General features: G+C 42.5%; 2 protein-coding genes across 6 annotated transcripts; one reads left to right on the forward strand and one right to left on the reverse strand.

Moving 5' to 3' along the window:
* Nucleotides 1–7,036: 7,036 nt before the first annotated feature.
* LOC125466767 (prothymosin alpha) lies at nucleotides 7,037–11,384 on the forward strand. Its single transcript, XM_048561752.2, has 5 exons — nucleotides 7,037–7,229; nucleotides 9,433–9,507; nucleotides 10,230–10,305; nucleotides 10,593–10,693; nucleotides 11,054–11,384. The coding sequence occupies exons 1-5, from the start codon at nucleotides 7,185–7,187 to the stop codon at nucleotides 11,120–11,122; spliced, it is 366 nt and encodes a 121-aa protein (XP_048417709.1). The 5' UTR covers nucleotides 7,037–7,184; the 3' UTR covers nucleotides 11,123–11,384.
* An 8,651-nt stretch (nucleotides 11,385–20,035) lies between these two features.
* Nucleotides 20,036–90,304, reverse strand: slc45a1 (solute carrier family 45 member 1). 5 transcript variants are annotated; one of them, XM_048561838.1, is made up of 10 exons: nucleotides 90,145–90,304; nucleotides 80,475–80,668; nucleotides 44,609–45,040; nucleotides 41,140–41,232; nucleotides 39,933–40,157; nucleotides 37,764–38,467; nucleotides 30,903–31,056; nucleotides 26,705–26,881; nucleotides 23,488–23,693; nucleotides 20,036–22,388 (listed from the first exon to the last, which is right to left on the reverse strand). In XM_048561838.1, the coding sequence occupies exons 2-10, from the start codon at nucleotides 80,530–80,532 to the stop codon at nucleotides 22,125–22,127; spliced, it is 2,313 nt and encodes a 770-aa protein (XP_048417795.1). In that variant the 5' UTR covers nucleotides 80,533–80,668; nucleotides 90,145–90,304; the 3' UTR covers nucleotides 20,036–22,124. The 5 variants fall into 5 exon arrangements, with proteins under 5 accessions (XP_048417795.1, XP_048417796.1, XP_048417799.1 ...); XM_048561839.1 differs by having other exon boundaries at nucleotides 90,119–90,304; XM_048561842.1 differs by lacking the exon at nucleotides 90,145–90,304 and adding an exon at nucleotides 45,660–45,970 and having other exon boundaries at nucleotides 80,475–80,527.
* Nucleotides 90,305–144,179: the final 53,875 nt, after the last annotated feature.

Consider the following 144,179-nt stretch of genomic DNA (forward strand, 5'->3'; position numbering starts at 1 on the left):
ATAGTCGACACAAAGATATATCTCATGATGATAAGCACTTAGCTGCATCACACCCTGCAGACATGTGATGCTAAATAGCTATAAAGTTCCATAATCTGTTAGTCAATAGGATCCTATTCAACAACAATGTTCACCTGAGTTTCACAGGCACAATCATAATCTGTCAGAGACACACCTATGAACTCTCACTGTCTAAGATCATAGAAGTCCCAATGGCACAGCTGACCAGAGTTCCTTTCTGTTGACTGACCTCTGATACAAACTTTTTTTTTTCCACATGGTTAAGTTATTTTCACTGCTTTTTATGATTCAATCTAATTCAGCTTGCTGTTAGATTACTTCACAAGAGGTTCCAGATTTCTATTTTTCTTTATAGAAGACAGAAAAATCAATCAATTGTGAAACTTTGCTGATATGCCCCTCATAAATTCTGTGTTCTTCTTTATGAATCTGACTACATTTTCTTTGGTTACAGCTGTATTAATAATTTATCTTCCAATTCATCTGATTGCAGCACTCTTTTGTATCTGCCATCCTTATGCGCTCATTCTTAAATTCCTTCTTGATGGGACTTCTAACTCAAGGTTCACCAGGTCAAATGCGCCAGTCCTATTATCTAAGGATACTGATCTCTTTACAATTGATACAAATTCTATAAAGGTCCTTCTGAAACTTTTTAAAAACCAATTACAGACTGTAAAGAGCTTTCTTAGCATTTACAAACACCACCTACCATATTGCTTCCGGATCAAAGGTTATGCCTTAAGAAAGAAAACATTAGCAAGAGAAAATTACATAATTTTTATGTGTATTTAGAGGGTCTAAACACTTAATTACAGGGAATGATGATTAAGTCAGGATGCAAAATTAGGCAATAAAGAAGTTATTTTGCACCCTTTCTGGTGGGGAGAAAGGAAAATGGAGAACTGAAGTGTACGGCTTGAACTTGAACTGATTTTTAAGCAGTTTCTGGAGAAGCTTAGCTGGACAATATTTGTACAATCCTTTGGACCACAAATACTAAGCATGTAATACAAAGCAGGGAACTAGGTTCTATATCCACAATCATCTGTTTATCATCTAGTGAAGACAACTAGACTTAAAGATTTACAGATTTAAAGAAGCAATATAATAGTGGGCATGGTAAAGAGAGACAATGGACAGTCACCACAATATTAACTGAAACTACAATCAGTCAAAGTCCACATATCCTGAACATCATGCGGGTTTTAAAGTGTGTCGGAATAAACATTTTCTCCCGATCAGGTTCAGCTCAGTTTCCATATGGTACAATGACCTATTGAAATGCATAGGTATTCTCATTTAGCTATATTGACTTTTTGCACTTGACCTCTTTGTAATTTGGTTCAAGCTGAAAACTGATCACTTTACCACATGCTGCAAACAGCCCCTTACTAATTTGGGGTTTGACAGTAGCAGCATTCATATTTTCAATGACTTTACACACTTTCATTTCTTCAGACTACTAAAATACAATCCCAGTGTTGTCAAGTGCCTTTTTATTGACAGGCTGTTTAACTACAGAAGACATCACAGTTAAACCCAAATCTAAAATAATCTTTCCAAACCTATCCCAAATACAGATATGCATAGTGAAGTAACTCCAGAGTCCAGTGCCTCATAATGAAGTCACTTTTTATTTACACAAGGAGAGTCCGTGACACTGATCCAGCTCCCCAATAGCCACCCCTCAAAGTGAGCAGGATGTCTGACACTGCTGTTCTCTTCTGTCAGCTAGAGCTCTCTGATTGGACCAGTTTAACTCTCCCAAACAGGGAACTCATATTCTGAGGTTCACTTGGCTGACCTCCTTACAATCACTACACAAAGCACACAGAGCACTAGAAAGCATTCAAGACAGAGTAACTTTTCTGCTCCCTGACCAGAATGCTGAAGTTAACTGCAGAGCTCCAGTTGTTTACTAGCTGAGATCAGACATCAGATTAATGATCAAATATGTAACCTTCTGATGTGTGGGGTAAGCTCACATGCCAATACTCATAAAGGTGAGGGATATTGGTGTTGACTCAGTGGAGGGGTGAAATACTTCTGATTTCAAGTGCTTAATTTTGGAATTAAACCCTCCACATTACAGAAATTATCACACAGAAGAAGAGGTAGTACTGAGGAGGTGGGGAGGACGGAAACAACTTCCCAGTGTCCACCCTTTCTAAGCCATGCATTAACTTGTAAGTTTCTATTAGATCTCACCTCAACCTTCTAAACTCTAATGAGTACAATCCCAGGATCCTCAGCCGTTCATTGTACATTAAACATACCATTCCAGGGATCATCCGTGTGAATCTCCGCTGGACACGCTCCAGTGCTAGTATGTCCTTCCTGAAGTGTGGGACCCAAAATTAGACACAGTATTCTAAATGGGGCCTAACTAGACCTTTATAAAGTCTCAGAAGCACATCGCTGCCTTTATATTCCAACCCTGTTGAGATAAATGACAACATTACATTCGCTTTCTTAATCACAAACTCTACCTGCAAATTAACCTTTAGAGAATCCTGGACTAACACTCCCAGATCCCTTTGTACTTCAGCTTTATGAATTTTCTCACCGTTTAGAAAATAGTCCATGCCTGTATTCTTTTTTCCAAAGTGCAAGACCTCGCATTTGCTCATGTTGAATTTCATCAGCCATTTCCTGGACAACTCTCCTAAACTGTCTAAATCTTTCTGCAGCCTCCCACCTTGATGGGCCAAATGGCCTGACTTCCACTCCTATGTCTTACAGACTATTCAGGCCATGACACCTGTGTCTCGTCTTAGAAAGTGTTCTTTAATCCTAGATCCTATTCTTTTTCCCATCCCTTTTCAATTTTATCTTTTGGAAAAATATTTATCCACTTTTTCAAAGCGCATCCTACTTCCACTGCTGTTTCCAGTTAGGCTTCTTATTTCCTAACAATCACTGGCATAAAATAATCTCTCCAAACCGGTTCTTCTCTTCACTAAGATATTATAATAATCAGACACAATAAAAAAATTCTTGCCCCACCAATACGCCTTCATGCTAACAAGGAATGAGCATCTTTATGACCTGTAGTGACATTTTCCCATTTCCTACAACATTCATTCTATGGTCTCTCACATTAAGATTTCTAATTATATCAGAGGGCAGTTTGTGTACTGTTCTTGACTTATGAGGAACTGCACTGATACCACCCTGACTCTATTTCATAAGGGGTAGTTAACAGTATTGTACTTGTAATGCATAAGAATGAAATATGGAACTTGGTTTAGAACATAGAACAGTACAGCACAGAACAGGCCCTTCAGCCCACAATGTTGTGCCGACCATTGATCCTCATGTACGCACCCTCAAATTTCTATGACCATATGCATGTCCAGCAGTCTCTTAAATGACCCCAATGACCTTGCTTCCACAACTGCTGCTGGCAACGTATTCCATGTTCTCATAACTCTCTGTGTAAAGAACCCACCTCTGACATCCCCTCTATACTTTCCTCCAACTAGCTTAAAACTATGACCCCTCGTGTTAGCCATTTCCGCCCTGGGAAATAGTCTCTGGCTATCAACTCTATCTATGCCTCTCATTATCTGGTATACCTCAATTAGGTCCCCTCTCCTCCTCCTTTTCTCCAATGAAAAAAGTCCGAGCTCAGTCAACCGCTCTTCGTAAGATAAGCCCTCCAGTCCAGGCAGCATTCTGGTAAACCTCCTCTAAACCCTCTCCAAAGCATCCACATCTTTCCTATAATACGGCGACCAGAACTGGACGCAGTATTCCAAGTGCGGTCTAACCAAAGTTTTATAGAGCTGCAACAAGATCTCACGACTCTTAAACTCAATCCCCCTGTTAATGAAAGCCAAAACACCATATGCTTTCTTAACAACCCTGTCCACTTGGGTGGCCATTTCAAGGGATCTATGTATCTGCACACCAAGATCCCTCTGTTCCTCCACACTACCAAGAATCCTATCCTTAATCCTGTACTCAGCTTTCAAATTCGACCTTCCAAAATGCATCACCTCACGTTTATCCAGGTTAAACTCCATCTGCCACCTCTCAGCCCACCTCTGCATCCTGTCAATGTCCCGCTGCTTGAATGATGATTATCCATGATTTGGATTAGGGCAAGTGTTGATTCAAAAATGGGACAGATATAACACAGCGACATATAGAAAATGATAACTGAGGCTGTTCAAGTGAGACAAAGACATTTAAATGGGAATTTACCATATTTGGAATCATACACTATTCTTAATAGGAAAAGAACTCCTAATCATTACTGTTGACTGTTCACTGGAGAAGTGGCTCATCTTCTAAGATGGAACTTAAATAAGAGTACAGTATTATTTTTCCAGACAGGATTTATCAGAACAATAATTCCTCGCTGATTTTGTTTTATCTTCTCTCCAAAAGGAACTCATGATTACTCTTAACATGACAACACAAAAAGTGAAAGTAACGGGCTGATTTGGGGTAACTGGGAGATCAAAATCACAAGGAAAACTGACTGAAGTTACTATCCCTATTCTGTTTCCTCTTTAAATAATCTAAGTCTAATCTACATTTTTTCTGTTATTGCCTTAAATGAGATAAGTCAATGATGCACAGTCCAGGGACCGCAACTAGGATCTTCCCCATCTGTATGGTTTTATAACAGCTAGGCTTCGGTAGATTAATTATATCAAACGAAATTGGACAGAAAGGATTTTTTCATTTGTACTTTTAAAAAAATCACATTGCTTTTGGAAAAAAAGTTTTCTAATCAAAGGTCAAGCTTGGGTGCAGAGCATCATCAAGGCTAAACGAGAAGACCATGTTAATCGGAGACGGTGGTTGATGACGTTAGGTTTGTTTTGATTAAGCCGGTAAATTATAGAAAAGAAGAATTCAACACTTTTGAAATCTCAGATAATGATGAATTAGAGAAGATTGGGAGAGGAATGTGTGTGATTTCAATGAAAAGACTGGAATCAAATTCTGAGTGTTAAATGGTATCAAATTAAGCGGCGTGACCAAGTGAAAAATGTACGCATTCAGTTTCACGATCTCTGGTCAGTTGGCTTGTGAAGGTAAATAAATTAACATTCATATTGCTATAAATAGCTTTTTTATTGAACTACAAGTTGTGCGTTGTAGAGTTTAACAGATTCCTACTTAAACACTCCTAAAAGTAATATGAAACGAGTACTAATAATCTGTTTAGGGCAATGTTGCAACAGTTTTGATATGCGTGACTGTTAGAAACTATGTTCACAATCAGACAAAAGGAACTTCTTCACACGATTAAATAGGTGGCACGCTGCCAAAGGCGGGAAAAAAGGTATTCCAACTCGGCTGTACTCACACAGCCATCGCCAGGTAAAACATGTTGGTACAACAGGTAACAAGGATTTCCTGCCAATTAATCAGTTACCGAAAGAAACCCATAAACTTTAAAATGTATCCTGGATGTACCGGAAATATGAAACTAGAGAATAAACTTAATGTGAGTGCTTCCTTTGAAAACAATTCGAAGATGAAAAATGTGCAACAAATTGAGATTGACACTATTAGAATACTAAATTATCCAGTGCAGGGTATCATATAAAAAGTTAGCATACTCCCAGCATGGTCGTTTTGCCCAAAGGATCACTCGGTTGCCAAAAAATTACATCGCGTTGGATCCGTTAAAACTGCAACTCAAATTAAGCCTCGCTAAGGACAATTACGCTGCACTCTTACGATTTATTTCCATTGTGTTACAGCTTTGCATTCTTGCCTAGTGAGACGAATTAGCTTATACGATGAATTCGCTTGCTCGGAAGTGGAAACGGTCCGCCGTGGGGAAAGGTGAGAGAATTGCACCTGACCACATGTGGCAAAAAAACAACCATGTCTGTTGCGCTGAAACGTGTTCCAAGCCGGAAACGAGTAACCAGACCGCAACAATTTCTGACATTAAATTTCAGACTGATTGTAAAGTCCGGGAAGACAGTAACAGTAATAATCAGTGTAAATTTATTTCCAAAGCAACGCTTTTGGTAGGTTAAGAAGCCTGGTTTGGGTGGTTTTAAAATCCGGAACTAAATATATTATTAATGCACTTTGCGTCGCCATTTCGAATCAAAATACTTTGTGATGTTAATGATTTACTTAATCACGAACACGAGACCACTTTCAAAAACGGTAATTGTAACCGATTATTTTGAGATACAAATACATACTATTTGAGCTAATATACATACTATTTACATAGTTTTGGTTTTAAAGTCAGTATTTAGCTATTCATTTGCAAACATCCAAAAAGTATTGACTCGGTTTGCCATAACGGTATAAATACATAATGAAATGGATCGTTAGTGGAAAGAGAAAAAAATTCCAACGTCAATCCAAGTACAAAACACGAAGCTCCAACCCGAGTCTTCTGTACTGTGGCAAAAATGACCTTTTAGAAGGCACCAATCAGATTAATTAGCAAACTGGGACATTCTAACGAATAGGCAGTGCAAATGAAAGGTGAGACTTTACGTTAGAGCCAATTATAATGAAGGGCGTTAATAATTGACAGATGAAGCGCCAGTGAAAATCAGCTTCTTATCAAGATGGGCGACAGGTCGAAGCGTATTTAGAGCTATAGGCGGGGCTGCTACAAGGAACGCCAATCGATCGACAGGATGAGCGACATTTTCCAATTGCAAGTGCTCCTGATACTGAGCGACATCTTGGGGGTTGTCAGTGAGAAGGAGCCGGAGATGATTGAATTACAGTCCAATAGCAATTACCTGATCCAAGTGATTGACAGTCGTTAGAGGCGGGACCAGCTGGAATAGAACGCAGTGAAATATGAATTAGCATACAACCAATCGCTGCGCTCGGTGTAATCAGCAGAGTCACCAATCACCACAGGATGTATTAGCATAGTGCCAATCGGCTCGCGAGATGGGCTGTTCCCGGCAAATGATGGACGGTAGACCTGACAAATTGGAGGTGGGGCAGGTGGAGCCGTATGTCCGGGAGCAGAGGTATTAAGAGGGTGAGCGCGGTGAACGGCGTCTCATTTCTCCTCACAGCGTGTGAGATTTAAAGGGAGGTATTCAGAGGAAATTGTCTGTAGCCCTAAGTGATAAATCAGCCTTCACCTACTTTAAGTCTATTTTTTAAATATATAACTATTTGTATATACTCTAAACTTACTCAGAATGGCTGATACCGTTGTGGACGCCCCCAAAGAGGTAACTCCCAAGGTGAGAAATTTATTTTAACCAGAAAGTATAATTTAAAAATAATTTTTTTTTTAATGTTTTAACCTTCCTCGTGTTTCCTTTGTTATCTCTAATTTCGCTTTGTGTGAAGCGTGCGCACAACTCATGGTATCTAATTGCGAAATAATCTGGTACCCAGAGTTGAATGTAATTTTAACGATGGTTTTTGTTTTTTGGGGGGAGTGGGTTTACGGAATTTGTATCGCCCCCCCCCCCTTTCTGTTCAGGCTTAAGTTTTTTTTAAAATTTTTTGAAGTTGTAAACTTATTAATAGAGGAATGTGAACGTGAAGCGTGGCTCCGACATCGGAACTACTCAGGTTTGGATGTTGCCGGAGTCACTTTAATTAAATGTTCAATAGGATTCTGCTCGGTTATCACGGAGCGTTTACTCGGGGGTATTAGGTACCCGGCTCCGGGTTTTTTTTGGAGCCAGATTTCGATGTTTGGGTCGCTCATTGGGCGATGCGTGGTTGGAGAACCCGATGCGTGTGGCTTTTACGGCGATCAATGAGCTGCCAGCTTCATTATATTCCCGCGCCCGTTCGCAGCATCGGTTCCAGCGCCCGGGACTCGCTCCTTACGGGACCCTATTTTCCCCACCGCATTTCCTCGCCGATCTCCCCGGGACGAATGGCTTGGACCACACTGGGAGCCCATTTCACCCTTCTCGGGTGCCCGCGTGTTATTTTTGGTATCCTAAATCCCTCTTTGGTTTTCGGTAGGTTCGGGACCCTCATCCCCCTCCTCCGGTCCCGCAAGTGGTGGGGGCAGGCAACAGCTTGCTCCAGAAACGTATTCCCCTCCAGTTTTGTTCGTGGGGGCCGTCTCCGATCACTTCGGGACCACATTCATTTCTCCTCGACCCTGAGGGAGTTATTCGGGTCCGGCCGGGATTTCGGATCACTCTTGAATCGGTCTCCGATCGGTGTGAATATTCCGGGAGCCGACCTCCCTGCCTTCTCCGGAGCGTTCAGTCCCTTCAAGACTCACTTTGCCCTTCTCCTCCTTCCCTGACTACCAGGTTGTGCACCTGGGGCGACTACACCAAATCTCCTCCCCCCCCCCCCCCCGTGGGTAAACTGCTTTCCGGTGGTGGGGGGAAAGCGGAAGGACCCCGGCGCGATCTGATCCGTCTCCCTGAACCGCCCCCCCCGTGCTTGCCTCAGCCGCGGGACTAAGCGTTCGATGATCGGGCTGACCGTCGGTCGGTGTCGCGAGGAGACAGCGAGACACTCAATCGGGTGTTACTCCTTTCCTCTGCCTTGTTTTGTAGTGTGTGGGTTTTTTAAATGAAACCCAAACAACCGCCGCCTGCGGGGTCGCGCGCGCGCACCCGCTTCCCGCTCTTTGCATCTTTAGCGATGAAAACGGCGGGAGAGGTGCGCGTGCCTTGAGAGGGCTGGTGGTGGGGGGGGGGGGGTGGAAGATGAGGGCGCGCGGCATGCAGAGGGCGGGGCTTGGGCTGCTCGCTCTCTCTGTCTCCGGAGGCGGGGGTAGCGGTGGCGGTCGGCTCCCCGTGCGCACGCGCACGTCTCTCTGGGTCCCGAGAGGGAACGTTGAGAGCGTGCAGTTGGGGTGGGGAAGGTGGAGTGCAGCGAAGAAAGGCGGAGAGAGCGCCCCGCGCAGCAGCTAGTGCAGCTGCACCAGTGTAGCCACCGCCTGGTGCAGCAGCGGCAACTCTAATTGCAACGAGCTGGGTCTGAGGTCGGGGTGAGCCAACCTTCTCCTTCTCCTCCTCCTCTCCCCCCCCCCCCCCGCAACTGAGGCAGGAGATTCTAGTTTAAAATAAAAAAGGGGAAACGTCTAACTGTCGATTGCACTGTTTTTAACTGCTTCCAGCTACCAACGTCCAATTTCTTTGTTAAAAAAAATGTTGGCACAAAAAACAAAATCATTCCAATTTTTTTAATAAAAACATGTATTCTATGGGTTGTGTACTGCGGCGGCCGCTGCCCCTCTTCTCTTGTTCCCCTCCGGGTTTGGGGGCTTGGGTCCCGGCGTCAGACAAGTTCGGCCTCGCTGCGGAGCGCGGTTTCCTTGTGGCGGCTAATTTTCCACCACGAGCAAGGAAAGTACACTACTTCAGTTGGTAGATTTCATGTGGGCTGGTCATTTTAAGTCTTCGCAGTCGGGTGGTACCTGAGCAGCTTTCTGACCTTCTGGTTTTTATTGGGGTTTTGCAGGACCTGAAAGAAAAGGCTGTGGAGGAGGTTGAGAAGAAAGAAAACGGCAGCGGAGACGCGCCAGCAAATGGAACAGTAGGTATTATCGTCTATGGTGGTGGATAATTCCACTTTGCATGGCTGATAGTTTTGTCGAACGTCTAATCAAAACCTTTCAAACGCGCACTAGTTCATTTCAAACAACTTGCTACTCCGTGATCATTTAATCTTATTCAGTTTGATGAACACGATTTCGTGTACCTAAACCCCACAGCCCCATCGGGCACTTTGCCACATTTTGTCTTCAACAGCCCCGGTTGTCGAAAGATTCGACATCCAGCAATACACCTGGTTTTTTGTGACTTTTTGGAACTTTCTTCCAAATTTAGTTGCTAATTGCTCAATTAACAAGTCAACTGAGAAGGTTGTGTTAAGAATGTCCTGTTAATACTTATGCCCACATGTTGTAAACGGCCTTTGTCCTGATAAGTCAGCAAACATATATTTCATACGTTGTACAGTATCATCAACTTTTAAGCCCTGAAGTATGACTAAATGTGCATTCAGTTGTAAAAAGCCTGTAAACATGTTAACAAATTAGCAGTGGGGTGATGAGTTGGATTGGTGCAAGTAGGGGATTCAGTTACAATGGAAATCATTTCATGATACTGACAGTTCATGGTTGGTTTTCCTGAGAAGATAAAAATTAGTTGCTTGATATCAGTGAACTGGACTGGTTGACAACTGAGCATTCAGCTGAAAAAAAATCTAAGCTACATTTTTATTTTCTTCCCCTAATTATTTGCTTCCATTTTCAGGAGGAAGAGAATGGAAATGAGCACACAGATGAGAATGCAGAGGAAGTAGATGAGGAAGAGGAGGAAGAGGAAGATGGTAAGTAGGAGGAACACTTGGAAAACTTGTAATACTGGAGTGACATTTGTGTGTAAATACATTGCTATTACTGTTGCAAAGAGGTAAATTAGTGTTTAAATGGGACTTTGATCAAGTTTTTCTTGGCTCCCAAGTAAGGTGCATTTCCCTAATTGCAGTTAACATGGAAAATATTTTGGATAGTGATGAAATATTGCTTGTAATCCTAGCCTGATGCACTGGCAGGTCACATTGTGATTTGAGTTTTTGTATAGAAGATTTTGGTAAATAGCCAGTTTTATCTTCAGCTGAGGGTGAAGGTGAAGAAGAAGATGGTGAAGAGGAAGAGGGTGCAGAGGAGGAAGATGATGCAGATGGGCATGCAGTGAAGCGTCCAGCTGAGGAACAGGTACGTGTATCACTTGCCTTTAATAGTAAGGCAGGGTTGTTACTTGCATGCTTCAAATTTCACACTGAATTGTGGGAGGCTCAGTATGTCAGATTGAAAATATCTTCATCCTGCAGTAGACTTAATGCCTTGTCTAGTCATTTCAGATACTTCCTTAATTCTGCATTGTGATAACAGGTTTGAGGTCCAAGTTTTTGAATCTTAAAAAATCAGAGGGGGACGAAGTTGTGAATTTGCAGATTTGAGTCTTGGAAGTTGAGGCACATTCACTGGAGAAATACAGGCTGCAGTATCATTGTTCCAGAGGAAAGCCTTTGTCACTGCCCTCAATAGTTTTTCTGAACTTTTTTCTCTTTACAGGGTGAAGTTGAAAAGAAGAGGCAAAAGTCAGAAAATGGAGAGTCAACAGAACCCAAGGCAGAAGCTTAAACATTCCTTTGTTTGATTTTTTTTTTAATATCTTGATGGTGTGGTCTGCTTCACTTTGTAAAGATTGTGCTTTTTTAAAATGTACACTTGCAGTGTGGGTTTTATACTGTACTGTACAACTGGTTCCTGTAACACCTGTCCAAGGCATTGCTCTCGGGAATATTTGTTTTTTATGAAGTTATTTATTATATGGTCTTTGTACAACCACATTTTGTAATGGGTTTGAATGCTGTAATAAATGTTTTTCAGGTCTGTTTTGAAATGGGTTTACAACTTGGATTTGTACATTTTTAAAAGCACATACTTTACAGTTGAATGACCATGTTCTTATTTCAAGAAAATAAAAACTGCCCTTTTTTCTTTTTTGTAAATTGTGTTTAGGGTAGAGCTTCTTATGCAATGAAGGCCAAAGATATAGGTCTTGTTAACAGGGCGGGGGGGGGGGGGGGGGGGGGGGCTTGGGGTAAATAAACCTGGTCTTCTATTCTGTACAAAAATACAAAAATGTAACAAAAAAATTTAACATTCTTCAAGCTCCACAATTTGTCGCTGTTTGATATTGTTTGTGGTGCAAAAACAAAACTTACAGCAAAAAATTGACCGGTTCAATTTGTAAATTTCTTTTTGAACTCATTGTAACCTATGCTTAAAAACCCTGTATGTGGTTTAAAAAACTTAATTTGATTAAGTAGCATCATTCTTTCCATATTGAACAAGGTTAAATTTGTATACCTCATTAGTTCATGCTTGACCACTACTTTGTATATTCTGGTTAAGTACTATAAATAAATCTTTTTGGGTTTTGTAAAAAAATGTTTTGAATTTCCCTTTTTGTTTTATTCTTTTGCCACTGCATTGCTCTTGCTGACCGCTCCATAATCTCATTTTGCTAATGGTTACTTTGTTCAGTTTTGTCTCCCATCTGCTGACTTGAGCCTAAGCTTGTAAACTTAATCACTGCTTTTGTCTTGTGTGGTCTCCAATTTTGTTAAACTTATCTTGCACAACAGCCACTGCATTTGATAGCTGTTTGGCTAGGGGCCATGAGTACAAGTCAAAATGATACAATGGGGTTTGAGAAGTACAGTGTGAAAAATAAGTTAATGGTTTGGTTTTTTTTGGGTGGAACACAACATGAACAATGATCTGTTGGGCTGAATGGTCTGTGCTGTAAATGCAGGTTTTCTTAATTCTAAATGATGAATGTTGTTCTACTGAGTTTCTGGCATGCTTTAAACATGTTGACTAAAAACACCAATTGGGTGAAACTTGCTGGACCTAAGTCTGCCACTTTACATTTGAATCATCTATTTTATTCTCTGACTGATGGGCTATTGCTATTAGGCCAGTGCTTGCTGCTAAGGTAAATTATGCATGCTTTTGGGCAAAATTGAAAGCAACACAAGCTTAGTAACTTGAATTAAGTTGATCAGCTGCTACCAGAGCATTTGCAGCATTTTTGTAACTTCACAACTGCTTACTTAACCAGTAAAATCGAACTGTCTTGATTTGCAGTTTTTATCTATTTTGTGAACTCCCAATGTTATGCAATTTCATCAAATGAATGTAAGCTTTTGAACATAGCAAGCTTTATTCAGGTACAACCTTAGGCAGTGGAAGTGAAATCAGGTGGTCTTGAAGTGGAAGAGTTTAAGGAAATAAATTCTAAAGTGCCCAACTGTTGGTCTGACTTGATCTGAGATGTTGCGATGATGGATGTTTAGGGCATATTACTGGGAAATTGTGAAGGCTAGCATAACATCTCTGGGAATTTCAATAATAAAACAGCATACAACTGATAACTAATGATACTGCATCAGATTTGTCATTTGGCTGATTGAGTGCAATTTGATTTGCAAAATTTATGGAGAAAACTTGGAAATTAATCTAGAATTAAAATAGAAAGTAAAATGTCATGATACAATTCCATGACACTTGGCCATTGAGCAAATGTTCTAGTCAACCCTGTAAGAACATGTACCACACCCAAGAGGAAGCAGAATCCTTTCCTTTTTCAAAGGAAAGTGAATAAAAACTATTAATTTTGATGGTTGGCATATGCACAAGGGTCAAACAACTTTCTGCATTACAAAATTCCATGATTCCAATTAAACACAAATGGAACAATTTAATATTGCATCATATAGTGTGGATATTGCATGTGGAGGATTGGTAAACAGACTTTTAACATATGGCCAGAAATTAACTAACCCTTTCTTTAATTGTTGGAACAGACCTCGTGTTATTTTCCTAGACTGGCTGGCTGAATTTTCCTTTTTTTATTGTAATATTGTAGAAATTGTTTTTAGCTAAATTTGTGCCCTCAGACAGTACAATGCACATGTAAGGTTTCCACTGCTTGACCAGGTCTGATACACTACACTAACAGGTGTACAGAATACAGACATATGTTTGAAACACAAGCTGGAGCAATATGGGGTGAGTGATTGATATGTGGACCTGTCTGGAACGTGGGTGTATGAAACATGAATGTAATCAGTGTTATGGAGTTATTTTTTGTTTTCTGTTCTCATTTGGTCTGGGTCAATGAGTGACTCCAGTTGCACACCAAAGTGATTTTCCCTCAATAACAGTTTGAAATGGCCTAACAAGCCAATTATATTTGTATCAAACAATGGAGGGACAGTAAATGCCAGCTACGCCTACATCCTGTGAATTAATTTTAAAGTATCTGGAGAGGCTATAAATAGACCAATGCTTTGTTTTCTTTACTTGGACTTTATTTTCCTGGAAAAATATTTTAAGAGATCCATATTTGGTTGAAAGCTCTGTTCTCTTAAGTCTGTCCTTGAACTTATTGAACAGATCCAATTAATTCAACAGGTTTCCTTACATTAATGTTTATATTAAACAGCATTGAAAATCAGCAACAGATTGAATAGTTTTGTGCAAGTTCATGTTGGGAAAGGAGTAAGAACTCTTTATAGAGGATTAAAACACTCACTGCAACGAGGAGACTAGTGAGTCATCACCTTCAGGAGAAGACGGGAAAGCTGACCTCTTGTGAGCATCCGAGATAACAAAGTGGGGAGCTGGATGAACACAGCAGGCCAAGCAGCATCTTAGGACCACAAAAGCTGACATTTCGGGCCTTGATGTTTCATCAGAGAGGGGGATGGGGAGAGGGTTCTGAAATAAATAGGGAGAGATGGGGAGGTGGATTGAAGCAAGGGAGTTGCAGCGGATTCTCCAGCATCCGCAGTTCCCATTTCTGTTGTGAGCATCAACACCTTCAGAAAAGGAGGGGGTATTGAATCCCATGGAGAGAATTGCAGTGATTGTGGCTTCAGACTCTGCAATGAGAGGCAGCCTGAACATGGTTAACCTGTTCTCCAGGTGGCTGTCTTGCGTTAGGTAAAATTAGAATATGTTTTTCTATTATGTGGCTAAATTTGCAACTGTGTGAAATTATCTCAGACAGTTGTGAGCACACAAGAGATTGCCAATTAGCAACATGGATTCTTCATTAAGAAAGGTGCGCCCATCTTAACAATTTGTACTAGTAAATCAGCTTCAATATATTAAGCAAGGTGCTTCTAGAAGCTATATAAAACAAAGGATATATTAGGTCGTATGACTAAAAGTTTCGTCAACAAGGTAGATTTTGTGATGGAGTAGGCCCATCCACTCTGTCTGCTCTTCCTCTTTTTTCTTTTCTCATCTTTGAGCTTTAGATTTTTTTGGCCATTTTTCTACTGACTTCCTTCTGGAGAGAGGCAGTGGTGGCAGCAATATTGGGCAAATTGAATTTGGCGGTCTGCTAGATACCCAGTGTGAGGCAGTGGCTGGCGGCCTGACCCAGGACTTTTGGTGAGTTCCTGCTGCCCAGTACGCAGACTAAAGGCGAGGCCAGGTCTCGACATGGACGACACCTGGACCAAGGCTTTGGGCCTGCTCCTGGATTTTCAGGGTGCCAATGTAGCAATGGAGGTTACCCTGACGTTTGCAGGGACAATGAGAGCAGGTGGGGTAAACATGCCAAAGCAGAGGACATTGAGTCCTTGTAGAAAGTGTGGTCCCAGAATAGCTAAGTACTTAAGAAAGGCTGCAATATTTGAAGTTTTAGCTTTATTTATCTTTGGACTTAACACAAAGAAGGACTAACTTTTAACTTCTTTTAACGCTACACGAAGTGACAGTAATGTTTAGCTTTTAACTTTGTTCCTTATTTCTTTCTACCTTGTTCTTAAGTTTTTGTACGTAGGTACTTTGTACCAAAGATGGTGCCTTGTGTGGTGACATTGAAAATTTTTCACTGTGCTCCTGAACTTTTGTGCTTGAGGACATGTGACAATAAAGTCCAAATCTAAATCTAAAGAAGGAAAATATGATAGAGGCAGAAGACTGCAACAAGACATTTACAGAGCTTAGGGCCTAGATAACTGAAGATGTGGCCACCAGTTGTGGGCTGATTAAAATCAGGGTGGCACAGTGAGGAGTGCCAATATTGTTAAGATTTGTTAGACTGGAGGAGATTACAGGGAAGGTTATGGAGAGATTTGAAAACATCTATGAGGATGCCCAAATTAAGATATTGCTAAATTGGGAGCCACTGCAAGTCAGCAAGTACATGAACGATAGGTGAATAGATCTTTGTGTGAGTTAAAACACAGGTAGCAGTGATTTGGATGACCTCAGGTTTATGGAGTATAAAATGCTAAAGACCAGCCAGAGTACATGGAAATAGCTGAGTTGAGAGGTTAACAAGTGCATGGATGAGGGTTTCAACAATAGGTAGACTGAGTCAGAGGTGAAGTTTGATCATGTTATGAATGTAAAATAGGCTATCATAGCGAAGGTGCAAGTCAGACAATAGATATCATCAACCCGAACTTGACATTTAACAGAGCAAGAACTGTGAGTTGAATTAAGCGCAAAAGACTTTCATAGATTTACAAGTAAATCTATATTTTAGCACAAACACAAGTTTCTACCATTCCGTCTGGACTCTATTTCTGTCCAGAAGCCAAAACCTCACAGAGTAAGACCTCAGTTCTAATTTGTGTAAAGAGTCCCACCATCAAATTAACCCAGTGGACTAAACAAAATTCATAAAGGGGGGGAAACAAAGCGTGGGAGGATCAAATCAAATCAAAATGGTGTTAATGAGAGATAATGCACCCCAGCTGTTGTGTTGCCCACCTATCCTTAATTGCTACAAGGCTGTTGGTGGACACTGCATGTTCCCTCTGCAAGGACATTCACACAAAGGTGTAACTGCAGAGTACAAGCAGGCAGATGGGAACTATAGCGCTGCTCCTCATGCCATTGCATGAATCTACTGTTGGCTGTAGGTACCTAACTTTTTTGTTTGAAATAAACTCACCACCAAATTAACAAATGACCCATTAAATAGCACAAAGGTACTGCTGAGATATAAATTTAGGATCTCCTGTTCAGTTGGCAGATGCTTTAACCCAATGCACAGCCTGGGACCCCAGTTCTTTTAAAAATTCATGACCAAATTAACTGGTCAATAATTAGAAGTCCACTGAGCATCAACTGCTGTTAATAAACACTGGAACTCTGGCTGCTCCATCAGGGCTCTTACGTCACAGTGGTACTATCCCTGCCTCTGACCCATGAAGCCTGGTTTCAACTTCTGTTGTCACCTCTGCTTGAGGTGTTTAGACATTATTTTTGGTTGATCCTTATAGGTCATTTATAACACTGATACTTGATTCTTAGCCATTAAACTCTTTATAAAGCTTTATAAAGAGACTTTATACAGCTCTAGTTAGGCCCCATTTAGAATACTGTGTCAAATTTTGGGCCCCACACCTCAGGAAGGACATATTGGCACTGGAGTGTGTCCTGCGGAGATTCACATGGATGATCCCTGGAATGGTAGGTTTAACATAAGATGAACAGCTGAGGATCCTGGGATTGTATTCATTATAGTTTAGAAGGTTGAGGGGAGATCTAATAGAAACTTACAAGATAATGTATGGCTTAGAAAGGGTGGACGCTGGGAGGTTGTTTCCGTTAGGCGGGGAGACTAGGACCTGTGGGCACAGCCTTAAAATTAGAGGGGGTAAATTTAAATCAGAAATGAGGAGACACTTCAGCCACAGAGTGGTGGGCTTGTGGAATTCATTGCCATGGAGCGCGGTGGAGGCTGGGACGTTAAATGTTTTCAAGGCAGAGATTGATAATTTCTTGATCTCGCAAGGGAATTAAGGGCTATGGGGAGAGTGCGGGTAAGTGGAGTTGAAATGCCCATCAGCCTTGATTAAATGGCAGAGTGGATTCGATGAGCCGAATGGCCTTACTTCCACTCCTATGTCTTATGGTCTTAAACTCTGATTGGCTGGAACATTTTATAAAATATAAATGATGGCAAACCTATGATGACCAGAAGCCAACCAAGGAAACTTTAAATCAATGCTGTCATGTTTTATTCTCTTTTACCCCTCCTCTCTTGAAGGTGCTGATTCTCACTGGGATTTAGCTCCCCCTCCTCTCCTGAAGGTGTTGACTGTCACTGGGTTCAAGACCCCATCCAATCCTGAATCTCTTATAATTTTGAATATTTCCATTAAGTCTTTTTCTCTGAGAAGAACACCATATTTCCACAAAACAGATATCTCTCATTTCTGGTATAATTCTGATACTTAGTTCTGTAGATTTTGGTTTTTGTCTACCAGTCTCTGTGACCAAGTGAGGAAGAGTATTTAAATCCCCTGTTTCTAAAATCTTTTGGGTTTGTTTTCTGGCATGCAGCTATCACACTTCAGTTAGAACATAGATAACAAGGTGTAGAGCTGGATGAACACAGCAGGCCAAGCAGCATCAGAGCGAGCAGGAAAGCTGACATTTCGGGCCGAGACCCTTCTACTATCTCTCAGTTAGAACATAGTTGGATTTCGATTTAGGTTTTATTGTCATGTGTACTGTACGGGGTACAGGAATACAGTGAAAAGCAAACAAGTCAATTCCAAGGTTTTCTCGAGTGAAAGAAAGAGGAATTTTGTTACCTAATAATAAAATCACAACATCAAATGCACACACAAACATAGGTAATGACTTGTTAAAATGAGAGGCGGAGATGATATCTAAAATAAATAGGAAGATGAAAGCAGATGCAGTTTTAAAGTTCTCAAGAGTCCTGGAATTGTAAGAGTGAAATCTGAGTCTATAACAGTTTAGCTGTTGCCTTGATTCATCAGCAGTAGTGACATTTATAGAATTCTAGAGATTTCAGTTGTTTTCCCAAGTTACTTTTTCAATGGGCACTGACTTTGGAGGTTTGAGAGAAGCAGGGAGGGAAAGAGCAAAACCAAGCCTTCCAAATTATGTTGTTATGAACCCATATTCTCTCTGCTCTGCCAAGCTACTGAAATATGAATTATTTGCATAAACTCTGGTCTAGTTCAGTTGTCTTTCCAAATCTTTCATTCTCCAATATAGATGTGAAATTCTTTATGCTGAATTATTTGTTTGTCTTTAGATGAACTGGTAATTTCAGTGGAAAGGTTTCATATATTCCATATGAGTCATCAGGTCATGTCTCAATCTATGGTCAGGTAATCACAGCAGCCTCTTTATCAGCGTTTATCCTCTTTAAAAATCAATTCAGGATGAAAGTCTCAGACATTAAAATCAGATGATGGAAGCTGACTATTAATTAGCAATATTTTGCCATAATTGTAACATAGTCTGGATTTATCAGTGAGCAAAGTAAAGAAGTTGGTCAAAAGCTGTGCCCTGCCCCTGTTCCCATGGGTAGGCAGAAAACTAAGGCCAAGGACGTCCCCACGAGAGGGATCATAACCATGTTTCCCAAGCATTGCATGGCCTGTAGCAATACAGTTCTTGTATCACCTTTACACTAGCAATCAAAAAAGAAAAGTGATGGCTGTGTATCATCCTTTGGAAGTAAGAATATTATTGGAATTGGAGAAATATGTAATTGAAATTAAGTAATGTTGTTGTAAGAACCAATAAAATTGACAGAGTCAGCTTCACAAATTTGTTATTTTCATAGTCTTTCGGAAGTTGTCTGACTATTCCCAGTTTATTCTTTTCAGATACAATTTATAAATATAAACAAGACTCAAGTTGCTACCTGGGATTGACGTCGAACCAAGAGAGTTACAGATTGAGGTGAACTCAATGTGAAGTTGTCTGAACAAAAACAAAAACAAAAACGAAAGATCAGCATTTGCTAGAAATCAGAAACACAAACAAAAATTACTCGCAAAATTCAGCAAGTCTGAGAGCATTTGTGTAGAGAAACAGAGTTAATCTTTAGCGTTCAATGTTTTGAAGAAGGATCACTGGAATCAAGGGTTATGGGAATAAGGCAGGAACAGGATACTGATCATAATGAATGGTGGTGTTGGCTTGAAGGGCCAAATGGCCTACTCCTGCACCTATTGTCTATTATCTATTGTCTAAAACATTAAAATGCTTTCTGTCCACAGATACTGTCAGACCTGCTGAGTTTCTTGAGCAACTTCTGTCAAAGTGAGGTTGATGGTCAGGGAAGTGTCTCTAGCGCCCTCCGCTGTACAACAAATTAAGATGTTTAAAAGTGTATAATCACTTCAATAATCTGTAAACATAAATCTCAATATAAAGAGAGCAAAGCTCCTTAGTCTGATCCCAGGATGAAGTGAAAATGATTCAGACTGTGGTTTGAAGCAGAAGGTTTCCATTGGGTCAGTGTAAGAGATCAGTGAAAATCGGCTTAGTGGGCTAGTCAACCTAAAATGTTGGCTAATTATGACTTTAACTCAAAAGCACTGAGAAAAATTATAGTAATACAGTCAAGTTGAAATCAGCCTATTCAACACAAACCAGGAGTTGAACCTGGGGAGTGGCTGGTTCATGATGTTCAACAAAAATAGACAAGAGAACAGCAGCTTGCATAAGGCATTTTTAATTTCATATTTTTTAAACCAAGGTACTTACTGTGTCATTCATATTCAAGTCAAATACATTTTACAAGTGCATTTGGTTCCTTTCTAACTGGTGAGCAGTGTTCATACATTTGATGACAGACCTTTCTCTCTCATTCAAAATGTGAAGGTTGATTTGGTAAACAGAAGTATTTTTGCTCTGCACAGGACAGTGGTTATTCCTGAAGTCCGGTGATTTTGATGCAAACACAGAGCTCAAGTGAAATAATTCAATGAGTTTTCCCCATCATGATTTCATACGGGCATGTTTACCCATCAAGCTTTAGAGAACGTGTATTTCATGTTCTTCAGTTGCCTTGTTACCCAAAGCAAGTTCTATAGGGGGGAGGCAATAAATGTTGTTATGTTTTCAAAACTGTGCTGCTTAGATTCTACTCACTGCACCAGAAAAGGGGAAGTACTGAGAGGGATTGAGTATAGTAATGCTCAATGAAAATAATTACTATAGCCTCAGCAGGAAGCTATCTGTACTTAACCTGTGAGTATCTGATGGGGCGGTGGATTGGAAGCTTTACTCTTTATCTAACCATGTTACAATTCCCTGGTACATACACACAAAATCTTTGCCTGTATGCACATACAGTAATATATATAATGTGCTGTCAATGTACTTGAAGTAATGCTTCTTCTGAAAATTCAGGCAACTTGTTTAACCATCAAAACTTTAATAATGCCAGTAAGTGTGGAGATAAGTTATGATGAACATGTCGTACCCTCCTAAATTTATACTATAGGTTCTCTCCCATGCATCACTCAAATAATTACTGCATATGGTAGTAAATGTTTTTGGAGCAACTTGTGAGACATCTGCGATGTTAAAGACTCCTTGGTCGCAAAGGACAGCACTTCCTCTGTCTTCAGCCACTGCCATATATGTCTGCTGACCCGTCCTCTGACGGCAGCTTCCAACTTGCAACGTTTACCAATCAGAAGGACAAAGGCAGTGAACACAAGAAAACACAACCAGTTGTAATCTACCCCCCTGAACAACATACCAATCTGACTTGGAGCTATATGGCTGTTCCTTCACTATTGTTGGATCAAAATCCTGGAACTCCCTCCCAACAGCTCTGGGTGTTCCTACACCCCAATGACTGCAGCAGTTCAAGAAAACAGCTCACCACTACCTTCTCAAGGTAATTTGGAATGAGAAATAAATGCCGGCCTAGCCAGCAAAGTCCACACCCCATGAATGAATAAAACAGAAAGTTGCTGGATAACTTATAAAGTGGTAGGCAAGGCTGATTTCCCTGACCCATATCACTGAAGCCATTTACAAATGTTGTTGCCACCCAGCTGGAAGGAAGACTATAGATGCAACGTGGAACTCTCCTATTCCATGTGCTTGTGGTGAGTTACTGGATAGATTTTGAGTTTTCCATGAATGTTGTTATGAAATTAGAGCACAGTTTCACTGGGTGGTTTCATGATTGAGTTGACACTGTAGGGGAGGTACACTGAGTCCTTGAACAAACCATGGCCAAACATTGGAGAAAACTGCCGGCTGGAATTTTCTGAGGGTCGTTTATGATATTTGTAGTACCTTGCCGCGCCAGTGAACCACTGTATTCTTCCTGTTGGGAACATTTCACTTTTGAACTTGAACAAAGCCTTAGCATCTTCCATAGTGATCACCTGGAGAAATGGAGAGATGTCTTTAAGGCTGGAATTGAAACGGACACATACTGCCATTTCAATTCTTGGTTGGCTGCATGTTGCAAGCAAGGCTTCTCCTAGATGACCAACATGTGGTTGAGGCTTCCCGTTGTGCATCAGTCACTTGTCTGAATGGAGTAGAACCGGATCACTTGCAAACCATGCACTTTACTCGCACTATTGAACTAGTCAACATCTTTGTTATTTATATATTTTATATATATTTATATCTGAGGTACCAGCACCAATTAGAAAAAAAAGAGGAATTAGTCTTCGTTGTTTCTGTTCCTGTTTGAATAATGATGACTCAATGTTGTGGGATCTTGGGAAAAGTGCAAATGTCCAGTGGCTTATTCTCGGGAGTCAGTTCCTTGAACAGATTGAAAGTGGAATTTGCTATGTCAGACATTCATGAGGAGGGGAGTCTGCTCCTCACCATTATCATCAGGAGGGATGTCATAAATCACAAACAGAGAAGAGTACAAGCACCCGATGAAGGAGGTCAGGCTGGCAAAGTACATCACGCCATTGGCACTGCCCACAACTGATGTGAGTGGTCCCATCACTATGGAAACGATGATCTGTGCAAGGAAGTACTGGCAGCTCAGCAGTGAAATGTCCACACCCATCCCCCGCTTGGTCCCATTCGCATTTGGTCCTACAAACTAGACAACAATAACATCAGCTGTGTTAGAGAAAGAAATGTATTCGCATTAGTGTCATTACAGTGATAGATGGCACAACTCATCAAACAAAAGCCTTTGATAACTTTTAAACATTCCAGTTCTGTACACCATCCTGAAGGTAAATTGATGCTGGGAAGGTTTCTCTTGAGCTGATGTATAGTGAGCAAATCTGTAATTTCCTGCTATAGGCAGGCATGTCAGTCACACCATACCTCTCCTGGGCCATTTGAGGATTCTCCGGTCCAGGCTGATGCTATCCACAGCCAAAGAAAAGTTAACACCAATTATAGACCAAGTAAAGCAATGGGAGACAGGCTAATTTAAATTTTGCAGTCAGCCTGTGAGTTCCTGTTGTGTTGGCAGCATAGCAGCTGCCTGGAGGAGGCCTCCTGATAGCTGACTGGTGATGGGGAGCTATACTTCAGAGAGACTAAGAGGTCCTCCTCAGGCTTACCTGGCCACAGCTGCAGCTACCGAGAGTCCTGTGGAGATTTGGTGCGAGGGGCTGGGGGGTGGCCTCCACAAAGGTGGCCAAACAGATGATGAAGGAGATTAGAATAAGGCACTCAGTCTTCCTTAATTCCAGGCAGGCTGCAGCTATTTCCTTGTTGAGATGCTCCCTTTTGGCGCATGCATTCTGTTCATTTAGTGGCAAGTCAAGGCAAAATCAAGGTAAACTGTTCCCAACTAGCATTTGACACCAATGCCAAAGTCCTAACCCAATTGTAACATCTTCCTCCAGAGTTACTGGACACCTCCAGGACAGGCCCAGCATGACTTGGTTACCAAAGAAATTCTTCTACAATCTCCCATCAAACCTATCCAAGACAGATATGGAGTAAAGCTATTTACACTGTTCCATCAAATATTCACAGGGCAAGGAAGGAGAGAGGAATCCCCTTCTTCATTATCTTATAACTCTCAAATTCTGGTATGAAACTATTTAAAGAAGTACACCCTGAATTGACTCCCAGTTTCCCTTTTCTCCAGAATGTACCCCAACCTCAAAATACTCAAGGTACCAGTTGAATGATTAGTTTATAATTTTGTAACCTTTATAACCTTTATGTGATTATACCTTTTTGCTCTGGTAGTATTCACAGAGCAGCGAGTAGGGTAGAGTGCAGAGTGAAGAAAACAGCAGTCCATATGTGACACAGAGCGATAAAAGCACATAGCTGTTCCTGGACAGAGTAGCTATGCCAGTGCCAATCCCAAACGATAGATAGCCGAAGAAGTAGAGTGTTCGGACACTGAAGTATTCCTCCAGTTTCTCCAGGAGTGCTGTAGAAAATAAGAAACAGGTGATAGAACAACAGCTATTTGGCTGCTGGTGGCCATGGTTTGATGCCCAGAAGTGTCACACTTGAATGGTGGTTTATTGGTTGTCAGATTGTGGGTGCACTGTGCCAGATGGTCATGCATTAGCAAAATACTGCAAGAATTGGAAATCTGAAACAAAAACAGAAAATGCTGAATATATTCAGCAGGTCAGTAAGTATTTCAGCGGAGAGAAACGGAGTTAATTTTTATGTAAATATAACTTAGAAGATAGCGCCTTAGATTGTGGGGTTTGGGTCAAGGCATATTGGGTAATGTCGTATGCCAGTGTATTGGGTGATGGGTGGTGAGTGTTGAGCGATGGGTGGCAGGTGTTAGGTGCTGGATTTTGAATGTCAAGCGATGGGTGTTAGGGGTAGGTGCTGGGTGGCAGGTGTTGGGTGCCGGGTAGCATGTGCTGGTTGGTGGGTGTTGGGTAGCTGGTATTGGGTGTGGAGTGGTGGGTTTTTGGCATTGAGTGTGAGCGTTGGGCACTGGGTGGTGGGTATGGGGTTTTGTGTGGTGGGTATTGGGTATTGAGTGGCAGGTGTTGGGTGGTTGGTGTTGAGTGGTGGGTGTTGGGTGGCAGTTGGTAGGTGGTGTGTTGTGGAGGGGTGTTGTGTGGTGGGTGGTGGGTATTGGGGTGCAGGTGTTGGGTATTGAGTGGTGGGTGTTGGTGGTGGCTGTTAGGGTGCGGGTGTTGGTGATGGATGTTGCATATTGGGTGGTGGGTGTTGGATGGTGGGTGTTGTGTGGTGGCTAATAGGTGGTGGATGTTGGAGTCTTGGTGTTGGGTGGTGATTATTGGGTGGCGAATGTTGGGATGCAAGTTTGGGTGGCAGTGTTGGGGGTTGGGTGTTGGTTGGCTGTGTAGGGGAAGGGTCATTGAGAGGGGTGGCGATGGTTTAGGCTGTGGCTGTTGGATGGTGATGTATTAGAGTGGTCAGCTGCCTGGTGGTTGTAAACGTTTTTCACACTGCGTTCCACTTTCACTAACTTTAGTAACTCAGTAACTAACTTTGATCTTAAATTTTTAGTGTTGGCAGTTATTCTTTGAGTTCATGGGAATATATGTAGAGGATACCGTGTGGTAAATGGGGCTATTAATGATTTTCATTTGGTAATGAGGGTAGATGAAGTGGATGCTTAGTGGCTAACAGGGGTATGAAGGTAGTTTCCTAATGAGTGACTGAAATTAAGAAACAAGTACACAATATGTTATTCAAAAAGTCAGTTTTTTGAAGAATGGTTTTCAGATTTTATTCCACATTCCAAAAAAAATTATGAAAAGGTTGTCGCTAGATTTTCCAGATATTCAGATCCAGTTTTTTGTTGTAATGAGTTCTGAAGTTAAGTGTGTTTCACATTTCTGTAAAAGGCAGCGATCTGGGGTGTGTCTATTCAATTAAGAATTCCCCTAGCCTCGGAGGTGCCCCTGCAGCTTGTGTACATCAACAGGAACAAAACTAAATTAAAAATCTGTTAAAAATCTAAAATACAATCAGAAAAACTGGGCAATTCACAGCAGTTCCACATGCAGCTGAAAGAGGAAGGACAAGATAATACATGTTATGTAGAAACCTTTATCTTAGAAAATATCTAGCTTTCCAGATTTTGGCTGCCACCTTCCAAGCCCAGATTTTCTATTTCACTTTTTTTTCATGCAGAAATCTCAGAGAAGAAACAAAGCTACATTTACACTAAAGATAACGTCTCACTGAGTCAAACTGGTCACTCTGCCCACAATCATCATGGCCACCCTGTCTGCAGTCAACATGGACACATAGCCCAGTGAATATAGCACCTTGCGCATAGTGAATATAGCCAGCCTGCCCTCAATGAACATGACCACATTGTGCGCAGTCAACTAGCCACCCTGGCCGGTGAATGTGCCCACAGTCAACACGGCTACCTTACCTTGTGAACATGGCCACTATACCCACAGTCAACATTGCCATCCTACCCAATGAACATGGTGTCCCAGTCCACAGCATAAGTGTTCATAGATTTTGGTGTTTTACTACAAAAAAGTGCAAAATGAGTACAGATGCACATTTTTGCAAATTCCTTATATGATTATTACATAGAATTCACAGCTCCAAAACTGACCATTTGACCTGGTTTATGGTTTATGCATTTATACATTTAAGTCGTCATTGGACATGCATATGGACGTACATGGAATAGTGTAGGTTAGATGGGCTTAAGATCGGTATGACAGGTCGGCACAACATCGAGGGCCGAAGGGCCTGTACTGTGCTGTAATGTTCTATGTTTACATCAACTAATACTGTCAGCATACTATCTTTCTGCAATGTAAGCTTGTTGCATAATTTTGCATTCAAATATGTTTTCCAAACTATGGATCTCAGATCTTCTTTCCTGATTCTTTTCCTGAGCCAAATCACATTACTCAATTTGATTACTAAATTCAATTCCCCAGATTTGACACTGTAAGTTTCCCATTTGTGATAGGTGGATGGATCCGTGACAATTGTTCTCACTCACTGAATCATAATCTTGACCCTGACTTCCTGGTAAGATCCACATGCATACCATTTAGTGACTGGTATCACTGCCCTTTCACTGTGTGCTGTCCTTATTCAAAATTCACATATGTTCCTTTCCAGTGGAAATTTGGAAATGGCAGTCAGGAGCATGAACACAGTCTGTAATTAAATATTTTAAAAGGACCCTCTGGTCATGGCGTAACATGTGTAGTCATTGCACCTTGCTACAGAAGATCTATCATTGAATTGTGGTCAGCAACTTAATTTGTCTTATGACATGCAATAGAGATTCTGTGCATGAACATTTCACCTGTGCTCAATTATTGCATACTCTGGAAAAATATTTAGCACACTTAGGGTTCATCGTATCAATACCAAAACAGCAGGAAATTTAAAAATGTGGCAAGAAGAATCTCATGCATTTGAACCTGTAGGTAACACACAGCAGGAGATCAAATTCCCTACCTGAGTAAAAAGCAGCACTGAATGCGTAGACGCACATACCCCAGCAGCCCACGCTCACTCCCGCATTATATTTCTGAAATGCTTCTGAGTCATGAGGGGCCTTTGGGTCACCACCATACACTACCTCCCCCATGAAGTCAGTGTAAAACAGCAGCATGCCTTCAAAGGAGAGCCAGCCTGCAGAGACAGAGTACATGGCAGTAACAGACACAAGCATGAGTAGGACAGGAAAGCAGACGGTATTATAGAAGATAATAAAATGTGAGGCTGGATGAACACAGCAGGCACAGCAGCATCTCAGGAGCACAAAAGCTGACGTTTCGGGCCTAGACCCTTCATCAGAGAGGGGGATGGGGAGAGGATTCTGGAATAAATAGGGAGAGAGGGGGAGGCGGACCGAAGATGGAGAGAAAAGAAGATAGGTGGAGAGGAGCGTATAGGTGGGGAGGTAGGGAGGGATAGGTCAGTCCAGGGAAGACGGACAGGTCAAGGAGATGGGATGAGGTTAGTAGGTAGGAGATGGAGGTGCGGCTTGGGGTGGGAGGAAGGGATGGGTGAGAGGAAGAACAGGTTAGGGAGGCAGAGACAGGTTGGACTGGTTTTGGGATGCAGTGGGTGGAGGGAAAGAGCTGGTCTGGTTGTGTGGTGCAGTGGGGGGAGGGGACGAACTGGGCTGGTTTAGGGATGCGGTTGGAGAAGGGGAGATTTTGAAGCTGGTGAAGTCCACATTGATGCCATTGGGCTGCAGGGTTCCCAAGCGGAATATGAGTTGCTGTTCCTGCAACCTTCGGGTGGCATCATTGTGGCACTGCAGGAGGCCCAAGATGGACATGTCATCTAAAGAATGGGAGGGGGAGTGGAAATGGTTTGCGACTGGGAGGTGCAGTTGCTTATTGCGAACCGAGCGGAGGTGTTCTGCAAAGCGGTCCCCAAGCCTCCGCTTGGTTTCCCCAATGTAGAGGAAGCCACACCGGGTACACTGGATGCAGTATACCACATTGGCAGATGTGCAGGTGAACCTCTGCTTAATATGGGAAGTCATCTTGGGGCCTGGGATAGGGGTGAGGGAGGAGGTGTGGGGGCAAGTGTAGCATTTCCTGTGGTTGCAGGGGAAGGTGCCGGGTGTGGTGGGGTTGGAGGGCAGTGTGGAGCCAACAAGGGAGCCACGGAGAGAGTGGTCTCTCCGGAAAGCAGACAAGGTTGGGGATGGAAAAATATCTTGGGTGGTGGGGTCGGATTGTAGATGGCGGAAGTGTCGGAGGATGATGCGTTGTATCCGGAGGTTGGTGGGGTGGTGTGTGAGAACGAGGGGGATCCTCTTTGGGCGGTTGTGGCGGGTGCGGGGTGTGAGGGATGTGTAGGGGGAAATGCGGGAGACGCGGTCAAGGGCGTTCTCGACCACTGTTGGGGGAAAGTTGCGGTCCTTGAAGAACTTGGACATCTGGGATGTGCGGGAGTGGAATGCCTCATCGTGGGAGCAAATGCGGCGGAGGCGGAGGAATTGGGAATAGGGGATGGAATTTTTGCAGGAGGGTGGGTGGGAGGAGGTGTATTCTAGGTAGCTGTGGGAGTAGGTGGGCTTGAAATGGACATTAGTTACAAGCTGGTTGCCTGAGATGGAGAATGAGAGGTCCAGGAAGGTGAGGGATGTGCTGGAGATGGCCCAGGTGAACTGAAGGTTGGGGTGGAAGGTGTGGGTGAAGTGGATGAACTGTTCGAGCTTCTTGCATTTCCTGCAACACATCCCTCACACCCCGCCCAAAGAGGAACCCCTCGTTCTCACACACCACCCCACCAACCTCCGGATACAACGCATCATCCTCCGACACTTCCGCCATCTACAATCCGACCCCACCACCTAAGACAGTTTTCCATCCCCACCCTTGTCTGCTTTCCGGAGAGACCACTCTCTCCGTGACTCCCTTGTTCGCTCCACACTGGCCTCCAACCCCACAACACCCAGCACCTTCCCCTGCAACCGCAGGAAATGCTACACTTGCACCCACACCTCCTCCCTCACCCCTATCCCAGGCCCCAAGATGACTTCCCATATTAAGCAGAGGTTCACCTGCACATCTGCCAATGTGGTATACTGCATCCAGTGTACCCGCTGTAGCTCCCTCTACATTGGGGAAACCAAGCGGAGGCTTGGGGACCGCTTTGCAGAACACCTCCGCTCGGTTCGCAATAAGCAACTGCACCTCCCAGTCGCAAACCATTTCCACTCCCCCTCCCATTCTTTAGATGACATGTCCATCTTGGGCCTCCTGCAGTGCCACAATGATGCCACCCGAAGGTTGCAGGAACAGCAACTCATATTCCGCTTGGGAACCCTGCAGCCCAATGGCATCAATGTGGACTTCACCAGCTTCAAAATCTCCCCTTCTCCCACCGCATCCCTAAACCAGCCCAGTTCGTCCCCTCCCCCCACTGCACCACACAACCAGTCCAGCTCTTACCCTCCACCCACTGCATCCCAAAACCAGTCCAACCTGTCTCTGCCTCCCTAACCTGTTCTTCTTCTCACCCATCCCTTCCTCCCACCCCAAGCCGCACCTCCATCTCCTACCTACTAACCTCATCCCACCTCCTTGACCTGTCCGTCTTCCCTGGACTGACCTATCCCCTCCCTACCTCCCCACCTATACTCTCCTCTCCACCTATCTTCTTTTCTCTCCATCTTCGGTCCGCCTCCCCCTCTCTCCTTATTTATTCCAGAATCCTCACCCCATCCCCCTCTCTGAAGAAGGGTCTAGGCCCGAAACGTCAGCTTTTGTGCTCCTGAGATGCTGCTGGGCCTGCTGTTCATCCAGCCTCACATTTTATTATCTTGGATTCTCCAGCATCTGAAATTCCTATTATCACTGATATTATAGAAGGCTGTTCATTACTTTGGACTGACTTGAAAGCTATCTAATTAGTTTTAGTCAACTACTCCTACTCTACATTCTTCTTTGGAAGTTGAATATGATTCCACCTCAAAAACCTGCAGGACTAAAATTTAATTTGTTTGCTAATCAAATATGTGGAAGCAACTAATTCTGTAAATTCAGAGTTTTCTTGTAGTATTTTTATGTTTACAATCAGTGGTCAATGGTAATGAATGTGGAACTACCATCTCAAACAACAGTGTCCCTGAAATAGCTGTACGAAGGCCAATACCCCATCATCAAGTCACCCTTTATTTATATGCGCACTGTACATGCACTCTGAGCAGTCAGCTTAGAGCCAAACCCTAGAATTAGGAGACTCTCTGAAACTCCTGTTTATATATGTCAGCCAAGGTACCCCGATTAACAACCCCAATCAGGGATCTCATAGTCAGTGGGATCCACTTGGCCCTCATTCCAATCACCATAATCCCCTTCATAGAAAAGAGATCCACATCCCAATGTTATGGTCCTGTTGCGTAATCACACAGCACAGAACATTCACAGACAAGGACACGGGAATATAGGCAGCAGTGCTATCGGTGCTGGTGATTTGGGATTTAGAGCAGTGTTGCAGGAAGGTTGCCTAGGGCTAGGTGACACCTGGTGGTGATACTGTAGAACTACAGCTAATCTCAGACACAATGAAAGAAAGATACATAGTAGAAATTGCAGGCTTCTGAGGAAGGGTCACTGGATCTGAAATGTTAATTCTGATTTCTCTTAACGGATACTGCTAGACCTGCTGAGTTTTTCCAGTAAATTCTGGTTTTGTTTCTGATTTCTGGTGTCTATATTTCTTTCAGTTTTTATTTCGAAAGAAAGATACATTTTTATTCTGTGCACTGACCTTTACAGAGACTGGGCCTTCACGTTAACAGTGCGGGGGAAGGAAGGGAACCATTGCTGGAGATGCTCTGCATGATCAGAAAGATGAATTTGAAATAAAATGAATGCTATTTCAATGAACAGAACAATGGAGGTGAGGCATTTTAAGAGGATGATGTGATCACCCATGTCCAAGATTACAAACAGGTTGAGAATGGTAGGAAGGGACAATGCACCGTGGTCACAGTCACAGAGAATATTACTTGTGATTTTGGGCAGGGTTAACTCAGTGCTATTGGAGAAGCCACATCATTGCTGTCTAGGTGGGATGCACCTAATCCCTGTCCTATGTCCCATTTCATTCCCATATCCATCTTCATAGTTCAGTATTTACCAGATATTCATTCAGTAACTACTGAATAGAAAATGAAAGGCTGTACCTAAGAAGTGATTGACACACAGATTCCGCAATGGTTTTGGCATGTGACAGATCGATGAGAACAAGAAAGATATGGAGAGAGGTCTTTCCGATAATTCCCCTGATCCATTCAAGTCAGTTTCATATTTCACTCCATTCAGCAATATATTGGCAACCTGCAACAATATTAAGTTACAATCTGAACAAGATCAATATCACTTCACAGCCTGTCAGTTCATTCCGCATTTCTGTGTCTTTTTCATTTTCTCCCTTTCTCCCCTGAATGTGCTGACTCTCGCTGAGGTTCAAGAGCTACCACTGACTCAGCTTTTAGAAGTCTTACCTGAGATAGATAGTTGTGGCATCAAGTTCTATTCCAGAACTGGAGCACAACAATCTAGGCTGATGTTCCAGTGCAGCACTGGGAGAGCCCAGCACAGTCAGAGATACTGTATTTCAGACAAGGCATTTAACCAAAGCCCAGACTGCCTTTTCAGGTGCATGTAAAAGATTCCTTGACATTATTAGAAGAAGAGTAGTGTCCTGATCAATATTTATCCCTCATTCAATATCATTAAAAAAAGGTTTCCTGCTTAATACTACATTACTGTTTGTAGGAGCTTGTTGTGTGCTGTTTCCTGCAGTGAAATAGAGTGTGAGAAAAATATACATTGTGGAGGAATTAAACCAAATTCTGCAGCTTTAATACAAGTCGATACAGTCTTAATTACTATAGATCAGACTCTAAGCGATCATCTGTAACCATTTTTTTTTAAGACTCAGCCTGTTCTGGCATGTATGGTATAGCCCCAGGGAAGGTGGATTTGAATTCCAGTGAAGGGAGACTACCACTGCACCATGTGACCCTAACTGTTACAATCTTAGTTTGCATATTTGTAGCTGTATGCAAATATATTGAACAGGTAAACATCAGTACATAAGAAATATTGTGTGAGAGTTCTGCATGTTAGACTAATTAGTAAAATTAGATAATGTGGGATTCAGGGTGAGGTTGCCAATTGGACACAACAGTGGCTTTATGGCAGGAGACAGAGGGTGGTGGTGGAAGGTTGTTTTCGGACTGTAGATCTGTGACCAGCCATGTTCCACAGGGTTTGGTGCTGGGTCCCCTTTTGTTTGTCATGTATATAAATGATTTGGATGAGAACGTTGGAGGGATGATTAGTAAGTTTGCAAACAATGCCAAAATTGGTGGTATAGTGGATAGTGAAAAAAGGTTATCTAAAATTATTAGAAATCTTGATCAATTGGGTCAATGGGCTGAGGAGTGGCAGATGAAGTTTCTTTTGCGTTAATGCAAGGTATTGCATTTTGGTAAAAGAAACAAGGGCTGGTCTTACACAATTAATGGTGGGGCCTTGGGTATTGTTGTAGAACAGAGAGACCGAGGGGTTCAGGTACATAATTCTTTGAAATTTACATAACACATGCTTGCCTCTGTGGCTTAGACATTTGCGTATAAGAATTGGGATATCATATTGATGTTGTATAGGACATTGGTGAGGCTTCTTTTGGAATACTGTGTGCCGTTCTGGTCACCCTGTTGGAGGAAGGATATTATTAAACTGGAGAGGGTTCATAAAAGATTTACCAGGATATTGCTGGGAATGGTGGGCTTGAGATATAAAAATAGACTGGAAAGACTGTGAGTTCTCTCACTGCAGCATAGGAGGTTGAAGGGTGACCTTATTGAGGTTTATAAAATCATGAGGGGCATAAATAAGTGAATGGCAAAGGTCTTTTCCATAGCATGTGGGAGTTCAAAATTAGGGGGCATATTTTTACCATGAGAGGAGAAAGATTTAAAAAGGACATGAGGGGCAACTTTTTTACACAGATGGTGGTTTGTGTGTGGAATGGATTGCCAGAGAAAGTGGAGGATCCAGGTACAGCTGCAATGTTTAGAAGACATTTGGATAAGTACATGAATAAGGAAAGGTTTGGAGGGACATGGGTCAGTCACAGGCAAGTGGGACTAGTTTAATTTGGGAACATGGTTGGCATGGACTGGTTGGACTGAAGGGCCTTTTTCCATGCTAAATGACACAGCGACTCTATGATTCTGAATGTTATTGATTAGTAACTAATACCAGATGGTAGGACAAATTAAAAATTGATTATGTTCCCTGGTAACTGGTTAACTGGTTCAAATGATTTATAATAGATGGGACTAATTAACTCTTTAGGGTATGAAATACGATGAATAAGGCTGTTATGGCACAGTGGGTAGTGGCCTTAACTATGGATCAGGCTAAGTCCCACCTATCCAGAGATGTGTCATATCGTATATAGACATGTTTCTATAAAGAGTTCCTCAGAACTCAGAACGGTTCTGAGGAAGGGTCACCGGACCCAAAACGTTAACTCTGTTTTCTCCTCCACAGATGCTGCCAGACCTGCTGAGCTTTTCCAGCAACTTTGTTTTTGTTCCTGATTTACAGCATCCACAGTTCTTTTGGTTTTTATAGAACATGTGTAAGTGCTTTTAGCCCAGGTGACTGCTTTCCATCTTCCCGTGAGACATTTACACAAGCCAACTCCTGGGTGGTGCGCTCTGCTGATGAATTTCTTCTGCCATTTGCTCAGCCTTAATTGAAACATGCAGCTTCTGTTGGTGGACCTGAGTGGTCACTGTAATGCTTTGTGAAGCTGTCTATCTTTTATCAGGACCAGAGTAAGAGAGGGTCGGGACTGCTGGTGTGACCAGAGTGGGTATTGGAGAAGCAACATGTATGATGCTACAAGAACTTAAGTGTTGTGCGTTTGTGGATGTCCAATTCATGGCCAAGCCATCTAGATTGTTAAAAACATGGTATATGGTCCCAGCTGCACCTGTAATCTTGAGGCAGCTCAAAATGTTGGTGAACTCTCATTTGAACAGAATAAAAACTGACAGACTTGCAGATGTTGTAAGATAACAAGGTTGAGAGCTGGATGACCAGGCCAAGCAGCATTGGAGGAGCAGAAAAGCTGACGTTTTGGGCCTAAACCCTTCTTCAGACCCATTTCTGACCAGGTGAAAGCGAAGGCAATTGGAAGCGAAATCGATGAACTTCTCCAATTCTGGATGAGAGAGGGAAGCAGCACTGATGATATCATCGAAATATCAGAGAAAGAGTTGTGGATGGGGGCTAGAATAGGACTGGAACAAGGAATGTTCCACATACCTCATGAAGAGACAGGCATAACTGGGGCCCATGTGGGTACCCTGGGCCACCCCTCTGACCTGAAGAGGAATGAAAAGAGAAGTTGTTAAGGGCAAGGATGAGCTTGGCCAAGTGGAGGAGGGTGGTGGGAGGGTTGTGGGAGGGTGGAAACAGTTCAGGCCTTTGCGCCAGGAAGAAGTGGAGAGCACTACGACCATCCTGGTGGGGGATGAACATGTAAAGGGATTGCACATCCATGGTAAAGAGGAGGCGGCTGAAACCGGCAAACTGGAAATTTTGAAACAGTGTAAAGCATCAGAGGAATCACAGATGTACATGGGCAGGGACTGGACCAAGAGGATAGAAAACTGCGACAAGGTAGGAAGAAATGAGTTCTGTGCGACAGGAGCTGGCTGAAACGATGCGTCTGCCAAACAGTCCTGTTTGTGGATTTTTGGTAGGAGGTAGGAACGAGCTGTGTGGGGCTGGAGTAACTATCAGCTTAGAGGCAGAGGTGGGGGAAGAAGATCACCAGATGAAATGAGCTCAGTTACTGTAGTTGATACAATGGCCTGATGTGTCATGGTCCAGGGGAAGATAGAAGGAGGTATCTGAGAACTGGCACTGAGCCTCTGCAATGTAGAGGTCAGTCCGCCAGACCACAACAGCACCACCCTTATCAGCACTCTTAATAACAAAGTCAGGGTTAGATCTGATTGCACAGAGTGCAGAGAGTTTGGAGGGAGATAGGTTGGATTTGGTGAGGGGACAGGGAAATTGAGGCAACCAATATCACATTGACAGTTCTCAATGAACATATCAAGTGCAGGTAAAAGACCAGAAGGAGGGGTCCACACAGAGGGAGAGCGTTGGAACTGGGTGAAGGGGTCTGTGGGACAGAGAGAGGACATTTTCCTAGCTGCCATCAGTTCTGAGGAAGGGGCATTGAACCCAAAACGCTAACTTAGACTTTTTCTTTATGGATGCTACCAAACATTTGCTTTTCCAGCAACTTCTGTTTTTGCTCTCATCTGAACTGACCTGGTTCAGACAGAAATTCACATTGGTCCTGAGTTCTGAAATCTTTCTTGGGAACTCCAGCACGGTAATTTGAGGTGTGTAGCAAAAAAAATCCTCTGTGTAATTCAGTTCCTTATGGAGATGGTTCCTATATGCACTGTTACACAGTTTCCACTACATTATAGAGCCATACAGTAAGGAAACAGACCATTTGGTCCAATAGTCCATGCCAACCATGTTCCCAAACTAAACTACTCCCATTTGCCTTTGTTTGACCCATATTTTTCCAAACCATTCTTATTCATGTACTTATACAAGTGTCTTTTAAATGCTTTAACTGTATCTGCATCCACCATTTCCACTGGTAGTTCATTCCAAACACAAGCTACTCTCTATGTAAAAACATTGCACCTCCTATCCTTTTTAAAACTTTCACCTCTCACCTTAAAAGTATGCCCCCTAAATTTGAACTTCCCCACCCTATGGAAAAGACCTTTGCTGTTCACTTTATCAATGACCCTCATAATTTTATAAAGGTCTAAAAGGTCACTCTTCAACCTCCTATGCTCCAGCAGAAAAATGTCCCAGCCTATCCAGCCTGTTTTTATAATTCAAACCCACTGTTCCCAGCGAGATCCTGGTAAAACTTTTCTGAACCCTTTTCAATTTAACAATATCCTTCCCTGTGTCAATCTACCAGACATTTGTGACATTCCAGTATGGCACCCAGAGATGTCAGGGACCCTCACTCTGAGGCTGTCTGTGTGGGAATCCCCCTCTTTGCCACAGGTGATATAGCATAGCAGTCCTGCACAATAGGAGATGAAGATAGTAGATGGACTCTCAGGTCACCTGTACTTTTACAGCCTTGAGGAGTTCTGTGTTCCATGTATAAATGGGTTGTGCAAATTTACAATCTCTATTTTGTTATTTGAAGGGGTGCTTCTCATTTTTGGCTGTGCTTCAACTGCCCATTTCTGATCTTTGGCCATCTGATTCAGATGTGGTTGGCATATCAGAAGATCTCCTCATGGGAATGGTCCTAGGTCTGGCCTCAATGCAGGAGGTCATTAGATCTGACTGCTTGCCTGTTTCCGTGGTTACTCCCTAATCTTCGGGTCAGCAGAGAGTGAGTATGGTGTCCACAGACAAGCTTAAGGCCTTTGTGTCTGATGGGTATTGCAAGTGATGGAGTGTACTGTAAATTTAAGTTACAACTTCCCAGAGTGTATCAGCTCTGGGAACTTGTAACTTAAATTTATAATCTTCCTTTTGAAGATTTGCTTGTTGTTAGAATGCACCTTTAAGGGGGCTGTCACATTTTAATTTGTTTTGATTATTTTAAATGAGCCAATTAAAACAAAAGTTCTTTCGCAACCACAGGAAGTTCCAAAGCACATCAAAGTGTTTTAGAAGTGTAGTCACTGTTGTAATGTAGCAAGTTTTCATAAACAGTAGTGTGATGATGACCAGATCGTCTATCATCTGTTTAAAAGAATGCAGAACCTATGACAAGGAGGGAGTGCAACAAGCTGCCGGAAGGAGCTATCTTCATTTTTGTTGTTGAAACTGTTCTCAGCATTTTACTGGCACTCATTAAGTAATACTCAATGGACTGATCATGAACATTTGAACACTCCTATTCATAGTTGCTTTAATATTTTGTTGAAAAGTTGTGCAGTGGATTTGTAAGATCTAATTATATGGAATGTGTACATGGCCAGGAGGAAATCAGACTCTGGTTACAAGTCAGGAGGGTGATAAACTGAAGGCAAGGCTGGGCGAGATGACTAAAAACTTGAAGGAGTCTGTGCTCAGTGTTTAAAACAGCAAAAGAGCACAGTCAAGGAAATTGGGTAACTGCTGCCACTCAGAACCAACAATAGTCATGGCCCCCAGTCCAAGGGCAGATGTTTCTGTCATGTGACATTGCCAGAAACTGGCCCACAGGGACTGACAAATTCTGGAGAGGATTCCAAATGACACAGAACTTTCCTGAACTGTTGAATGCTAAATTTTTCTGGGTGGACCAGTTGTGCTTTCTAAAATATGATTATATACTGCTTGGGCCTGGCAAGTTTTCCAGTGGGAGCCAGCATCCTAGCTGTCCCCCATTGTGAGTGAAGATCCGATACCTTTCCTCAGAATTCTCAACAAAATTATCTGGCTGGAACTGGCTCCAGCTCAGATGCCCCACCACATTCAGATTGTTTTATTTCTGCACCAAAAATGGCCTGAAATCTCTTGACTAGAGCAGTTCAAATGGAATTCTGTGGCTGAAGACCAAGAAAATATTTGAGCTAAGCTAACACATTCAATGTTTGTTATGACTCAGTAACCACTTCAGGCTTGGACCAGGCAAGGACAGCAGCTTTCCTTCCCAAAGGGGATTGGTGATTCACTTGGAATCTAATGACAATATGACAGCTGAGACCAGTTTCTTTCCTCCCTGATTTTTCAACCCAAAGCAAAATTTCAAGCTCCTCTGATGAGATTTGAACTAATGTTTTCTGGATTATTTAGTCCGATAACATAGTTTCCAAATAACTGTGGCCGTTCACAGAGCAGCTTGCCACCTTCAATTTGCCCTCACTGGGCTGTTTCTCACCCCACCACCCTCCACAATGTAGTTTTCCCCCTTCACTGAAGAGTTTCTTCCCCTCACTGTGTTGTTTGCCCTTCTGAAGTATCTGTACCTGTTGACTGAAGGTCACTGTCCTCCTTCGACTGTTGTCACCACTGTTTCCAAGGTAGCTGTTTGGAATACTCAAAGTTTCGGGTCTTTTGAGAATTCCTGATGCTGGGTTTCTCGTGGCATCAAGTGAGGCATCCTGCAGACTCCCTGGATTCTCAGTGATCACTGAGGGTTCCATTTCCTCATTTTCCACCTCATCAGGTATCCGGGGAAGACTCGCACTCAGTGTGTGTCTGGGGAAGCTGATATATTGATCATTGGCCCCTATGTAGCAGTCAATGAGGACAGTGTCAATGTAGGAGGTCCCATAGGATGAGGCAAACTCATTAATCCCAGTCAGAGAGCTGTCACGGCTCAGGAAGCTCCCATATTTGGGGGTCAGGGGGCTCAGTGGGGAAATGGGACTGGTCATGCTGGTGTACATCCGAGTGGCATTCTGACTGGCAGTCTGGCCTCCACCTTCTTCCAACACCATCGGTGGAGAGGGAGGTAGAGCAAGACTGGGACTCTTCATCACTTTCTTCCTTCTTCCCTGTGGGTTCAGCCGCTTTTCTGGGATACTGGTTAGTGTCAGGATGGTAGTTATGGTCAATATTACTGCAGTGAAAATGTATATAACCCGAAGCTGACCTCCTAACACTTTTCCAAAATTTGTCTGGTCCCACTTGATCCCACCAATGATGTAACCGAATCCTCCTCCCAGACCTAGAGCAATTTAAAAGAAAAACATAGTACAGCAAAATATTGATACAAATATCATTGCAGGTCTCACGGACTATGTGACACAACATCAAACTGAGTGCAACAAAGATAAAGTGGAAGGCAGGGCAAGTGTTGGCACTGGGGTAAATAAAGGATAAAGGATTTTAGAAAAATTATTCTGAGAATATAGGCATCATTCACCAGGCCAGCAATTATTTTCCATTCCTAATAGCCCTTGAGAAGGCAGTGGTGAATATCTGCACTCCCTCTAGTATAGGAATGCCTACAGTGCTGTTAGACGGGAGATTGTAAAGTTTTGACCCAGTTACAGTGACGGAACAGTGTAAAGTTCCAATTCAGGATGATGTGTGTCTTGGAGGGGAACTTGCAGTTGATGCTCACATGCACCTTCTGGTCATGTCCTTCTAGGTGGTAGAGGTTTGTGGTTTGGAAGATTCTATTCAAGGAAACGTGGCAAGTTTCTAAAGGGCATCTCATAAACTGTATGCATTGTTGACAGTCTGTGCCACTGGTGGTGGGAGTTAACACTTAAGGTAGTTGAAGGGTTGTTGACCAAGTGGGCTATTTTGTCTTGGATTTTACTGAGCTTCTTGAATTTTTTTGGAGCTGCACTCAGCTAGGCAAGTGAAGAATATTCCATCACACTCCTAACTTGTGTCTTGTAGAAGGTGGACAGGCTTTGGAGAGTAAGGAGTGAATTACTTGCTGCAGAGTTCCCAGGCTATGACCTGCTCTTGTAGTCACAGTATTTATATGGCTGGTCTAGTTAGTTTCTAGTTGAAGGTAACCCCCAGCATGATGATGGGGTACTTAGCAAAGATGTTGCCATTGCAAGTCACAGGGAGTTGGCTAGCTTCTCTCATAATGGAGATGGTCCTTCTCTGGCACATATGGTACAAATGGTACTTGCCACTTATCAGCCCATTCCCGAATGTTGTTCAGGTTAGGGCAAATGCAGACATACTGCATTAATAACTAAAGAGTCACAATTGGTAATGTACATTGTGAAATCACCAGCAAAGTCCCCAGTTCTGATCTTATGTTGGAGGGAGGTCATTGATGAAACAGCTGAAGATGACTTTGACCAAGTTGTTACCCTGAAGTATTCTGCAGAGATATCCTGAAAGTGAGACATTTGGTCTCCAGCAATCACAATCTTCATCCTTTGAATATGACTCCAACTGGGCAAGTGTTTTCTCCCTGATTCCCACTGACTTAATTTCTGTTGGGGCCCCCTGATATAACACTGTGCATTTGGAGGCTGAGAAGCTGGAGAGAATCATGAGGCTAAAGGAGGGCAAATTCAGTGCCAGTTGAAGAGCTGGTGCAGAAGATGGAAATGTCATATTGGGAGAGTTGCTGATGGATCCTAGGTTCAGACTAGACCTCAGAGTCTAAGAAAAGGTTTATGAAGCAATGGAAGAGGTGATGGTGAATTAAGACTGACCTGCCAGGAGTGCATGGATATTCAGGCCTCGGTCCTGATCCTCTGGGCAGCAGACGTCCATCATGTAGGCATGGCTTGGGTTGTCTGCTGAGTCAGCACTAAAATCCATTAATACCACACCACAGATAGTCAGAATGATGCCCCACTTGTGATTAGTAACTGTGTCAGCAACAGCAAGACCAATGTCTTGACCATTGAGTAGTAGTGAGAGGCCAATCAGTGCACCTGGAACAGAACAACATAGGATCAGAATCAAATCGAGACCAGGAATAAATCCAGAATGGGACTAAATCTAAACAGGATCAAATGTGTAAAGGATCAACACGGTAACAGGATCAAACCAGGACCAGGATCAAACTCAGATAATCCCTGGAACCGAATCTGAACTAACAACAGGTTCAAATTCAGAACAGAATCTAATGTGGATTAAACCTGGAAACAGGGTCAAATTCAGATTAAACATGGAACAAAATAAAACCAAATACAGAATCAAACCAGCATTAAATTGGGGTATGGCAAAGCATGTTCAGAATAAAATTAAAATGGAAACAACAGAAACAGACCTTTTCGTTTAAAACAAAGGAGCATGACCAACTCTCTGTCCTTCAATACTGCAACCCTCCTTCTCCCCATTTCCTTCAATACTTTTTCAATTTAGAAACACAAATTATCTCTAAGCCATTTATTATCTGTTCCAGTATCTTCCCTAGTAATTTAATCTTTACCCAATTATACTTTGAATAAGAGTTCTCAGCAACCACGCCATACCTTGTTTCAGAGATAGTAGGAACGGCAGATGCTGGAGGATCTGAGATAACAAGGTGTAGAGCTGGATGAACACAGCAGGCCAAGAGACTTCGCAGTGGGGTTAAAATTATTTCAGAGATAGTAGGAACTGCAGATACTGGAGAATCTGAGATAACAAGGTCTAGAGCTGGAGAAGGGTCCAGGGCCGAAACGTCAGCCCTTGTGCTCCTCTGATGCTGCTTGGCCTGCTCTGTTCATCCAGCTCTACATCTTGTTATCTCATACCTTATGTTCATTTGTTTAGCTAACATTTCCAGATCTAGAACTCTTCATTGCAAGGAACCTAAATCTCTTTACTTCTGCAAAATTTCCATTTGGTTGCTTCAGAAACCCTGCCAAAAGCCAAGGAGCTTTCCTTGGAAATGAACCATACCTGAGGCTCTAAATCGCTGTAACTCACCGATTGCCAGAACCAGGATGAAGGGTCTGCGTCGGCCAAAAGGAGAACAGCAGCTGTCACTCCAGGCACCCAATACAGGCTGAACCAGGAACCCTGCAACCACAAACAATGCGGAATGAGACTGGGGCCCTCCCACAAATACTCGCACATTACATAACACCATCCTTTCCTGACAGATATCCCCACAGTATGCAACACCACACCTGCTCAACAAATACCCCCACAGTATGCAACACCATTTCCTTCCCAATAAATTCTGCTACGTGATGTAACATCATCTCCTCCCAAAAAATACCCTCAGTGTGTAACACCACCCTCTCCTAACAAATACACCCACAATGTGTAACTCTGTCTCTCCCCTCAAATAGTCTCAACACATGTAATAACTCCTCTGCTCAAACACTCCAGCAGTATACATCTATACAACCCCTTGCAACTACCACCCAGTGTATGTAACAGTGAATTGTCTCACACAAACACTTCCCACTGAAACGCTTGCACCCCTTCGTGACGCTGTACCTGAACTTACATTTCTTTCCACTTCTTCTGCCTTTCACTCCTGTTTCCCTTCATTTTTCTATTTCTGGTTCTCATGTCCCTCCATTTTGCCACCATATAAATGCTTTTACCATTACTGAGGATACTGGAATATCTGTATCTCCACAACCATTGTGAATGTCATCAAGTAGATGGAGGTTAGTTAAGTACATGGAGAAGAAAGGAATGGAAAGTTATGCTGATCATGTGATAGGAAGAGGAATGGGATAAGTTCATCACTGAACTGTAGCCTAACTCCGTAAACCTTGCCTTTTTCCTTATTCCTTAATACCTTTAGTTCATAAAAATCTATCAATATTAATATTAAAGTTCTTAGAGTCATAGAGATCCTTTAGAAGGCCAACATACCATTTGCCTTTTTTACTGTCTGATGCACCAATATGCTCACTTTCAGTGTCTGGGGTACAAGAAAACCCAGGTCTTGTTGCACATTCCCTCTCTCTCAATTTATAGCCATTCACACAATAACCTGCCTTCCTGTTTTTGCTAGTAAAGTGAATAACTTCGTATTTATTGACATAATACTGCATCTGCATGCCTTTGGCTGACTCACTTAGCCTGTCCAAATCTCAATGAAACATCTCTGCATCCTCCTCGCAGTTCGCCTTTCACCCAGCTTTGTATCATTTGAAAATTTTGGAGATGTTACATTTAGTTCCCACATTTAAATCACTGAGGTATAATGTGAATAGCCGGGGTCTTAGCACTGACCCCTGCAGTCCTCCACTAGTCATTGCCTACAATTCAAAAAGACCCATTTATTCCTACTCTTTGGTTCTTGTTTGCCAACCCATTTTCTATCCCCGTCAGACTAGAGGTTGGCTAACATGGTGCGACTATTTAAGAAAGGTGGTAAGGAAAAGGCAGGGAACTACAGACTGGTGAGCCTGACATCAGTGATGAGCAAGTTTTTGGAGGGAATCCTGAGGAACAGGATTTATATATATTTGGAAAGGCAAGGACTGATTGGGGATAGTCAGCATGGCTTTATGCATGGGAAACCATGTCTCACTAACTTGAGTTTTTTTGAAGAAGTAACGAATAGGATTAATGAGGGCAGAGTGGTGGGCATGATCTATATAGATTTCAAGAAGCCATTTGACAAGGTTCCTCATGATAGAGTACAGGGAGAACTAGCCCTCTGGGTACATATATGGCTCAAAGGTAGAAGACAGACGATGTTGGTTGAGGGTTGCTTTTCAGATTGGAGGCCTGTGACCAGCGGTGTGACACAAGGATCGGTGCTGGGTCACTGCTTTTCATCATTTATATAAATGATCTGGGTGTGAACATAGGTATAGAACATAGAACAATACAGCGCAGAACAGGCCCTTTGGCCCTCGATGTTGTGCCGACCTGTGAACTAATCTAAGCCCATCCCCCTACACTAGGCAGATAACACCAAAATTGGAGATGTAGCAGACAGTGAAGAAGGTTACCTCAGGGTGCAACAGGATCTTGATTAGATGGGCCAATGGGCCAAGGAGTAGGAGATGGAGTTTAATTCCTTTTGGAAAAGCAAATCGAGGCAGGACTTATACACTTAATGTTATGTCCTGGACAGTGTTACTGAACAAAGAAACCTTGAGATTCATAATTCTTTGAAAGTGGAGTCACAGTTAGATAGGCTAGTGAAGAAGGTGTTTGGTATGCTTGCTTTTATTGGTCAGTGCATTGAACATAGGAGTTGGGAGGTCAGGTTGCAGCTCTACAGGACAATGTTTAGGCCACTTTGGAATACTGCATTCAATTCTGGTCTCCCTGCTATAGGAAGGATATTGTGAAACATGAAAGAGGTTAGAAAAGATTTTCAAAGATGTTGTCAGGTTGGAGGGTTTGAGCTATAGATACAGGCTGAATAGGCTGAGGCTATTTTTCCTGAAGTGTCGGAGGCTGAGGTGTGACTTTATAGAGGTTTATAAAATCATGAGGGGCATGGATAGGGTAAATAGATAAGGTCTTTTCCCCCAGTGTGGGGGAGTCCAAAACTAGAAGGCATAGGATTAAGCTGAGAGGGGAATGATTTAAAAGGGACCTAAGGGGCAACTTTTTCACGCAGAGGGTGGTGCATGCGTGGAATGAGCTGCCAAAGAAAGTCGTGGGGGCTGGTACAATTACAACATTTAAAAGTCATCTGGATAGATATACGAATAGGAAGGCTTTAGAGGGATATGGATTACATGCTAGCACAAATGGGATTGGATTCATTTAGGATATCTGGTTGGCATGGACGAGTTGGACTAAAGGGTCTGTTTCCATGCTGTACATGAATATGACTCTATGACATCCACAGCAGCCTCGTCATCAACTCTACTAGTGCATCTTCAAAGAATTGCAGTGAATTTGTCAAGCATGATTTCCCTCTTGTAAATCCATGCTGACTCGGTCCTATTTCTGGTGTGTTGTTTACATCTTTTTTTGTAAGCAAAGAATCAAAGTGTGCAATTAGTTTGGTCAGACAATTCTTTGTTCCCCATTATAATTGCCTCTGTTTCTGACTGTAAGGGACCTACATTTGACTGACCAATCTTTCCTTAATTATAGACTATTAACAATTTGTTGACTGGTCTTCATTTTACAGGGTGCCCTTTTTCATTTCTTAACAGTAGAGTTACATATGCATTCTTACAATCTAAAGGATCAATCAAAGCTTGGATGATTTGGTCTTGTGAAATTCTCAGAACATCCTTTAAGACCCTCAGATGTAAAAAAATTGTTCTTGGGGATTTGTCAGTCCTTGGTGCCATAAGTCCTTTTCAAAGGACATGTTGGCTCCTCAGCACATGTTCAACTATTTGCCCAGTCAGAGTCATGTGTCCTTTATTCCATGGCAGACGCAAAAGCAAGGCTAGGTCTCAGCATCTAACTACACATAGCACCAATGAATATACACTGACGAAAAGTGCCATACCTAATATGGGACTGATGAACCAAACCATGCTGTACAATTCATCTGGTAAACCCATCTGTAGGAGGACAGGGGTGACATAAGCTGTCTCCATTGCATAGCTGAACTCAATTCCAAACAGAATGCATCCGTTGAAAAGCAGTTCCCAGAAGGAGTGTCGTGGCGGGATGTCACTGAAGTCAATAAGCTCAATGGGAATGGGGGTATTGGGAGGAGGAGGGGGGGAAGGCCGGATGAACTTCCTTCTCTTTGGATGCCGCTTGTAATTGTTAGCACGGTGACTTATGTGTTGGGCAGTGGAATGAGGGAAGGCGCAGGCAGGAGGGCACCAGTTTGCCTGAGAAGCTGGGTTTGGAAAAAGGGCATCGCTGGGGGTGGTTGTGTTTGGGGAGGTCATCGTATCGTCCTGGTACCTTCCCTCTGATTCACGTCTTTCTGCAGAGGAAAGAAAGAAAACTGCTGGGTTATGTACATGGTAATCCATTCACGAGCAACTGCTCAACAATCACCTGGCAGCTCCATAATTCCTGCACCAGCCCTGCTGATCTTGAGCATGAGAGAGGAACAACACCCACCCAACCCCACACATACATGCATCATGTTAGTGGCCCAAAAATGCCTTTAAAATGGCAAATGGTTTCTCTGTGTTTGGACTCCCCCAAAGACAAAACTAGGAGTGATTAATGTAAGACAGTCACTAATAAATTCAGTGGGAAATTCCAGAGAAACTTCTTAAACCAGAGAATTATTAGAATGTGGAATTCATCATTGTGTGGTTGAGATGAATAGCATGGATTAATTGAAGTTAAAACTAGATAAGCACGCAAAGGAGAGGGTAATAGAAGGAAATGCTAAATGGTTGAAATGAAGTAGGTGGGAAGGAAGTTAATATGGAGCATGCAAACTGACATAGATCAGTTAGACTAAGGGGCAGGTTCCTGAGCTGTCAATTCTATTTAATTCTAGAATATTTAATACAGATTAGGAACAGGAATCCTGACAGACATTTCTATTTCCCTACCTGTTGAGATGTAAATATTAAAGTCATACCCACCCTATGTTGGCCAAGCAGAGATTTTGGATAAAGGCTTTTGGTGTGAGTGACTCAATTGTTGGCAGAAGTTAGCTCCTGTGGCACTCAGGCAAGGGGCTCTGCTTCCAATAATCCTCTTCAATTTTGTTCAGATTAAACAAAGATTGTCAGTGACATCATTTGTTGCTCTCGGAGGTGTTATTGAGTCTGATGTCATGAGAGAGATCCCATGCTCTCCTGGCTGCAGGCAAGATTCCTCCATTCTGAAACCAGCTTCAAGTTGCTTAATAGGTTCAGTAACAGCAGCAAGGTGCCCCCAGAGGAGAGGAAACCTTCAGATATGGATGTAGAATAAGGACAGATTTACTCAATTGTTGGGCGAATAGGAACAGATATACTGAGTAGAGAGATTTGTCTCACTATCTCCAAAATAAAATGAAGGGTGATCTCGTCCATTAACAAATGGAATTACTATTGCTTCAGGAAACACTCAGCAAGTGAAGCAAGACATCTGCAATTCTCTACCTAAACTGTCAGACTTTATAAAGGATTCAACTGAGACCAGTCCATAGTGAGTATGGGACAGAGGGTGAGACAACACTGTCCCATACACTCAAATGATAATTCCAGTTGAAATGAAGTCAGCTTGCTCAGCACCCAACTCCAGAGTGATATCTCAACATGTAAACATTGCGGAGGCCAGAACACCCAATCTGGGAACCCTACTGTGAATGCAGGTGGATCTGCCAATAAAAGCTGGGAGACTGCTACACAAGGAGTTTGTTTAGATGCAAAAATATATCTAAACTCAATCTCCAGGAGACCAGGAAACCAAAAATAGCGAGAAGAGAAAATAACCACAAACTACAAAAGTGACTGTGTGGGGGAAGGAGTGTGTGAGGGAAGGGATGTTTAGGGGAGAGGAGTGCATACCCAAGGACAGTACAAGAGAGCTGGTAGGGGTGGATAAATAAGGAAAGAAAGCTATCTACTGATTTTCTTCCAGGTCAGAGATATAGAGAATGGATTGCAGGCACTTGCACTCTCTCCAAGCTCTCACCATTATACATACATTCTCTGGCAGCATATATGGAGAGAATAACAGAATTAATAGTTTGAGCTTCTGACGAAGGGTCACTGGAATTGAAATGTTAACTTGATCTTTCAACAGATACTGCCAGACCTGCTGAGTTTCTCCAGCAATTTATGTTTTTGTTTCAGATTTCCAGCGTCCATAGTTTTTTTGTTTATTTTAACCTACATGCTCTTGCTTACATTCATATTTGAATTCCCTGTTTTATATATACTTGTACTCACTCCCACATGTGCACAATTGTTCATGCACTTAAGTTCACAAACATGTTCATATTCACAAATTCACTTAGTCTCAACATTTACCCTGTACTCACGCACGAATATACAAGAGATTTTTATAACATAGATGTGCTAACTATGATCCATTTGCCACATAATAGCCTCATAGCTTTAAACCCATGTAACTAACTTGTATATTCAGATTGCTTTAAGTCCAGATGCTGACATGTCACCAAAAAGAAACAGGATTTCTGTAGAATGATGTTTTAGGCAAGGCTACAATTCTAATAGTTTCCACAGCTGACTGCCTAGGAGAGCTGACATATTGCTGTTTAGATCCCTGTGTGGGGGATGTAGGAGACAGAGGAGAAGTGATAGCAGGCCTGTGGTGGAGCAGCTCTGTAGCGCCTTTCTCATCGCCACACCACTGCATTAGAACAACCCATAAGCAATCTGCAAAACTCTGTCAATTTAAACTTTGTTTTAAAAAATGCTGCTGTGAATTAACAATTAATAGAATCAGTAATGCTTCTTGATATGTAAAACAATCTCCCTGTAATAATTCATATAATTTATTATCATACGTCCTTAAATAGCAGCATTTCACGCCCTAATTGAAACACTTCGCCTTTACTGCAGTCACCCACAAATTGCTCTTAGTGTCTCTGATCATTCCATTTACCCTCTTATTGTTTCAATATTCTCACTTGTTTGCTTGAATAAGAGGTGACTGTAAACTGCCCAGAGTTAACAATAGCCCTCCGTCAGTCAGTCTCCCTCATCCTACAGCAGTATAAGCATGTGACAGGGAGAGACAAGCTGCATAGTAACCGGAACTTCATCACCCATCCTCCTCACCAGATTAGGCTGCTCATGTTTCTCAGCAGCCTGCACACAAAAGCTAAATCTGAGATTGTGTAATTACCTCTGGCTAGGCTGCTTCTTACATCCTGTTCCTGGGGTGGAGAGTTCTGGCCTGCTCCTCCTCCTCCTGCATGTTTCCTTTTTTCAGTCAGTCATTGTTTTTCAATTTCTCTCTCTCCACCCGCATTATGCCATCACATTGCAGCGAGCAGTCCTGAAGGCAGCCTAGACCCTGACACTGGACTAGTACCAGCACAAGAGGCAGGTGCAATCTTATCAGCCAATGGGAAAGCTAGGCTCAGACACAAACCTTCCTTCTTACAAAGCCTGTGCCTGGAAGATAATTCCCAAATTCACCAATCGCAAGGCGCAGAGCAAACCTCAACATACAGGGCCTGCAGAATTAAAACAGGGAAATTCTGTGCAGCGAAGAGAGGAACAACCCTTTCCTTTACATCACCCTCCATGTTCTTTGGATTTTAATGCATGTATGTCATGTGTATTGTAGGTATGCTATTTACATAATTCTGTGTAAATAGATGTTGTGTTTCTGTATTTATCAAAAGTGTCTTTTATTATTGTTAAGATATGTAAACATCACTAGCATGGCTAGCATTTGTTGCCCATCTCTCGAACCGATTGGTTCTCTGTGTGATTTCAGAGGACAGTTAAGAGTGACCACATTGCTGTGGGCCTGGAGTCAAATGTGGGCCAGCCAAGTAAAGATGGCAGATTTACCATTCAGGAACTAAAGGCAGTACTGAACCAGATAGGTTTTTAAGAACAATGCTTACGTGTTTGCCATTAGGTGAATTTCACCATCTGCTGTGGTAACATTCAAATCCATGTCACGTTAGCCTGGGGTTCTAGTTTATTAGTCTACTAATATTCCCACCATGTCACCATCTCCTGTTCCTGACCACATTTCTCCCTCCTTGTAAACTCCCCAATCTCTATTCTTAGCCACCCCCTTGATGTTGCCATCTGGTGTGGTCTTGCTAGTCCCACCATATTAATTACAGATGAGACCATCTCTGATTACCTCTGTGTATCGCTCACCACCTATATCCTTCTTCCACAACCTGAGCCTACTCTCTTCTGTGTCTGTGCCTAGAAAACATTAATCTCCATTTCACCCAAAACTACAATTTCAAAATCCCAATCATCAACCATTTGTTCCTGTACCATTTGCCTCTAACTTCTGCAGGTATAAATTTGCCTCAAGCACAAGCTTATTTCCACTTTTGATGAATGCCCTACCCCTAATAAAACCATTACTCGCTCTCGTCTAGCTTTTCAGCTGGTATAGTTCTCATCTCTGTTTCATAATGTCAAGGGACACAGAGATGAAAGAATTTGGCAGACAATTGATTTCCACATCCATTCAGATGTTGCTGGACAATGTCAAACACAATTAGATCTTTCTCACTTCTGTTAAAACTCCTCATTTCAGGATTGTAGTGGAAAGGAAGGATAACCACTTGTTTCTTTTTTCTACAGCTATCTTCTTAACCCCTTCTCTTCTGTTCCTTTCATCTTCACTTTCAGCAATAAATTCAAGGAGATTATACTTCTTTGTCAATAAAATCAAGATATTTCAATCTGTCAAACTTCCTTTAATGAATTCTCTACACCCACTTTCCTTTAGCTCTAAATCTTTCTCAAGTTTTCCTCCTAACTCCTCCTGCTTCTGTCCTCTGAGTTTATCTGTTGTCCATGAGAAACCCTTCCTGTTCCCATGAAGTTATTCCCATTGAACTATTGATCAAACAACATCTCCTCCTGATGCCAATGTTAGCTGATATTTTTAATAGTCCCTGTCTTTAAATCTGTAATCATCACCTCTCTTTGAAAGAAAACTCTTGATTCCACCTTCCTTCTAAACTAATATCCCATCTCCAACTAGTGTTTTGTCTCAAAAGTCATAGAATGTGTTGGCACTTGCCAAATTCATTCCTATCTTTCTAGGAACTCTGTGTTTGAAACTTTCCAACTAGATTTCTGTCCATTTACCATGGCTAATCCACCTAACTTGCGTATCCCTAGACACCAGGGGGCAATTAGCATGGCCAATTAACCCTAACTAGCACATCTGTGGACAATGGGAAGAAACAGGACTACTTAGCAGAAATCCATGCTGATGCAGGGAGAATTTGCAAAATCCACACAGATGGCCATCCAAGGCTGGAATCAAACCCAGGTCCCTGGTGCAGTACTAACCACTATGCCACTGTGTCTCCCTTAATCTGCTTCTCAGCTCTGTTTCTCTCAATTCTTGCACTTTTGCTAAGTTATCAGTCTGCTTATCTGAAATCTGGTACTGGATGAACAGAAATTTTCAAAAATTAAATATTTTGAAGACTGAAAACATTACTGAAAAGTTAACTCCCTAATGTTAAGACCATCACTGTTTTGTTTTTGTGTGCCTTTTTTTTGGTTTGGGACTGTCAGTTGAGGCTAAGAAGTAAACTTGGAACTTTTACTTACTTATTTAAGAGAGAAGAGAATCAGAGCAGATGTTACCTGTTGGGAGCTGACCTGGAAAGTAATGCAACTTAATTACTGTTCTAGGAATACTGTAGACAAATTGGCACTGAGAGTATGCTACATTCAAGGCTGGCAGCTGATTGGATTTTAAATTGGTCAATCAAGGGCCAACCATTGATCATGTGATTAAAACAGATTGAAAAAGAAACTAGTAATGACTAGGTTTTTACAGGAGACAGGGTGGTTTTAGGAAGCTTCTGTACTGGCCACACTGTTTTGCTTTTGCATTTACTTTCCAGTCATTGAATTGTTGAATGTTCTTGGAAAAAAACATCAGTGTGTAAGCAATGGGTAAATGTTATTAGAATTCTGCTGAAATTAATTGTACTAGCTGGTGACATTGGCATTCAAGCAAGATATCCAGTTCTATGTGCCTATGGAAAAATTCATTGTCCAAGGATTTCATGAAGGCCTGATATGCATTGTTTGAAGCTACTTAATTGAAGTGGCAAAACAAAATTCTTTTAATCTCTTTTAAGTTCATCCCTTAACTGTGTCTGTCCGTCCATCTGTCTATGTGTGAATATGGGATCTGATTGAAGAAGATTGGGTTTAGATTTTAGGTCTTAACTGGATTGTTGTTTATCTTTGTTCTGCTAAATTTACATTATTAATAATACATTATTAATTTTTAAGTTCTTAACTTTGTGTTCAAGATCTGTTGCCTGTACAGTCTGGTTCAGAGCATTGGACAATTTTAATGGTCGTTGAATGTTTTAATTTTTCTGTGTTGTTAATCCAGTAATCCTGAGGCTGATTTGGTTTGGCTTGTTATCCTATGTTATTTCACAAACTACTGAATCTTGGCAACATGTGATATTAAGTCAGTCAGCCAGACATAAGCTTTTTATGATGTTTATCTTCAAGATGAGCTTTGGACCAAATATTCAGGCGATCTCTAAGACTATTTTCATCTCCATAGCATCATCCATTTCCAACCTGTCTTCATTTCATCTGCTCTTGTACCCCTCATTTATCCATTTTTACCTCTAGATTTGACTGTTTCAACATAGTACTACCGACATCATCCAAAATTCAAGCTCTTCTCCACAACTCTCCCTACTAAGTATACACCACTGTTGTATGGCACCCTACTCACACTGTCATGCAGTCATCATTGTTAGAAGCACTGTCAGTACCTCCAGGAGCAGGCACCATATTTAAGGCCCAGCCATGAGCCAGGTGAAGTGGTGCCAGTAGGAGCTGTGCTATCCTTCATTGTGCACATATTGAGAGGGAAAAGCTCATATTGTTAGATGAGAAAAAAAAAATCTTACTCTACCCACTCTAACTGTGATCACAACAATTTCACATTTCTAATGCACACTTATTTTTTGATTGAGGATGGAAGGCAACACGTACCACACTTCGAAGAATGTGTTGCAGGCTCAGGTTTGTAACTAAGGGACTTCTAAGAACTTTCATGTTCCTTTCTTCCTTGCACTCCCTGTTGGCCCCATCAGTACTAAGCTTCTACACATTCTCACCAAACTTTTTCCTTTAAGCCTTCATCTCCCAACGTTACCCTTGAGCCCCAGCCATAGAGTCATATTCATATACAGCATGGAAACTGACCCTTTGGTCCAACTCATCCATGCTGACCAGATACTCCAAATTAATCTAGTCCCATTTGCCAGCATTTGGCCTATATCCCTCTAAACCGTTCCTGCTGATTTACCCATCCAGATGCCTTTTAAATGTTGTAATTGTATCAGCCTTCACAATTCCTCTGGCAGTTCATTCCATACATGCACCACTGTCAGTGTGAAGAAGTTGCCCTTCACGTCCCTTTTATGTCTTTCCCCTCTCACCTTAAGCTTCTGCCCTCTAGTTTTGGACTCCTCTACCCTGGGGAAGATACCTTGCCTATTTACCCTATCCATGCCCCTCATGATTTTATAAACCTCTGTAAGGTTACTCCTCAGCCTCCAATGCTCCAGGGAAAATAGCCCCAGTCTATTTAGCTCCTCCTATAGTTCAACCACTCCAATCTTGGCAACATCCTCGTAATTCTTTTCTGAGCCCTTTCTAGTTTCACAACGTCTTCCTATAGGAGGAAGACCAGAACTGCATGTAATACCCCAAAGTGGCTAATCCAATGCCCTGTAGAGCTGCAACATGACCTCCCAACTCCTGTATTCAATGCAGTGACTAATAAAGGCAAACATACCAAACGTCTTCTTCACTATACTACCTAACTGTGACTCCACTTTCAAGGAACTATGAACCTGCACTCCAAGGTCTCTTTGTTCAGCAACACTCCCCAGGACCTTACCATTAAATGTGTATGTCCTGCCCTGATTTGCCTTTCCAAAATGCAACACTTCACATTTATCTGGATTAAATTGCTTCTGCCACCCCTCGGTCCATTGGCCCATCTGATCAAGATCCTCTTGTACTCTGAGGTAACTTTCTTCACTGTCCACTATACCTCCAATTTTGTTGTCATCTGCGAACTTAATAATCATCCCTCCTATGTTAACATCCACATCATTTACATAAATCCCTACGCTTTAATTATGTCAATCACTGTCCACCGATCGAAGCCAGAATGGTTGAGAGTGTAGTAGTCAATGACCCACCCTCCTGCAGTAAACCTTGTCCACCTTCATATGTTGAGTTGTCCCCTTCACACTGCCAACTTCTTTGGATAGTTGGAGGGGTGCAGGCAATCACTGTCCATTAACATGCGCTGAGATTTTGGAGACCCAGAGGAATAAGTAGCAAGCTAGAGCCACCAGATACTCACTTTGACTTTCATGTTGGGAATTGTTGTTACCTAGTTTTTCTGCAGCATATAAAATTGAGGTAAGTGTGGGTGCTAATGGCATAAACATGCACGCATATAGGCTTCTTGCTGCTCACTAGTGAGAACCTTCAAAACTTGGACATATTTCAGATTTCTTTTCTCAATGTCAAGAATCGCAGTTTCCAAACTTGCCATATTTTCCAACTCACTTGCCATTGCCAAGTCATTCAGGAGCTGGAAAGATTCAGTCCCCACATGGCTCCCTAAACTAAAATGATCCTTTTCTATTCTGCTAATACATTATTTACTATTAGAGCTACACTCTAACTTTTCTTAGTTTTAACTTTTTAACTTTTCTCATTCCTACAATTAATGTACCACTCAAGATTCAGGTCCCAATCCATGGCATCTGATAGCCATGTCTCTGTAATGGCTACTCAAACTGCACTTATTCATTTCCATTTACACTCTCAACTTATTCATTTTGTTTTGAACACCACCTGCGTTCAGATGCAGAGCTTTTACTTCTATCCCTTTATTCTTACAGTAAATTATAGCCCTAACTGTTGGTTGGTACTTTGACTTGTACTCTCTATCCCTTCTTGTCACAGTCTGTGTGTCATTTCCTGTCTTAAAATCTTTTTATTTCGCCTTCACCGTACTCTTTGATTTTCCACATCATTTCATAATCAATCCCTTGCCTCCACTATTTGGTTTAAAATCCTGTCTATTTCCATGTTAAGTATTTGGCAAGAACACTGGCCTTAGCACAGTTCAGGTGGAACCCATTCCAGTAGTACAGATCCCACTTGCCTCAGTACCAGTGCCAGTGCCCTAGGAGCTGGAACCTGCTTCTCCCACAGCAGTCTTTGAGCCACACATTCGTCTATCTCTCTATTATGATTTGCCCTATGCCAATTTCATGTGACTTAGGTAGCAATGTGGAGGCTACAACTTTTGAGGTTCTGCTTAATTTAGCACCTACTTCTTCTATGCAGAACATTTTCCTTGAGCTGCCCATGTCATTGCTACCTTGATAGACCACAACAACTGGATCCTCACCTCCCTCATTGCAAATTGGTCCTGAGCTCTAAGGAGATGTCCCGAATGCTGACACCATACAGGCAGCACAGCCCCTGGATTTGTGCTATTTGCCGTAGAAACCGGTCCCAAACTGCTACTACATTTCTTACTGTCCCGTCATGAGTAGCTTCCTGTACTGTGGTGTCCTGGTCAGTTAGCTCATCCATCCTAATACCTCTGTGCCCAAAAACCTATATTAATTCCCAATCAAGTACCGTTTTAATTTTAAAATTCTTCTCCATCCTTTAACTTACCATTCTTTATCACTATAATCTTTAATGTCTGGAATCATGGTAGTAGGAGTTGTTCAGAAGTTAACTGTGATGGTATTGACTTACTCTACATTAATGATTTGGCCAGAGTGAAAGTTATTGTATTGTCTATAATCACAGAAACTCTGAGTGAGGTGAGCTTAAAGAGATGGAGCACCGCCACAAGAACTAGTTGCAGATATTTTTCACTCATATGGTGACCAGAGCCAGTGGCCAAACAAAGTCCACCCCCGAGGTCAAAGTAATACCACAAAAGATGTTACAGTAGCCATAACTTAATTGAAGAATTGTGATAATTCAAAAGAAGTGTTTAGTGAGTCTTCTTTAATTGAAGCTGAAAAAATCAGAGTTAAGCAAATTAGCACAAACTGCAGCTGGAGAAGTTTTGGAGTGTTATATTAAACACAGAGTTCTGATATTCCACAAACCTATAGATGAGGAATGGGTGGTTATTCATCAAATAGTACTGCTGTTCAGATATCACAAGGAGATATTGTGAGCATATGAAACTCCTATGGAAGGATATGTAGGAATATGGAAAATTCAAGCATTGATAAACAGGCATTTTACATGAACAAGACTTAAAAAGGATGTAGTGCACTTCTGTAAAACATGCCATAAATGTAAGGTGATGGGAAAATCTCACTGCCTTAATATCTCACCTCAGAAGCTGTGCAGCATGATAGTATGTATCACCAAGATGTAGTGACAAGGCTTAGGGGTAAGGAGGACAGCTGAAGTGTAAGCTTGATGTGATAGGTGAACACATGTGGGTGTAGTGGAATTGAGCTTTTGAGGGAACATTAGGCTGACAGGGACATGGACATTTAGCGTAAGGTGGGACCTGATGATCAGACGAAGTCTAATAGACACAATGATTTCACGTTTCTGTGAAGAAGTAATCACAGGCGACCTTAAAGGAGGCATCTGTTGCCCACATCACGCACTGCTGAACAAGGTGAAGGAGCATGGAACTGTAAGCATAATGCAATACTTTCTTATATGCAACGATACCTTTTGTGTCTGATGTGGAGCTGGCAGGAAGGGTGTAAGTGCTCATGGTGCACTTGCACTCTGCTGCTACTCTTTTGAAGCCTGACCAGTGGAGTACTTGTTGAAATAAAGTCTAATGTCAAAATGGTGAAATGAATCATTCCATGATCCTCCTTGTTGGAATGCAACATTTCTGACTCTATGGAGAAGAATGTCAAGTTGTCATTTGTGAGGGATGTAGCTGTTCACTGTTCCCATTGGTAAGAACCTCGTCTGTTCCTTATGTTCCCAACAGGTTAAATGACAACATGAGTGATGAGCTCAGTCACAGCTGGTGACATTGTTCAGTTGCCCCAATGCAACATGGCACAGGAAGATGGAGGAGGAATGCCAACGCAAGCAAAACCTGCAGCAGCAACAAACTGAAGTGGAAGCTAAGCAGGCTCCCCAGATAAAGAGGTTGCAGCTGAAGGGTCCCTCAAGATGTGTTGGAGACTGAAGAGGATCGGAGTCATTCATCCATGAAACCACTTCCATCACATGAGTAAAACGCAGTGTTTGGTAAAGGCTGCATATGTCCGACAACACTGTTACTGAACAATGCCATCTACTGAAACAGGATCTATGACCTGAAGGGGTGGGAGGCCATCCTAATGTAGTGGCTTAAGGTGACTGGTGCAGTAATTGTTTATGCAACTGGCTCCTTCCTTTGGGTCTACTGGGGTCCGGTGTAGGATTTCTCAACTGTCCAGCCACAAATGCATCAAAGCTGTGTTTGATGCCATCTGTGCCAATTTTACCACCTCACCTCACATCTTCAAGGCAAGGTCAGCCTGGGCAGTATGAGTGGTAACATAGCTGGGTTTCCCCAGGGTCAGGACATGATCGACTGCATACACACTTGCTGAGGGGGCCATATCACAACACCACAAAATTCATCAATAGAAAGGGACTCTATTCCATCAATGTTCAAGTGATCTGTGATCACCAACGACATTTGTTGGAAGATTTTGTCCAGTACCTTGGAAGCTGCCTTGACTCTTACATCCTTGAGAACTCTCATGTTCCTGTTGTATTTGAAGGCCCAGATTCAATGCAAGATTGGTTACTGCAGGACAAGGGCTACCTTCTATCAGACCTCAACTCAGCTTCCCTACACTGAAACCTGGTGTCAGTTAAGTCCAGCCACAAATGTGCTCTGTCATGCACAAGGGCGTGTCCCTCCTGCTCAAGATTCTCATCATTCTCCTTGAAACACCGCTCTCACTTTCCCATTTCCTCAGCATTCATCACATTCTCTTATGGCCTGCTGCAAATCTGCAGAGCAAAGCTTGCTAGGGTTATGTGGCAGACTCTGTCCAGAGTATACCGAAAGGCTCCACTAGCACCATTCAAACAACAGAATGTTTCCGCTAAAAAGTCTGTCCACCATTACCCAGGTTGAAGAATGGGCTGTGTTGTATCTTCACTGCACCTCAGTGAGGAAGTATGGAAACAGACCCTCCAGTCTAACTCTTCCGTGCCAACCAGATATTCCAAATTAATCCAGTCCCATTTGCCAGCATTTAGCCCGTATCCCTCTAAACCCTTCCTATTCATATACACATCCGAATGCCTTTTAAATGTAATTGACCAGCCTTCACTACCTCCTCTGGCAGCTCATTCTAAACATGCACCACCCTCTGTGTGAAAAAGCTACCCCTTAGGTTCCTTTTAAATCTTTCCCCTCTCACCCTAAACCTATGTGCTCTAGGTTTGGACTCTACTACCCTGGGGAAAAGAGCTTGACTATCACCCGATTCATGCCCCTTATTATTTGATAAACTTCTGTAAGGTCACCCCTCAGATTCCAATGCTTCAGGGAAAAAAACCACAGCCTATTCAGCCTCTCACAATAGCTCAAACCCTCCAATCCTGGTAATGTCCTTGTAAATATTTTCCAAATTCTTTCAAGTTTCACAACATCTTTCCGATAAGCAGGGAGACCAGAATTGAATGCAGTATTATAAAAGTAGCCGAACCAATGTCCTGTATAGTCTCCCACATTCTGTACTCGATGCACTGACCAATAAAGGCAAGCGTACCAAACACCACCTTCACTACCCTATCTACCTGCAATTTCACCTTAAAAGGAACTATGAACATGCACCCCAAGGTCTTTTTGTACGGCAACATTCCCCAGGACCTTACCATTAAGTGCATAAGTCCTGCCCTGATTTACCTTTCCAAAATACAGCACCTCACATTTATGTAAAGCAAACCGCATCTGTTATGCCTCAGCCCATTTGCCCATCTGAGCAAGGTCCTGTTGTGCTGTGAGGTTACATTCTTTGCTGTTCTACTACCCATCCATTTTGGTGTCACCTACAAATGTATTAACCATACCCCCTATATTCACACCCAAATCATTTATATAAATGACAAAAAGAAGTGGACCTTGCTGAAAGTGCAAACAATTCAATTGTATATGGGTGAGTGTGAGAAAGTAGTGTATGTTGGATTGATTTCTGAATGCTTTTGGTTCCTGTAAATTTAATTACAATTATACATCATTTGAAGGCTGCTCTGTCTTTGATGGCCCCATAGTGAATAATGATGAGATGTTAGGCTCCAGTGGCCATTGGGGACAGGAGTCACTAGGAGCATCCGATAACTGAACAGGCCCCTATTTAACTTCGGTAGAAAGACCTTAGACAGTGGTCTTTCCCCACTGTGCCTTGGCGGCAGCTGCCCCAAGTTTTAGTGCATCCCTCAGCACATAGTCCCGGACCTTGGAGTGAGCCAGTCTCCAACACTCGATCAGGGTCAACTCCTTGCTCTGGAAGAACAACAAGTTTCAGGCAGACCAAAGAGCGTCTTTTACTGAGTTGATAGTCCTCCAGGTGCAGTTGATTTTTGTCTTAGTGTATGTCTGGGGAACAGACCATAGAGCACAACGTATTGCATCATGGAGCTGCTTGAGACGAACCTCGACAAAATCATCTCCAGATGTCATTTGCAAAGGTGCATTCTAGAAGGAGATGCATTACAGTCTTACCTCCATTGCAGCCGTTTCAGGGGCAATGTGTGGAGGTATAGAGACTCCAGGCATACCTGAAAGATCTCACGGGTAGTGCCCTTCTCACCACCACCCAAGCGACATTTTGTACTTGATGGAAAGTTCTGGTGATGAGCTATTTTGACAAATGACTTTGACAGTCTGCTCAGGAAACCATGTGACAAGATCCACCCTCTCCTTTCCCCACAGGGTCTCAAGGATACTACGTGCTGCCACTTCCTGATGGACTTGTGGTCAAAGGTGATTTTCTTTGCAAATTTCTCCATAAAGGACAGATGATATGGAATGATCCAACTTCTTGAAGCATTTGGCGGCAACAAGCCAGTTTCATCCTTTGCAACACTGGGACAGGTAGAACCTCAGTATGTAGTGACACTTGGTGTTTGCGTACCAAGAGTCAATGCGCAGCTTGATGCACCCACACACAAAGGTTGCCATTAGTATGAAGGAGGCATTGGGTACGTTCTTGCCCCACTTATCCAGCGTTTCATAAATGGTTTCCCTGTAGACATGGTCCATCTCGTCCTCCAGATGAAGTGGAAGATGGCTCAGGTGACACAATGGAGCAGGTTCAGGGAATGGGCCAGACATGCACTACATACAGCAACAAAGAGTGCCTCACACCTGATGACCAGGTTTTTACCTACAATGGAGAGGATGCAGTGCTCCCAAAAGACCAGTTCCTGCCTGACCCTGGCAGTACACACTTCCCAAGATTTTGTGTATGCCCTGGCCCCTCCAAACTGTATTCCCAGCACCTTCAGACAACCTGCCCTGGCAGTGAAGGGGGTAAAGGATCGGATGTCTCAGTTCCCAACGAACATGTCCTCACACATTCCTCAATTTACCTTGGCGCCTGCGGCCAATTTGAACTGGTCACAGATGCTCACGAGTCCGCTCACTGACAGCAGATCTGAGTTGAAAACACGAAACCATCCATGTACAGGCCTTGACCAACAGGCCTCCGCTGCCTGGAGTAGCCAGCTCTTTCAGGCCTGCATCCTTCCTCTTGGACTTGGCAAAAGGCTCCATATAACAAACAAACAAGCCAGGAGAGTTGGGCAGCCCTTCCTGGCTCCAGATCTGATCAGGAAACTTTCTGAATCCATTGCTTCAGACTGCATTAATGATGTTGGGATACAGCAATTGAATCAACTTGTGTATTGCCTCCCCAAAGCCCATTTTGGAGAGCATATGTCTCATGTAGGTATGCGATATCCTGTCAAAGGCCTTCTCCTGGTCCAAGCTGATGAGGCAGGTGTCCACCCCCCGCCAAATCCTGCACATAGGTGCTCGTATCCCTGAGGAGCATGGGGCTGTCTGAGATTGTCCTGCCCTGTACAGTGCAGGTTTGATCCGGGTAAATCACCCATCCCACGGCAGACTGGATCTGATTGCCAATGATCTTAGAAAAGATTTTGTAGTCTGCATTCAGCAGTGAAATTGGTCACCAATTTTAAATTTTCTTCTTCTTCCTCTTCTGCTTGTAAATGACGGTGATGATACCTTTCCTCATGGTTTTGCACATACTGCCTGGCAGAAGCATGGTGTCATACACCTCCAGCAGATCTTGGCCGATCAGGTACCACAGAGCCTAATACAAGTTTACCAGTAAGCCATAGCTTCTGGGAGTTTTATTCTTTTCAAAAAACTCGAGGGCTTGGTCAGCTCAATCAGAAATAATGGCTGGTTCAACCCGTCCCCCATGCTGTTATCTAAAACCCCTGTGATAGAGGGCAGGAACAGCTGGGAGGCTGTGCTGTGTGTGGGCTTCATGTCATACAGTTTGGCATAAAAGGATTTGCTGATCCTCAGGTTGTCAGACTGAGATGACAGTACTGAGCCATCTTCTTCCTTCAGTCTGCTGAGCACAGAGCTCCCCCTGTGCACCTTCCAGAAGAAGAAACATGAGTTCGTCTCATCTTCCTCCACAATGCAGTCCCTGGACTTGAAGATTATCTTGGAGGCCTGCAAGGCTTGCTGGCTCTTCATCTCCTGGAGATCTTCCATGACATTGACATCCATCATCCACAGCAGGGCTAGGTTCTGCATGCTTTTCTGGAGTTTGGACAGTTTACCCCGTCTCTTTCTCTCTTGCTTTCTGAACACCTTTGAGGATAAAGAACCTCTTAATGTTCCCTTTGACTGTTTCCTACCAGTCCTAAGAGGAGATTCACAGTTCTCCAACCTGTGAAATTCCTTTGCAGCTCCTCAATGTTTTTTTAGGGTCAACAATTTCATATTTGACTTTCACATTCCCTTACCAGCCTGCTAGTCATCCTGATAGTCGGCCAGCAGGAAGCCTTGGTCAGGAAAGAACAACAGTTTGACGTCAGTGATCTAACCAAGAGCATATGGGATGCAAACAGGAAACTTATCCTTGAGTAGATAGACCCGTCTAGCTGCAACCAGGTGTATCCACATTGTGTTCTGTCTGCAGGGATCGTGAAGACATCGTGCAGCTTGGCAATTTTAACCGTTTCCATCCGGAATCTGGATGTGGTGTTCAGTTTGCTGTCGTCCTGTCTGGATTGTCCATCTGCATTGATGATGCAGTTGAAGTCTCTGGCCAGAATGACTGGCCTGGGTACTGCTACGAGACAACCATCCACTCACTCTTTACCACTGGGGCGTACACATTAATTGGTCTCACAGCAGTGATTCTGTACATAATGCCTGCTACAAAGAAGCGCCCACCCACCATCTCCTTAACTTTGGAGATGGTGAAGTTGCCTCCTTGCAGCAAAATATCCATGCCTGAGGAACAGCAGTCACTTACCGCCAACCAAATCAAAGGCCCATAAGTTCAACCATTTCCTGTAGCTGCTTAGGTGGGGTATCCTGCCTTTTTGCAGAAACAGAAGGTACACTGTGATGCTGGCCAGGTATGCCAACATGGAGACACATCGCGTTTAATAGCCTGCTGCTCCATTCCCATACTTTCTATTGTTCAATCTTCCGCAACCAGTTCCAGTGAGACTTCATCTAACGTTTGCATTTAGCCTGGCCATAACTGGTGCAAACCTTGCATGATTTTGGCCTCTCTGGTGATTCATTCACCAGTGGTCATTTAAATTATAAGGTAACATCAAGTTTGAGTTATGCTTACTTTGCTAAGAACAAGTGAGAGTTATGTGCATGTTGTGGTCCTGCCCCTTCCGTTTGACAACATATTCAAATATCCCCTATTATGAGCTGAATGAAAAAAGTCTGTAATACATGAATTTAAGCACAAGGTGGAGCATTGTGGCTATATCTCCTCCTCATTGACAAAGTGAGTCAATCCAGCTGCAGTAAACATTAAGTCAGCCCTGGGTAAATCTATAATAGAAATTGGATTTTAGCTCAGTTCGAAAAGTGCCACAGGAATTATGTTATTTATGTCCAATGCAGTGATTTTCTGTCAGTTAGCATCAGTAGCAGTCATTCATTCTGAGGCACTTCCAGTTTATATTTCACAAATTTTGGGTAATTCTGTGATTTTGTATGGAAGTCAGTGAGGCCTAAAGTATGGGAATACGGAATCTGCAGAATCAGTTGTATAATAATTAAGGGTTTTATGTAAAGTATATGATCACCCAGTAAAATAAAATTAATTCATAATATTGCATGTCAAACTTGAGTATTGCTGAAAAAGTCAACATTTTGTCGAAACTCTGATCAGAGATAATGAGAACTGCAGATGCTGGAGAATCCAAGATAACAAAGTTTGGGGCTGGATGAACACAGCAGGCCAAGCAGCATCTTATGAGAATAAAAGCTGACGTTTCGGGCCTCGATCCTTCATCGTCTTTTCTGATGAAGGGTCTAGGCCCAATACGTCAGCTTTTCTGCTCCTAAGATGCTGCTTGGCCTGCTGTGTTCATCCAGCCTCAAACTTTGTTATTTTGTTGAAACTTTTCATGTTACATTCATCAGGCAATATGCAAGAAATACTAAAGGATAAGGAAAACAACATTTACACTGTGTGAAAGGAGAGTGTTGATTGGTTGGTAAGTGGTCTGTGATTAGTAGAGGCATTGCCATCAAGATTGCTGACATTAACTATGACTGAAAGTTCACTGCCAAAACTTGTTAAATTTTAAGGAAGGTTGAAATTGATTGGTCAAGGTATTGCCCTTAGAAATCAATCAAAGAATGACTGTCACCTGTTTTGTTGTCCTGAAACAAGCAGTGTATGCACATGTTCTTTCTGCTTACAAAAAAATAGGGCCTTCTGTATTAATATATGCAGCTTCAAGTACATGCAAGTGTGCCATACTATGAGCCTGAAAGCCAAACCTAAATTGATCATCAGAATAATTCTTTACACACATCTTCTATAAAATGGCACATAGCCCCCTAACTCTTCTGATACATTGTTACATTTGAAACCACATTTGCAGGTAAAAAATTCCTAACGTGTCTTAATGAGCTTTATATGCACTCAAATGCAAGTTTAACATGGAGCAGTCAAATGAGGTCCCTACAGTGTGGAAACAGGCCCTTCAGCCCAACAAGTCCACACTGCCCTTTGGAGCATCCCACCCAGACCAATCCCCCGATAACCCACAAACCCTGAACACTACAGGCAATTTAGCATGGCCAATCCACCTACTCTGCACATCTTTGGACTGTGGGAGGAAACCGGAGCACCCGAAGGAAACCCACACAGACACGGGGAGAACATGCAAACTACGCACAGAGGCTGGAATCGAACCCGGGTCCCTGGCACTGTGAGGCTGCAGTGCTAACCACTGAGCCACCGTGCCACCCAAAACACAGGGTAAAATCCGACTGAGAAATTGGCCATGCGGTTCTCTGGTACAGTCGATTGCAAAGCAATGTTCATTTGTCAATATACAGATCAAGATTCCTACAGTATCATGCACTATAAAGTTGGTAACAAAAACAAAGTTGCTGGAAAAGCTCAGCAGATCTGACAGGATCTGTGAAGGAAAAAACAGAGTTAACATTTCAGGTCCAGTGACCCTTCATCTGAGGAAGGGTCACCAGACCTGAAACGTTACCTCTGTTTTTGTCCTTCACAGATGCTGCCAGACCTGCTGAGTTTTTCCAGCAACTTTGTTTTAGTTTCTGATTTACAGCATCTGCAGTTCTTCCGGTTTTTATTTACCATAAAGTTGGTCTTTTAAGAAACTTGTAAATAGGCCAGAATCACTTATTCCCTCAGTAAAAGTGGAGAGAAGTTATGAAAAAACACAGCAAATGTGCTGCCAAACAGAACTGAATTGAAAAAAATGCAACATACACATACACAATAAATCATTTCACAGATAGTGAAGCACTGCCAAGTACAGACTACGTGAGAAGACAAGCGGAGGCATAACTATCAGTGTTTGTAAAGCCCAATTATGGGTTGATAGTCTTGGAACAAACGCAAACTTCTATCACCTATTCAGTTTTAGAAAGAGACAGCTTTGGAACAGTATATTGCCATATCACCTACACTCTGTTACTATGTGCAGAGATAGGACCGTGTCATTATCTACAGGGATCCTTGAGAAATGTCCCATTTGCTACGGTACTCAAGAATTTTTAAAAAATTATTCTTTCATGGAATGTGAACATTGCTGGGAAACATTTATTGCTCATCTCTAATTGCTCTTGAGAAGGTGATGGCTACCACCTTTTTGGACTGCAGTCATTTTGATGTGGCCATCACTACATTGCAAAGTAGGAAGGGAATTCCAGGATTTTGCCCCAACGACAATGAAGAAATTACTAAATAGTTCTGAGTGAGGTTGGTGTCTGTGGAGAGGAGTGTGCACATTGGGGTGTTCTCATGCATCTGCTGTGCTTGTCCTTCTCGGTGATAGAGGTCAAAGGTTTTGAAGATGTTGTAAGAGGAACCTTGATGAGTTGCTACAGTGTAATTTGCACATGTTACACACTGCTGCCATTATACAGCAGTGGAGGAATTCAAAGTTTAAGGTAGTGAATGGAGTACCAATCATGTGTGCTGCCATGTCCTACATGGCATTGAGCTCCTTGAGTGTTATTAGGAACTCCCCATCAAGGCAAATTGGAAGTATTCTATCAGACTCCTGACTTGTGCCTTGTATTTGGCAGACTGGCACTGGGGAGACAGGCAGTGAATATTCCGCTACAGAATTCCCAGCTCTGACCTGTCTTGTAGCTACAGTATCTTTACAGCTAGCCTGGATCAGTTTCTGGATCAATGTTAAGATGTTGGTGATGGAGATTCAGTGTGATAAAGTCATTATATTTAAATGGGAGATGGTAAGGTTGTCCAGTGTGCTGATGGCACTTGTGCATAATATCACTTATCGGTTGAAGCCTGAACATTGTCCTGAGTTGCTGGCATAAAACTGCTTCACTACCTATGGAGTAGCAAGTGGTTTTGAAGGTTATGCAACTATCAGTGAATATCCTTACTTTCAACCTTATGATGGGAATAGTTCATTGATGAAGCAGCTGAAGCTGCTCATGGTTTGGGACATCCTGAGGGGTATTTGTGATGGTGTCCTGGTACTGAGATGATTGACCACAAGCACCACAATCACCTTCCTTTATGTTGTGTATGACTCCCAATCAGTGAATTGCTAAATCCCATTTAATTTTGTCTGGTGTGCTTTTATTTGCAGTATCCTTGTGAAATGTCTTATTATTATTTCTAGGGGGTCCTCTGGAAGTGTATCATCAGGGCCTAATGTCAAAGTGTATTCTGTTCTGTCATCCTCATCTATTGTGAAAGTCATTGTTTTGACATGGTTCACTAACCAGTGTTTGCAACAGTTGCTTGTTCGGGAATCTGTTGACATTGGATAGACAATGAAATCTCACTGGATTGGTAGTTCAGAGGTCCAGGCTAATGCTGTGGCAATATGGCAGCTGTTGGAATTTAAGTTCAGTTTGTAATTCTGGAATTAATTCGGAATTGAAAGCTAGTCTCGGTTGTTGACCGTGAAAGTCTCATTGATCGTTGTAAAAATTCACCTGGTTCACTGATGCCCTTCTGAAAATGAAATCTTCCATTCTCCCCAGGTGTGGTCTGGACGTGACTAAAGATACATAGTAATGTGATTGTCTTAACTGCTCTCTGAAGTGGTCTTGCAAGTCTTGGAAATATATTGCCATTCCTTCAGTGTCACTGGGTCAAAATTCTGCACCTGTCTGTCTTGATGGTATTATGGTTCTGCCTACATAAAATATATTGCAGTATTTCAAGAAGGCATCTCACCAGCACTGTCTCCTGAGGGCAACTAGGGATTGGCAATCAATGCTGATCCAGCCAATAGAACATAGAACATAGAAAAGTACAGCACAGTACAGGTCCTTTGGCCCACGATATTGTGCCGTGGAATAATCCTAATCCAAAAATAAAATGACCGAACCTACATTCCCCTCAATTCACTGCTGCCCATGTGCATGTCCAGTAGTCGCTTAAATGTCACTAATGACTCCGCTTCCACGACTTCCACTGGCAAAGTATTCCATGTGCTCACAACTCTCTGGGTGAAGAACCTCCCTCTGACATCTCCTCTATAACTTCCTCCTAACACCTTAAAACTATGACCCCTCATGGCAGTCAATCCTGCCCTGGGGAAAAGTCTCTGGCTATCGACTCTATCCATGCCCCTCATTACCTTGTACATCTCGATCAGGTCACCTCTCTTCCTCCTTCTCTCCAGAGAGAAAAGTCCGAGCTCAGTCAACCTCTCCTCATAAGACAAGCCCTCCAGTCCAGGTAACATCCTGGTAAACCTTCTTTGCACCCTCTCCAAAGCCTCCACATCTTTCCGATAATACAGCGACCAGAACTGGGCACAATATTCCAAGTGTGGTCTCACCAGGGTTTTGTAGAGCTGCAGCATAACCTCGCGGCTCTTAAACTCGATCCCCCTGTTACTGAAAGCCAAAACACCATGTGCTTTCTTAACAACCTTATCCACTTGGGTGGCAACTTTGAGGGAGCTATGCACTTGATCACCAAGATCCCGCTGTTCCTCCACACTGCCGAGAATCCTGCCTTTAATCCTATATTCAGCATTTAAGTTCAACCTTCCAAAATGCATCATTTCGCATTTATCCAGGTTGAACTCCATCTGCCATTTCTCAGTCCAGCTCTGCATACTGTCAATGTCTCGCTGAAGCCTGCAATAGCCCTCGATACTATCAATGGCATCTCCAACCTTTGTGTCATCAGCAAACATACTAACACACCCCTCAATCTCCACATCCAAGTTATTTATAAAAACTACAAAGAGCAGAGGCCCAAGAACGGAGCCCTGCGGGACACCACTTAGCACTGACCTCCAGGCAGAATAGTTACCATCTACAACCACTCTCTGCCTCCTGTCAGCCAACCAATTCTGAATCCAGACAGCCAAATCACCCTGTATCCCATACCTCCTGACTTTATGAATGAGCCTGCCGTGGGGAACCTTATCAGATGCCTTGCTGAAGTCCATGTACAGCAAATCCACTGCTCGACCCTCGTCAACCTGTCTCGTGACTTCCTCAAAGAACTCAATAAGATTTGTAAGGCATGACCTGCCCCTCACAAAGCCATGCTGACTCCCTTTAACACAATGGTGCCCTCATCCTATGACTAGGTAAAAAAAGTCACTCAGTTCAAAGGCAGTTTAGGATGGACAACAAATTCTGACCCTTACATCACATTATAGAATCATTTTTAAAAAATGAAGTAGGTTCTGTATCAGAAATCCAGGAGGCTTTTGTGTTGCACAGTGTGAGCTCATGATTGACATGGCTCTAGTCTCAAATTCCTCACAACTTTGCTCAGCAGTGAGTAGACAAAACTACAAAGTTTTACACCTAGACTCTCAGTTATCACTTAGGCCCTGAATGAACTCCTGGTCTGTGGAACAAAAACAAAGTTGCTGGAGAAGCTCAACAGGTCTGGCAGTATCTGTGAAGGAAAAAACAGAGTTAACATTTTGGGCCTGGTGACCCTTCCTCTGAGATAATGGGAACTGCAGATGCTGGAGAATCCAAGATTGTGCTCCTGAGATGCTGCTTGGCCTGCTGTGTTCATCCAGCTCCACACTTTGTTATCTTGGACCCTTCCTCAGAACTGGGTTTGTGGACCTTTTTTGATTCATATGTTAAAAGCCAAAGCTATTTTAAATATGAGCAATTTCTCTCCACAAGAATCATTATTCTTGCTGAAGTTGACAAGCTTGTTCAATAATTCCGGTACACTATGACTTTTTGTTTTTAGCTGTCATGTTTCCTGATTTGATGCCGCGCCCCTGAAATACACAGAATCCATTTCTCTGCCATGGAACATAAAGTTCTCTACTTTACAGGCTGAACGAAGGCAATGGAATGTAACCCTGGCACGTGTCAGCACCAGATCCTCCCAGCTGTCATCAAGATATTGTGCAGTTCTTTAACTGTGCTCGTCAGTCATAAGTTTCAAAGTCCGCCCTGAAGGAGAGCAATTATTGCTCCATTCTGAGATAAGGTTTATGCTTTTGCTGGCACCTCTCCTGCTTCCTAACAACATCAGCAAGGTCTTGAAAGTATGTAGACATTGACCTGAGTTAACTCTTCCCAACCTTAGGGAAAATAAGACCACTTCTTTGACAGGGTGCTGTTTCTTGGAGGTGCCAAATGATCTGACTTACCTTGCATAGCAAATAGAGTTCGTGGAATATCAATCTGATGAGTGTGTGGGGAGATGAGAGGAAAAGGTTAGGAGAAGGGTTGGGGTAGCAGGGAAAAGCATAGAAAGGCAAGGGGAGAGGAGACAACTGGAGGGATGAACTGAGGGGAGGAGAAGGAGTGGAAGGGAGAAGAGCGTGAGGAAGTAAGGGTGGACTTTGGAAAGTAGCAACACAAGTACATTCAAGATAGCAAATACCTATTCAGTTGATTTCATCAAGGATATGAAGGCAGCTGTTTTATGCCCAGTTCTAATTAGATTAGTGCCTTTAATTAACCTACAATTATAGGCACTCAAATCAGAGTTCCTAAGATAAATGTGAATATACAATAATTTGTAATGCTGTTCACCAATGTCTGGCCCTTAATCAAAATAATTAACGTAGATTTTCTGACTATTATCCCATCTGTTTATGGGACCGTAATATTCAAATCCATGTCCTCAAGATTTGAGCTCATAATCTAGATTGGTACAGAAGTGTAGAACTAAGGAAGCGCATCCTTTCAGATGAGATGTTCAGCTGAAGCTTCACCTGCTGCCTTGGCAGAGATCCCACGACACAAGTCAATGAAATTACATAATTTCACTTGCAGAAACCCGAATTTTAGTGCTCTTTGTGGAATCTTGCTGTGCAAAAATACTACTTTTTTTGCACTACAGCAGAGACTACCCTTCGAAACTACTTAATTGACTATAAAGGATTCCAGGATATTGTGAAAAATGCTTTATAAATACAAATTTTTTTATAGGGTACAAATGATGCAGACATTCAAGTGCAGAACTTATCACATTTGGGAGTGATCCTGTTCTCCTGACGCAACACTTGCATGTATAAGCATACCCCCTTTCCACCACATACTGACCAGGAGTAGAAACCTGCTGTCAGTTTTCTACCTGCAATAAAGAGGCACAGAAACTGCTTGCAGTTACCGTTATGCTATCTTGCTGCGACTCCATTGCTCAGCGTCATCCACAGTTGAAACTTGCCTAGGTACCAACTGGGTGACCCATTTACCCAATAAAGTATTCAGATTTGTTGTAAAGTGTAAACTTCAGGCAAGTATAAACTGCACTAAGACAGTGATAAAGTAAAGAACCAACGTTTAGATACAGCACCTTACCACACCCTGAGGACATTTGAAGTATTTTGTATCAAAGAAGTGTAGTCACTGGTATTGCGCAGGAAAGTTCAGCAGACATTTTGTACACAGAAATTAGACATATGACTAGTTCAGTTACATTCAGGGTGCTTCCTTTAATTGTGCAAGCATGGTTGCATTCACCTCAGAGGGCAAATGGGGCCACCAAAGGTTTCACTTCTACCAGTATGGTACCTACTCAGTACTGCATAGGACGTTAGATTTTTTAGTCAAGTCTCTGGACTGGAACTTAAAACAACATTGTGCTGACTTAAATCGATCAAGGCAAGCAAAGAACCCACTGAGCCACAGCTGACTCAACATAAGTGATTCAACTCAAACTCACTGCACTTTATACTACTGGACACAGTTTGCATTTATGAAGTTTTAGTCACTAGTGTTTTAGATCAACAATTCCACGGGGGAATTCTTACACTAATGTTGCTACTTCTGAATAAAGATAAAGAGTCCTGAACTTGATTTCAGTGCAAAGGGTTTCCCTGCAAATCCAAATGCTGCAGTTCTCAAGTGGTTAATGAGAATCAGTTGTTTATTCAAGATGAAACTGCACCATGAATACTTCTGAACAGTTTCTCAAATTGACTCCTGTTCTTAAAACTATAAATTTGGCTCTGTTGAACATTGTTTCCTGCATGACTTGTCCTCCCACATAGGGAATGAGTCAGATATCCAGTGACAGAACCTAATATCCAGCTCACGTCATAAATACTGGAGCATGTCTGTAAAACACTTGATTGAGAGAGAACTGACCTAAAGGGAGTAGAGGGAGGGGGCAGTTAGTTTTGGATGGAGAATAGTGCTGAGGGAGGGAATCAGTCAGTCTGGGTGAGTCAGTACTGCTGAGGGAAGGTGTAATGAATCTGAGCCAGGAAAAAAGTGCAGTGAGGAAGGGCAGTTAATCTGAGATGGTTCGTGCTGCAGGAGATGAGTGGTCACTGTGCCAAGAAATGGGTGACTGGGGAGCTGATATGTCAGTCAGTCAGAAATGGAAGATGAAGAATAGTGCTGAGGGGAGGCGCAAACAGTAAGGGCTGGGGGAACTGATATGCCAAACTAACAGTTGGTAGGTAAGAGTGCAACTTGTTCTAGCTGTTCATAGTACACACAATTTCTTTGTGTGTACTATGAACAACTGACAAGATGTGCAAATTCTTTGTAAGCAAGCCTAGTCTTGTTAAACTTGTAAGACTTTGTTGATGGATCTCATAGATTTCGATGTTCAACTGCTTCTAATTGCAGGTTTGTGCCCCCCCAAAAACCTTGCTATTTGCTACTGAACATTTTTGTAAGTGCTGAGTGTCCTCAATTATCTCACCCATGACATTATTTTGTGTGATCAACCAGTGAGCATTGACTGTTTTTGGTCTGGTCGCAAATGAGCCTGAAGCTGTTTGTACTTCATGCCCCATTTCAGAGGCACAATTTTAACAATGCCTGAAAAGCAGAAAGTTGGTGGATGATAAATGAAAATCATCTGCCACATGAGTCATAAGTTGTGGTGAACAATTCTCAGGTCTCCAACTCCAGGGAGTTAGTTTTCAGCCAAATCAATTAGTCAAGAAATGAGCAAGTGCATTGGATACAGCAGCAACATTTCAGCAGTAACTCTGAAGAGTTGTTGTCCAGAATTAGCTACACTTCAGTCACCCAGCTCCTTATTAGTAGCTTTCTGGAAATATAGAAGAAAGTATCATCAATAGAGTTATCAAGCAGCACCTACTTACTACTGACTGATGCTCCGTTTGAGTTCTGTCAAGTCCACCTAGATCCAAAACATTTTCCAGGCCTATTTCAAACATAATAAACAGATTTGAATTCCAGAGGTGAAATGAGATTGACTACCCTTGACACAGAGGTAGCATTTGACCAAGTTTGGCAATAGGATGGTGAATAAAATTTAAATCAATGGGAATTGGGGAGCAGGGGGATGAAAATTTCTCCATTGCTGGAATCATACGCAGCAAGAAGGAACATCGTTGTGCTTGGTGGAGACCAATTGTACCAACCTCCTCAACACCCCAGGATGTCTCTGCAGGAGTTTTTCAGAGTAGTGTACTGGGTCCAATCATCTTCAACTGCTTAAACAATGACTTCCTCCGCCAAAAAGTCAGACACCAGGATGCTTAATGATGGTTGAATAGTGTTGAACAGCTCTGAAGAAGGCTACTCAACCCGAAACATTAATTCTGATTTGTCTCCAGTCCATACCTGTTGAGCTTTTCCAGCAATTTCAATTTTTGTCAGTGTTCATTTCTATTTGTATTTCCTCAGAAAATGAAGTGTGGGCATGTAGTAAGATCTGAACAACACCCTGTCTTGGTTTAATAAATGGCAACATTTTTGTGTGACACAAATGCCCCAAGCTATAACCATCTCCACAAGGGAAGTTTTTTCTCTTTGCCGTGGGTGGCCTGGTATATTTGTTGCAACATGAAATTGTTTGATGCTTGTGCGACCGTGCAGCTTAGAGAGAACAATGCTTTTTCCTTGCCTTGGATTGGTACAGTTCCAGCAATGCTCAATCAGGCTGTCAACATCCAGGCCAAAGCTGCAGATTCATCACCTTGAACATTCATTTCCTTTGCTGCTGGGATAATGTGGCAGGAGTGCATATCATGCTCAATATGCACTGCTGCAACTTATGAAATCGTACAAAATTATCTTCAAATCCTGAAACTTCTACTGTCAGGAAAGACAAGGGCAGCATGTATATGGGAAAACCACCTCCTGTAGGTGCCCCTCAAGTCACAGCATCCTTATTTGGAAAGATACCACTGTTGCTGCTGCTTCTTCATCATTATTGATACCTAAAAGTATGATGGGAATATTTTCATCATACAAACTGTTTTGGTTCAAGAAGGTGGTTTATCTTCAGCTTCCCAGTGGCATTTAGAGATGTGCCATATGGATGATAAATACTGACTTTGCCAGGAGTTCTGTGAATAAACAAAAATGAGTCCTAGTAGCCGTGTTCCATTCTACTATCTGCGTCTCATATTTTGATTACACCCATTCTAATAGGTCCACCTTATTTCACTTCAGATTCCTGACAATTAAAACTACATCCTTGTCTTTAAAACCCTTCACATTTGCTTTAGACTCCAATAGCCCCACAACCAAGGAGATAGTAGAAACTGCAGATGCTAGAGAATCTGAGATAACAAGGTGTAGACCTGGATGAACACAGCAGGCCAAGCAGCTTCAGAGGAGCAGGAAAGCTGACGTTTTGGACCTGGACACAAAGGCATGAGTAGAGTACTTGTTGCAGTTGTCTTAGAAAAATCATATGGTGTAATGAGATTTGATTTTGTCTACGAAGTAGTTAAGACAATGAAGAACAGGCAGGTGCAGGAACTGAGGAAGATTAAAGACGAAAGACGATTGAAAAATATAGAATCTAAAAAGTAAAGGTAGAGAGACAAAAGAGTGAGAATATGGTAGTGAGAGAAAACGGAAGCCAATGGATGAAGTTGTACGTGCAGATGTGGGGAAGATCACAGTGCTCATGGCCTGGATGGACTCCTCCACTGTCCTTGCTGGGCTGCATGTACTCTCTGGAATCTCAGCCAGATCATCACGACCCTCCCACTGGATGTCTACTGTTAGACTAGAGCTCATTGTTTGCCTGGTTTCCCCATGCTGCTGAATCTTACAGCCTGGACTCTCACAGCAACTGACAGTTTGACATTCGAGCTGTTCAAATTAGCTGGTGCCTGTGTTTCAGTTTGTGCATCCACACCCATTGAGTTGGGAGCAGCTGAGATGGTGGAAAGCATAGAGCAAGAATGATACGATGCAGCCTCTGAAGTCTCTTCTTTCCTCAGTTTTCAGTACCTATCCCTTGGAAATGGTTGTGGTTGGGGCTGATAACTAATCTATTGAGGAAAGCACAAAGATGACTGATTCAATACTGAAGATGAAGCCCAAGCAAAGATTGCTGCATCTCAGACAAATCATATGTTGTCAAACAACCAATATTTGTTACACATATGTCACACACCAAGAAACTCCACAATTGCACCAAGAAAATGTTCCTTGGATGTTTGTTGCAGATAGTATGGGAAAGTATTTAATTGGGGAAGGGGGAATTACATTGCTATTAGGCAAGAACTGTGGTGCATAAATTGGGAACAGATGTCTCAGGGAAATGCACAACAAAAATGTGGAGGCTGTTTAGGGAACACTTGCCATGACCCCGGATAGGTTTATCCCACTGGAGGCAAGGAAGGGATGGTAAGGTGAAGGAACCTTGAATGACAAGACATGTGGAACATCTAGTCAAGAGGAAGAAAGAAGCTCACTTAAGGTTGAGGAAGCAAGGATCAGACTGGGCTCAAGAGGTCTACGAGGTAGCCAAGAAGGAACTGAAGAATGGACTTAGGAGAACTAGAAGGGGGTATGAAAAAGCCTTGGCGGGTTGGATTAAGGAAAATCGCAAGGCCTTCTGTACTTATGTGAGGAACAAGAGGATGGTCAGAGTGAGGGTAGGACCAATCAGGGATAGTGGAGGGAGCTTGTGCACGGAGTTGGAGGTGGTAGAGCAGGTCCTTAATGAATACTTTCCTTCACTATTCACCAGTGAGAGGGACCTTGACATTTGTGAGGACAGCATGATATAGGCTGATATGCTCAAACAGGTTGATGTTAGGAAGGAGGACATGCTAGAAATTTTGAAAAACAGGTGGATAGTTATGTCCCCTTGGGCAGATGGGATATACCCAACGTTCCTACGAGAAGCAAGGGAAGAGATTGCTGTGCCTTTGGCAATTATCTTTGCATCCTCACTGTCTACTAGAGTAGTACCAGATGATTGGAGGGTGGTACATTTTATTCCATTGTTCAAGAAAGGGAATAAGGACAATCCTGGGAATTATAGATCAGCCAGTCTTACCTCTGTGGTGGGCAAATTATTGGACAGCATTCTGAGAGATCGTATTTATGATTATTTGGGAAAGCAGAGTTTGATTAGAAATAGTCAGCATGGCTTTGTGAGGGTCAGGCCATGCCTCAGAAACCTATTGAATTCTTTGAGGATGTGGCAAAACATATCAATAAAGGTCGAGCATTGGATGTGGTATATATGGATTTTAGCAAGGCATTTGATAAGGTTCCCCATGGTAGGCTCATTCAGAAAGTAAGGAGGCATGGGATTCAGGGAAATTTGGCTGACTGGATACGGAATTGGCTGTCCAATAGAAGACAGAGGATGGTTGTAAATGGAAAGTATTCATCTTGGAGCTCGGTGACCAGTGGTATTCCACAGGGATCTGTTCTGGGACTTCTGCTCTTTATGATCTCTATAAATGACTTGGATGAGGAAGTGGAAGGGTGGGTTAGTAAGTTTGCTGATGACACAAAGGTTGATGGAGTTGTGGATAGTATGGATGGCGGTTGTAGGTTGCAATGGGACATTGACAGGATGCAGAGTTGGGCAAAGAAGTGGCAGATGGAATTCAACCCAGAAAAGTGTGAAGTGATTCATTTTGGAAGGTAGAATTTGAATGCAGAATACAGGATTAATGGCAAGATTCTCGGCAGTGTGGAGGAACAGAGGGATCTTGCGGTCCCCGTCTGTGGATTCCTCAAAGTTGCTGCCCAAGTTGATTGGGTTGTTAAGAAGGCATATGGTGTGTTGGCTTTCATTGGCTGGAGGATTGAGTGTAAGAGCCGCGAGGTTATGCTGCAGCTCTATAAAACCCCGGTTAGACCACACTTAGAATATTGTGTTCAGTTCTGGTCGCCTTATTATAGGAAGGATGTGGAAGCTTTAGAGTGGGTGCAGAGGATATTTACCAGGATGCTGCCTGGAATGGAAGGCAGGTCTTATGTGGAAAGGGTGAGGGAGATAGGGCTTTTCTGATTGAAGTGAAGAAGGATGAGAGATGATTTGATAGAGGTGTACAAGGTGAGAGAGGCATAGATAAAGTGGATAGCCAGAGGCTTTTTCCCAGGGTGGAAATGATTATTACGAGAGGGCATAATTTTAAGGTGATTGGAGGAAGGTATTGGGGCGATGTCAGAGATAGGTTCTTTACATGGAGAGTGGTGGGTGCATGGAATGCACTGCCGGCAGTGGTAGTGGAATTAGATACATTAGGGACATTCAAGCAACTCTTGGATAGGTACATAGAGGATAGTAAAATGTAGGTTATGTAGGGTAGTTTGATTTTGGAGTAGAATAATAGGTCAGCACAACATCCTGGGCTGAAATGCCTGTACTGTGCTGTATTGTTCTATGTTCTATATACTCCATGCTCCCCCCCTCCTCCCCACCGCAGAACTAACTCTGGTGAATCCGTGTGGAATTTCATTCCCTGTTGACTGAATAGCTGGAGAATGTTCTTGTTCATTTTGGTCACCACTGCCAAGTTTGCCAAGGACACCAGTCTTTGTCCTTTCATGGGTATTGTGGGCCTTTTTCTTCTGCAAATGTAATGGGACAGTGATGATCCCCTCAAATTCTGGTAATTCTCCTGTCATACCATTCAACCTTTTCCATTCTCACTCCTAGTCCCTGAAAACCAGGCAGGTTGCTGAGTCTTCTAGAACTAGCATTCCAGCCACTCCAAGTCCTTTCCTGCTGACTCCACACATGCATATATATTCTCCAACAGAGTTAGAATCCTCATGTACCCTTACAGAATGGAGAATGTTGAAATAACTCCACAGAGGCCTGTATCTCATTACCAGGTCACCCTTTATTTACTCGTGCATAGTACTCAACACTGGTCAGACTTCCTCAGAGCCAGCTCTCAGAGTGACCAGAACTTCTGACATTCCTGTTTATATCTACAAGAAGGGACCAGGTTAGCAGCTCCAATCAGGGAACTCAAATTCTTTGAGGTCCACCGGGCTGGCCTAGTTACATTCACTACATCCCTTCCCCTCTAAGTCTGGGGACGTAGGCCATTTCTTTGTTTTGTAGCCTATCCGGGGGCATTTTTGCTCCGGATCCAGTTGTTCTGATGCAGCCTTGGAAACGGGCAGCATGTACTAGACCACAGTGCCCAGAGCATCAGAACAAAGTCATCTTCTTCTTCAGGCAGTAAAGGCATCAAGGCTGCGACATCCGCTGTGTCCATCTCAGACTCCAAGGTTTCTTCAGCATTAGACAGAGGGGAGAATCTATTGGTTCCAACAGGCTTTTTGGCAGTTCTGAAGAGCCAGGTATGTTTTGCTTCTGCCCCGTTTGTGAAGTTGCAGCTTTCATGTGGCCCATGTGCTTTTTCAAGATTGCCTCACCTACCTGCACTTTGCATGTCACAGGACCTGACCTTGTGTCGACCATGCCTCTTACCTACACAGGGCCATTCCCATGGTTTTGGCACCTAGCTTCATCCCTGAAGTAAGCTGTCTTTCTCACTTAGAAGAGTCTTCTGTCTGGCATGGGCGCTGCTGATGCTGTTTCACCTTCCTGCTTTCAAGGAAAGATCAGATTTAACCTGGTGCAGAGTCTTATTTCCCCTTAACAACTTTGCTGGAGATAACCCTGTAATTGCATGAGGGGTGGTCCTATAGTCAAATAGGTACAAGGATGGTTTGGTATCATGCAAAGCTGTAGTTTGTTTCTTTAAGTATGCTTGAAAAGTTTAGATTGCTCTTTCTGCTAGACTGTCGAATGATGGTTGGTATGGAGCTGAGCTGTTATGCCAAATGCATTCGACTTTAGGTAATACTCAAATTCCCTGCTGTTAAATGATGTCCCATTGTTTGTGACCAGCATGTTCAGGAGTCCATGTATTGCAAAAGTTGCTGGCAGCTTTTTTATCGGTGCCCCCATGTATGACCAAAGAACTCTATGCACGTCCAACCACTTTGAGTGGGTATCCATAATGACTAAGAACACTAAGCCCATGGTCGATGTGTAACGAAGTCTAGAGTTTACCTGGACATTGGAAAGTGGGGGTGCAGTTGGCAGTAATTTTTGCCCCCTTGTTGGCACTCTGGTCACTGCCCCAATAATGTGGCTATGTCTGCATCCAATCCTGGCCACTAGACAAAACTTCTTGCCACCGTCTTCATTTTGGATACCTGTAGATGACCCTGCTGGAGTTCAACAAGTAACTGGCAGCGACCTTAGCTCAGGAAATCACACTTTCTCTGCATAATAAAATGCCATCTCCTTCCATTATCTGGTCTCATCGGGTACAGAAAGGTTTCAGTTCTGGTTGTGATGACCTTTTTGTTTGCCTTATCACCACCAGCTGTGTTAGTTTTGCCAGAATTGGATCTTTTTGTGTCCAGTCTGATATTGTCAGTGGTGACCAGAAAGGTGTCCAGAAAGTTTAAAACGAGGATGGACTCTTCCAATGGCGGCACCACCAGTGGTGTATCTGCCAGCAGGAAGTGGCTCAAGGCATCTGCATTTGTTACTTGGCCTCGCGGATGGTGTTCCAAATTGTAGTTGTATGCACTTAGAATGAACCCACTACTGAATTTGACCTGAAGCTATGGGCAGCATGGCCTTGTCCTCTTTGAATAGCCCCAGAAGGGGTTTGTGGCCTGTTACTAATAACATTTTTGTTCATAAAGGTATTGGAGGAACTTTCTCACACCAAAGATGATCACCAATCCTTCCTGATATCTGGGTATATTTGCAGTCTGCATCAGTCAAAGCCCAGGGTGCATATGCTATTAGATGTTCCTCTTCATTAGTCCATGTGTGAGCCAACACTTCCTTGATACCATACAGGGATGCATCGCATGTCAGCACCAGATCTCACTTGGGATCGTAATGGGCCAACTCCTTAGACAATGATAGCTGCTTCTTCACTTCTGTAAAGGCTATGTCTTAGCTACGAGACTATTTCCAATGCTGCCCATTTTTCAATAGCAGATGTAAGTGTGTCAGGAAGGAGGCTGGGTTATATATGAACTTTCCATAATAATTCACCAAACCAAGGAAAGACCTAAGTTCCAGTACAGACATGGGAGGCAGGGCACCTTTGACTGCCCTCACAATATCTTGCAACTGCTGTAATCTGGGCTTGTCAACTTTGTACTCTAGGTAAGTCACTTGGGGTCCCTGGAAAATGCATTTTTCCCTTCTAAGGCTTATGCCTGCCATGGAGAAGTGGCTAAGAACTATTTCCAACTTCTCTGAGTGCTCTTTATTGGTCTTCCTGGTTATTAGCATGTAATTCAAATAATTGGTGACCTGTGGTAGACCTTGTAAAATGTTCTCCATCATCTGCTGAAAAATGGCACAGACTGATGATACCCCAAATGTCAGTCTCATATATTGGTGCAAACCCTTATAGGTATTAATTGTAGCATACGTCTTGGAACCCTCATCTAACCGCGTTGCAGGTATGTGGCTCATGTCCAGCTTCATGAAGTACATCCACCCTGCCAGCTTTAGGTGTAAGTCCTCAATGTAAAACTTGGGTATTTATCCAGCTGCAAGAAGCAGTTTAATGGTTGTTTAAAATCCCCACAAAGGTAAACCAATCATTGTGCTTCAGCATTTGTACAACTGGTGCTACCCATTCCTGTACTGTTTTGATGATTCCTTCACTTTCCAGCCTCCTGATTTCTGCCTCTATTTTTGCACGTAAGGCAAATGGCACTGGATAGACCTTGCAGAATCGTGGAATTGCTTCCTAGTCAACTTGCAAGTTGGCCTTGCCTCCTTTGATAGTCCCCCAACTTTCTTTAAAAACTTCTGGGTATTTAATTAGGACTTCACTCACGTGGACATTTTCTAATTAAAAAATGTTGATCCAATCAAGGTGAGTCTTTCTCAACCAGTTTTTCCGATCAGTCCAGAGCAAATTTTGTTAAAATCTGGTTCTACAACCACTGATATAGATGCGCTGGTATCAACCTCCACAAGAACTAGGTGACCATTTAAACAGACATTTATTTTGATTGGTTCTGATTTGGATGCTGCTAAGCATTTTAACTGTTCCAAGCCAGATGTAGATGGGCTTTCCAGGGTGTGCACTCTGCTGGATACCAGCCTACAAGTTCTCTTACTCAATTTAGGTCTAGTGGGACTCTTTTGCTGTCTTGAATCCACATACTGACAGCAACAACAATGGCTTGCCAGCCTGGATCCTGAAGAAAATTTTAACCATTTGACTGAGACTTGGCTTTGTTTTGGGGTTTTGCTGTGGGCTGACCTAGAGTCCCTCTGTTCAGGATATGTCCTGAGTGAGGCCATGCAATTGCCTTCGCTTAATGGTGTTCCCCATGTTCAGTGAGACTGGCGAGGGTGTGCACATCCATTGGCATATCCTGTAATTCATATACTCCACTTGTCGCATTTTCTAATGACAAAGTGAGTTGTAGTTCCTGTTTGAAGTCCAGATGGGCTTTAGCTAGTAGGTGCTTTTGCATGGTTACATCATTAATCCCACATACCAAATGGTTTCTCAGCATCTCATTAAGGGTTAAACCAAAGTCACATACCTCTGTCAGTTACCTTAACTTTGTTAAAAATCCCACATGATTTCCTTGGTTGTCAAATTGTTGAGTAAAACCAATAGCATTCCGGAACTAGAGGTGGTTTGGGGTCATAATATTTCTTAACTTAATCCGTCAACTCTTGAAAGATTTTTATATCTGGTGCCTCAGGAAACATTAGGTTCCTAATATCCAAAAAGGTTGCGGGTCCAGAAGCTGTCTGGAGAATTACTTATTGCTTTTCATCTGCCCCAATATCATTTGCCAGAATAAAATAACGCATTATTTCCACATACCTGGGCCCAGTTTACAGTGGCAGGAACAAATGAGTCAAGCTTCCCAAATAACAGCATGATCGCAAAAATGCTTGCCCAAACTCAAAGATGACTGTTGCAAGCGAATTTCCTCTGGAGCATTTTTTTTCTCTTGTTACTATTGAAATAACTCCACAGAAGTTTGTTTTCCCTCACTAATTTACCCTTTATTTACACATGCATAGTTCTCGAGGCCAGTCCAGCTTCCTCAGAGCCAAGCTCTTAAAGTGATCAGAATCTTTGACAATCCTGCTTATATCCTGCTTAGGCAGTGCTTCTTGATTAGATCAGATTAATAGCCCCAGTCAGGAGACTCATATTCTATAAGGTCCATCTGTTTTGATACAGTCACTACAAAGGTCTTTCACCTTGTTTTGCAGCAAGGTAACCAATCTTACAGATGGCTACACAGATACCAACCTGCTCTGATTCTGCACTCCAGACATGTTTTGACCAGCATCTCCTGGTATTTGATCATGATCTAAAGGAGGGCATCCAGGGAGTTATCATTAAACCATGAAGCTGCCTGCAATCTTGTCTCTGCCTTTGTTCCAGGCAGCTGTTGTTATTGCTGCTTCTCAATCAGTAACACTCCTTCAGAAATGAAACCCTGGCTGGAAAGAGAGAGAGAGAGGCTGAGAGGAGTGAGATAGGAAGCAAGTTTCTATCAGCAAAACATAAAATGCACTAGTGTATTAAAAACTGGAACAAGCCTACTCCTCACATAGTCTTTTTTCAGCTCATGTTCAGTACCTGTTGTTTACTATTCATTGCTTGTTGGATGCTCTTATATCTTTTGTTAACTTTCAAAAAATTATTTTCAGTAGAGATATTTTTAAGTGTGACTATTTTTGGCTTCTCTATTCCTTGCACTGAGACAAAGGTAGAATGTTTCTCTGTTGGAAATGAATGGCACCTATTGGGTGTGGTTACAGAATTTATCAGGCAATCAATTATTTGGAATTTTTGTGTCATGCTTTTTCCTTCAGATCAGCTAATAGCAGCCTGTCACAGTGCCAACAATCATCTAGCACCACCCTGTCCGGGTGAGATTACTGACACACTACCAGTGAATTTGGCAATCTCTGCTCCAATTTTTACTATTCAGCGTGGATTGGGCTGGGTGATACGGCTACCTTAATTACCAAGGTAACAGGAGGGAGTCTCTGGGCTTAAGGTGATTAACAGGTTGCAAAGACAAAACAAACCACAAAACCGAAACAAAGTGTTCATGCTACCCAGTTCCGGGATATTGTTCATTGTTTTTAATCTTCTCAAAAACTGCAGCTCTTTACTAAAGGGCATAAGTTAGATCTGAGCTGGTAAATGTTATAAAATTCCATTCCAAAAAGTGGGACTAAGCTACCATGACTGGTGAAATTTGTTTTATCTTCAAGAATTTTTCATGAAGATTGAAGGAACCAGTCGAGGCTGAGAGACTGTGTGAAATCAGGAAACAGTGGTTGGTTTAGGCTTCCGGTTGGGGAATTCCCAGGCTTGAACTTCTGGGATAGAATAAGCTAGAGTAAAAGGCAGTGTGACGTGCCTTGATATCAACATTGTGGGAGTATAGGGTGGAGGAAAATTATGACGAGTAGGACTTTTAGAATTTAGAAACAAACAGAATAGCATAGAGCGTAGTGATATCCTGTGGATAAAGTAGGTTGTGACGAATAGATATGGGAGGTTAAAGAGAGGGAATGCTGATTGGACCAGCCTATAACCTGTCTCAATGTAAGGGAGAGGTTGTTGGAGTTTGTGCAGGCATAAAATCACCAATATTTGATCAAAAATCAGCAAATAATATATATTTTATACCTATGAATTTTTACAGCAACTCCTCACATTGAAAAGTCTCAAATGTTTAGTACTATTATGTAAATAAATTATTATAGTAAAAAGGCATTGTAATCTAAGAGAGTGATAGAGTTACTATACACACTGTCATGATACACAAGGTTAGGAAATACAGGTTAGCTAGTTAGCCAGAGGGAAAAGCTCTCTGTACTAGTTCTGAAGAAGAGTCATATCAGATTCAAAATAGTAACTCTATTTTTCTCTGTCAGATACTGCCAGATTTTCTTAGGCATTTTCTGTTTTCGTTAAAGCTTTCTCAATACTGCATCATCACACAATCCCAAGACAGATGTACACACATTGTATCAGTGCTTCCCAAACCTTTCCAATTGTGACCCTAACTCAAGGCTTGAAAACTTTTGTGAACCCTTGGTGAGAACTGTGAGGAACTGGATGGCAGGAGTCTATCTATTAAAGTGGGAGTAAAGCTGTTATAACTCAGTCAGAGCTTGATTGTGGCTATTGCTGTCTCAGAACTTGTGACCTCAAAATTTCAGTTTCTGATCCCACTTGAGTCCAAATTCCCATTTTGGGAAGAACTTCCAGTTCTGAGGAAGGGCCACCAGACCCAAAATGTTAACTTTGTTTTCTCCTCCACAGATGCTGCCAGACCTGCTGAGCTTCTCCAGCAACTTTGTTTTTGTTCCCATTTTGGGAAGCCCTGGATAATATACAGAGTGAAGTTCTCTCTACATTGTCCTATGAACATATCCAGAACACGTACAGCACGGGTTAGACTCAAAATTAACTGTACAGGAGTATATATGGGTAACTGATTAATATTTCTGAAATATGTGATATGGTGTGAAACAAATCTTTTATGGTAAATGCTTTCCATTTGTAGCTGCAATAATCCATGCGTTTGCTCTTATTAGATTTTCTGCTGACTGATTTTACCTACTAATGGTTAAGTTAGCATGCATTTTTTTAGTTCTGAGGGACAAAGTTAAATGTATTTAAACATATGACACCCTCTGAGCTGTCAAGCATAGGAACACAAGGGATAGAGTCAGATCAAATATTTGTTAAATGGTCAAAGGGTTAACTTTTGCAAGCTGTGGTGATTTCATCACAGCAACTGGAGTCCTTGAACTTATCTTGAATCTTGTGAAAATATTACGAACCCACAATACTCAATAGTGTCAGAGGGGCTTGGTGCTCTGGCTCAAAATGTTCATGATCTGGATGGATTAGTCAGAAAATGATACATTTGCAGAGGGTGAAATCTATACTCCAGATCCTTGAACTGTAAACAGTTGAGCAAATAAAAACTGATTATATTTTGCTAGGGTGACGTGGAATAAAGTCCAATATTCTACTTTAGTGATGTGTGGTGTATTTGTTACATAAAACATTTTGCTTTCACAGATCACAGTATATAAGAACAACTTCCAACACAAAAATATTTCCACCCCATTTCAATCTGTTCAATGACTTGCATTTATCTAGTATCATTAGTCTGGTAAAACATCCAAAGACACTTCATAGGTGTGTTATATAAAAAAAAACTGACACTGATACACATAAGGAGATAAAGATTGATGAAGAAAGGGAGGTATGACCAAGAGATTTAGTTAGAGAATTCCAGACGGTCATCAATATAAGTGAAATAACTCTACAGAGGCCGGTATCCTGTCACAAAATCACACTTTATTCATCCGTGCATAATACTTGCACTGGTCTGGCTTCCTCAGACTCAACTCACAGAGTGAACAGAACCTCTGACACTCCAGTTTATATCTGTCACACAGGCAAAGCAGAGATGAAATATGAGAGTAAGCTAGCTAGTAATGTAAAAGAAGATTGCAAGATGGTTTTTTTTGAATATCTAAAAAGTAAGAAAGAAGCAAAAGTGGACATTGGACCAGTGAACAATAAGGCTGGAGAATCAGTAATAGGGAACAAAGAAACAGCGAAGGAACTGAATAGGTACTTGGCAACAGTTTTCACAGTGGTGGTGATCTTTCAGAAATCACTGGAGTCAGCAGATTGGAAATGGCTAATGCAACACCCCTGTTTGAAAAAGTGAAGGAGGCAGAAGACAAGAAACTACAGGCTGGTTAGCCTGACCTTGGCTATTGGTAAGATTTTAGAGTTGATTATTAAGAATGAGATTATGGAGTAGTTGGAAGGTTTTGGTGAAATAGGGTTGAGTCTTGACAATCTTGTCAAGGGGAGGTCATGCCTGACAAATCTGTGAGAATTCTTTGAGCAGGTGGAGCAAGTTAGACAAAGGAAAGCCAGTTGCCATGTTCTGTTTGGATTTCTAGAATACCTTTAACAAGGTATTGCACGGGAAATTGCTAAATAAGAGAAGAGCCCATGAAGTTAAGGGCATGGTACTGGCATGGATAGACAATTGGCTGACTGGTAGATGGCAGACAGTAGGGATAAAATGGTCTTTTTCAGGATGGCAGTCAGTGACTGGTGGAGTTCCTCAGGCTTCAGTGTGGGGACCACAACTATTTATGTCATACATTAATGATCTGGATTAAGGAACTGCAGGCATTGCTGCTAAGTTTGCAGATGAAAAAAACAATAGGAGGAGGGACAGGTAATGTTGAGGAAGCAGGGAGGCTGCAGAAGGAATTGGACGGGTTCAGAGATTGGGCAAAGAAGTAGTAGATGAAATACAACGCAGGAAAGTGTAAGGTTGTACACTTTGATAGGAAGAATAGAGGCAGAAACTACCTTCTAAATGGGGAAATGCTTCGTAAATCTGAAGCACAAAGGATTTTGGAGTCATTGTTCAGGATTCTCTGAAGATTAACATGCAGGCTCAGTTGGCATTTGGGAAGAAATGTAAATGTTAGCATTCATTTCAAGAGAACTAGAATACAAGAGCAGAAATGTACTGCTGAGGCTGTGTACGGCAATGGTCAGACCTCATTTGGAATATTGTAAGAGGCTTTGGACCACATATCTAAGGAAGGATATGCTGGCACTGGAGAGGGTAGAGAAGAGATTTGCAAGAATAGTCCCAAGGCAAAAGGCTTTGGCATATAAGGAGCAGTTAAGTACTCTGAGTCTGTGCTCAATGGAGTTTAAAAGGGTGAGGGGCATCTGATTAAACTGTACAGAATACAGAGATCTGGATGTGGCGAAGATGTTTCCACTAGTACCAGAGACTAGGACCCAAGAGGGCAGCGTCAGAGTGAAGGGACAGTCCTTTAGACCTGAGATAAGGAGGAATTTGTCCAGCAAGAGGACGGTCAATCTTTGGAACTCATTACCACAGAGGCCTGTAGAGGCTAAATCATTGAGTGTATTTAGGACAGAAATAGATAGGTTCTTGATAAGTATTGAGGGCTACAGGGAGAAGGCAGGAGAAGGGGTTTTAGGAATATGTCAGCCATGACTGAATGGTCTGACTCTGCTCCTAAATCGTATAGTCATTTGGCCTTACTGAGGTGAAATAGAGCCATAGAGACAAATAGCATGGAATGAGTGAAATGCATGGAATTCATTTGAAACAGAAGGTAAGTTTTTTCGACTTTCTTAAATGAAAATGAAGTCCCTGTTACTTGGAGAAAAGCAAAAATAAATAAATAAACAGAAAACTAGCCCTCCTTTGACTCCGATGTGCAGTTAATAAGATCATTAACAAGCAATGATCCCCCTTAAAAAGCAACTCGCTGTTCCCAAGCATGAATCCCATCTTGATACTCAGAACTTAGTTAAAAGACAGTGTTGTTCACAATGTAGAGATGGACTTTGCTGCACTTCTGTCATAATTCTTCCATAATTTTTGCTGTAGTCAAGCCATTTAGCATCCTGTCAGATTCTGGCCAAATAGTTGAAATAGGAGATAATAAAGTGTGAAGCTGGATGAACACAGCAGGCCAAGCAGCAGCTCAGGAGCAAAAAAGCTGCTTGTAACTATGTCCATTTCAAGCCCACCGACTCCCACAGCTACCTAGAATACACCTCCTCCCACCCACCCTCCTGCAAAAATTCCATTCCCTATTCCCAATTCCTCCGCCTCCGCCGCATCTGCTCCCACGATAAGACATTCCACTCCCGCACATCCCAGATGTCCAAGTTCTTCAAGGACCGCAACTTTCCCCCCACAGTGGTCAAGAACACCCTTGACCACGTCTCCCGCATTTCCTGCAACACATCCCTCACACCCCGACCCCGCCACAACCACCCAAAGAGGATCCTCCTCGTTCTCACACACCACCCCACCAACCTCCGGACACAACGCATCATCCTCCGACACTTCCGCCATCTACAATCCGACCCCACCACCCAAGACATTTTTCCATCCCCACCCTTGTCTGCTTTCTGGAGAGACCACTCTCTCTGTGACTCCCTTGTTCGCTCCACACTGTCCTCTAACCCCACCACACCCGGCACCTTCCCCTGCAACCGCAGGAAATGCTACACTTGCCCCCACACCTCCTCCCTCACCCCTATCCCAGGCCCCAAGATGACTTTCCATATTAAGCAGAGGTTCACCTGCACATCTGCCAATGTGGTATACTGTATCCATTGTACCCGGTGTGGCTTCCTCTACATTGGGGAAACCAAGCGGAAGCTTGGGGACCGCTTTGCAGAACACCTCCGCTCGGTTCGCAATAAACAACTGCACCTCCCAGTCGCGAACCATTTCCACTCCCCTTCCCATTCTTTAGATGACATGTCCATCATGGGCCTCCTACAGTGCCACAAGATGCCACCCAAAGGTTGCAGGAACAGCAACTCATATTCCGCTTGGGAACCCTGCAGCCCAATGGTATCAATGTGGACTTCACTAGCTTCAAAATCTCCCCTTCCCCCACTGCATCCCAAAACCAGCCCAGCCTGTCTCTGCCTCCCTAACCTGTTCTTCCTCTCACCCATACCTTCTTCCCACCCCGAGCCGAACCTCCATTTCCTACCTACTAACCTCATCCCACCTCCTTGACCTGTCCGTCTTCCCTGGATTGACCTATCCCCTCCTACCTCCCCACCTATCTTCTTTTCTCTCCATCTTCGGTCCGCCTCCCCTTCTCTCCCTATTTATTCCAGAACCCTGACCCCATCCCCCTCTCTGATGAAGGGTCTAGGCCCGACATGTCAGCTTTTGTGCTCCTGAGATGCTGCTTGGCCTACTGTGTTCATCCAGCTTCACACTTTATTACCTTGGATTCTCCAGCATCTGCAGTTCCCATTATCACTAGTTGAAACAGGAATTCACTTCCTCTGGAATTGAATATTTTTCAAAGGATAGTGTTGGGAAACAGATTGAATCTTTGTTTGAGAAGGGTCCTGATCTGAAATGCCAGCTTTCCTGTTCCTCTGATGCTACCTGGCCTGCTGTGTTCCTCCAGCTCTACACTGTGTTATCTCTGACTCCAGTATCTGCAGTTCTGACTATCCTGAAGTGTTGTTTTGCTGCTTACTTAAGATCTTACTAATTTTCTCTATCTGTAGCCTCATTTGATTATTTGTCACTGTGGCAACCATCTGCAAAGATTAAATATATGGTCCATCAAGCCAGGTTTCATTCTTGGATCTGACTTGTCCTTTATTTTCATCAGCTCAGATCAAAACAATTTTGATTTTCATCAGTATTTGTTGCAACATTGAAAGCCTCTTCTTTTTATCTCATGGTATCCTTAACCTGTATTTTCTTTGTTGAAAATTATTTAATTGCTATTTTTAATGCTTATTGTTATTTATTTACTGTCATATCTTTTAGAATTTTTTTCCAAATCAATCTTAGACTGTTGCTCCCCCCAGCTATGTAATTGGGTTTATTTAAATTTAAGAATCTTGTTTATTGTTAAAGTATGTCACTTTCAAATGTAATATGGAATTCAACTCTGTTATGATCATCATTTCCCGGGGGACTTCTACTGCAACAATATAAACTAACTCTGCCATTAATATATCATACTGAATCTAAATTGGCTTTATCCCGAGCTAATTCCACAACATCTTTTTCTAAAAATTGTACAAAAGCATTCCACAAACGCATGTTCCAGATCACTTTTGTCAATTTGATTTGAAGTAACTCCACAGAAGCTGGTATCCTGTCACCAAGTGCTCCTTTATTTATACATGGAGAGTCCTTGACACTAATCCAGCTCCCGCAGAGCCAGTTCTCAGAGTGAACTGGATGTATAATACTCCTGTTCTTGTCTGTCAGCCAGGGCTCCCTGATTGGACCATATTAACAGCTCCAATCAAGGAACTGATATTTTACGAGTTCCACCTGGCTGGCCTTGTTACAACCACTACAGATTGATCCAGCCTATAAGAAGATTGTAGTGCCCCACAGCTATTAGATTTCCTCGACTAACTCTGAATTCCTTGTTGAAATCTCTGTTCAATGGTATAACTACTTTTAGGGGGCCAATGAATTACTCCCAACAGTGTTTCCTGAGCATTGTTATTTCTAATTTCCAACCCTACCAATTCTACTTACTGATTATCTGAGTCAAGATCCTTTTACACCATCTTCATTATAAGAGATTTCCTTCCTCCTTTTAAATTCTGCAAAATCTTTTCGAAGCATTGTATATCCTGTCATATTTGTTAGCCTTTAAATGCTTACAAAAGGACTGATGACAGGCCCGTCAACCGGACATTACCTTTGGATTTAATCGGGTAGAGATGGGAAGCCATTCTCTTCCATTGATTAAATACCTTCCCTCTCCATTAAATCTGTCTCAAGGAAGGGCCTTAAATTTCAATCAATGTGATTTCACTTTCTTAATGCCTCAGATTGTTCAATAAATGGTCTTCAGTATTAAGCCCATTCTCCAAGAAAATTTTCATTCAGTTTCCCCTATTGTTGTCATCAGTATCCTGGGTTAATTCAAATTTCAGACTCCTCATCCATGTATCAGGAAACATACCAAGATCCTATTTTCAACAACGCCATTAGGAAAAAGGTCTGGGTTTATGCCAGATCTGACCCAAACCACCATCATGACTAGGTACAGCAAATGGCATCAATGGGAGATCTGATACTAGATTAGTTGTGTCCTTACTGCTGGATACCAGCAGGCATTTGAATCAAAGCTAAATTAGATGGACATGCAACTTCAAAATAGAGGAAAAGTAATTAGGAATCTTAATAGGAAGGCCAAGGCACTTAAGACACCACTGTCAGTGATATTGAGCAGATAACCCAGGAAATTACAACTTTGTTCATTTCTGCAATGAGGTTGCTGATTATAAGCTATATTTAGGTGATTTAGATAGATCCTTTCTGCCATGCTTTGCATGTGAAGATGGTAATAAATACTCACATACTTAATGGTGTGTTGTCCTATCAACCATGCTGTGGCTGGCCAGTTCTTTGCATTCAGTATCTATCTAACATTGACTCAAATCCATGGTAGTCAGTCCTGCATAGACTAACTAGAGATCAGTTTCTCAGAAGAAGTTTACAAGATTTAAAAAGGACAAAAGGGGCAACTTTTTCACACAGATGGTGGTCCGTGTCTGGAATGAGCTGCCAGAAGAAGTGCTGGAGGCTGGTACAATTACAACATTTAAAAGGCATCTGGATGGATAGACGAATAGGAAGGGTTTGGAGGGATATGGGCCAAATGTTGGATTTGTGACTAAATTAATTTCAGATATCTGGTCAGCACGGACAAGTTGGACCGAAGGGTTTGTTTCCATGCTGTACATCTCTATGACTAAAGTCTCCATAAAATTCCATTAGGCCAAATATGATATGTCTGTTGATAGACGATAGGACTAAGACAATCCCCCACCTCAACTCTCCTATGCCTTGATGACCCAATATCTGAGGCAGGTCGGTCCAGGGTTTCACTGATGAAGAAGCAACTAGCTTGATCTTTGATGAAACCAGACCTAACTTGATTTATCACTTGAGCATTGCATAGGGATAACTCTGGAGTTGGACCATGTGTTGTGAACTACAGTCTGGGCGAACAGCAAGCAGCTGTCCAATATTCAATGTCAGTGTTCCACATATGATCATAGAGTCATAGAGATGTGCAGCATGGAAACAGACCACATAATCCAACTCATCCATGCTGATCAGCTATCCTAAATTAGTCTAGTCCCAATTGCCAGCATTTGGCCCACATCCCTCGAAACCCTTCCTACTCATGTACCCACTGATTTGAGTGATTAAAATTCTATTGCAATTTAGCCATTATTGAGGTTTTCTTAAAACCTTTACAGTTTACATCTACGTATTTTAGATTTAGGGTCATGCTGAGTAAGAGAAGGCATACCTTTTTAAACAAGCAGAAACACTTACTGTCTGTAGATCCCAGCAATTTAGTTTAAAGACTGTTGACTGCAGATACAGGTTTCCACATGTGTTAGACACCAGACTGAGATTAAACTAAATTATTGTTTTCAGTGCCCCTGGGTTAAGGAGGAGTTAAACAGGCAGAGCCTTGTCTCCTGAACATCACTCTTTGTTGTGCATTGAAAATGTCTAGGTCTCAGGCTGGGACTTAAGTTAATGATTCCATGGTTGCTGACTTTGTCACATGGAGAGTGCATCATTTGATATGAAATGTTGAAATACACAGAGAACGTGTGGAAATCATTCCCCAGTCTAAGTCACCAACTTTCTGGAGAGGAGAAGAAGCTACATGCCAGCACTTTTGAGAAGATCGCAGAAAAACAGGCTAAATACAGAAGTTGGGGTATGATTCTGTACTCAAGGAGTTAATGTTTTTACAATATTCAGTTCACAAAATAGCTAAGGTTTATGTCAACAATTTTCCTTACCATCACTTCTCCTGGGTCACAAGGTTTATGAACCAGTTGTAGCCAGTAGCAAATAAACAGAAGTCCTAGATCTACTTACTTTCTGCACACTAATTTGCAGATCCTTTCAGCTCACAAACATTAATGTGTTTAAACAGTGCGTGTTCTGTAACTGAGACCTTACCTTACATGGGGAAATATCCAAATTATTTGGCCCCTTAAGACATATTCTCTCCTGAAGATGAGGATTGTAGGTGAGATTCAGGTCCCCTCTTTCCTGAATGATGCTGCTGTCACTTAGGGATAGTTCTTCAGGTATCAACTACCCTCTGGTTTCTAACCCAATGCAGAATTTAATGTAAATGACTGGGATCTTGCCTGTCAATTAGAAAACTGGTGAGAGCCCCACATTGCCCCTTTTTGAGATGGCCTCCCACATTAAGCACCAATCATGCAATTAACTGATCAGCAGCATGCCTTCCCAGCATCAAGGATCATGGATCTTGGGAATAGAATCCAGTCTCCAAGAGCTGCTGATCAATCAGAGTTAAAATGTTTGGGAGAGCTTGATGGCTTAATCTTGCTTTGGAGTTGGAGATGGATTTAAATTATTGTTCCCCCATTTCTCTTTCATTGAAAATATCATGCTATCAATCTGGTAGCAGCCGAAACACAAAGAAAGCAACCTAACTCAAGCTAATAAAATGTGAGACTGGATGAACACAGCAGGCCCAGCAGCATCTCAGGAGCACGTTTCGGGCCTAGACCCTTCATCAGAGAGGGGGATGATGGTGAGGGTTCTGGAATAAATAGGGAGAGAGGGGGAGGCGGACCGAAGATGGAGAGAAAAGAAGATAGGTGGAGTGGAGAGTATAGGTGGGGAGCTGGGGAGGTAGGGAGGGGATAGGTCAGTCCAGGGAAGACGGACAGGTCAAGGAGGTGGGATGAGGTTAGTAGGTAGGTGATGGAGGTGCGGCTTGGGGTGGGAGGAAGGGATGGGTGAGAGGAAGAACAGGTTAGGGAGGCGGAGACAGGCTGGTTGGACTGGTTTTGGGATGCAGTGGGTGGAGGGGAAGAGCTGGGCTGGTTGTGTGGTGCAGTGGGGGGAGGGGACGAACTGGGCTGGTTTTGGGATGCGGTGGGGGAAGGGCAGATTTTGAAGCTGGTGAAGTCCACATTGATACCATTGTGGACTTCACCAGCTTCAAAATCTCCCCTTCCCCCACCGCATCCCAAAACCAGCCCAGTTCGTCCCCTCCCCCCACTGCACCACACAACCAGCCCAGCTCTTACCCTCCACCCACTGCATCCCAAAACCAGTCCAACCTGTCTCTGCCTCCCTAACCTGTTCTTCTTCTCACCCATCCCTTCCTCCCACCCCAAGCCGCACCTCCATCTCCTACCTACTAACCTCATCCCACCTCCTTGACCTGTCCGTCTTCCCTGGACTGACCTATCCCCTCCCTACCTCCCCACCTATCTTCTTTTCTCCATCTTCGGTCCGCCTCCCCCTCTCTCCCTATTTATTCCAGAACCCTTACCCCATCCCCCTCTCTGATGAAGGGTCTAGGCCCGAAACGTCAGCTTTTGTGCTCCTGAGATGCTGCTGGGCCTGCTGTGTTCATCCAGCCTCACATTTTATTATCTTGGATTCTCCAGCATCTGCAGTTCCCATTATCACTGATAGAATATTTTTCTATTCATTTCCTTATCCAATTTTCTTTTTGAAAGTTAGAATTCAATCTACTTCCATTATTCTTTGCCAGTTTATTCCAGATAAAACAACTTGCTAGATCACACAATTTTTGCTCTGGTTCTTTTCTCAATTACCTCCAGCCTGTGTCCTCTAGCTGTCAATTGCTGCGCCAGAAGAAACAGTATGCCACAACTGACCAGATCATTGTAATCCAATGCCTCTCCCTTATCATCTAGCTAGACAGGACTTTAATAGCTTTGTTTCAATGGTATCTATCCTGTTATAGCCAAAGAATCACCTGCAATTGATTTTCTTCCTAACCCCAATCTGCAACTTTTGATGTCCCAAAGAATCTATACTTCTCCCTTCCTGTCTCTCATCTACATGTTGTCCCTTAGTGGCAGATACAAAAACCATATGTCAAGTTTCACACATTTGATGAAGTTCTACCTCACCACTAAATCTCTCAACTGCTCTACTGTTTCTACGTTGTCAAACTGCTTGTCTAATATCCAGCATTTCATGAACAGAAATTTCCTCCAACTAATTATTAGGAAGAGCAAAACCATTGTCTTAAGTCCACACAACAAATTCAGTTTCCTAGCTACTGTCTCCCTGGCAACTGTCTGATCCTGAGTTACCAATCTGACCCTTACATTCTGGCAACATCATTAAGGCCACCTAATTTCATCTGCATAATATTGCCTGACTCTTTTCCATCCTCAGCTCAACTAATACCAAAAGTCTCATCCAAATCTTGTTACTTATTTACTCAACTATTCCAGGACATTCTTGGCCAGTTTCCCATCTTCTACCCTCCATAAACTTGAGACAATTCAAAACTCTGCTGGCCTTTCCCCAATTTGCACCAAGATACATTGAATCCTAATTAGGCAATGCCTTAATTTTAAAATGTTCATCTTTGTTTTCTAACCTTGTTCTGTTTTTGCCTTTCCCAGGAACTATAAAAGTCTTCAGCCTTACAACTTTTGAAATATCCTTGTTCTTTCATTTCTGGTCTCTAGTATATGCCTGATTTTAATTGCCCTCATTGTAGTGATTATAACAAGGTCAGCCAGGAGGACCTCATACAGTCATCGATGTAGCCCATAGCCATCGCTTTGGTTTGTAGGAAGTAGACAACATCATGGGTCTGAGGTACGCCTGCCTCTTTGTAGGATACGTGAAATAGTCCCTTTTCTGCAGTTACACTGGCACCAACTCCCACCTCTTCTTCTGCTACATTGATGACTGTATCAGTGCTGCCTCGTGCTCCCTTTGAGGCGCTTGAACAGCTCACCTACTTCATCATCACCTCAAAATCACTTGGACCATCTCTGACACCACCCTCCCCTTCATGGACCTCTCCGTCTCTATCTCCAGCAACTGACTCAACACCGACAACTGTTTGCTTTGCTGGTCAGCAGTCCTCAGTCAAGGGGTAACATCTTGCTGTATGACAATCTGCCATAAGAATCTCACATCTGCATCATGTGCCAGCAATGCACAAGACAAACACACTTCAACTGGAGCAAACAAGCAGCCATGTTTCAACGTCTTACATGAGTAGACCTTACTGAAATGCAGGACCATCAGACAGTAAGTCCAGGGGAGTCTCTGAAAGCAGTCCAGAGAATTGTCCATCCTCAGGTGTCCAGTAGGTGTGTTCTTGGTCAGTGGGGCCATGACTCCGCAGTCTGAGGACTGGGTAACTATAAGTCCTCTGACTCCATAGCAACCAGTCCCGGAGGTGGGAATAACTCAGCCGGGGCATATACTGGAATCAGTCAGGGGTTTGATCACTACTTGTTCAGGGCGGTCTAATTAGGTCACTCAGTGGGGTGATCCGTGGTTGGTCCATTGGCCCCATCCAGAAAGTCTAAGGGGGAAATAAGGTTGGGGGAGACAAGGGGTGAGGGCACTGCTGCATGAAGGAGACTCAGGAAGGCATTTGTCAAGATTGGTGTTTGCAGAATGGGGGAAAAGGTGGATGACAATTGTGAAAGGGAGGCAATTGTATTTGTAAGTGAGGCAACCAGTAAAGTATGGATAGAAATGTGGTCATATGGGAGAGTGTTTGTCCACAGTTAGGCTTCAAGAGTTGGGGGGTAAACAGTCTATGACCACACCTGGCATGGTCACATCATATGCCAGAGGCTGAGGGAGAAAGGTGAGCAGGTGCAGGCTCATATCGAAGGGTGGGGACCTGGAGAGGTTTGAAGTCTAGGGGCTTCAGGGGAAGGGCTATCAGAAAAGGAATGTAGATGTCTTGGGCTTGCTGATACAAAGAGTTGGATGATGGAAACCACTGCCCTGAAGAAAGTTTGCTCTTGTGTTCCATCGCCCATCATGCTCAAAATTGAAACCATGAAAGGGAAAGAAAGGGGAAATGGCCACATACACACATGGAGTGGCTGACATAAGCATCTCAACCTGTGAGGGCAGTGACTACATGACCCACTGGTGCCCTTTAGAGAGATTCCCCAATGCAAGGGTTAAATAATGGGGTCTCCCAAACCCTCATGCCCTAGATCCATTGCTTCCCTGTGTACTGCACGTCCTTCCTGCCCCAGACATCGCTGGTGACTTCATTGAAGATCAATATTTTTGGATATAGCCCCGGAAAATAATTGTGATGATTGGCCAAGAAGGGCAAATTCATTGCCCCATACATACCTTGTATATCTTGGTTCCATATGAGCCAGTAGGGTCTCAAGAAAGAGACATTGCTCCATGGTGCATCGTGTAAGCACATAAAATTAGGCATCGTGCTGATTCAGTTACATTGAGGGACAAACAGAGTATCAAACTAACAGATGTCATGCAAAAATATTAACATTAATTGAAATGTGAACATGAATATATAGTCCAATGTTACCTATGCCACAAAAGTGCCTTCAAAAGGTTATCTTTTATCTTTCCCTCCCATTATGTCTCAGTGCAGTACCAGATTCCACAGCTGGAGCACAGGGATCCTTCGTAGTTATGGAGCCTGTTGGTCCAGGGGCATTCATTACAAGGTGGCCCAGACAAGTAGAAAGTGGATCCAATCAGCTTGAAGTTCAGGTCAGATTAGGTCTGGATGGCCTGGCCACCCCTCGAGTGTCGTGCAAGAAGACTTCTGAGGAACTTGTTTGTGATTATTCCTCCTGCTGGATGCCTCCTGGCACCACTCTGTGTACTTCTTTTTCATAAATTCAAGGGATGTAGGCATCACCAGCTGGGCCAACATTTGTTGCCCATCCCTTGTTGCCCTTGAAAAGGTGGAATTGAGCTGCTTTCTTGAACTGCTGCCCCCATGTGCTGTAAGTAGACCCACAGTGCTGTTAGGGAAGAAGTTCTAGGATTTTGACCCAGTGACAGTAAAGGAAAAGCAATATATTTCCATGTCAGGTTGGTGAATGGCTTGGAGTTGAATTTGCAAATGATAATGCTCCCATGTAACAGCTGCTGTTAATCATTTCAATGGCAGTGGTCATGGGTTTGGAATGTGCTATCTAAGGAGCTTTGGTGAATTTCTGTAGTGCATCTTGTAGATAGTGCACACTGCTGCTACTGAGTATCAGTGGTATAGGGAACAGAATGTTTGTGAACATGGTGCCAATCAAGCAGTCTACTTTGTCCTGGATAGTGTCCAGCTTCTTGAGTGTTGTTGGAGCAGCACCCACCCAGGCAAGTAAAGTATATTCCACCGTACCCCTGAATTGTGCCTTGTAGACAGTATTCACTTTTGGGGAGTCAGAAGGTGAGCTACTTTGATACAGAGGCATAGTCCTTTTGCAGTTGATGCCTTTACATTGATAACTCCTTACATTGTGTTGTGTGGCACATCATTATGCTAAATGGGACAGCCTTTGAACAGATCTAGCAATTCAAGACTGGGCATCCATGAGATTCTGCTGGACAGTAAAATCATATTCCAGCACAATCTGCAATCTCATAGCCTGTCATATCCTCCACTCTACTATTAATATCAATCCAGGAGCTCAACGAAGAATACAGGAGGACATGTCAAGAGCAGCACCAGGCATACCTAAAAATGAGATATCAATGTAGTGAAGCCACCAAACAGGCTACATTTGCATGCCAAACAGTATAAGCAGTAAGTGACGGACAGAGCTAAGAGATCCCACAACCAATGGATCAGATCTATGCTCTGCAGTCCTGTCACATCGGTCATGAATGTTAATAGACAATTAAATGACCACTGAAGGAGGAGGATATACAATGCTTGATGATGGAAGAGCTTAATGCATCAGTGCAAAGGATAAAGGAGAAGCATTCACAACAATCCACATCCAAAGTGCTCAATGAATGATCCATTTTGGCCTCCTCCAGTGGTCCCCAGCATTAATGGCAGCAATCTTCAGATAATTTGATTCACTCCATGTGATAGCAAGAAACAGTTGGAGGCACTGGATGCTGTAAAGGCTTGGGCCGTGACAACATTCCAGCAATAGTACTGAAGGCTTGCCACAGCCCTAGTTAAGCTGCTTCAATACTGCAATAACACTGGCATCTATCCAACAATGTGAAAACTTTCCCTGATATGACCTGTACATAAAAACCAGGACAAATCCAATCTGGCCAACCACTGCCACTATTAGTTTACTGCCATCAGTAAAGAAATGGAAGGTGTCATCAATAGTGCTATCAAGCAGTGATAACCTACTCACGGACACCCAGTTTGGGTTCTGCCAGGTTTACTCAACCCCTGACCTCATTACAGTCTAAGTTCAAACATGGACAAAAGAGCTGAATTCCAAAGATGAGGTGAGAACATCTGCACTTGACATTAAGCTCATATTTGATCTGGTAGCAAGGAGTCCTAGCAACACTGGAGACAATTAGAATTGGGGGAGCACTCAACGCTGGCCCATACTTATTCATAGGAAGATGGCTGTAGTTGTTGGTAGTCAGTCATCTTAGATCAAAAACATCTCTGCAGTAGCACCCCAAAGTAGTGTCCTAGGCCCAACCATCTTCAACTGCTTTATCAACAACCTTCCCTCCGTCATAAGATTAGAAGTGGGGATATTCACTGATGATTGCATAATGTTCACCATTCATGATGCCTCAGATACTGAAACACCACATGCAACTGCTGCAAGACCTGGACAATATCCAGGTTTAGGCTGAGGAGTGGGAGGTAACATTTGTGCTGCACAAATGCCAGGCAATGACCATTACCAATAAGTGACAATCTAACCACCATTCCTTGACACTTAAAGGTATTACCATCACTGAATATGAACTGGGGTTACCCTTGACCAGAAACAGAACTTGACTAGCCATGTAAATACAATAACTACAACAGCAGGTCAGAGGCTAGAAATGCTGCAAATTGAGTCTGCCTTCAGAGTGGAAGACACAAATTACATCCCAGAAATAGTAGGTAAGTTAGGGGCTAAACAGAATGAGAAAGTTAAGATTAGAGTCTTACTAGAGGCACTAGAGAAACTCAAGACACTAAAATCCAATAATTCCCCTCAAACTGGTGACCTATGGTTCTGAAAGAGTTAAATGCAGAGAAAATGTATCCTCTAGATTATGGAATAGTCCCAGTAAATTAGAAGAATGGAAATGTAATGGAGCTTTAAAATAAAAGAAAGGAGGCACAGACAAAACAGGGACCAATTAACCTGATATCAGGCATCAGGAACACACTGGAATCTGTTAAGAAAGACTAAATAATGCACTTTGATATACATAGTATAATTAGAATTAAAGGAAAATCCTATTTGTAAAATTTACTAGATTTTTGGAGAATGGAAACAAATTTGACAATGTGTCATCATTATGGATCAGACCAAACCCCATCAAAATATATTAAGAAGATGGCATAGATCCCAACTTTTACTTATTTTTAAAGGCAAGTGTGGTGTATTATGTTCCGGATATAATACAATTGGTCAAAATACCAGCCTTGAAGCAAAACACAACTTATTCTCCCTCTATAGCTAAAATATAAACAAAGGAAAGAAGAATTGGAATAACTTAAATCTATTGGACAACTAAACGGAATTTTAGCCTATTTAACTACTAAATAGCAGCTGTTCCAATGTAGCAACATCCTATAAACACACCCTTGGCAAAGGCAAATTCAGTAAAATAGATTGTCCCACATGCAATTCTAGCAGCAGGAAGAGAACCCAAGCTTTTAGATGTAACAGAGAGAAGAATAATAGCTTCCACATCCAGCTTCAAGACCCAGCAGCTACTGAACGTTAAACTAATATCCTGGTTCTGTTAGAGCTTGACTCCACCCCTTCATACTGCTTTTTTTGTTCCAAAAATACAAAGCTAGCTGGACTCAGAACGGACAACTTGGCTCCAACTTCACAAAACTTGCCTTTAAAAGAAAAATGATGGTACAAATCCTTCTTAACAGTCACACAAGAGGCTAAAAGGCAAGAACTAATGGAGTTGGGGGTGATAATATTAAGCATGACTGAAGATAAGCTATTGAACAGGAATCAGGGAGTAGGGATAAATGAAACATTTTCAAGTTTCCAGACTGTGTTTAGTGGAATATTTCTAATATCAACACTACCCCTCAGCTATTTACAATCTATATTAATGCCATAGACAAAGAGGTAGAGAGGATTTCATCAGGCAGATTTAAATCTCACTTCATTTTAATTTCCATTATCTTCAAAGTCAGGATCTCTATCCCTGTTGTGTGGCCGAGATTGGTAAATTGTAGAACCTCCCCTCAGTATCTTTTCAGGAACAGACTGTATTGCAGCTCATGTAGGTCAAGTACTTTGGGCTCAAACTCAGCTACAGTTCTGCAGAATTAATAAGGAAAGACAAAATCAATTGATCTGTTTCCAGGACTTACCTGTTTGTCGCTGGTACAATACGTACACTAACCTGTTCAAATGAATTGGTGATGTCTGCTTATCAGCAACATCATGTCTTTCCTTCACATAAAGCCAGCTGTAGATTCTGAATAACCACAATCCGATTGATATCTAGCATTGTGATGACAAAACCCAACAGGTTAAACAGTTCATTTTTTATCTGTAGAATATAAATTGATTTCATAAAATCATGCACTTTAGAAGAGGCCCTTTGACCCATTGAGTCTGACAAAAATTATGTTAAATCTACATAGTCCTACTTTCTAGCACTTAGCCCGGCACTGATATGAGACTCTGAGCTAAGTTCCCTGGTTTATCTCTACCATCCTCCTTGAAAAGTGAAAGGCACTGTCTAACGAGCCTTGGTGGGATGCTGCAGAAAATCTTGAAGATATTGCTACTTTGCGTTCATGGTGGAGGGAGTGAATATTGAGAGGGTCAGATGGGTTGTCAATTAAGTAGACTGCTTCCTCCTGGATAATATCAAGCTTCTTGAGTGTTATTGTAATTGCACTCGTCAAAGCAAGTGCAGAGTATTCCATTACACTCCTGATTTGTACCTTGTAGATGGTGGACAGGCTTTGAGGAATCAGGAGTTGAGTTATCCACCACACATTCCCCAGTCTCTGATCTGATCTGGCAGCTATAATATTATATGGTTACGGCATTGAATGCCAAGGGGGACAGTTGAAAAGTCTCTTGTTGGATGTGGTCATTGCCTGCCACAGTGTGGTATAAATTTTACTTGCCAATTATTGGCCCAAGTCTGAATGTTGTCCAAGTCTTGCAGTATTTGGACACATCTCTACTTCTATCCTTATGATAGAGGAAAGGTTATTGATGGAGTAACTGAAGTTGGTTGAGTATAAGTCTTAGGTTCAGAAGGCACTGCTAAAGAACTCTTGTTGTTGCAGTGCACTTTGTAGGTGGCACACATTGCTGTCACAGTATGTTAGTGGTTAAAGGAGAGAGTGTTTGATGTGTTAGATGGAACACTAATCAAGTGGGCTGCTTCATCGTGGACAACATGGGTTAGATACAGAACATAGCTCCCTCTTCCATGAATAGTGTACCTTTAGAATCTACCTCAATCAGAGTATCCTTTACTTGTTTGCGTGAAATTCTTTCTACTTATATCCTATTATTGCCACATCAAGCATACTTTTGCTGTGTGAACACATGCTTGGAACTAAACTGAGACTGCCTGAACCCCTGTCACTTCAGATCCTTCATCATGTTAACGTTAATTCTGGAATAAAACATTGGCATAAGCTAAAACTAAAGGAAGTTCCAAACATTGGTATAGCCTCTGATTTTCATGAGATCTTTGGGGGGGATCCCATGGTGGAGCTGCAACTGAGGAGGTCAGTAAGATCATTAGTAGTTGCCCTGGGGCCAATAATGATGGCCACCTGTTTCCAAGAGCTGCCAGCCAATCAAATAGATGACAACTCTGCAGCCTCAACAGTAGCACTGGAAGTGGTGACTGCACCTTGGAGAGGACGAATCAATGACCTCCACAGCAATGTGGTTGACTGGGCAATTAGGAACGGGCAATAAATGCTGGCCTAACCAGTGACACTCACATCCCATGAACAAATAAAGAAAAAAGAAGGTAAATGAGGTCTTGTGTGCCAGAATCAGTCAGGGAGGCTCCAGAAAGCAGAGTGGGTGGTTAAAAAATAGTGTGCTCTGACCACATGGCAGCCATTACTGCTGAATCATCTCAGCCAAAGAGTGGCTATAAAGGAGGGTCTCCCAGGAACTCACTGGTAGACTGCCATGGTGTATGTAGTGGTGTCATCGTTGAATTGTGGTTAACTCCTGATGATGGATTCCAATGGAGAGGGAACCAGGTTCTTAATTAACTGTTCAAATTATTGAATTAGTTCCAAGCAGGTGGCCATCTGCCACCTTTCCTCCAACACCCAAAAGTCTTTTAAAATCTGGCCCTTTGTGTTAGGTTCCCTACTCTCTGGGGCTTTGGTTCATCAGATTTAGATTTTTTTGGATTAACAGATAGCAGTGACAAAGAAACTGTTCGCAGCCATGTCTCCCACGGCCGACGACCTCATCGCTCCGCCCACAACCTCCACAGCCAGCAACCCCAGAGAAGACAGCCACACTGAGCCCTGCCGCATCTTCACCATCCCCCCAGACCTCCCACTGACTGAGGACGAACGGTCAGTCCTTAGTAAGGGGCTCACCTTTGTCCTCCTACAACCACACATCATGGAATACCAGTCACGGTTGGACATAGAGCAGTTTTTCCGCCGTCTTCGCCTCCATGCCTACTTCTTCAACCGGGAACCTAACCCTCCTTCCACTGACCCCTTCACCCGCTTCCAACACAAGTCCTCCTCCTGGACACCACCCCCAGGCCTCCTACCCTCCCTCGACCTCTTCATCTCCAACTGCCGTCGAGACATTAACCGCCTCAACCTCTCCACCCCTCTCACCCACTCCAACCTCTCCCCCGCAGAACGGGCAGCCCTCCGCTCCCTCCGCTCCAACCCCAACCTCACCATCAAACCCGCAGACAAGGGTGGCGCAGTGGTAGTATGGCGCACTGACCTCTACATCGCCGAGGCCAGACGCCAACTCTCTGACACCACCTCCTACCGCCCCCTCGATCATGACCCCACACCCGAGCACTAAACCATCATCTCCAACACCATTCACAACCTCATCACCTCAGGGGACCTCCCACCATCAGCCTCCAACCTCATTGTTCCCCAACCCCGCACAGCCCGTTTCTATCTCCTTCCCAAAATCCACAAACCTGCCTGCCCTGGTCGAACCATCGTCTCAGCCTGCTCCTGCCCCACCGAACTCATCTCCACCTATCTGGACTCCATTTTCTCCCCTTTGGTCCAGGAACTCCCCACCTACGTCCGTGACACCACCCACGCCCCCCACCTCCTCCAGGACTTCCAATTCCCTGGACCCCAACATCTCATATTCACCATGGACGTCCAGTCCCTATACACCTGCATTCCGCATGCAGATGGCCTCAAGACCCTCCGCTTCTTCCTGTCCCGCAGGCCCGACCAGTCCCCCTCCACCGACACTCTCATCCGCCTAGCTGAACCCGTCCTCATCCTTAACAACTTCTCTTTTGACTCCTCCCACTTCCTACAGACTAAGGGGGTGGCCATGGGCACCCGCATGGGCCCCAGCTATGCCTGCCTCTTTGTAGGTTACGTGGAACAGTCCCTCTTCTGCACCTACACAGGCCCCAAACCCCACCTCTTCCTCCGGTACATTGATGACTGTATCGGCGCCGCCTCTTGCTCCCCAGAAGAGCTCGAACAGTTCATCCATTTCACCAACACCTTCCACTCCAACCTTCAGTTCACCTGGGCCATCTCCAGCACATCCCTCTCCTTCCTGGACCTCTCAGTCTCCATCTCAGGCAACCAGCTTGTAACTGATGTCCATTTCAAGCCCACCGACTCCCACAGCTACCTAGAATACACCTCCTCCCACCCACCCTCCTGCAAAAATTCCATCCCCTATTCCCAATTCCTCCGCCTCTGCCGCATCTGCTCCCACGATAAGACATTCCACTGCCGCACATCCCAGATGTCCAAGTTCTTCAAGGACTGTAACTTTCCCCCCACAGTGATCGAGCACGCCCTTGACCGCGTCTCCCGTATTTCCCGCAACATATCCGTCACACCCCGCCCCCGCCACACCCGCCCTAAGAGGATCCCCCTCGTTCTCACACACCACCCTACCAACCTCCGGATACAACGCATCATCCTCCGACACTTCCGCCATTTACAATCCGACCCCACCACCCAAGACATTTTTCCATCCCCACCCCTGTCTGCTTTCCGGAGAGACCAGTCTCTCCGTGACTCCCTTGTTCGCTCCACACTGCCCTCCAACCCTACCACACCCGGCACCTTCCCCTGCAACCGCAGGAAATGCTACACTTGCCCCCACACCTCCTCCCTCACCCCTATCCCAGGCCCCAAGATGACATTCCACATTAAGCAGAGGTTCACCTGCACATCTGCCAATGTGGTATACTGCATCCACTGTACCCGGTGCGGCTTCCTCTACATTGGGGAAACCAAGCGGAGGCTTGGAGACCGCTTTGCAGAACACCTCCGCTCAGTTCGCAACAAACAACTGCACCTCCCAGTCGCAAACCATTTCCACTCCCCCTCCCATTCTCTAGATGACATGTCCATCATGGGCCTCCTGCACTGCCACAATGATGCCACCCGAAGGTTGCAGGAACAGCAACTCATATTCCGCTTGGGAACCCTGCAGCCTAATGGTATCAATGTGGACTTCACCAGTTTCAAAATCTCCCCTTCCCCTGCTGCATCCCTAAACCAGCCCAGTTCGTCCCCTCCCCCCACTGCACCACACAACCAGCCCAGCTCTTCCCCCCCCCACTGCATCCCAAAACCAGTCCAACCTGTCTCTGCCTTCCTAACCGGTTCTTCCTCTCACCCATCCCTTCCTCCCACCCCAAGCCGCACCTCCATCTCCTACCTACTAACCTCATCCCACCTCCTTGACCTGTCCGTCTTCCCTGGACTGACCTATCCCCTCCCTACCTCCCCACCTATACTCTCCTCTCCACCTATCTTCTTTTCTCTCCATCTTCGGTCCGCCTCCCCCTCTCTCCCTATTTATTCCAGAACCCTCACCCCATCCCCCTCTCTGATGAAGGGTCCAGGCCCGAAACGTCAGCTTTTGTGCTCCTGAGATGCTGCTTGGCCTGCTGTGTTCATCCAGCCTCACATTTTATTATCTTGGAATTCTCCAGCATCTGCAGTTCCCATTATCTCTCTCATAGTCAGCAGATGTGTTCCCTGCAACAAAACCAGCAGTGAACAAGAAACTAACTGGTCATCAAAACAGACATTGATGGAAATACTCAGCATATCTGGCAGCATTTATGGAGGGAGAAACAGAGGTAACATTTCTGATTATGCTTTGTCTTCTTAGCATTAACGTATGACTGGATAATATACAATCCATCTTTTCCAAGCACAGGTACACCAAGAGTTTTAAGGCATTAAAATGTACTTCCATCACTCTCTTATTTTTTAAAACAGTTAGCTGATTTTGGTGAAATCTATCATTTATGAGACTTGGCTCAATGTCTTATGAAGTTGTTATTCATTCCTGCTCCTCGTACATTGAAGAACTTGACATGGAGTTGTCATTATGAGTCCACTGATCTTGAACTGGTTAGCTCATGATTTCTTGATTACAGCTGCAACACCTGCTCAAAGAAAAGTGTTTGAAAGAAGGACCACACTTTGTGTAATAGCATTGTAATTTTTCTTCCTGTTTTCCTGAATGAGTATCCTGAAGCTTAACATTTAATCACTAGGGACTTTAGGACAATCCATGAAGATTTTCAGCCTGTGACATCGCTTCACAAACAGAGATATACAAATGTTTGCATATTAACTTCTCCACTTTCTTTCTTCCCACATGCCAATTTTGGGGTAGATTTGATCATTTCTAAGTTCCTTGATGGCAGGAAGGTATGATCATACCGACTCTCAGGCTCTCGGCTCCAACAAATACAAATACCTATTTACAATTCATGATTTTTATCATTACCCATTAACTTGGACAGTCAACATTTTCAAGAAAAACTGAGATAGTTGAGATTTGTAATGGAGGAATTTGATCAGACTTGGCCTGGATGAGGGGGCTAAACGTGAAGTCAAAATTGCATAATATGGAGGTGATTCCATTGATAATATTAGGAACCATATGAAACTGTAGTTATAGATCTGATGATTAGATATGTGCAGCAGGACTGAGGGTCCAATTTCCTTTTCTGTTTATAGTCTTGTTCCTTTGTCAGGTCCTTGTTGGTTTTGAAACTTTCCATTTACCATTTAATAGCTTATTTATCAAAGATTTTCTCTTGAACTTATTTAAAAATTGGGATTCCCATTTGGAGGAGGGGCTTAATATCACCTTAGTCATATTTAAGAGATTGCTGAGATATTCTCCTTATTAGAGAAGAAAGACACCATGACACCATTGGGCCCTGCAACCTACCCTCAGCCCCTACTAGAATCCTCTCCCCATCCCCTTTTCTGATGAAGGGTCTAGGCCCGAAACGTCAGCTTTTGTGCTCCTAAGATGCTGCTTGGCCTGCTGTGTTCATGCAGCTCCATACTTTGTTATTTTGGATTCTCCAGCATCTGCAGTTCCCATTATCTCTGCATTAAAAGTAGTTGCTTTCTATGATGAATAATGATTGAGAAGCAATCAATTTACTATTTTTGCCATTTTTTTCAATCCTTCCTGTTTGTTGGTGTGATGATAAGAGGTTGGGGTGATAGGAGATGAAAAGAATAGAGTGGAAAAGAATAGAATACTGTATAGAGTTTTGCACACCTCTCCATAGGAACGATGTATTGGTCTTCGAGATTTACCAGAATGTTACTGAGGACAGTTTGCATAATCCATATATGTGTTCCCTTGTTTTCAGGAAGTTGAGGGATCATTTAATTGTAATGTGTAAAATGGTAGGCAACCCAGGAGAAGTGAACAAATTCTTAACATTAAGAACTTGGCCATTTTATTTCCAAAATAAAAAATACTTTTTCAGGGAAAAGAAAGAATTCTGCAGTTTTTTGGTCAAGTAACAATTACTTGGCTGAGATTCATGAATCTTTTTAAGTAATAACATCACGGAACACAGATTAAAGACAGGCAAATAGGGTCAAGATACAGATCACCTATGACCTAAATCAATAGCAGAATCCTCTCAGATGGTTTGACCTGAAGGGCTGGGCTTATCCTTGATGTCTACCTGTAGTTATCTAACCAGAATTAGTGTTGCCATACAGTACAATGGTCAAAATCCTGGTAAATTGAGTGAAGCCCCTGATCCCACATTTGACCAGACTGTAAAAATCCTTGATAAAGAGACACTATCGCTTTAATAAATTATTTCTGTAAATTATTACAATGTAAAAAAGGTAAACATTTCAGTTGGGGCCATTTGACTTGCCAAATGGAGATAACTGCTTTTGGAGATAACGGACTTGGAATATTGCAGGTCAGAGTGTATGTCCATTGCCAAGTTTACAACTTGATGTTTCTAAGATTAAAGCACTCTTTTTTAAATTTATAAGATCATTATAATTTGGGATTCTGGCTTTAAATGTAGAATAGACGAAAGTGAGGTCACGTGACTTGCATTGGAATCTTTGCTGGGATTTAGCATGTTTTATTGAGAAGAAAGTGCAAGGTAATTACAGTGGAGATGATGACCAAAATTGTTGGCTTCACCATGAATAAACTCTGAATCTCCAAAAGCCCCAGAAGGATGTTAAATGCATCAGTTTGTATACAGTGATAAATTATCCACTTCTAAGAGGAGAAGAAGTTGGAATGAAGGGGAACTAACTAGCATTGCTGTTTAGGCAAAACGTTAATATCTTTCCTGTTGCGACAAGGAAATGTGTTGAGGAAGCCATAAGAGATCAGTTTCTATGCTTACTTATAAATCCATGAATAGCATAAGTAGTTGCAGTTTTGTCTTTTGTGGTCTGTAGTTATATAAAAAGCATAGAGAAAAAAAAAATGATGGAAGCAACCAGATATGGATATGTTGCGGACCAGGCTGAATCCACTCAAAATATTTTAAGAAAATGGCCTAAACCCCAAGCTTTTCTTATTTTTAAAGGCAAGTTTAAAGTCTTGTGTTTCAGATGCAATTTGATTGGTCAGACTACCCAGACTTGAAGCAAAACATACTTTATTCTTAACCTATAGTTAAAATACAAATAAAAGAAAGAAGAATTGGAATAACTTAACTCTATTGGAAAACTTGGCAGAATAATAGCTTTTTTAACTACTGTACAGCAACTGTTCCAATGTAGTAACACCCCATAAGCACATCCTTGGCAAAGACAAATTCAGTAAAATAGATTGTCTCACTTGTGATTCTGGTAGCAGGAAGAGTACTCTGGCTTTTATCTGTAACAGAGAGAGCATACCAGCTTTCACATCCAGCTTCAAGACCCCAGTATCTGGTGAAAGCTAAACTAACATCCTGGTTCTGTGATAATGGGAACTGCAGATGCTGGAGAATCCAAGATAATAAAATGTGAGGCTGGATGAACACAGCAGGCCCAGCAGCATCTCAGGAGCACAAAAGCTGACGTTTCGGGCCTAGACTTCATCTAGGCCCGAAACGTCAGCTTTTGTGCTCCTGAGATGCTGCTGGGCCTGCTGTGTTCATCCAGCCTCAAATTTTATTATCCTGGTTCTGTGAGAGCTTGACACCACCTATTCGTGTTGCTTCTATTGTTCCACTTTAAAAAATCACCAATGTTTCACAAGTTGTTTACTTTATTGGCTTGGAGCAAACTGGTCATCACCTCTGTCTCAACTTCTCTTCACAAAAAAAGGGACAAAATATACCTCTTAAAGCCATAGTATTGTCACAATCACAAGTAGAAAAGATTTTGACTCTATCATTCGCACAGAATCCTGATTGGGAGAGTATTGCCTTGGCAAATACACCAATTAATGCCAGGTTTTGTTTAAATCAATTACAGTCAACTTTCCAATCAATTAGCCCTCCCCTTTCATGCAGTATAACAGTTGCTTTCTATCTTGAATTGGTATTCTTGTGAATTGTTCTGATGAGTGCAAGATGAAATCTTCAACAAAATGATCCTGTTTTCAACAATACTCAAGTTCTGATCCAGTGAACAGCTTTTTAAAAATAATATCAACCTCTACTGAGATCACAGCACATGGTGAACTAACATTTCAAATGAAGAGCCAACAGGCTAACTTTAAGAACAGGATGGTATTGTTTCCATTCCACCCCAGATAATCCCCGTACACAGGGACTGTCCTTAGTCACTAACTGATCTTTACTACACACTACATTAGGACACCGTCATGTTCATAAAGTCAGCTGACTCTAGGAGTTTCAAATAGACCAGTTTCATTCAAGCTAACGTGCTGTCATGATTAACCTGTAACTCAGAACTACTGCATAACAATAATGGGACAGACAAGTACACTAGTTACAAATCCTATGACATTAAGTTCAAGAAATCTGGTTTTTTTTGGTCAATGAAATCTGCTGAATTTTTGTACAAATCTAACTGGAAACTATCACCCTATATGGAGGTGAACATGTTGTCATTCAATCTCACACTAGTTATAAGATCCTCAGGCCATCATAACAGTCCTACCTCCCTTGTTTCCCCTTCAGTCTAATTCACCATTCCTGAAGCTTCCTCCTGGCTGAGTGAGAGTGCAGGATAGAAGTCTTGATTTTTGTGATGTTCCCACCTGTAGGAAGTATTGGAGTGAGACTGAACTAGGCATGTTTCAGGCTCTGAATAATTGCTCAACCACAATGTAACCTTCAAATGGGTCATAATTTTTGCCCTTACGTTCCCATGAGCCCACTAAATTCCACCACTTTCCTTTCAAAAACAGATCTCACGAAGAGAAGTGCACAAAAAGATAAGACGTGATATACAAGTCAGGCTGTCCTTGGATTCAAAATATATGCCTTCAAATTCAGAGATTACAAAATCCTTCACCACGATTGACAATCAGCATCAACATTTCTTCTCCAACAAGTCAGATAATTCCTGTATAACAAAGTGTGGAGCTGGATGAACACAGCAGGCCAAGCAGCATCTTACAAGCACAAAAGCTGATGTTTCGGGCCTAGACCGTTCATCACAAAAGGGGTTGGGGAGATGGTTCTGAAATAAACAGGGAGAGAGGGGGAGGCGGATCGAAGATGGAGAGAGGATAAGATAGGTGGAGAGGAGACAGACAAGTTAAAGGGGCGGGGATGGAGCCTGTAGAGGTGAGTACAGGTAGAGAGATAGGGAGGGGATAGGTCAGTCCGGGGAGAACAGACAAGTTAAGGGGGCGGGATGAGGTTAGTAGGTAGGAAATGGAGGTGCAGTTGAGATGGGAGGAGGGGATAGGTGAGAGGAAGAACAGGTTAGGGAAGGGGGGACGAGCTGGGCTGGTTTTGGGATGCAGTGGGGGGAGGGGAGATTTTGAAGCTGGTGAAATCCACATTGATACCATTGGGCTGCAGGGTTCCGAAGTGGAATATGAGTTGCTGTTCCTGGAACCTTCGGGTGGCATTGTTGTGGCACTGCAGGAGGCCCAGATTTCACAAGCTTCAAAATCTCCCCTCTCCCCACTGCATCCCAAAACAAGCCCAGGTCGTCCCCGTCTCCCTAACCTGTTCTTCCTCTCATCTATCCCCTCCTCCCACCTTAAGCCGCACCTCCATTTCCTACCTACCAACCTTTTGACCTGTCTGTCCTCCCCGGACTGACCTATCCCCTCCCTACCTCCCCACCTATACTCACCTCTACAGGGTCCATCCCTGCCCCTTTAACTTGACTGTCTCCTCTCCACCTATCTTCTCCTCTATCCATCTCCGATCCGCCTCCCGCTTTCTCCCTATTTATTTCAGAACCTTCTCCCCAACCTCCTTTTCTGATGAAGGGTCTTGGCCTGAAGCATCAGCTTTTGTGCTCCTAAGATGCTGCTCAGCTTGCTGTGTTCATCCAGCTACACACTTTGTTATCTCGGATCCTCCAGCATCTGCAGTTCCCATTATCTCTGATACAGTTAATTCCTATATATCTCTTGAATACTTTCAGAGACAGGATTGTGTCTGACATCTCATCTGCCCTCTCAGGCAGATAGAAAAGATTCCATGACACTGAATCAAAGAAGAGCAGGAGAGTTCACCCCAGAATCCTTGTCAATGCTTATCCTCAAGCAATAACTCTAAAACTGATTATACACTAATTGTCACATCTCTGTTCGTGGAAGCTTGCTGTGTATAAGTTGGCTGACACAATTCCTACGTTGTAACAGCAACTATGCTTCAGAAGTACTTAATTTTCTCTGAAATGCTTTGGGATATTTTATGGTTGTGAGAGGTGCTGTATAAATTTAATCATTTCCTTCAGTTCATTGTTGGTATACTTAACTGAGACTCAGCCTGATCCTAGTTAATAATTTGTTCAATTTCATTCTGCTAGGGGGAGCCAATCTCCTTCTGTAGAGTGCACTAGTCAGCAATACATTCAAACCTTACTTCTCTCTTACATACACACCAACACTCACAATGATTGTGCCTATTTCTCTACGTTATGGGGCTGATCTTGCATTGGGATCTCATATTCATAAGTGAGAACTTGAAGATTAGCGTAGGAAGATCAGGTGTCAAATGCAGGAGTGGCAGTGATGACGAGGTGGGGAAGCAATGAGATCATTTGTCATAAGGTCAAAAGAACTATTCTGGCACTGCATTCATGTCAACTCACTCATCCTCTTGTTTGAGTTAACAGGCTGTCCTTCAGGCTGTTTTCCTCAGATACAACAGAGCAGATTGCTGAAAAGTTAATTTGTCTTGATGAAATGATCTCAAAAAAGTACTTCTAATTTACATTTGGAAAGGATCCAACAGCTATTACCAACATGGGTACAGAGTTCTCTCTACATAAGTACGTACTAGGCAATCCACTTCTAGTTAGGTGTGTACGTGTAATTCTGCTTCCCATATTGAGTTTGGAAAGTTGCCACTGCACGGACTAATTTCCAGGCAATTAAATTTTTAATCATATTTGATCTAAAACCTCCCCATTCCACTCAACATCACTGCTCTATTTCACCATATGTCATCAAAAGGGATATCGGTGAGGGGAGTTGGGAACTGACAAAACAATTTAGAGAGTGATGGTCTGTGCAGATCTCTTCCACTCATGCTGAGGTTATAGTGATTACAGTTGTGATGTCACTGCATCTGATGCTCTTTCCAAATTGAATCCTGTTCTGCATTTTGCTGTTTTCAAGTGTTGAATATCTTCTAGAACTTTCAGCAGACTGTTTCAGTGCTAAATGAAAATTAATCTTTGACATATTTATGGCCTGTCACTAAACAATCAGCTGGTAAAGAATGAATGGGATAAAAGCCAAACGGAGAAATGTTCAAATAAGTACAAACAGGAGAACTGGATAATCTTGAAGCATTGAAAGATTCAATACATATGCCAGTAGCTGGTGACCTTAGTGAAGCACAGGCCCATCCATATCTCTGAGAAAAATCTAAAAGTTTCTGATATACAATGAACTAATTTCAAATGTTGCTACTGCAGTTAAACATAGTAGTTATTTTACATAAAGCAAGATCCCACAGAAGGCAATAATGACCTGCTAGTTTGCTCGTGGTGCTGTTGATTGTGGGAGGAATATTTTCCTGGACAAAGGTGAGTGGCCCCTCTTCTTCTTGTGCAGTCTGTGTTCAGAATGTAAAGCAAAATGGACATGTTAGTTGAGTGAAACTGTCATCCAACAAGTACTGATGATTCTGAATATATTTCAAGTTCAAGTAATGTGTAAGCAGACAAGGTTCCTCTTGGGTATGTGAGCCTATGTTTGTTAATGATTTGCAATTGAACTTGTGCAGTTCAGTTTGAGAACATGTTCAACCATGAAGAGGAGAATAGTGATAAATGAGGAGTCATTGAGCCTTGATTTAAGGAAAAAGTGGAGAACCCTCAGGCCATCTTGATGGGGGTTAAGGTATAGTAGAGAGCTGGTGCCTCTGGTGAATAGTGGATAGCCATAGCCAGGAAACTGAAACTAGTAAAGTAACAGAGGGCACAGAAGAGTCACTCATATTGATAGGAAGAGTTTGGACAGAAGGAGAAAATGTTAATTAACATAGGAAGAAATCAGTTCAGTGTGTCAGAAATAGATTAAAATGATAGGTATTCGAGAGCAGTGTTGTTTGTATTTTACAAAAGGGTAATTTCACCAATCTGTAATCAAGTCATTTCCTCTTTTGAGGCCTTTCCTTGTTCTGTTTTATGTGTTAGGTTTAGTTGCAAGTAGTCTTAGATCAACAATTGTCAATTCATTTAGCTCATTAAGTTAAACAGGTTGAACCAATGGCTAACCTGTTAATTAAAGAAAACAGTAATCTGTTGAGCCAGTTGTTAGACCAAGACTCACTTCAAAAGTTATATTGTATTCTGTTTTAGAGTCTTTGTTCACACAATTGTGCAATATAATTTGATTATGAATGCTTGGCTAAACTTGGAAAGCCACAGATGAATTTAGCCTATGAAGGGTGGTGAAGGCCTTGAAGGAAACATTGTTTTTTGCTTTGCAGTTTTATGACAGAATTGTGTTTTTGGATTTGAAATTTTATGAGCATTTTGTAGGAATAAGCATTTCATTAAGGCAATTTTAAATGGATGCTTGTCTGTTTTGAGTTGATTGAATATTTTAAATACTCATGAGTTCTGGCCATAGTGGGTATACTAGAAAGGTTTCTCAAAAGTAGATCAGTAGATTGCCGTAACGTAAATAAACAGAAAGATGAACACAGTATTACCTAATGAAACATAAGAGTCAGATTTTTAATCAAATGCAAAAGAGGGCTTTACCCACTGGATAAAATGCTATAATGCATAGAAAAACTTACACAATGCTAGGCAATTTAATGGTCATTTGCCTTTTAAGGCCACATACTATAATCAATTCCTGTATTAATAGCATTATTAATGTATCACATGGCATCTAATTATAACAGTTGAAGTTGGTAAGATCTGTAAAATATACCTGACAAAAAGTTTCTGACTCCGAAACAGGCTTCCCTTAAGGTTCATGATTTCTCTGAGGTGCAATAGGTTATGTCTCCTAAAAAAAAAGGCATGGATCCATGGAATTAGGAATCAGAGCAGGGTTCTAAAATGCTCATGCCTACAATACAACAGGCAAAGCTGGGAGTGCTATATATTGACTCATTACATGCACAAGATGGAACTTAAGTCAAAATACAATTTTTAGATCTGTCCAATTGTCCAACTTATTCCAATTTTGACAGACATGAAAATCTGACTCACTATCATTGCTTTCCCAATTGTATCATCCCTCTCAGTACTATAATCACTTATATCTGTACACTTCCCTTTTCCCCATCCCCCTACATGACATGTATTCATGGGTGAAGAATACTTTGTTCCCAGCCTTGATCTTTGATGAACCACTATATCATAGTTTAAAGTGGTGAACTGCCTGTAGCATTATTTATTACGCTATATGCATTTACACTCCAAACGCATCTTAGTCTGTCTCACATTTGGCCCATCTGATCCCTCCTTCTATGCTACTTCGAATGGTGTACTATTTGTCTATCTGAGACTGTTTCATCAGAATGCTGATCCCCTCATATTGAGCAGTTTAGTGTTGTAATTTGCAGAGATGGTGTTTCAGTCCTTAAATGAAAGGAGTATACTGCTTCACTATAATTAGATGGCCTGAACTCTGTCAATGGCTTAGTGATTATGTTCAAGGTATAGTGCCAGATACATTAGCAGAACTCCAGTTCATTCACCGCCAAGCTGAACCTGTGACTTATATGGAATTATGGAGTGCCTAAATTGAAACTTCTGAGTAAGACTTGTGCAATGGGGATTAAATCAACTTTTTGATTCTGTACCTCAAACACAGTTGGGACTTGGAGAACAAAAGGTTAAGTGATTTGCCTTCACTGTGTGGTGTGCCCAGTGAGTTAGGAAATGTGTTCCAGGCCATGGAGAATCTAATTTTAGTTCTGGAATTTGAGTCAGATGGAACGGAAACCACAATTCAGTCAACGCTGTGTCTGTGAATGTATTACTCCTCAAAACTGCTGATTTGGATTGGGAGAGGGCATGAGGGGGCCCAGGTGAGCATTAAAACATCTACCTATTAATCACCACCCTTACTCAATGACTTACCACAGAACAAATTATCTTCAGGTTCAGCATACATATTCATACAGCAGAATTTTCAATTTTTTCTTCCTGAAGGTGCTGACTCTCCCTGGGGTACAGCTCCCCCTCCGCTGCTGAAGGTGCTGACTCTCCCCAGAGTGCAGCTTCTGCACCCCCCATGCCCCACCCCTCCTGAGAGTGCTAGCTGTCACTGGGGTTCAGTCCCGCTCCTTAACTTGTGCAGATGTCAATTCAAAATGGAAGTCCCTTCCTGTGATAACTCTTGCTGGGGTTCTTTGCAGATGTTGAATCTGAGTCATGTATTTAGCAAAGAATAGTCTAGATGAGCTATTTACATCAGATCATAAGGTCACAGGTGTAAGTGAGAAAGACTATTGGACTCATCTCAGCGTATCTATCCCAATTTCCTGACCTTGGTATGTATTTGTTTCTTAAATAACTCTAGGCTATGTCTCCAGATCTCTGACAAGAAGCTTGCTCTCTGAATGTTAACAGCCAAGCTCATTGATAACCAACCCAAACCTGACACGGTAGTGTTTGTGGGGATTATAATCTTTCCTGCATGGCCGTGGATGAACCTGCATTAACACATATTGAACTGTTAAGCTTTGCAGCATTTACTGCTTTGACACCAATTGGACAAGTTCTGTAGTGTTGCCTCTAATAGTCTCACTCTATCTCCTCTGGAATATGTATTGGAAGAGTTTATACACTGGTCAACTATCCTTGGATTGTTTTCTGAGCAGATTGTTTTCAAAACCTCTACACAATTTTGGGTATCTACACACGTCAGGAAAAACAAAGGTAGAAATACTTGTAAGACTCAAAAATAAAACAAACATAATGAATCTTTTAAATCAAAAGAAATGAATTGGAGCAGAATGTAATTTTGGAATGCAATCCAAAAAAAAATACTAAAACCAGCAGTGGTGACTGAAACAATATCTATATGGGGCAATACTTGAAATATATTTGAAAGTTAAGAGATAATTTTTAGAAAGTCTAACTCTCCCAGCCCCTTAGGGAATTTTATGACATGTTCCTTGGGCATCAAAAGTAGGGCCCTAGTTACTGGAAATTCGGAAGTGTGGGCTGATTTCCACAGAATGATGAAAGACGCTTAAAGGTAAAGCTGGTGAGTGTTTTATGAGTGTGAAAGACTGTGATGAGATTAAAAATAAACTGTCTCCTTACAGGGTGCCAGTGGCACATTCCAATGCGTGACCTAATTTCCTGCACGTCAGGGTTTATTATGCCTGACTCACCATCTCTGCGTTGCTTGGCAACTTAGTCTGGGGGCAGTGTGGATATAGTCCCACCCTTTTCTCCTAATTAATACAGAACTCACTCAGATCCAGCTCTGGCACTATAAATGTGGCTATGATTTCTCAACTTTTTCAAAGGGATGAGAAACTTTAAATGGAAGTTAAAAATACTATCCCTCTCTTCAGTATGTTCCTTTGGTTTCACACTCAAATCCCACTCCTCCTGAAAATGACTCTGGTGTAGAATTCAAAGATCAGCAGCAGTCTTTGGTACCCCACCAAATGGCCATTCTTTAGGCTTGAAGTTAGATGCTTAATGCTGCCTGGCTATTTGGCTGTGGGTACCATCCCAAAAACAGCAAAATCCTATTCTCACTTAACACTGCACACAGTGTAACAAATATCACAGGATGATGCTTAAGAGTAGGAATTCCGGAGGATTTTTGTTGCCCCCTAACTCAAGAGGGCGGAGGCCAAATATAGCTCAGGCTGTTTCAGCTGGCAGAAATCAGCCAACTCATTACAGACCAGAAGTTGATGTTAGAGGTTTTTAGACTGACTGTCACTATGCACTAAACTTCAGAGGATTAATGAAAATGTGCTTTTGCAAATGTTTCTGATCATGTGTTTAAAAAAAAGTATCCCACTTTCTCAAACAGACCTATCAAGAGAAGGTGAAAGGGAATGTTTCAGAAGGGAACTTCGATAAGTGCGTGGGACTGTCAATCATGAGTGGGAATCTTTATGGGAATCTGAATTACAAACTGGAATCTCCAATGTTGAGTGTGAATTTCAATTACAAAGGCAAATCTCGATCATGAGCAGAAATCTGTTTAGCAGTTGAGAACCTTGATCAGCAGTTTGGAATTTTGAACAACAGATGCAAAGTCTGATTGGCAAGGGAATCCTATTCTGTTGCAGGGTCAAGGCCCGAAACATCAGCTTTTGTGCTCCTAAGACGCTGCTTGGCCTGCTGTGTTCATCCAGCTCCACACTTTGTTATCTCGGATTCTCCAGCATCTGCAGTTCCCATTATCTCTCACTAAATTTCCAACTGGATTTTCATCAATATAGAACATCTAGGTTTGAGGTCAGCAGATGGAGTGAAAATCTCAGTTAAACAGGATACCATCCCCCTAATTCCACAAATGAACTTTCCAACAGGGATTGCAGCACAAGCTAAATAGCAAGTACCTTGTTTGGTTTTCCTTTCACTAACTTGGATCCTGAAGTCAATTGCAGCATCTCAACTGCCCCAACTGAGATCAGGTAATTCAGAGATAACAAGGTGTAGAGCTGGATGAACACAGCAGGCCAAGCAGCATCAGAGGAGCAGGAAAGCTGATGTTTCAGGCCTAGATCCTTCTTCAGGCATAGGAGAGTGGAAGGGGATTCTGAAATAAATAGGGAGAGAGTGGGAGGTGGATAGAAGATGGATAAGGGAACGCTATCCACCTTCTATCCGCCTCCCTCTCTCTCCTTATTTATCACCTTATCACCATAAGATCTAGCTAGTTCTCTTGTCATATTCTACCAAACTCATCTTATTAATTACTGGTTCCCTGTGGCACCTCTTGCATCCAATTTTGCCCCATCTTGCAACCACTATTGCCAAAACAATGTGGCACTGAAAGACTATTATCCATTGCACCCATGCCCATGTTTGAAAGCCCATTTTGCACCAGGACAACACTGATAGTCCAGAACTGACTACAAAGTTGCTGACATTTGCCTCAAATATAGCAGACAAGTGGAAATCAATCCCATGTTTTGTGGGCAATGTCCTGGGGAATGGGGTGATGCCTATGCAGGATGTCCTGTTCCTCCAGGATCAGCAGTCGATCACCACACTATGCCAACTTAGTCCACGTTTGCCACATGAGTTAAAGTAGTCTCAGCTGTCTAGGGAAACTTACAGAACTATAGGCGGCCAATGTCCTTCTCCAGTCTCCCAGGTAAGTGTCATCATCTTTTCTCCATTACCTCACATTCACCCTATTTCCGCTGGTGTACAGACCTCCCACCAAACGTTATACTCTTCCACTCTCACTGTCACATTCATCATATTCCCTCACTCACCATTATCCACTCAAACCCCTAATATCATTAATCCTGCGTTCCCTCTCCACTTGGGAAACCTCCCCACCTGTGCAAGCAGTAATTGCTATGCCATCCATTTTCATCTTCCCTACTGCCTGCCTCTCTTTCTCTCTCTCGTTCCATGAGGAAAACAGCCCCCAGCAGGTTAGAAAGAACAAAGCAACTGGTGGGTTGCCCGACTATTAGTTCATTAACTTTATGTGGAGATGACCCTGACTATGATTGCTTTGAGCAGGCTCTGGACAAGTATTGGAGGCTGCCCTTGATCTACTGTGCTGGGAACTCCTAAGCACAGACTATCCCCATTTAATTAACTTAATCATGCAAACAATCATGACAAGCTCCGGGCTTTGTATTTGTGCTAACAGCAAGGCAACAGCAGTAATTTGAGAATAGTATTGCTCGTTGAGGGAACAAAGCTCAAAATAGGTAAGGCAAGGCAGGATGCTGTAAGCATCCAGTAAAACCAAGTGACTGGGTGCTATGACAGCAATTGGAGAGCACAGAGATGTAGCCTCGTCCAGTCAATGAGCTGGGTGTCTCTGAGTGTGCAGTGTTCTGGCTGCAGCATTACTGTGATGGTAACTGGTACAGTCCCAGGTGCAACACTGAAGTGCAGAAGCATCCAAAAACGAATCAGAGATGCGCCATGAGGATTCTCAGAGGTTGGTACACATCAGATGCCAACATCCATGGATGTGGGATGGATGTGGCTAGTGGCCATGGAGTGTGCTGTGACATATGGTGGCCGGTTTCCACCATAGGGGTCTTTAGGAGCAAGTATGTCTGAAGAAGGGTCTAGGCCTGAAATGTCAGCTTTCCTGCTCCTCTGATGCTGCTTGGCCTGCTGTGTTCATCTAGCTCTACACCTTGTTAACTCTGAATTACCTGATCTCAGTTGGGGCAGTTGAGATGCTGCAATTGACTTCAGGATCCATGTTAGTGAAAGGAAAACCAAACAAGGTACTTGCTATTTAGCTTGTGCTGCAATCCCTGTTGGAAAGTTCATTTGTCATCTGATTCTGTCATACATGTCACCACAGCCATGTCACTCAGAGTCCTATAAGACTGTACCCTTAGGTAGCAGGGTCCTGCTTTTCAAAAAGGTGTTTGCTTATTATTACATTTAAAACCAAAAAAAATTACTGTCATTTTGAAGATATTCTACACTTTCCTTTGGAAAAAGATGTTCCTTGTCATATTTTGGATATAGCCAACTCAACAATTAGTTTTGAGGTACTTGTTAACCCAAAGATCCATCTATTACCACTGTCATTTCAGCATCAATACAGCATTTATTCCAAGACAAAAGCAACATACTGCAAATCTTGGAAATTTTAAATAAAAGCCAATGCTCACAAAATTCATTTGATTGGCCTGTCCCATTGACCATAATCCCAATGGATTTATGCCCTTTGTATTGACTCCAAATTATTCCAGAATTCGAATGATCACAAATTAGTGCATTTACATCAATTGCAAGGCCAAACGCATTCATATTCACTCCAGAAGTACAATGGACAAAATCTCTTCCTATTCACTCCCACTGAATAGAATTTCAATGAATCAAATCCTTCATGTTTCACTCCTATTATGCAAAATATCAAGGTATTGAAATATGTGTCCGGACCTGCTGGTCATGTTTTTTTTCAGAGGATGAACAGTCTGGATCAGCTGCAGGCCAGTTGGATGTTACAAACTTGAGCCACTTTAAACTGATTTGGGATATAGACGCTTCCTTGTCAGTGATACCACAGGTTATCTCCACACGACTGAGATGTAAAATGGAAGATCTTAACAACCTGAATGAGTTGTTTGAGTGTTCATTAAGTGCTGCAGGTTTAACATTGGGTGAACAAAATCTGTTCTGAACACTATTGGGTGTATGAGGGGAAATTAGCCAGGATCCCAGCTCTGATGCACTGACACCTGTCTGAAAGGTAAATGATGTGGAAGTTAGATGAGGCAAGACACGCTTTTTTTGATAGCTACTTTAGCTGAGCAGCTTGCTGACTCTACATATGTTTGTGCTTTCAATATGGTGACTCAGTTGAGGTACCAATCCTGACCAAGAATCAGCAGTTGACAAAGTCATGAGATTAGATACAGTATGGGGCTGCAGACTGACAGAGCCAAGTTACTGCAGAAAAATCAGTCTTTGCTGGGTCGGTTGCAGGTAAATATTTATAAACTTAAATAAAAACTTTGTTGTAAGTATTTCTATAAACATTGCCAAATTGAGGAAATCATGTAGCCAATATAAAAATAAACAGAAATAAAAGAATTGTGACTACAGTAATGGAAATGTGTAGTAAAAACAGAAAATACCAGAATGATCTCTTTCAGGATTCCAAAAGCTACTGATCATTCCCCAAAAAATGTGAAAGCCAATGAATTCCAAAGCTAGACTCATGCTTGCTTAGTTATATAAAGGTTTGGGATGTCACAATTGGACCATTGACTTCAGGTTGTTCTTCATGACTAGTAATGGTTTTTTTATACTCTTGTGTGGGATGTAGACATTACTGGCAAGACTGGCATTTGTTGCTCATTGCCCTTCAACTGCTTGGTTCACTGGGCCATTTCAGAAGGCAATTAAGTATCAACCATACTGCTTTGGGCTTGGAGTCTCATGCAGGCTAGGCCAGGTAAGGATAGTGAATTTCCTTCCCAGTGAATATGAGTGAACCAGGTGGGTTTATGCAACAATTGAAAATGGTCACATGGTGGTCACTAGACTAGTATTTTTTAATTTCGAACTCGACAGTGAGAACAGATTGGGCCTTTATGGAGTAAGCAGAATGGTATGTATACTTTGATCTTTAGTGATAAGTTCAACTTTATTCACTTGGTGAAATATAGCTGAACTTTTGAAGCTATTAATAGATCTCCCATGGCATTGTTTCTGAGCTGCAGGGTTTGAAACATGCCTTTGCGATTTAGCTGTATAATGTGATAATGCTTTATAAACCTTGTTTCCTGAGGATTGTTGCCCAGGCAGGAAAGTGGTCTGAATAAGCACATACTGAAGTGAACTGGAAATTAGGTGCCAGTTGAAGTTTCTTAAAATTGGTCATTTCTTAGTTCCTTCCTTTGTTATCTGAATGTGCAACAGGAAATCACTTGTTCTCTCACAAGCTCTACAGGACATTCAGTTCTGAATTGTGGGGCATGAATTATGTGGACTGTTTATGGACTTTTAACTGATCTTCCCCCTCTGCCCCAACTTACGTGTGACCTTGACTGTTATCAAGTCATAAAGTAATACAGTACAAAAATAAGTCCTATGGCCCAACTCATCCATGCTGCTCAGGTTTCCTAAACTGAAATGGTCTCATTTTCTACATTTGGCCCAAATCTCTCTAAACATTTCCAATCCATGTAAATGTCCTAATTGTACCTGCCTCTACCACTTCCTCCAGCAAATCATTCCATATACACACCACCCTCTGTGTGAAAAATTTGCCCCTCAGGTCTGTTTTAAATCTTTTCACTGTCACCTTAAACCAGTGCCCTTTAGTTTTGGACCCCCTACTCTGAGGAAAAGACCCTGGCTACTTGCCTTTTTCTATGACCCTCATGATTTTACAAATCTCTATGAGGTCACCCTTCAGTAAATATCAAAGTCTTGATGTTTTACATGATGTTATGTGATATATTACCATATGATGGACAGACTGTAGTCTTATGTCCTGCAGCAGATGTGCAATGTACCTTTAAGGGGCATTGTTATGATGTGATCAGCATATCATGGCATGTAAACTAATGGTATAAAAGTCTCAACCTCCAGCTTTCTGAGTCCACTTGCAGCACGACAAGCAGAGGGAAGTGTGTTATAGTGCATCTGAATTTTTTAGCTTGAGCCCAGGTCAGCAAATGTCATTATTGTCATGTATACACCAGATATGCAGTAAAAGAAAAAAGCCCATTGAATTCCTCAGTACCATGTGACCCCTATCTTAAATGTATGTTACAGGAGCTAACATAAGTATCACATCACAATAATGAAAATCATCAGCTATAGTGTCATGTCATGTAATAGACTGACCCCGAGTTTTTTGCTCCTCCTGTGAACTGTCACACTTTGATGAAAACATCTTTACATATATAAAATAGAGAATCATGTGGCTCACTGTGCAAAGCTTGCTATTAATGTACAGATTTAGAGAAGATATTTGAAACAGCTGCTGATTTTACAACTCAAGGTCATGCCTATAAAGAATTAGGCTAGATGCCAGAAAGTGTTTCTTTTCTCAGCAGGGTGTCCCATAATGCTCAGTTTACTGATTTACTTCAGCCCTTTCAGAAAGAATTTGATGAGTGAGAAGGACATTGTGAGTTGATTATGATTGTAATGATTGATGTGCTTTATATACTATAGAGAGAACACGGTGTCTTAGATATGCTAGAATTTGCTTGCATTGTTTCAGTGCCCGTGGAGCTGGTGAGAAATCTCACACCATTGTCTTGAAATTGGTCCAAGATTGTATCTTGCTTATCTAAGGAGTTAACTGATGGACAATAATGTACATGAAGTTCCACTATCCAAGTATTGGGAGTTTGGCCAGACGTCTGCCTCTCAGCTTTACTTTGAATGTAAATACAGCAAATCTGTCAGCTTCTGAAAGATAAAACATATCAACATTCTAGGAAGACTTAACTTCACTGAACCCTTTTGTATATCAGTTTGATGAAGGAATGGCTCATATCATGCGTGACATAAGTAAAGAGGGATTTGCAATCTCAAATCTAGCCTAATCCAAGTGTTTCAGCAATTATTATACATCAAGGCACTAATGTCAGAAGGTGCCAGGTTCAGTTCCTGGTCAGTGTTGAATTAGTTGATATCAGGATACCAATAGGGCAGCACAATATCTACCACTTAGAAGGAAAAGAGTAGCAGATGGAGGGAAACACCACTATCTTCAAGTTCACCTTTAAGCCATGCACCATTCTGACTTGGAAATTATATCTCCAATCCTTCACTATCATTGGGTCAAAGTCCTTGAAATCTCTTCAAAACAGCAGTATATATCACACAGCTTGCAGTGGTTAAAGAAGGCAACTCACCATCACTTTCTGTAAAGCAGTTACAGACGGGCAATTAAGGCATTCAGTGACACCTTCATCTCATGGATGAATTAGAAAATGTAGAGATGTTGAATTGATGTAAGAAACCCAGTGCTAGGTAGGAAGCAATCAGCTAAGGTTCCTTCCCCGATCACAATCCTCTGACTCCTGCTGTGAAGCGTCAAGGTGTGGACATTCAGTAAGGACAGGTTTGAACATAGAACATAGAACATTACAGCACAGTACAGGCCCTTCGGCGCTCGATGTTGTGCCGACCTGTCATACCAATCTCAAGCCCATCTAACCTACACTATTCCATGTACGTCCATATGCTTATCCAATGACGACTTAAATGTACCTAAATTTGGCAAATCTACTACCGTTGCAGGCAAAGCGTTCCATTCCCTTACTACTCTCTTAGTAAAGAAACTACCTCTAACATCGATCCTATATCTTTCACCCCTCAATTTAAAGCTGTGCTCACTCGTGCTCGCCGTCACCATCCTAGGAAAAAGGCTCTCCCTATCCACCCTATCTAACCCTCTGATTATTTTATATGTTTCTATTAAGTCACTTCTCAACCTTCTTCTCTCTAATGAAAACAGCCTCAAATCCCTCAGCCTTTCCTCGTAAGAGCTTCCCTTCATACCAGGCAACATCCTAGTAAATCTCCTCTGCACCCTTTCCAAAGCTTCCACATCCTTCTTATAATGCGGTGACCAGAACTGCACACAATACTCCAAGTGCGGTCGCACCAGAGTTTTGTATAGCTTCACCATAACCTCTTGGTTCCGGAACTCGATCCCTCTATTAATAAAAGCTAAAACACTGTATGCCTTCTTAACAGCCCTGTCAACATGAGTGGCAACTTTCAAGGATCTCTGTACATGGACACCGAGATCTCTCTGCTCATTTACACTGCTAAGAATCTTACCATTAGCCCTGTACTTTGCCTTCCAGTTACTCCTACCAACGTGCATCACCTCACACTTGTCTGCATTAAACTCCATTTGCCACCTCTCAGCCCAGCTCTGCAGCTTATCTATGTCTCTCTGCAACCTACAGCATCCTTCGTCACTATCCACAACTTCACCGACCTTAGTATCGTCTGCAAATTTATTAACCCATCCATCTACGCCCTCATCCAGGTCATTTATAAAAATGACAAACAGCAGTGGACCCAACACCGACCCTTGCGGTACACCACTAGTAGCTAGTCTCCAGGATGAACATTTCCCATCAACTACCAACCTCTGTCTTCTTTCTGCAAGTCAATTTCCGATCCAAACTGCTATATCTCCCACAATTCCATTCCTCCGCATTTTGTACAATAGCCTATTGTGGGGAACCTTATTGAACACCTTGCTGAAATCCATATACACCACATCAACCGGTTTACTCTCATCTACCTGTTTGGCCACCTTCTCAAAGAACTCAATAAGGTTTGTGAGGCACGACCTTCCCTTCACAAAACCGTGCTGACTATCCCTAATCGATTTATTCTTTTCTAGATGATTATAAATCCTATCCCTTATAACCTTTTCTAACACTTTACCAACAACTGAGGTAAGGCTCACTGGTCTATAATTACCAGGGTTGTCTCTACTCCCCTTCTTGAACAGGGGAACCACATTTGCTATCCTCCAGTCATCTGGCACTATTCCTGTCGACAATGACGAGTTAAAGATCAATGCCAAAGGCTCAGCAATCTCCTCCCTGGCTTCCCAGAGGATCCGAGGATAAATCCCATCCGGCCCAGGGGACTTATCTATCCTCACCTTCTGAAGGATTTCTAATACCTCTTCCGTGTGAACCTCAATCCCACCTAGTCTAGTAGCCTGTATCTCAGTATTCTCCTCGACAACATTGTAGTTTTCTAGAGTGAATACTGTTGAAAAATATTCACTTAGCGCTTCCCCTATCTCAAATGACTTTACACACAACTTAACACTACTATCCTTGACTGGGCCTAATCTTACTTTCGTCATTCTTTTATTCCTTAAATACCTATAGAAAGCCTTAGGGTTTACCCTGATCCTATCCGCCAACAACTTCTCATGTCTCCTCCTGACTCTTCTGAGCTCTCTCTTTAGGTCTTTCCTGGCTACCTTGTAGCCCTCAAGTGCCCTAACTAAGCATTCACATCTCATCCTAACATAAGCTTTCTTCTTCCTCTTGACCAGAGATTCCACCTCCTTCGTAAACCACGGCTCCCGCACTCTAGAGCTTCCTCCCTGCCTGACAGGTACATACTTATCTAGGACACACAGGAGCTTTTCCTTGAATAAGCTCCACATTTCTAATGTGCCTATCCCCTGCAGTTTCCTTCCCCATTCTAGAACATAGAACATAGAACATAGAACAGTACAGCACAGAACAGGCCCTTCAGCCCATAATGTTGTGCCGACCATTGATCCTCATGTATGCACCCTCAAATTTCTGTGACCATATACATGTCCAGCAGTCTCTTAAATGACCCCAATGACCTTGCTTCCACAACTGCTGCTGGCAACGCATTCCATGCTCTCACAACTCTCTGCGTAAAGAACCTGCCTCTGACATCCCCTCTATACTTTCCACCAACCAGCTTAAAACTATGACCCCTCGTGCTAGCCATTTCTGCCCTGGGAAATAGTCTCTGGCTATCAACTCTATCTATGCCTCTCATTATCTTGTATACCTCAATTAAGTCCCCTCTCCTCCTCCTTTTCTCCAATGAAAAGAGACCGAGCTCAGTCAACCTCTCTTCATAAGATAAGCCCTCCAGTCCAGGCAGCATCCTGGTAAACCTCCTCCGAACCCTCTCCAAAGCATCCACATCTTTCCTATAATAGGGCGCCCAGAACTGGACGCAGTATTCCAAGTGCGGTCTAACCAAAGTTTTATAGAGCTGCAACAAGATCTCACGACTCTTAAACTCAATCCCCCTGTTAATGAAAGCCAAAACACCATATGCTTTCTTAACAACCCTGTCCACTTGGGTGGCCATTTTAAGGGATCTATGTATCTGCACACCAAGATCCCTCTGTTCCTCCACGCTGCCAAGAATCCTATCCTTAATCCTGTACTCAGCTTTCAAATTTGACCTTCCAAAATGCATCACCTCGCATTTATCCAGGTTGAACTCCATCTGCCACCTCTCAGCCCATCTCTGCATCCTGTCAATGTCCCGCTGCAGCCTACAACAGCCCTCTACACTGTCAACGACACCTCCGACCTTTGTGTCGTCTGCAAACTTGCTGACCCATCCTTCAATCCCCTCGTCCAAGTCATTAATAAAAATTACAAACAGTAGAGGCCCAAGGACAGAGCCCTGTGGAACTCCACTCACCACTGACTTCCAGGCAGAATATTTTCCTTCTACTACCACTCGCTGTCTTCTGTTGGCCAGCCAATTCTGTATCCAAGCAGCTAAGTTCCCCTGTATCCCATTCCTCCTGACCTTCTGAATGAGCCTACCATGGGGAACCTTATCAAATGCCTTACTGAAGTCCATATACACCACATCCACAGCTCGACCCTCATCAACTTTTCTAGTCACATCCTCAAAAAACTTGATAAGGTTTGTAAGGCATGACCTACCCCTCACAAAGCCGTGTTGACTGTATTTGATCAAGCCATGCTCTTCCAGATGGTCATAAATCTTATCCCTCAGAATCCTTTCTAACACCTTGCAGACGACAGACGTGAGACTTACCGGTCTATAATTGCCGGGGATTTCCCTATTTCCTTTCTTGAAGAGAGGAATTACATTTGCCTCTCTCCAGTCCTCAGGTACGACTCCAGTGGAGAGCGAGGATGCAAAGATCTTCGCAAGTGGCGAAGCAATTGCATTTCTCGCTTCCCAAAGCAGCCGAGGACAAATCTGATCCGGGCCTGGCGACTTGTCAATCTTATGTCAATCTTCTATGCTCCCTAAATCTTGCCTAATCTCATCATAATTGCCTTTCCCCCAGCTATAACTCTTGCCCAGTGGTATATACCTGTCCCTTTCCATCACTAAAGTAAACATAACAGAACTGTGATCGCTATCATCAAAGTGCTCACTTACTTCCGAATCTAACACCTGGCCGGGCTCATTACCCAGTACCAAATCTAATGTGGCTTCGCCCCTTGTTGGCCTATCTACATACTGTGTCAGGAAGCCCTCCTGCACACTCTGGACAAAAACTGACCCATCTAAAGTACTCGAACTATAGTGTTCCCAGTCAATAGCTGGAAAGTTGAAGTCCCCCATGACAACTACCCTGTCTCTCTCACTCCTATCGAGAATCCTCTTTGCTATCCCTTCCTCTACATCTCTGGAACTATTCGGAGGCCTATAGAAAACTCCCAACAGGGTGACCTCTCCTTTCCTGTTTCTAACCTCAGCCCATACTACCTCAGTTGACGAGTCACCAAACATCCTTTCTGCAACTGTAATACTGTCCTTGACCAACAATGCCACACCTCCGCCCCTTTTACCATCTTCTCTGTTCTTACTGAAACATCTAAATCCCGGAACCTGCAACAACCATTCCTGTCCCTGCTCTATCCATGTCTCCGAAATAGCCACAACATCGAAGTCCAGTTTGGTAATTGAGTATGAAGTCTTCCACTGTCAAACATCGTGGCAGCACCCATTGTCTTGGCCTTATGCAGGGAAGTTGATCAATCAGGGAAACATTGAAGGAAGGTTGTGAATGAACTCCATACTTGGTCAAAGGACCTCTGGTGAGGGAGGAGTACATTTTCAGTGGCAGAATCCCAAATGAAACAGGAATTTGTGTTTTGCTGGACAAGAGACCAATAAAATTGAAGAAAGAAAGGATCCTTCATGCTGCACATAAATTGTTGCTGATAAGAATGGACATCAGCTGCAAGAACCTTCTGCTGACATCAAATTTCAGGGCTGAGATAGCACCAGATATTTTTATAACACCTCAGTTTGGCTGAAGGTAAACACTACAGGCTTATTTATGAATTGATAATTACATCTGCTCTAAGTATTCCCAGTAGTAAAAGAAGTTACTGATTACCCAGCACGTACCCATAATCAGTGCTCTGATTCCTGCAAACTAGAGTGATACTCTGTCTCTTCCTGTTGTATATACTAACTGAGATATGGTTAACACCAACAGGTATGGAACACTGAACACAGCCAAACCTTTTGCAAAAATTTAATGCATAACTACATTCCATCAAAAAGTTGTCTTTATCTTTTTATAGAGTCAGTTTCATACAGCACAGTCATACAGAAACAGACCCTTTGGTCCAATCAGTCCATGCCAACCATAATCACAAACTAAACTGGTCCGACTTGCCCGAGCATGATCCATATCCCGCTAAACATTTCTTATTCATGTACTTACCTAAATGCCTTTTAAATGTTTTAACTGTACCCGCACCCACCACTTCCTCTGGAAGTTCATGCCACACATGAGCCACTCTGTGTAAAAAAATTGTCCCCATGTCTTTTTTAAATCTTTCTCTTCTGACCTTTAAGATATGCCCCGGATCTTGAAATACCACACCATATGGAAAAAACACCAGTCATTCATCTTATCTGTACTCCTCATTATTTTATAAACCTCCATTAGGTCGCTTCTCAACTTCCAGCACTCCAGTGGAAAAAGTTCCAACCTATCTAGTCTATTTTCATAACTCAAACCCTCCATTCCTGGCAAAGTCCCAGTAAATCTTTTCTGAATTCTCTCCAATTTGATAATATCCTTCCTACAGCAGGGCGACCACAACTGCACATTGTACTCCAGTAGAAGACTCACCAATGTTCTATACCACTTCAACATGACATCCCAACTCCTATACTTAAAGGTCTGAGCAACGAAGACAAGAGTAACATTGATCCCTCATCTATCCTTGATGGTGCTGATCATCACTGGGTGTTCAAGTTTTCTGAAAGTGGTCATTCTCACTGGGATTGATGGTCAGTTGTGGATCAGTCTGTCTCTCCAGCCATTGCAATAACAGTTCAGGACTGATTATGTGAGAAAAGGGGCTTTGGGAAGCAACAGATTAGAGTAGTGGTATATTTGACTGGTTAGAGTGAATAGCCACTGCTACTGATCCATTGACAGGTCACAAGCCACTTGTTAATTCACTACTCCTTTGATGAGTTCTAATGAGTGAAGCAAGGTGCTGACTCTAGAGTGGCACAGTGCCTCACAGTGCTAGGGACCTGGGTTTGATTCCAGCCTCAGGCGACTGTCTCTTTGAAGTTTGCACATTCTCCTTCTGTTTGTTTAGGTTTCCTCTGGGTGCTCTAGTTTTTTCTCACAGTCCAAAAATGTGCAGTTAGGTGGATTGGCCGTGCCAAACTGCCGATAGTGCCCAGGGATGTGCAGGTTAGGTGAATTAGCCATGATAGGGGGCGGGGGGAGGGGGGGGGGTGTGGGGGTGGGGGTGGGGTTGTGGTGGTGGCGCAGTTGTGTGAATCCGAGTGGGATGCTCTTCAGAGATTGGTGTGGACTTGTTGGCCCAAATGGCCTATTTCTACATTGGAGGGATTCTGTAATTCCAAAAGAGTGAAGTCACTGTTTATAACCAATGCTGCACCAAATTTTACAATCCATTAATCCCATTCTAACATTTCCCTTTTCTTCACGTTACCTTTGATCCCGAGTCCTTCTTTACTTTTCTCTTACCTTTTCGTCCTGTTGTCTCTACTATTATCCTCTGCCTTACAGAATATTCCTTTTCTCTCACTTCCCATCCCCAGTAGCACATATCCAACTCAAACTATCTGGCTGAATTCTGTTGATAAATAGATTCCCCTTGATCACTTTGTGTTGTTGGGTAACAGAAAGCACTACTCTACCATAAAAGGGCTGTGAGCTGTGTGTTCTTTAGGGTCTTGGTGCTTTGCAGCCTCCATTGCCAACTGGCTACGTGCATCCATCTCATTGTCCCAGGATGCCTTACAGTTTAGACTTTGTCTTTATTGCTGGAATATCACATGCAGCATTAACTGATAGGTCAAACAGATAGAAGAATTAAGCATCTGGGATCATGATGAAATTCCATTCATAGAAGTTCTAAAGATGATATGGAGGTGCCAGTGTTGCTTTGGGTTGGACAAGGTCAGAAATCACACAACACCAAGTTATAGTCCAACAGGTCTATTTGAAAAAACAAGCTTTCGATGCGTCAGTTCTTCTTCAGGTGTTGGTGAGAGAGGTAGCATCAGACACAGAATTTATAAATAGAAGATCAAAGGTTCACACCATTTATGAGGATGTACTAAACAAACCTAAGGGATGATAAATCTTTAATCAGTTGGAAGGTTTTAATTGGCTAATATGTATATGTAAATCCCCAAATTCCTTTCTCATCATGGTCCTGGGAGATCTGAAGGTTTTATCAGTGTAAAGAAGTGGTGACATTTTAGGCCCAACAATGCATATTAGGTGTGAGACCTTGTTTAAAATCTGCCTGTGCCTTAGCTTGGAGTCAGACTGGCTTTATTTCCAAAGCAGGAATTTATAAAACATCATATTGATTGACTGTCTATAAATTGTGTGCTTTCTAGATAAAATAAAATGGACCTGCTAATACAAATTCACCCAATAGATTTGTTTGTGCGTGTGTAAGAGAGAGAGAGAGAGACAGAGAGAGAGGGAGACAGAGAGAGATAGATAGAGAGAGATAGTGTATAGTGTCGTAGGGTTACCTGTAGTGCAACATAAACCCAAGATCCCGGTTGAGGCTGTCCTCATGGGTACTGAACTTGGCTGCTCAGTAACTTCGAGATGTTGTGTATCCCGAAGTCTGCCATGGAGGATTCTAAAGAAGAATCAATGCTGAATTGATGAACGGCCCAAGTCATTGTGTCACCCACTGCAGGTTTGTACTCCCTGGGCCCATCATTATGGCCATGGATCATGGGGAAGCCGCTTCTACAGGATAATAGGACCATTATTTTAGAGCATCCTCCCTCCCACTGGATCCTGCGGGATGTGGTTTATACCGAACTATTCACACAGAATCCCCAAACAGACTCAATCCAAAAATATTAGCACAATCCCACTTCCCAATTAAGCCAAAAATTTTACAAGCGATGCCTTAATTTAAATAAATTTATTATTTATTGGATTTAATTAAATGATTTTTAGTGATTTTCCCTTCTCACCTTAAACCTGTAGTTTAGGACTCTCCCAATCCGGGGAAAAGACTTTGTTTATGTACCCTATCCAGGCCCCTTTATGATTTTAAAAATCACTATAAAGTCACTCCTCAGCCTCTGACGCTCCAAGGAAAATAGCCCGTGGCCTATTCAGCCTCTCCCTATAAATCAAACCCTCTAAGCCCGACAACATCCTTGTAAATCTTTTCTGAGCTCTTTCAAGTTTCACAACATTTTTCGTATACCAGGGAGACTAGAATTGCATGCATTATTCCAAAAATGGCTCAACTAATGTCCTGTACAATTGTGACTTTACCTCCCAACTCCTATACTCAATACACTGGCCAAATGCCTTCTTCACTATCCTGTCTCCTGGGACTCCATTTTCAAGGGACTATGAACCTGCATTCCAAAGCCTCTTTGTTCAGCAACACTCCCCAGGACCTTACCATTAAGTGTATAAGGCCTGCCCTGATTTGCCTTTCCAAAATGCAGCACCTCACATTTATCTAGATTAAAGTCCATCTGCTACTCCTCAGTTCATAGTCCATCTGATCAAGATCCCATTGTGCTCTGAGGTAACCTTCTTCGCTGTCCACTATGCCTGCAATTTTGGTCTCATCTGCAAACTTACAAACCATACCTCCTCTGTTCACATCCAAATCATTTATATAAATGACAATAAGCAGCGGACCCAGCACCAATCCTTGTGGCACACCACTGGTCACAGGCCTCCAGTCTGAAAAGCAACCTTCCAATACCACCCTCTGTCTTTTACCTTTGAGCCAGTTCTGTACCCAAATGATTAGTTCTTCCTCTATTCCATGTTATCTAATCTGGCTAACCACTCTACCATGAGAAACCTTGTCAAAAGCCTTACTGAAGTCTATATTGATCAGATCCACTGCTCTGCCTTCATCAGTTCTTTTCTTGTTTCTTCAAAACTTCAATCAAATTAGTGAGACTCGATTTCTCATGCACAAAGCCATGTTGACTGCCTAATGAGTCCTTGCCTTTCCAATTAAAGGTAAATCCCATCCCTCAGTATTGCATGCAATAAATTGACCACCACTGACGTCAGGCTCACCGGTCTATATTTCCCTGGTTTTTCCTTACCTCCTTTCTTAAATAATGGCTTATCAGCCTCAATCTGGATGGTGTCCAGGTCTTGCTGCCTATGGACAAGGACTGCTTCAGTTTCTGAGAAGTCATGAATGGTACTGAACATTGTGCAACCATCAGCGAATATTCCAACTTCTGATCTTATGATAGGAGGAAAGTTATTGATTGCAGTGTCAGCTAGATTTTATGGTCTTTGGGAGGGTGAGAGAAGCAGAATGGAAAGTGAGTGGTCTGTTCGCTCTTACCTCCACCAACTCAGTGTGGAAAATCAAGTGTCAGACTGACTGGCAGCTCCCTAGTGAGAAGGCAGCCAATTAATGGCACAAGGTAGGCCTTTGTGCTGAGTTGGTAGTGTAGACCAGGAGATCATGTATGAATGGTAATGCCATGAACAGGAAGTTAATCATAGCTTCCAATTTAAACGTCCCCAGTCTCTCAACCCTTCCTTACTTCTTATGTCAGACTCAGGCTATTAAAAAAATGATGTCAAAAAAATGTACAAATATAGTCACATTCTCTGGAACATTCTGCTGCCGCATGCAGTCTTTGTCCTATAGCAAAGTATTTTTTTCCACACTTCTGCCACTCTTTCGTAGAAAACGATGTCCAAAACTTTATTTCAATCAACAGGCAAAAACTGGAGCAGTCAATACAAAATTGCATTCTATTAATTTGTAAATTAGTTATTTCAAATTGCGTAGTGGAAAAATTATCTTTCATTTTTTTGCATCCACTCTCCTTTAATAATTTTGGACAGATACAATGATATTTTGTGCTGACCCAACATTGTCACAATCTATTTTGCATGCACAGTGAAGGGAAGAGCCCACACAATTCGCAGACATAAAACCCAACCCAGTACATATAGGATGGACAGTGAGTGATTACATTGTGTGTATGTGAGGATAAGAAAGGAGTGAATGCATTGTGTGTAGAGGAACTGCTTACTATAACTTTAGCTTACATTTAATTGAAGGGATGGGGGTTTCATCTGCTAGCTTGAATGTTAGAAAAAGTCTTACATTGCTTTTTCCTTCGGGAATGCCTGCTGGAATGAAGTGACCAGCAGTCAGCTTTTCTAGTGATCAAGGAGCATGTGGATGGAAGCCTGCCCCAAGAGCCACCACCAATCAGAATCTGGCAGCTGTGCACTGTAAATAGTGTTGGCAAGACCAGTGGAAGCTGCTGGCAATGCATCTAGGGAGAGACCTTGGATCACTAAGGACCCAGGCCGCAGCTGAGTAATGGCAGAATGGGATCTCACAAGAGTTGGGCGGTCAGCAGCCAGGACAGTAGTGTGATTCTCTGTATATATCCCCGCTCCATCCACAAACCAGATGCTGGATCTCTCAATCAGGTGCTGTGCCTTTTTAATAAGAATTTCTACCTTCCCACTGATTTTCCTCTGAGAAAGAAGAGGCTGAGCTGAGTCTTGCATTCCAAGCTGAGATCAGGAACTCATAGAGTAGAGAATCACAGAAACAATGCTGGTGCATTACATGTCCAATATCCAACACACACATCCAGTTTGCAGAATATTTAGAAAATCATAATACAATCAAACAGAGCCATTATTGTTTTATAAAAGGGAGCTGGTGGTATAGTGATGAGCATAGCTGCTTTTCAAGCAATTGACCTGGATTCGATACCCAGCCATTGCAGTTTCTTCATTTAAAAGCAGGCGATTGGATCTAGGCAATGATGTTCATTTAATGAACTTGTGCAGGCATGAAGTGCCAAATGGCCTCATTCTGTGCTGCACATTTCTGTGATTCTGTGCGACTGCATTTAAAAAATTTATAAGAGCTACCATGGTGGTGTATTTATGTCACATGTGAAGGAGAAAACAGAGTCATTGTTTCGGGTCTGGTGATCCGTCATCAGAAGTCACCGGACTCGAAATGTTAACTTCTTTTGGATTTTATTTATGTCAAGTATTGTCTTTAACTTCATTGGCTGGATTCGTACATGAATTTTTGTGATAGGATTCTGTTATTGAACCAATGAATCTGTCTGTCATTCAGATGGATAAAACTCATTCCATAACCAGACTCTTTGTTTTCAGCATCCTTTATAGACAAAGGCTTCCCTGGAGATATGTGAACAGCTTTCATCCTATTTTACAGCAATATACCTATGGAAGCTCTCACAGATGTATGCAAATGTAATCAGGATATTAAAAATAGGATAATTGGGCCATTGTCATGTTGGCAAATACAATCAATAGGCCCTTAACTACCGACAATCAATGTTAATGGCTTTGATGAATGGATCAATTGTATTGAAACCAAAATTATAGACGATGCAAAGATAAATAGGAAAGCAAATTGTGAGGACAATACAATGGTTCAGATTTCATCTGTGACAGTCAGCCTGGCAAAACTGCCAAAAATCCTCGAGAATGAAGGCACTTTACCTGAATGCTCGTAGCATTTGTAAGAAGGTTGATGAGTTAACGGCACAAATCATTGCGAATGAATATGATTTGGTAGCCATTACAGAGACATGGTTACAGGATAGTCACAACTGGGAGTTAAATATCCAGGAGTACCAGACTATTTGGAAGGACAGACAGGAAGGGAGGTGGTGTAGCTCTGATATTCAAAGACGATATCAGGGCGCTGCTGAGAGATGATATAGGTTCAATGGAGAATAAGGTTGAATCCATTTGGGTGGAAATTAGAAATTCTAAGAGGAAAAAGTCACTGATAGGCATAGTCTAAAGGCCATCAAATAATATCACATTGGGGCGGGCAATAAACAGAGAAGTAACTAATGCCTGTAAAAATGGTACTGCAATTATCATGGGGGATTTTAACTTATGTGTAGATTGATTGAACTAGCTCGGACAGGGTAGCCTTGAGGAGGAGTTCGTTGAGTGTATCCCCATGATAGTTTTTTGCAACAGTATGTAATGGAACTGACGAGGGAGCAAGCTATCCTAGATCTGGTCCTGTGTAATGAGACAGGAATAATTAATGACCTCATAGTTAGGGATTCTCTTGGAAGGAATAATCACAGCATGGTTGAATTTAGAATACAGATGGAGAGCGTGAAGGAAAAATCCAGTACCAGGGTCCTATGCTAGATCAAGGAGGACTACAACAGAATGAGGGAGGACTTGGCTAAAGTAGACTGGAAACAAAGATTTTATGGTGGGGCAGTTGACTGTGAAGGACTCTCAAAGCAATTGTTCAATGTGCTCAGCAAAAGAATTTTCCAGTGAAAAGGAAGGACTGTAAGAAAAGGGGTAATGCCATGAGTGTCTAAGGAAATAAGGGAGTCTATCAAATTGAAAGAGGAGGCATACAAAGTGGCCAAAAACAGCATGAAACTAGAAGATTGAGAAAACTTTAAAGGCCAACAGAGAGCCACAAAAAGAGCTATAATGAAAAGCAAGATAGAACATGAGAAAAAACTAGCATGGAATATAAAGACAGATAGCAAAAGTTTCTGTAAATATATAAAACCAAAAACAGTGGCTAAAGTAAATGTTGGCCCTTTAGAGGACGAGAAGGGGAATTTAGTTATGGGATATGATGAAATGGCCAAGGCATTGAACAGGTATTTTGTATCGGTCTTCACAGTGGAGGACATTAATAACATGCCAGTAATTGACAAAGGGATGATGGTAGGTGAGGACCTGGAAACAATCATTATTACGGAAGAGGTAGCGTTGGGCAAGCTAATGGAGCTAAGGATTGATAAGTCTCCTGGCCCTGATGGAATGCATCCCAGGGTACTAAAAGAGATGGTGGGAGAAATAGCAGGTGCACCGGCGGTAATTTTCGAAAATTCACTGGACTCTGGGGCAGTCCCAGCAGATTAGAAAACAGCAAATGTGAAGCCACTGTTTAAAAAGGGAGGTAGACAAAAGGTGGGGAATTATATATCGGTTAGCCTAACCTCTGTAGTGGGGAAGATGCTTGAGTCTATTATCAAGGAAAAAATAATAAGGCATCTCGATAGAAATTATCCTTTTGGGCAGACACAGCATGGGTTCATGAGGGGCAGATCATGCTTGACAAATCTTTTATAATTCTGTGAAGACATTATGAGCAAGGTGGCCAACGTGGACCCAGTGGACGTGGTGTACCTAGATTTCCAAAAGGCCTTCGACAAGGTGCTGCACAAGAGGTGGCTTCACAAGAGAAGGATGCATGGCATTAGGGGTAAAGTATTAGCATGGACAGAGGATTGGTTGACTAACAGGAAGCAAAGAGTGGGGATAAATGAATGCTATTCTGGCTGGCAATCAGTGACTAGTGGTGTGCCTCAGGGATTGGTGTTAGAGCCACAATTATTTATAATTTGGAGATGATTTGGAGTTGGGGACTACATATAGGGTGTCCAAGTTTGCAGATGACACTAAGATGAGTGGCAGAGCAGAGTGTGCAGAGGACTGTGAAACTTTGCAGAGGAACATAGATACATTGAGTGAGTGGGCAAAGGTCTGGCAGATGGAATACAATGTAAATAAATGTGAAGTCATATATTTTGGTTTTTAGGATTATTACTTGAATGGGAAAAAAGTTGCAGCATGCTGCTGTGCAGAGGGACCTGGGTGCCCTTGTCCATGAATCACAGAATGTTGGTCTACAGGTACAACAAGTAATTTGGAAGCCAAATGGAATTTTGTCCTTCATTGCTAGAGGGATTGAGTTTAAAAGCAGAGAGATTATGTTGCAGCGGCACAAGGTGTTGGTGAGGCCACACCTGGAGTACTGTGTGCAGTTTTGGTCTCCTTACTTAAGGAAGGATGTACTGGCACTCGAGGTGGTTCACGACATTGATTCTGCAGTTGAGGGGGTTGGCTTTTGAGAAGAGACTGAGTAGGTTAGGATTATATTCATTAGAATTCAGAAGATTGAGGGGGGATCTTATAGAAACATATGAAATTATGAAGGGAATAGATAAGATAGAAGTAGAGAGGATGTTCCCACTAGTAGGTGAAGCTAGGACAAGAGAGCATTGCCTGAAGACTAGAGGGAGCAGATTTAGGACTGAATTGAGAAGGAACTTCTTCACTCAGAGGGTTGTTAATCTGTGGAATTCTTTGCCCAGTGAAGTAGTTGACGCTACTTCAGTAAATGTTTTTAAAGCCAAGGTAGATTTTTTTTTGAGAATAAAGGAATTAAGGGATGTGGCGAGAACACGGGTAAGTGGATCTGAGTCCATGAAAAGATCAACCATGATCTTATTGAATGACGGAGCAAGTTCGAAGGCCGAATGGCCTACTTCAGCTCTTAGTTCTTATATTCTTATGAATCAGAAATTGCTGTCTTGTCATGTTATTGCTGATTTTCATTGGGATTGATTTGTAGACTTCCTGGGATTTATATAACTGTGGTTGTAAGAGACAGATGGTAATTTAAATACCAGCTTTCTTCATTTAAATCAGATTTTTGTGTCCTCATTGTCTGGTGTCCAGAGTGTGTAGTGCAGACCAGGTCTTAACTTTGATTCAGTGTTTTTTTTTGAATAGGCAGGGTACCCTTTTGGAGAACTGAGGTCCTTCTCTGGTGTTAAATTTAAACTTATATTTTCTGAAGTGTCAAAAACTTCAATTGCTATGAATTATTATGAACTAAGGGGTGGGATTTGTGGTTTGCTGTGGCAGTTGTTCGTTGCCCCCACTGATAGTTGGACACAAGTCCAAGGAAATAGTTCTTGCTTTTGAAGGACACTTTGTGCTGAGGAGCACCGAAAATGAACATGGTTCCCTTTCACACAGAAGTCATTCATTTACTTAACCAAGAATAGCTATAGGATGGGCCGTGGGTAAAGAGGAAGAGAGTGTATTGGCAGTACCGCAAAGCAAGAGGAGGAAAAGGAGGACAAACCTGAGGTAAGGGTCTATAGATGTAAGAGATCCTACTTTAATCTGATGCAAAACAAAACTGGACGAGCCTTAGGACGAGTCAAGAGATTGTCACAAACATGTCACATGCTACAGCACCAACTGGAGCCACAACCCACCAGCCACTCCCATGTCCTGTTCGTGGTTGTGAAGGTAACACTCACATTAAACTTCTACAACTCAGGCTCTTTCTAAAGCACTTCAGGTGACTTTGCTGGTATTTCACAGTTGGTAATAGGTGCAGAATGGATATGACTAATGCCATTTTCTCATGGAAGGAGGAGCACATCAGTTTTTCTTGGATTTTATCATTTCAAACTCAGACAGCCAAAGGCTTCACCTAACTTGCAGGCTTCCTTAAGGAACAGGATGTTTGTATTGCCTAGAGGGTTATAACTCAAGATTCTGTGCTACACATTGGAGAGATAACTATCTTTTTCTCTTCTTGATAGTATGTGACCTGCAATGGTTTTTCTTTACCTAGGAGTGGGAGCTGACTGATTCTGGTAGGTTTGTAAAAACTTTTATTTACATGAGTGTGCATAATATTGTTCACTGTATGTACATCTCTCATCAATACAGACTGCTCCGTCATTTCTTCAGTGTTTTGCACAAAACTATTGATGTTGTTGTTATATCATACTATACATTACTAACTCCCTAACATATCCATTCTCATATCACAAAGGGCATGATCAACTTTACTCAAAGGGTCTTAGAGCTTAATGCATGGAAACTCATCCATGCCAACCAGATATCGTAAATTAATCTAGTCCCATTCTTCAGCATATTTTGTAATGAGGGCCCCAATTTAGAAATCAGATACTTTTGCCAACAGGAAGTATTTTCACTCAAAAATCGTGACCACAATAAGATTTGCACAAAATTTTCAATGCAGCTGCCATAACTCCCTTATGTATTTTAGTAACCAATATAGAGCTGGAGTTGTCTTTTAGAGACAAGTACTATGCGTCAAACCTCAGGGGATCTCTCTCCCATTGCAACTCTCTTGTATCATCCCTGCCTCTTTAACTTGTCTGTCTCCTCTCCACCTATCTTTACCCATCTTCAATCCACCTCCCCCTCTCTCCCTATTTATTTCAGAACCCTCTCCTCCTCCCCCTTTTCTGATGAAGGGTCTAGGCCTGAAATGTCAGCTTTTGTGCTCCTCACATGCTGCTTGGCCTGCTGTGTTCATCCAGCTCTACATTTTGTTATCTTGTCTACTCGTTAAGATTTTGGGTTCTGATAATGGACAGCTATGCTTTCAGCAAGAGCATGATTGAGCAGTCCATTGGCATTTTGATGTTGGAGCTCTCCTCTAAACCTTGGAAAGGAAAATAAAGACAGTATGATGCATGCTTCACAACATAGCCCAGTGGAGAGCCTCCAACTGGATGAGGATGAAGCTATAACCCAATCTGCTACCTTTGAGGATGAGCAGTAGGAAGCCGCTGTGTATGTATCAAATGAAGAAACAGGCGAGGAGGGGGAGAAGGAGAACAATTCTGAAAATGGCTGAGCTATAACTGGAATTCCACTAACCACTGCAACAAAATGGTTTTTATCTGATATTCAGTGGGTTATCAAATCAAGTTCTTTAGCTACCAGCCTTAGCCACTTCAGCAACAACTCATATTTATATTGCATTGTTAAAGTAATGACATGTCCAAAAATACTTTACAGGGCCAGTCAATGTACAGTTGAGGGCGTCGCATTGTACAAAAGATATAAATGCATTGGAGACCAGTGCAGAAGTGATTTACCAGAATGGTTCCGGATGTGATATGCTGGATCGAGTAGATAGGGAGAAGCTGTTTTCTGCTTGTAAGAGAAATGAGAGTATAATTTTAAAGTGATGTGGAAACAAAGCAAGGGTGATATGAGAAAAATCTGTCAGAGTATGGAGTGTATTATGTGGAAATGTGGTGCAGACAGGTTCAATCAAGGAATTCAAGAGGGTATTGGATGTTTGTTTGGAGAGTAATGTGCAGATATATGGGAAAAAAGGCTGGAAATTGGCACTAGATAATAAAGTTGGTCCAAGCATGATGAATGAATCGTCTCCTTCGCACTGTAATAATTATGTGATAAAACCAAGATTAATATTGAGCAACATTAAGAATTTTAGACTAAATTAGGACAAAGAGGTAAATTTTGAAAGTGTCTTAAAGAAAGAAAGTAGAGTAGGAAGGTGAAGAAAAGTGAGCAGGGGTTTCCTTAGATCCCAGGCACCTGAAGGTACAGAGTTAATGATGCAGCGATTATAATTGGGATTTTATTGTTAAAAAAAGCTGGAATTAGAAGAGCACAGATATTGTAGAAGGCTGTTGATTTGGTAAAGATTAAAGAGACAGGGAGGGCAAGGCCAAGGAGGGACACAAAAACAAGGAACTGATCTTTTAAATCAAGGAGCCAATGGAGGCCTGGAGCTGGATAAACACAGCAGGCCCAGCAGCATCTGTGCTCCTAAGATGCTGCTTGGCCTGCTGTGTTCATCCAGCTCCGCACTGTGTTATATAGGTTTGAAAGGGAATGGAGTTTACTGCAAGTTCAGATATGGGCAGCAGAACTTTGAATGATTTCAAGTTTATGGAAGTAGAATGTGGGAGACCAGCTTGGTACATATTGGAATAATCAAATTAGGCCATATAATTCTGAACAGCATTGATTAGATTGTTCAAATTATAATGTATTTCAACACCTTAAATCTGTATCAAAGTATGTCTCAGGCAGGATTAGAATCTCTTTTCTGACTTAATTTTACACTCAATAAGTTATGGAAAATAAACAGCAGGTTTAACCCTACTTCAGACACTAAGGACAAGTGCAGTGCAGCTTAAATGCAGAGTATAACTCTTTTATTTTATACCATCAGCATGGATTTGATGCAGAATAAAGCTATTTCTGTAGAGTCTCATGTTTGACTCTTGACAACATCATCAGACTTCAACAGCAGAAACCTTCATACCTCAACCTGTTTCCTTCAATTATGCATACATGCAGAAGAATCTTATTTACCCTAGCATGGAGAGTTTAGTGATCAGAGGGCATTCACTTGAACTGGTGGTAAGTACTTCACCACTTTCCAGTCTGCATCCCAATTAGATGTGTGGTAAGAAGGCCCATGAGCAGCAGTCCTGTCAGTTGAATACAAGGGCATAGCACAGATGCCAGAGAAAAGCAAGGAATGGGAGGTTCCCATGCAGGGAGAGGATAAGAAAATTCTATGTTTGATTGTGTCTTGAATGAAATTAGTGTCTCTCACTCAGAAACACTTAGTGTCTCATTGAATACTTCAACATTTGGAAAATGGCAGCCCACTGACAACCAAATCCTGTCCTTGCACCTAACAACTTTCCTACCGTCGCTGGTCTGTGTCTGGGTCCATGCTTGTTCCAAGACCATGAATTGGTGTGGTATTGGCAGCATACACAGCCTTTTCAGGGGCACTGCTGAGTATAGAGAAGCTGCTAGCCTCTGACTTTTCAACAGCTCCTGGTAGGTGGGATGTGAGCCTCTAACTTTCTTGATGCTGGTATAGACCCACCATTTCCCTGCTCAGTGCTTGATTAGCATGACGTGCAGTGGTGTTCTCAAAAAGAGGCTATGTGACAGAAACACAGGCCCCCCGGTCAACAGTTGAGTCATCCATCACCTTTGTGAGATTCCTGTTGATCTTTTCAGCAGAGTTGATTAAATCTTGAGCAAGGATCTTGCTAATTATCAACTCCCTAATAAGAAGTGTGGCATTAATTTTAAACCCCATTGCTGCCCAGCTGCAATCAGTGAATTCTACATAGGCCAGGTATGGAAACTGACATCTTGTAGCTTGTATACATTCATCTTATGTATAGAGCTTAATAACATGTAGCAGTGGAATCCGGAATCCTCAAAGTCTAAACAACCCTTGAACTAAAACTTGTTGCTATTCTGAGTTTGATTTAAGAAATGTTTCGGGATCAGGAACTGAATACAATGGGCATGAATGCAAAATATATTGGCACGTGATCTTAGCTTTAAAACATAATTATGGTCTAATATAACAGATGCTTACATGGATTTGGTCAAGGCTTCTAAATGAGCAAATTTTAGTTACTGTCGACAGCCTCTGCTATTCCTTCTCAAAAGTTCTATGTTCTATGTTCTTAAACATTGCCCATGTTTGGGAAACAGTTATCATACTGGGCTGCAAATTCCATTAGCATGCAAAGGCAACAGTTGCTATGCCAACATTTTGATGCATGGTTGGTTACTCTCTTCATGACGTTATGTCTCCACCTCTCTAGGCTTCCACAGCCCATCAACCTCACAAGATCGCTGCATTCCCTCCCTGTGGCCTCTTATGCAGTCATAACTTCTTTTTCTCCTCAATCAGCAGCTGTGCCTTTATCTGACTCAGCCCAAAGCACTGACGTTCCCTTCCTAAGTATTTCTGTCCTGCTCTCTACTTTTAACAAGCTTCTTAAAATGTACCTCTTTGACTTAGCTTTCATTCACCTGTCCTAATGTCTCCTTCTTTGAGTCAATGATAATAATTGTCTGATTACACTGCTATGAAGTGCCTTGGGATGTTTTGCTCTTTTAAAGATGCAAGTTGCTGTCGGTAAGTATGTTCACGCAGGTGCCTCATGCTGATGCTAGTGTATTCATTTTACTGAAGTCAGCAAAATACTTTTGGTGTACCATCCAAAAGCCAACAACGTCCACCCAACATACACAAATGCACTAAGAAAGAATTGTTCTGCCATCAGCAACCAACAAGCTACTAAAGATTTTCTTTGAAACTTGTCTATCTTTATTTTACATGATCCTTGATGATTTGTTCTCCTGTCAACTTTTCTTTTTTATTCCTTCTGTAAATATAACTCACCACTCACTGGGCAGTATTTAATGGAGGCAGTGGGTATCTTGCCCACCTTCAGGAAAGTTTTTTGGGAAGACATACCAAATTAAATGCTAACCAGGCACTTAATTGAGCAGTGCAGGCCTTCCTTGAGATTAAAGATCCCTGTGTGAAAATTCCACTCTCCCGCAAGAACAATAGGTCAGAGGCCGACAACCATGCATTGCTTGGCAGCATCACCAGGGCAGCCAAGGGACTCAGGCCACAGACGATTTTGAGTTGGATAGGAATATAGGGTTGAGATTACAAAAAGGAAGGAAAATCTGCAAAAGTTGCAGGGAGATAGCTCTCAGCAGACCTCCCTTCCTGATGTTAGAGTCCCTTGATCAGTTGTAAAGTGTCTTTGAGAGAAGGATCCAGCAGTCCAGAAAAACCCAAAAGAAACCCACTGTAGTTTGCTTTTCAGATTTCCCACATGGTGAGCTTTGTGCCTCCTGTTGGGTGAATACGAGTGGTGGTGGGATGAAGGCCTTACGTGAGCATTGATTGTGTCAGGGAAAGTCTTTCAGAAGACTTCCCACCCAGACTTTAATCGGGTTAGGGGGAAGTAACAAATCTCCACCGATTACCCACTGCCTGATTAAATGCCACCATAACACCAAATTTGCCCTAGTGGTGTGGCATTAATTTCTGTCCACTCCTCTTATATCCTCACCACATGTAATGTCCCATTCTTTATTTCTCAAGAACTCAAACTGTTGAGCTGTTTACTTTGATCAGTGTTCTCCTACCCCAGTAACGTACTGCCTATTAAATCCTAAATTTGGCTTCACCTGATGTACATTATCTGCTGTCCTGAGTAGTGTCCGGGCATCTTAATCTAGATTTCTCAATAAAATAGCCTAGCCCTTTAAATAGCAATACTGAAAGTGGAGCCTCCAAGAAATGGGATTCTGAAGCTTTGAGTTATGCCAAATACACCAGTTTCTTCATTACTTCCTTACAGCCTCAACAATCACTGAGATACATCCTCACATAAACTTTCCTACATGGTACTATTTGAAGGTTGCAATATATATGCCTTCTTTACCACCTTGTCTACCTGCACTGCCATCTTCAGTGCTTTGTGGACATGCATACCCAGATCCTTCTGTATATCAATATTCCTAAAAGTTCCGCCATTCACTGTATAATTTCCACCTGTACCTGCCCTTACAAAATGCATTACCTCACATTTGTCCAGATTAAATTCCATTTGCCATTTTTCTGCCCATGCCTCCAATTGATCTGTATCCTGCTGTCATGTGGTACTTACCCCTGTTTGTTTCTGACTTTCGAACAAATACCATGTAACAGCTCACAAAACACTGAAAATTGCTGTGGTAGCACACTTCACCTACTGTATCCATCACTTCAATTCAGCCATCTTATACCCAAAGTAGCCATTCTGAAGTATGCCAGCATCAAAGGATATATAAAACTGAGTACTTGCTGGCCTGCTCACAGAGGCATCTCAAGAAAGTCATAAAATCTCCTCCTTGCCCTTTGTGTCATTATATATTTGATGACCTAGGGCATGATTTGCCCAACCTCTTACTAGGCACACAATAATTAGGTCACAAGAGGTCACTGGAATATGGAATGATGTGCAGGACCTCAGTTGCATACTGTATCGAGCCTGCCAAACCAGTAAGCGCCTGAACCTCATCTTTAGAAGGTCTGTTCACTGAGTGTTCCCTTTTGAAGGTAGCTGTCATTATGCCTTCTTTGGGGTTGAGAAATGGGACGATATGAGAAACCATTTTTTCAGAGGGGTAGCATTCATTGCTGAA

The sequence above is a fragment of the Stegostoma tigrinum genome, chromosome 28 (assembly GCF_030684315.1).
Source record: "Stegostoma tigrinum isolate sSteTig4 chromosome 28, sSteTig4.hap1, whole genome shotgun sequence".
NCBI classification, from domain to species: domain Eukaryota; kingdom Metazoa; phylum Chordata; class Chondrichthyes; order Orectolobiformes; family Stegostomatidae; genus Stegostoma; species Stegostoma tigrinum.

Bases quoted from the DNA above. Each gene is read 5' to 3' on its own strand.
- LOC125466767 (XM_048561752.2), top strand. From the start codon at position 7,185: ATGGCTGATACCGTTGTGGACGCCCCCAAAGAGGTAACTCCCAAG. The intron at 7,230-9,432 runs GTGAGAAATTTA...GGGGTTTTGCAG, and splicing joins CCAAAGAGGTAACTCCCAAG to GACCTGAAAGAAAAGGCTGT. The intron at 9,508-10,229 runs GTAGGTATTATC...TTCCATTTTCAG, and splicing joins ACGCGCCAGCAAATGGAACA to GAGGAAGAGAATGGAAATGA.
- slc45a1 (XM_048561838.1), bottom strand. From the start codon at position 80,532: ATGATCAAATACCAGGAGATGCTGGTCAAAACATGTCTGGAGTGCAGA. The intron at 26,882-30,902 runs GTACAGCCTTTC...CTGTCTCTGCAG, and splicing joins GTGTGTCAATCACTTCTTAG to GCTGGCTCTCCTTTGAAGGC. The intron at 23,694-26,704 runs GTAGGGAATTTG...TATTTTCTACAG, and splicing joins CAGTGCTGCTTTTTACTCAG to CACTCCTGGAGAAACTGGAG.